This window comes from Apodemus sylvaticus, chromosome 21 (genome assembly GCF_947179515.1).
Source record: "Apodemus sylvaticus chromosome 21, mApoSyl1.1, whole genome shotgun sequence".
NCBI classification, from domain to species: Eukaryota; Metazoa; Chordata; class Mammalia; order Rodentia; family Muridae; genus Apodemus; species Apodemus sylvaticus.
In genome coordinates, this window is record NC_067492.1 from 20058045 (window position 1) to 20199723 (window position 141679).

The following is a 141679-nucleotide window of genomic DNA, read 5'->3' on the forward strand; positions in this document are numbered from 1 at the left end:
CCACAACCTGCCAGACTGATAATATGTTCTTATCTGCTATGGACATCTGCATAGTCTGTGTGCCTCAGTTTCCAAATGTGTAAAAAGGGGGTAAGGACAAATAAGTCTCGCTTGTTACATCCCAAACTAAGAAACTTTAGCTGCTATTTCTAATATTACTCATAAAAGTCTTGTATTAGTATATTAGTATGACAGGGGAAGAAGAGGCAAGGGTTTTGAGGGATTAAATAATGTCTTCAAAGCACAAGTCCAGAAGAGTCAGGCCCCAGGTTAAAAGCGTGAGGACCAGACAGAGTTGATCCTTGGGACCTAGGGTAAGAAACCAGCTGGGGGTTGTGTGCGCGCTGCTCCTGGAGCAGGGGAGCGGGGCCTGGGCTCACTGACCTCCCAGCCCAGCCTACGTGGAGAGTTCCAGGCCAGTGTGAGACCGCCTGAAAATAAGAAAGGCGGAGAGTGCCTGGGGAACAGCATGCAGAGTTGTCCTCTGGCCTCTGCACACATTTGAAGAACATGCACACTAGAGAGATGGGCTGCCAACTAAATCGTATTACTTGAAGCATTTTTTTTCAGTACTTGGGATCAACCCTAGGCCCTTGAGCATGCTAGGAAAGTATTGTGCTACAGAGTTACAAACCTGGTTCTGCCACTGCTTAACAAATAAGCAAACAAAAGGTACTTCCTCACCTGGTTGGGGAGATGCGCTTACCTTTAGCAGGAAGTGTAGATTTCTTCAAACAAAAGGCACTTCCTCACCTGACTGGGGAGATGGTGCTGGCCTCAAGCAGGAAGTATGGGAGATTTCTTCAAAGCTTGGTGGTAGCGTCTTTACAATACTGTATCTGGCTTCTCCAGAGTGGCAGTCTACAAGGGAGCAGACCAAAGTTTTGGGTACCCTATATGATTCGGGCTTAGAAGTTAAACCGTTACTAAGCCACATTCACTGTGGGGCTGACAGTTTTAGCCCTAAATAACAGGATGCACAATCAAGTATGAAGGACAGATAAACTTTTAGCATAGGTCTGTGATTCTACATGCAGAATGTATTAGAGGAAAGGTCATGGCTCTTTATCTGAAATTCTCATTTAACTGGGCAACTCATGTCCTACCTGGTGATTATAGTTAAAAACCAGCCACTTAATCTAACCCACCATTCAAGGCAGGGGGATTAGTTACCATATGCACACAGGTTCTTGTATAGCCACGGCTGACTTAACACTTTTTATGTAGCCCAGGCTGGCACTTAAGTTACAATCCTCCTACCTACTACCCATCAAGGGCTGAGGTGACAGGCATGTGCCACCACACCCAGCTCTAGGTTTTTACTTCTGGTGAGACGAACATTAAAGAGTTGGTGGTTTACATCATTATCCTCATTGGCCTCAAGCAGGAAGTATGGGAGATATGGGAAGTATGGGAGATAACATATTTGTTAGCACGCTTTCCTACATATGTACATGCATGTACTTTCAAGATGGTCTCGTGTAGGTCAGGCTGCCCTCAAACTCAGTAGGCAGCAGAGGATGACCTTCTGATCGCCCTGCTTCCGTCTACTGGGATTACAGTGCATACCACCATACTACAGGGATCCAACACTGGGCCTCGGGCGCACTAGGCGAGCACTCTGCAAACACAGCCCAGCCCCCATGCCTGTTGTTAACCTGTCTCAGCACCCTCTCTAGCTGCCTTCTTGTTTCCCTTCCCTTTATCTGCCAAATATCCCCCCTCCCCCAGGAGTCTCAGTGAGACAAGCACCGTCACCTTCCTTGTCATCTTGTACGTTGACAATTACATATGATCTATGAGTCCTCAGACAGCCAGTAGGCAGGTGGTCATTCCTACTGTCCAGATGGATGTGAACTGACTGTTCTACAGTGACATGGGCAGAAGTGACGGAAGATGACTTCCAGTTCTCCAAGTCCAGTGGATGGTCCACTCTACAGAGTGTCCTGGTGAGATGTCTTACATTCATGATGCCATTCTAACAGGCGACAGGCCCTTCCCACTTGATGAGTCTAAGTAGAGGGGCAGCTCTTGGAGAATCTGAGGCCCCGGTGCAATGTTCTCTCTCACACCCAGCCGCCTGGTGGTGCACTATGGGTAGGAATGTAGGAATCCACCTCACTGCCCTTTGCACTGAGCCCCGCCTCTCACCGGGAGCCCCTCAGCCTCACATGAGAGAGTCTGGGGGCAGCCAAAACAAGTGTAGAATGACTGCCCCTGCTTAGGAAGAAATTTTAAACATGCAGAAAATCTGAACAAATAGGACAATACCCAGTCTCCAATCTAGACTTGAGAATTCTGTCTTGTGTGTGTTTGCTCTGTCAATCTTTTGAAACCTATTTTTTTTTCCTGAGGCAGGGTTCCTCTCTCGCCTCTATTGCTGTGTGCTGGACCATTTTCTTTCATACGCAGCCAAACTTAACCCCAGTTAGTAAGGAGGGGGGTTGAAGTCTCTCAACCTGATTGGCCTGGAAGAGATATTATTTGCTTTCTGCTGAGAGGTGATTCAAGCTCCTTTCCCTCCAGGTACAGGTCTTGGTCAGTGAATTCTGTGGGAGCCAAGGGGTCACTGACCGCCTAGTCTTGACCTTTATTGTGTCGAGTGAGTCTTGGCAGTCAGGTGACATTCCCGTCAGAACCTTGTGGCTAGATAGATAGGAAATAAAGCCAGTGCACCTGGACCCGGAGATGTGGCTGAGAGTTGTCTGTGCGGGAACCTAGGGAATGACCTGATGTGGCACCCAGCTGGGCTGTGGAAGGAAATCACACACAAAAGCAACCTTTCCGCAGGGTTGGTAAGGACCTGGGAACTGACACCAGGGTCGGCTCTCAGGAGGGCAGGGCCTTCAGGAGTGGGAGGGAACTTAGCCACTCAGACGACCAGGAGGGGGATTGTGGGTGTGGAGAATCCCTGCTGGAGAGTACCCTACCCTACCGGAAATTAAAAAGGGGACAGGGGGCTGAGTGGCTGTTGTATCTGTGGTCCTGTCACCCTGTTGGCTTGGGTCCAGGAACAAACTGTTCAAAGGATCAGAACTGGCTCTTCCTGCCCCAGACACAGTCACCCAGCCGTGCCCTGCCCCGGAAATTTCAGCTGCTCTGGACGTGGAGGCCGGGTTTTGTTACCATTCTTCTTTCTTCTTTTCCTCTTCTTCTTCCTCCTCTGCTTCTTGGTTTTTCAGAGACAGGAGTTCTCTGAGTAGCCCTGGCTGTTCTGGAACTTGCTCTGTAGACCAAGATGGCCTCCAAACTATTTGCCTTGTGCTGGGATTTAAAGGTGTGTGTGTCATCACCACCCAAAAATGAACCTTTCCTTTCTTTTCTCTTTAGTGTTTTTTTGTTTTTTGTTTTTTTGTTTTGTTTTGTTTTTTTGTTTTTTGAGACAAGATCTCACTATATAGTCTTAGGTGAACTGAAACTATGTAGACCAGACTGGTCCGAGCTATAGAGATCTGCCTGCCTCTGCCTCCCTTTAGTCCGATTTTTAGCAGTCTGGTGTGGATCCTGAGTCTTAGAACACAAAATATATCAGACTGGTGTGACTAGAATTTCAGTTTTATGTGAGTCTCTAACCATTAAAAACAAACACAAACATGAACATAAGTGGCGCTGAGCTGTGCTCTGACAGTCTACCCAGGTTGTTGAGACCCTGCTTGTCAGTGCCTGGGCTCTGCGGCGGGGATGGAGATAACCTCGCTTTGCTGCTCTTAGTCTCTGGGAAGCCACACATGAATCCTATGTATTATAACCCATGTCGGGAGCAGGAGTCCGAGCTCCACAGCGGGAGGGGAGTCACATCTGAGTTGCCAGGTTATCCGTGGTGCCTGACTCCTTGGACTGAATGTTCAAAAGTTCAATTCTATTTTAATTCCAACCCTGCTAGAGATATCTGTCAAGGGACTGGGCTGGGTGGCTCCTCCCAGGGTCTGATTGGTACTCAGATTCTGTTGCCTGAATGCAGTGAGGCCATTTCCTTGAGCTATTGCCTAATAATGTACCTCCCAGCTCTACATGTTCTACATGCATGATTCTGTGAGATTTAGTGAGATCCTGTGCTAGCATCTCACTGCCTTTCTCACAGTGTCCTTGGATGTCCCTGGAGGCCTGGGCTGAGAAGCCCCAGCAGGGACAGAGCCTCACTTTCTGAATAGTGCTGGCTTTCCCAGCTTTGGGGAGGGGGGGCAGTGTCTCAGGACCTTCTTTCTATCTTGCTGGGGTCACTGTCATGGTCACAGTTTTAATCTGACATACAGATTTCCTCAAGACCCCCAGAACTCCTGAGAGATGACACCAGCCTGGCCAGTGTTCTTCTGGGTAAATCACGCTTTGACCCAGGATTCAAGGGTTTGTTGCCTGCTGACTCTTAGAGGTGACTGGTGTGGAAGAGCCCTAATCCAGAGAAGGCCAGCATACAGATCAGGACCCCTGGGTGACTGTGGGCTTGGCCTGTATCTCAGACCTGTCTCTCCGCTTGCTATTTCTTACTAGCTTTATTACTTTGAGCAAATTCCTAGTCCTGGGTCTCAGCTGCAAAGACAGGCTTGTTAAATGATGATAGGACCTCCTGCTTCAGTGACGTGGAAGAATCCAATCACCAGGTGTCAGAATCCATGCAGAAAAGTGCCTGGCCCAGGGTAAGGACCCTCACATGTGGCCTGCCATTTCTGGGTGATGACTGCCTCTTTCTGTAAGGGGCTTGGAAGGGTGGTTCCAGAAGGACCAGCCCTTCGCCAGTGTAGGCAGAGAGTTGGTAGCGCTTGATCGTGTTTTGCATAATTTCTGTTCCCTCCGAAAACTTTGAGGGCAGAGGTTCTGTTTACTCTGCATTTAGTTCAGCAAACAGACCCGAGCTGTGCGTTGGCAGTGCTGGCGACGCCGCGGGCACAGGATAAACAAATGCCAGCATGTCCATGCACAGCCTGGGCGGGGAACCCCATGTTTTCCTGGGGTGCACATGGCTTTCCCACAGGCTCAAAAGAGGAGTGCAGGGACCTGGAGCATGTTGCTCAAAATTGCAATTTGTCTCAGTAAACAAATTAAACAGGCGCTCCCGTTATGACAGCCCTTTCCGGAACATGCCGTCAGCTCCAGGGACTGCCTTGCTGGGGACACAGGCTCTGCTTCCCAGCCACGCTTCTGACTGCCTGAGATTCTGTCCCCCAAACCCGGGCCACTGGTAGACAAACGTTTGCACCATGTGCACTGAAAGTTTCAAGCTTTTAGAAAAACTTCTCCAAGCCGGGCGGTACTCTGGGAGGCAGAGGCAGGCGGATTTCGGAGTTCGAGGCCAGACTCTGGTCTACAGAGTGAATTCCAGGACAGCTAGGGCTACACAGAGAAACCCTGTCTCGGAAAAGAAAAACAAAACAAAACAAAACAAAACAAAAACAAACAAACCCAAATCCAAAAAAAAAAAAGAGAAAAACTTCTCCAAAATATTAACCTCCTCCCCCAAAACCATCAACCCAAACATTGCATAAGTGAGGAATTTCCAAGATGTTGGCTGCCAAACTACACACAGCCCTCAAGCCAACCCCTTCCAGCAAGGACAGACCAGCAGGATGGAGAAAGGTGAATTCTGTCAGTTTTCATTAAAGTCTGCCTTTTCCAGTAAGAAACAGGTTAAAGGTCAAAGGCAAGAGAGTGTTACTATAACTCTAAAAACTGCTCTCCAGTCTGGTACTCCATGGAGAGCAGGTTGGTTTTGAACTCACAGAGATCATCCACCTACCTCTGCCTTCTATGCACCACCACAACCAGCTAGTCACTTTTAAATTTAGCTTCAAGCAAGTTCCTAGGGCTTTGGCAGAAGGAAGTCGGGCTCTCTGCAAACATATCATGGGAATGGCCTCTAGCCAAGCTGCTAATCAAGTCCTGGCTTCCCTCTGCGACCTCAGGAGCCAGGCCTTCAGTATCCACATCACTCTATGCACAGTCTTCTGGCTTCTCCTAGAATGGCCCATTAACAAAAGCGTCAACTGCTTTTCTAGCCCAAAGTTCCAAACCCTTCCACATTCCTCCAAAATAACCCTAACATGGTCACATTCCTCAGAGCCACAGCCCCAATCTTTCTTTCTTTCGGCTTTAGTCTTATTGTGATAACACTCCAATTGCACCATTGGCCTTCTTCCCGTTCCTCTCTCCAACCCCTCCCCTGCGCTCCCACCTCTTGCTATCTTTCCAGTTCTTGGCTTCTTTTTCCTTTGACTGAAGACAACGAAGACAAAGACCCGACCTTGATACAAACTTCTGTATTTGTTACGTTTCTGGGATAAAGCTCCATGGCAGAAGAACTTAAACAAAGTTTCTTTGTGCTCATGGTCCCAGACAGGGTACACAACGAGAAGGAAGACCTGGCAGCAGCTGACAGGGGCAGGACGCTGGCAAAACACATTTTTACCACATACAGGAAGTACAGCAAGCCTTTAAGCCCATGAGGCCCAGCCCCAGAGTATACTTCCTCTAGTAAGGCTGTATCTCTAAGAATTCCACAGTGCCCACCCACACCCCGTGCCTCAAAGCAGTACCACCTGGGAGACAAGTGCTCAAATCCATGAGACTGTGGGGGACATTTCTTATTCAGACCACAACACTGGGATCTAAGTGTGCAGCTGGAAAGTGTGCAGCACTGACACCATTAAGGTGGGAGACACAGAACCAACCCCAGGATGGAAGGTGGGGAGAGAGGTCACCTTCGCTGCGAGGGCTATTGTGTTGTGTGAGTAGTGGAGGCACAAACCCGGATTGTGAAGAGTGAAGAAACGTCCCTTGAAATCATGATGGTGACAACAGAAAAGCTATGCAGGAACACATCACAAAACAGCCAGTGGAGGACAGAGTGTTTTAGATGTTGCCAGATGTGGTGGTGCACACCTTTAGTTCCAGCACTTGGGAGGTGGAGGCAGGTGAGTGGCTCCCTGTGAGTTCCAGGCTAACTGGCATGAGACCCTATCTCAAAAAGAATTCTTCCGGAAAAAGTTAAGTTTTATTAAAAGTCCAAACTTTTAAGCTTGAACTTCATCTTGTTAAAACTAGTACAAGATCTTAATCTTTTACTGTGTATGTGCTTGCGTGTATTTGGGTAAACAAATCTGAGTGAGTGTGTGTGTGTGTGTGTGTGTGTGTGTGTGCTTGCAGCTGAAGTTGACACTGGACGACATTGTTGATTGTTACATACTTTCTGTACTGAGGTGGGGGTCTCCGCTGAAGCCGGAGCTCACCATTTCCAGCCAGTCTAGCTAGCTGACTTGCTCCATGGATCCTGTCTCTGCCTCCTGAGGGCTAGGATTACAGGAAAGGCCCATGGCTGCCTGACATTGATGGGGTGCTGGGGCTCCTCACTGTGGTCTTCAAGCTTCTGTTACAAGTATTTTCTTCAGTAGTCTTCCTCCCTAGTCCTCAGTAAATCTTTTTAAAAACTGAGCGTGGGCCATGTTTTCGTGGTTAAAAAAAAAGTACTCACCATTCAACCTGGCACAACCCCTGGAACCCTTGGTGGAAGGAGGGAACCGACTGCCAAAGTTGTCCTCTGACCTCCACATGTGCCCTGTGGCACAGGTGTGTACATGCATGTACATGCTTCCCTGCCCCACCCCCACACATAAGAAAGGAAATAAAACTTAACACACATGACCACAACATCGCCTCCAAAATCTAACAAAGCAAAATGAAACAAACAAACAAACAAACAAACAAACAAGTAATATAGAAACTGAATAATTCAAACAGGTATGGTGGCTCATGCCTGTAACCCAGCACTTGGGAGCAGAGGCAGGAGAATAGCCACAACTTGATGGGCTACTTAAGGAATTCCAGGGCACCTGAGCTACAGAGTGAGACGTTACAAAGGTTCCCTCACCAAAACCCAACTCAAAACAACAACAACCGAGCAATGTAATAAAGTAGGAGAAGAGAAATTGGGAAAATAGAAATTATTGATTAAAAAAAAAACCAAACAAATAGAGCAATGATATACTTAAAACTAACCTACTAATTACACTAAATATAAATGAAACAAATATTGCAGTTAAAAGGCAAAGGATAGATAAGTTCTATAGGTAATAAAGATATATAGAAAAGATGAAGTACAGGAATATTAGTCAGAAGAAAGTTAGCAAGCCTGGTGGTGGTGGCAGACGCCTTTGATCCCAGCACTTGGGAGGCAGAGGCAGGCGGATTTCTGAGTTCGAGGCCAGCCTGGTCTACAGAGTGAGTTCCAGGACAGCCAGGGCTACACAGAGAAACCCTGTCTCAAAAAATAAACAAAAAAAAAAACAAACAAAAAAAGAAAGTTATCACATCCTGAGAAACTTATGGCACAAAGGATTACTAGAGATAAGTAAGTATATTTCAATTCCAATGGAAGATACAAAAATAAGCCTAAAATTGACTGCACCTAATAATAGAACTTGAGAAAAGGAGACAAGCCAGTTTTGGAAGTTACTATGTTCAGTAAGCACCGTTGGAGCTGAAGTCAATATGGAGAAACCATTAAAACCTCCATGTTTACAAGTTTAACAGCATGCAGTATTCGACACATTCACATAAATAAAAAAAAATAGACCAAATAAGGTATGGTGCAAACAAGACACCATACAAATGAGATGCAACACACACGCACATCTACTCACATCACAGTGGGATCCCATGACAGACTAAAGTACAGACACCACCAGTGTCTAACTTGGTGAGACAGTGAGTTTTAATGGGGTTACTTCTAGGAATATGGGTGAGGTGAGGAGTGATTCGCAGGAGCAGAAATGACCCAAAGATGGATGCATAACCAAAGCCCACCCTAGTATGAATGACAGACACAAACGCAGGGAACCTGGAGCACACTGCATAGCCTGCAGGCAGTGCAACAGGTTGACAGGTTGGAGAGCGTCCTTTCCACAGGACTCAGATCTTAAACCCTTCCAGGCAACTGGTTTTATCTCAGAGTCTTCTTTGCATCTTAACTTGTCTGAATCTTTTTTTGTGTTTTTTTGTTTGTTTATTTGTTTGCTTGTTTTTTTTTTTTTTTTAGCGTTTTCACTTACTCTGGGAGGGATAGGCCTAGAGAATCTGATCAGTTTCAGGAACTTCCTGAAACTATTTTGAGTTGTTTCCCTTCCTACCTAAGGAGCTTCCTTGCAGTATGAAATAGTTCTCTTTGGGAGGAAACTGTTGAACAACACACCTATAGCTGGAATTGCTGGGACACACAGTAATTCTGTTATTGGCTTTTGGATAGACCATGGATAGAGCTGTGCTGTGGAGCATGGTCCAGTCTATACTCCTATCACAGTGCACAAAGATTCTAATTTCTCCACATCTTTCCCAATGCTTTTTTTTGCATGCACACAGGCACACACACACACACACACACACACCACACATGTACACCCCCAACACCCACAATTTATAGCCATTTCTAGTAAATGTGATTATAGCATTTTGCTAATGACATGTTTCAATGCTCCTGAGTAAATTTTCTTCCTTGTGTGTCCTTGTGTTTTATTTTTGTGTGTGTACAGTTGTGTATACATGTGTATGTGTATGTGAGCATGTATTAAATGTGTGTACATGTATGAGTGTGAGAATGAATGTGAGTGTATCGGTATACAGGTGTGTATGTATATGCACACACATAGTGTAAGTGTGTGTGTATGTGTGCGTGTGTGTGTGTGTGTGTGTGTGTGTGTATACACCAGAAGGGGATGTTATGTGACTTTAATCTACCTGAGCATTTTGCATTTTTCACAAGTTCTTTGGCCATATGTGTGTCTTTTAAAGAATTATCTGTTCAAATCTTTTATTTATATTTTTGCTTCTTTTTGCCCAGCCAGGTTCCCACTTTAAAGCCTGGGTCTCAGCCTCCCGAATGCTGTGATATTTTGCCCATGTTTTAACAGCATTGTCATTTTATTATTTTTCTGTAGGAGATAAACCTTCAAATATTTAGGATATTAAGCCTTTATCAGATAGAGCATCTGCAAACATTCTCCCCTTTTCTGTGGATTTTGCATCTTTTTTACTTCTATTGTTTCCACATGACATGTGTGTGTGTGTGTGTGTGTGTGTGTGTGTGTGTTGCATCTGAGTTCAGAGGCACTGGATGTCCTGGGGCTGGAATCACGAACTGTTGTAAACCATCTGATGCTGGCAACTGAACCCAGGTCCTAGGAAAAAGCAACAAGTCCCTCTGAGCCACAGCTCCAGCTCTGCCTTTTCATTGTCTTGATGTTGTGTGTGAGTTGGGTGTCCTTTAACAAACTGTGCTTGGCTTTGAGCTCTGTAAGAGCAGTGAACTTCCCGCTGCATTCCTCTGCAACTCTGTCCTTACTTTTCAGAAATGTGAGGTCATCCATGTTCTCTGTTGTCCAAGCGCCTGCATGGCCATACAATATCCCATCGAGTGACCACTCCGCACAGGAGTTACCAGTCTCCTGTTGCTAGGGAGCTGGGCTCTTCCCAGTTGATCTGGTACTGCACCAATGCCACTATGAGCAGCCCAAGTGATTCTGTGATAAGATCTAATTTAAAAACAATTCTTTTAAATGAGTGAAGCCATTTAGATTGAGTTGCTACATTTGAGGGAACAGCAGTGTTACCAGCACAGGTATTTGGCTGAAACATTAATTATTCTCAGCTGCCCATGTGGACTGGCCACTGGGCTGTGAAGCTACAGAAAGTCCTGCCTTTGAGTTTGCTCTGTGTCTACACTAAGCACATGGTGTGATTTTCCTCAGACAATCAGAGGAGACACAGCAGGCTCATTTCACTGATTTCAAGTTGAACACTGTCAGCAACAGGAAGATGTCCTCACGGGTGGGGTGGGGGGCAACTGTGAAATGGAACCGATTTCTGTTTACTGCTCTCTGAATGAGATTGCAGCAGTGTCTACACTGGAGTTGAAATGATTCTGAGATAAACCTTTCTCAGCACTGAAAACTCCAGAGAAAAGAGCCGGTACAAGAGTCAGTCTACACTATAGCTTTATTCATTCTGAGATTAAAGAGCAATGGACCAAGTTCAATAAACCCCGTCTGCTGATTGCAAGTTCCCAAGCTCTCCACACTCAGGAAATGGCCACATTTACACAGAATGGTTGGAGAAAAAAAAAAGGCTGGGTCACAAGGGTGTCTAAAAGGGCTTTAAAACAACAACAACAACAACAACAATAATAAAATAGTAATAAAGGTCTAACCAATACCCTCTCCCAATTAAGTGTCAGATTAACAGGCCCCTGTTCCCCATCCCTCTCTCTCGGGGTTATCCACCACTGTGGTGGGTGAGAGGGGTCATGAAGTTGCTTGATTTCTTCATGATTTGTAAAATAACACCTCTCGGAGAGCCAAGTATGAGGCAAGAGCTCAGATTTTGACAGGGTTTGCTTTGTGGTTTGGTTACTGGAACAGCCAGTGACCTTAGCAAGGCCAATGTTGTGCAAACACAGAAATGGAAGAGAAGGAGGTGGGGTAAAAAACCCCAAGGCATAAAAAGGCTCGGCAGGAGTCAGTGCAGCACAGCCCTTCCAGAGCGAGGGAAGAGAGGCCCACGATGAGGTGAGTCCACACTCCATACTTTGAGCACACAGTGTGTATATCCACGGGAGAGGTGAGAAAACGGGATGCGGAGCCGGGCCGATGGGCGCAGCCTACAGGCCGCATGCAGCTGAGGATAACTGTAAATGCATCGCTAAAGAGCTAGCTGTAAGCTTACCTAAAGCGTTATGAGACTTTTTTTGTCTTGTAACTTGACTATACAGTTTGAATGTGAACGTTTGTAGGTGACGATCTCGTGCTGAAATGTCAAAGGCGGGATGTGCCTAGACCCTCAGGGAACGAAGGGCCAGTGACTGAACCCCTTCCTCCTGTATCCAGAAGGGAAGGGCAGGGACAGACGGGGCTGTCTGTCTCTAAGGAGGACCTGCTCATTGAGATGAAAAGGTTTTGTTTTAACCAGGCATGCAGCAGTTCCAATGCCGACTGCACTATTTTAATGAAAAAAAAAAAAAGATAATAGTCACACATTTTAGTGACACCATCAAGGCACTCACCTTTTTTTTTTTTTTTTTTTTTTTTTTTTTTTTTTTTTAAAAAAACAAAATAGAAAGATTTTGAAGGTTGCAAAAAAGACTAGAAGAATAGTGTCCAAAAGAAATTCCTGCCTGGCCAGCATCTGCAGAGAATTGGCTACCGTTTAAGTGCGGTCTGTGTACCACAGATGGCCGCAGTCATTCTGTTAGGAAACCAGTTTTCTCCAGGTAACTTTGCGTTTGATCCTTTAAAGGCCAAATACTTATGAAGTAATAGGAACAAAAACATCTGATATATATATATATATATATGTATATGTATATGTATATGTATATGTATATGTATATGTATATGTATATGTATATGTATGTATGTATATATATACATATATGAGATATATCTATTATCTATGTATGTATGTATGTATCTATCTGTCTGTCTGTCTATCTATCTACATACCTAGGATTCTAGAAGCTGAGGCAGGATGAGTCTGAGAGTTCAGGAGTTTGTGACAAGCCTGGGTAAAGTATGGGACCATGTCTTAAGAACAACAAGACAACTGACAAATCATACATTAAAACAACCTTTCCATTATGGGAAATTTCCAAAAGTGAGAATAGCAAAAATAAACTATGGCCATCCTCTTTAGTTAGCTATAGTGTGCTTACAATGTCCTCATAACCCGGTACTTAGTGGGTGTATGCAGAGGCTTCCCCTTGGTGCCATCGTGGATGCCACCAGAGCCAGAGGGCGACTTCGCCCTGTGCCCCCTCTCCTCTCCACTCTTGTTTTCCACCTCTCACCTCTCAGCTTTTCTGAGACAGGCACTTGTTGTGTAGCAGCCACTGTGGTCAAAGCCCCCAATCCTCCTGCCTCTGCCTCAGAGTGTGGAGAGCTGGGATGGCACATATGCTACCACACTGGTGGTGCTTTCCTTCCTCTGTCACTGTGGTCCCTTTCTAAGCTTCTACAACATTCTCAGAGACACCAAGCTTGCTGTGCCTCTGGGTGGGTGGGAAGCAGTTCTTAGGTCTTAGTGTCTCGTTCTCTTCCTTTACTCTCTGTTTAAGTGTGTGTGTGTGTGTGTGTGTGTTGTGTACATGCACATGTGCAAGGAGACCAGCCCCATTCCTTCTTGCCACCTCTCTACAGAGCCCTGGGAGCTGTTGTCACTCTCCTGCTCTGCGGTCAGCTTTTTGCTGTGGAGCTGAGCAATGATGCCATGGACATTGAAGGTGAGTCTCTGGGGTTCCCCGGGAGCCGTGCACCCCAGCTCAGCTGTGGCCCAGTCTGACCACATCAGTTCCGCACTGTATTAAGGAAGACCCAGAGCCTCTTCTCGCCTAGATCTTCGGGGCCTCCCTTCCTCAGCTTCCACTCGCGTGCAAGGGAGTCTGGTGTTCAGGGCAGCTCTGTCTCTGCAGACTTGTCACAGGGAGACATCTGAGCACCCACAGACTTTTCTGGCTTCGTTTTCTTGGCAGATGACAGCTGCCCAAAGCCTCCAGAGATTGCCAATGGCTATGTGGAGCACATGGTTCGCTACCGCTGCCGACAGTTCTACAGACTACGGACCGAAGGAGATGGTAAGGCTGGAATGAGCATCCTTCTGTCCATGCCCCTGGCCCTGACTGATGTTCCCATGATGCATGAGGCTTGGGTACATGGCCAGAAACTTCTCAAGGACTGCCTGGAACCAGTGCAATAAGATTCGAATTGTTCCCATCTCCCATTGGTGGTCCTTCCACAAAACTAACTTGTTTTGTCTGGTTAAGGGGCTACAATTTCATGGCCCCTGTCACCTGGGAGGGTAGTCTTTATTGATGGCATTGTGCAGCCTACATTCCTGACAGTATCTAACTTCTTCCTGTCCGACTCTTTCTTTAATCCCCAAGCCAGATCCATTTTTCTCTGAGCTCATCTCCTTTTGTTTCAGGAGTATACGCCTTAAACAGTAAGAAGCAGTGGGTGAATACAGCTGCTGGAGAGAAACTCCCCGAATGTGAGGCAGGTGGGTGCTGAGGTCTTAGAGCACGGGGTTAAAATGTGGCCATGTTCCTCTTGTGTGGCATGGGTCAGAGAGAACCACAGCTGGCAAAGGAGGGACATGATCACTCCCAGGGAACTCAGTGTCATGCTCACTTAGGCTAAGGGGTTGGCTGGATCAGCGGCTTCCCACGGAGGTGCCCTCCATCCAGAACACCTGCTTACAGACACAAAGCCTTGGTTGAAGGTCAAGGACACATCCCAGGAAGGACCAGGCCAGGGAGGAAACAACATAAGCTGAGTCCACAAGGCTAAGGCAGACTCTCGAGTTCTACAGCTCTCCCCTCTTCTGCCTGGACGAGGATTTTCCCCACTTTGGCTATCTGTTTTACATCCTTAAAACCTGTGTTCCTGCCAATGCTGTTGCAGGGCCATTTTTGTCTAAGAATGAAATACACACACAGCTTCCAACCCTTTCATTGACTTTCAGAGAACTGTGGGATTTGTGTGTGTGAGACCATGTTTATATATGTATGTAAATTATGTTTATATAATAGCTTACCAGCCAGGGAGTGTGTAAATACCGGAAACGTGGGCAGGCAGCAAGGGCAGAGTGCTCACGGACTGCTGGGTGTGGAAGCAGCAGTGGCCGATGCTTCCAGGGCCTCTGCAGGTGGGGCCTGCTCTGGACTGCTGTTCACATCTCCCCTCCCTCCCTCCCTCCCTCCCTCCCACCCTCCCTCCCTCCCTCTGCAGTGTGTGGGAAGCCCAAGTACCCAGTGGACCAGCTGCAGCGCATCATCGGTGGTTCTATGGACGCCAAAGGCAGCTTTCCTTGGCAGGCCAAGATGATCTCCCGCCATGGACTCACCACTGGGGCCACGCTGATCAGTGACCAGTGGCTGCTGACCACAGCCAAAAACCTCTTCCTGAATCACAGCGAAACGGCATCAGCCAAGGACATCGCCCCTACCTTAAAACTCTACGTGGGAAGAAACCAGCCGGTGGAGATCGAGAAGGTGGTTCTCCATCCCGAACACTCCAAGGTGGACATTGGGCTAATCAAGCTCAAGCAGAAGGTGCTTGTCACCGAAAGGGTGATGCCCATCTGCCTGCCCTCCAAAGACTACGTAGTACCGAACCGCATGGGCTACGTGTCTGGCTGGGGGCGGAATGCCAACTTTGAATTTACTGAACGTCTCAAGTACGTCATGCTGCCTGTGGCCGACCAGGAGAGGTGTGTGGTGCACTATGAGAAAAGTACAGTGCCCGAGAAGAAAAACTCTACGAGTCCTGTTGGGGTACAGCCCATCCTGAACAATCATACCTTCTGTGCTGGCCTCACCAAGTACCAGGAGGACACCTGCTACGGTGACGCTGGCAGTGCCTTTGCCATTCACGACGAGGAGGATGACACCTGGTACGCAGCTGGGATCCTGAGCTTTGACAAGAGCTGTGCTGTAGCTGAGTACGGTGTGTACGTGAGGACAACCGACCTGAAGAACTGGGTTCAGGAGACCATGGCCAATAACTAGTCCAGGGTTGACCAGAAGGCTGCACACAGCAGGGCAGGCTGGGAGCCATGGGAGAGGGGAGGGGTGGAAGCGTTGGGCCATAATCGGAGGGGTGCTAGCCCTGCATTGCTCAGCCATAATAAAAAATGTGCTTCGGACCCATCTCAGGGCTTTGTCCACTGCGGTTCTTATTCTCATTTACAGCCCCGGGCAGCCAATGGGCACATCCTGATGAGCCAGGAAACCCCTAGGGTGTTAGAGACTGTTTGCCTACAGTAATCATGTTTGCCAGAGGCAGGTCTCCCAGAGATCACTGAGTCCCTTCCTTGGTCCTGGGTCTGTCTGAATGCAAACGTTGGCTCTTCTCACATGACGTCACCTCTCTGGAGTGGGTGAGGAATGCCTATGAGGAGTGTGAGCTCTGAGTGGGACAGCGAGAGTTGTGAGAGGCTCTTCTGTTAGTACTTCCATATGCAGACACAGGCACGTGCAGGCAGGCAGGGCTTAGTGGTCCCCCCATCAGCTCGGCCTGGGTTTGCTCCCTGACTTTCACCTGTCCATTAGGGATGAACACTAGACACTGCAGAGTCCCATGGCTGGAATGCTCTGGGATTTGGCAGCGTTGGGGTCTCTTCCTCAGTGGCTCTCCTTCCACGGTGGAGAATCTCACCCTGTTTTGGGGTCATTGGCAAGCCACATGCCCTTCTACCTCCGAGATAACCGCATCTTCAGAGTCACTGGTGCATGCCCCCAGGGTGAAGCTATGGGGACCAAGGGAGACAAGGACCCACATTCCAGAACCAAGAAGCCAGCCAGAAAGTGAGAGGACAGCACAGTCACACCACACACCGCCTGACAGCAGGTGGCAGGCTACTGCTATAGAAAAAGAGGAGGCCTCTGGGCCCTTCCTGCATTCTCCGCCTCCCTCCCCAGCAATGCATCTCTTTCCATATAAGGACCTCCTCTTCTCCCCTCAGAGACCTCTGTTCAGGAGTCATAGCTGCATGGTTTCTAGCACTGGATAGGGTATACAACACATGCTTAATAAGTACTGTGAGCCGGGAATGCCTTTAATCCCAGCAATTGGGAGGCAGAGGCAGGCGGATTTCTGAGTTCGAGGCCAGCCTGGTCTACAGAGTGAGTTCCAGGATAGCCACGGCTACACAGAGAAACCCTGTCTTGGAAAAAACAAAGTATTGTGGAAGGGAAAGTAACCAAGCTAGCATCTAAAACATGAATCCAGACTACAGGTCCCCCCACCCGTCCTCACCTACTCCTTAGGAAGAAAGCTGAGAGTATCTCCCCTGTGCACGTTCTGAGATCTTGCTTGCACCTGAGTGCATAGACAGACAGACAGAAGACCCAGCTGACAGTGCGTTGGACAAAGACCTTTTATTCCATCGTGGGGGGGGGGGTAGGGGGAGGGGGAGGAAAGCTTATTGTTCACCTAGGACCTCAGGAGCATCAGAGATCTGACTCTTACACTCTCCAGTTTTCATGCACGTGTCCAGGGTGGCGGCTATAGCCACCATGACACACGGAGGCGAGACGGTGGGAAAGGGCTCTCTGCCCATCCCTGAGGCAGCTCTCAGTTTCAGACAGAGGACACAGAAAACCTAAACCACCTTCTTCCTGTGCCCCATCTACCAGAACCAGGTCCTGTTTCACTTCCCTAAAGGACAAGCTTGGAAAGGGGCAGCTGATGCCAGGGTGGGCCTGCCTCCTACACACCTGGGCCTCTGCTGGCAACAAGGCCCCTGCTGCCCAGCAGCTGGTGCCAGGGTGGGCCTGCCTCCTACACACCTGGGCCTCTGCTGGCAACAAGGCCCTTGCTGCCCAGCAGGCCACAGCAGCCTGGCCATTGCCCTCCAGCGCTGTGCCTGCTCTCTGATTCCAGAGTGACAGGGACAACCACTACCATACGGCTTAAGAAAACACAAGTTTCCTGAGGTTGGGTCACATTCTTCAAAAGCCCTTGGGATCACAAACCCCTCAAGGCATTTCCCCCTTAACAATCTGATATCCTTTTGGTCTTCAGTCCTTGAAATAAGGGGTGGTGGCAATGCCTTCTGAGGAGCCCTTTTATGCTTCCCAGCTACAAATACGTGGACAGGGAACTGCTTTCGGTCTGTGAGGAAACAATGACCTCACCTGCATCTAATTATTAGTTCAAAAGAAGCTGGGATAGGAGGGAGCAAAAGGGGCAAGCGAACGGGCATGGGGAGAACACGTGTGCACAAACATGGCTAATCAAGCTTTCTCACGGTGTCTAGGCGGATGCTTGACCTTAAGCGGTAAGAAAAGTCAGGATAAAGGGAAGCTATAAACACACACCACCACGCTGAGGCTCTCAGGGAACGGACACTTAGGCATCTTGGTTCGTGGCGCCCTGGGGCCTCTGCCAAGGGGCTGTTGATTACAAACACCTCGAACCCCTTTGCTCAGGCAGTGAACATGTCTTTGAGGGACTCCAGACCACAGGCCCTCTGGGTTCAGGTCCTGTTTCAACCCGAACCCAGGTTTGTTTCTCTCATCTCCAACAGCAGTGAGTGTGCTAAATGTCTTGATAGAGGAGGTCATATTTGGGTATGTTCTTGGGATCAATAGGACTCTGGACAATAAGTTTTCCCCTCATGGCTCCCCGGTAGATAACTTCAATCAAATCTATGAAGTCTTGTTTGGTTTTGAAGCTTCCTACGAATTTAGTGTGATCCGGAGACCTGCAGCAGAGGAAATAACCGTGGTCAGAGCTTTCTGGTGCGTGAAGCCTGCAGGGTGAGCAAGCAGTGGGCTCTTCCTTCCTCTTGTCTCTCTACAGACGGCCTGAGCACTGCCTTTTCTGCAGTTCCAGGACACGGGACTAGATCCAGGGCTTTGAGGCCCACCATCGCTGTCTGGGTGTGGGAAGGAGCCTGCCTTTCCATCGCTTCCCACGCCACTATCATGTGGAGTTCCCTGAGTACTGGGGTGGGCAGAGTTTGCTCAGTGTCTCTGAAAGAACTCCATTAATTCACCACAGCCTCTCATGTCCTCATCACTGACCTTCTCAGTTGTGGGTATTAATAAAAAAACTTTATGAATTATTTTAAACATCAAGTATTGATTATAGAAATTTTAAGAAAAACAAAATCATCTGTGATGATTAGCCAGTCCTTTAAAAGCTATACTTTTTTTTTCATATTTAAGCTGGAAAGTAAAATCTTACAGTCACACTTAAAACACTCTCATTTAGCACTAAAGAACATCAAATAAGGAAACGACAGTCACAACCTGCCTTGAGAAAGCCAACGTTGCAGAATGTATAGCCAACTTAACTCACCCATAATCCACTTTCATGTGCTGCCCATTGAAGAAAAATACGGTAGAGGGAATATAACTGATGTCAAAATACTGCGTATAAACTGGGGTGCGGTCCACGTCCACCAGGTAAATACTGGCCATTTTGCTCAGGTCAGCGGAAGTCTTTGAGAGCTGGGATTGACCAGATGGATGGAGGTTAGCTATAAGGCAGCTGAAGAATGCTTCTTTTGTGAAACACACTGTGATATTGTACATGACGTGCACTATAGTATTTTGAGAAGAATTTTGTTTGGGAAATTTTCCCATTTGAATTCCTCTTAGGACACAGCTCTGGAACTTGCTATGTAGATCAGGCTGCCGTGAATTCAGAGAGGTCTGCTTTTCTGCCTCCCAAGTGCAGGGATTACACGTGTACACTATGCCCTGCTAGACACAATATTACTGTTCAGAGGCTGGGTCATTGGCGATAGGGTCGGGAGGAGGCACTGTGTGGTTGTTTGCATGAGAATGGCCCTCATAGGCTCACTGGTTTAACCACTTGGGTCCCTAGCTGGTGGAACTGTTTGAGAGGGGTTAGGAGGAGTGGCTAAGAGGGGTGGAAGAGATGTGTCACTGTGGGCAGGCTTCGAGGTTTCATACCATTCCTGGTTAGCTCTGTTGTTTGTGTCAAGATGTGCGCTCTCAGCTACTTCTCCAGCACCAGGCCTGCCAGCCTGCCTGCTGCCATGCTCCCTGTAATGATGGCCTTCAGATGCCATGCTCCCTGTAATGATGGCCATGGGTTCTAACCCTCTGAAATTATAAGCCCCAAATAAACTGTTCTTGTGTAAGTTGTCCTGGTTATGGTGTCTCTTCACAGCAGTGGAAATGTAAAATTAAGACATGTCAGGGAAGAGATTTTTCTTCCTTTCTTTTGTTGATGTTTGTTTCTTTTTGAAATTAAGATTTTTGTATGTGTGCCACAGTGTGTGTGTGGGGGGGGGTGGGGCAGAGGTCCAGCAGGCAGGACAGCTTGTTGAGGCCAGGCCTTTCCTTAGTAGCAGGAGACCTGACTTGCTGAGCGATCTCATGGGCTAGTGCTTGATTATTTCCAAGAAGAAAAAACAGGACTGTCCACTCGTTACGAGTGAGCTGGAAGCACAGCTCAGTGGTAGAGTATTAGGTCTAGTCTCAATGCTTAGTACTTCAAAACCAAAACTACAGCTTCTGACAACCCTCCGGCAACAACTTAGGATGCCCACACTCTTTCCTTCTAGGCTCTTTCCTTCTAGAAAGGAAAATCAGAAGAACCTGGCGCCCCTCCCACTGCTCACTGTCCTCAATGCTTTATACTTGTCAAACCATTTAACCTCTAACTTATAACCATTTACATCATCAGCGCATAGCACCCCCATTTTACAGGCGACAAAGCTGAGGCACAGGAGGTAGTTACTTGTTTCAGGACACACAACTCCTCAGGAGCAGGGCTGGGATTTGAACTTTGGAAGTGTGGTTTCAGAATCAATCAATCTAATTCTCTTGTTGACCTTGAGCGTTGAACTCAGGATCTCATACATTAGAGACAACTGTTCTACCACTGAGCTACTCTTCCAGCCTAGAATGTGTACTTTTCCCCATAGCTCAAAGTATGAGTTTCTGATGACACCTGCCTACCGACTGGTGTGAGTGTGATGAGCGTGGAGGTCAGAGGACACCTTTCAGGGTCGGGTCCCTCCTCCACGTGGATCCCAGAGACTGACTGAGGTTCCAAGTCTCGCGCAGGATGCACATCACCTGCTTTGCCACCGCACCAGCTTCACAGTCACTGTACTAATTACATAATGACTACCCTTATATCTGGTCCCCACAGCAACTGCGACGGAGATGGGCAGCAAGAGAGGCAAGACCTTAGTTCAGCCTCCATGGTGGAACAGAAACACACACAGATAACTGCTGACAGTTTCCCTCTTACTGACTGAAGACACTGGGAGACCTGACCTCTCTACTAGGCATACTCTAGGAGCAGTGAACAAGAGGTGGGTGTGGCCGGGGCACAGTTCAGGTCTCCTGCTTGTAACCTGCGAGCCTTGGAGGCGCTTCCCCAGCCCTCTCTAGACCTTCGCGCTCTTCTCTATGCGACTGTTGCTCTGCTGGCATTGCCTGCTCAGGGAAGTGAGCTTTGACAGGTGCTAGTGGGGGAGGGCGTCAGGACAGACGGCACAGTCCATTTGGGCCTCAGATCAGGACAGGCACTGGATCGGCTCTTACCAACCCTGTTCCTGTTCAGGACTGGTGAGTTATAACGGATGAACCTTTCATTAAGGCTTCATAATGAAAACTCACAATATCATCCAGCTGCAGACAGACGGGGTCCTCATCCCTCCCAAACCGGAGAACCAGCACCTTCTCTGCAGTGCTTTTGATCGCCTGGTCTACTTCTTTCTTGCTGGTCAGTTTGGGCAAGAGGAAGCTCATGTTGCAGAAGTCCGATGCTGGTCTGCCCTACCAACTCTGCAGTGTCTAAAGGCGGCCTAGATGAAGTATGTGAGTCCTAACGGAAAGAGCAAAACACCGTCATTTAGTGCTGACCAGACACTGAGGTGATTTAAAAAGAAAACTTTCAGGAAGCCCATTTTGTGCAGACGCCACACGCCTTGCCTGCCATCTTTGGGCCCATCCTGACACACTAGGTAACTTCTCACAGTAATTTCTCATATATTTCTCAGTGAAATTTAAGATTTGAATTAGAACGCGGAGCAGGAGGGGCTGGAGAGATGGCTCAGTGGTGAAGAGCACTGACTGCTCTTCCAGAGGTCCTGAGTTCACCACATGGTGGCTCACAACCATCTGCAATGGGATCGGATGCCCTCTTCTGGTGTGTCTGAAGACAGCTACAGTGTGCACACATACATAAAATAAGTAAATCTTTAAAAAACACAGTCAGAGGACAAGGGAAAGCTTTAACCTCAGAGCGCCGTCCCCACCCGATGGCCTGGAGGAGCCATGGCCGCTGAGTAGGGAGGCGAGGTCGGCCTGCAGTTAAAGGATGTGGCTGTGCCTCAGAGCACTGCCAGACTGTAGATGGAACCAGAACTTATGGGAAGTGCTGAGGCAGACAAGACCGCAGCAGCCTAGAGTAGGAGGGAGAGTGGCTGGAGGGAGGGGCGGCAGAGGTGGCTACATGATTCACCCATCTCTGTGCTTTGCATCGTTTTAAATCTAACGTTTAGTGAGTTTCCCATATCCCTACACAGAAGACTTCCAGAGTCTATCAGAGCAGCATCCTATTTCATCTGTGGATCATACTTCATCGGTCCTTCATTGGTGGATGCTTGTATCTTCTCAAATCCTGACTTAGGAGTCTTCCTACATACACTTAATCACATGGAAAACAGGCCAACTAAGAGTGTGTGAAAGTCACAATTAAATAAATGCCTCAGAAGAGCCTGAGGCAGAGGGGCCTCCTCTGACCTTCTCTCTGTCTCCCTTCAGTGCTGGGCTCCTCATTCTATAGACCATCGTTCTATTACCCTTCTAGCTGTAAGACAAAGACTAGAATTCATGCTACAAAATTGCTAGTCTAGCTCCTAATTTTTGTCATTTAGACATTTCCTATTTCTTTTCTTTCCTTCTTTCTTTCTTTCTTTCTTTTCTTTCTTTTTTTTCTTTCTTTTTTTTTTTTTTTTGTTTTGGTTTTTTGGATTTGGTTTTTTCGAGACAGGGTTTCTCTGTATGGCCCTAGCTGTCCTGGGACTCACTCTTGTAGACCAGGCTGGTCTCGAACTCAGAAATCCGCCTGCCTCTGCCTCTCAGAGTGCTGGGATTACAGGCATGTGCCACCACCACCTGGAGACATTTCCTATTTCAATCCCATGATTGAAGATTCACTATCAAGAGCATCCACAGAAGAGATACTGGGATATTAGTTACTCTGAATTGAGCTTCAAGGCTCATTGATGTGGCTATGAAATGTGATTTCCATTTACCTCCATCAAAAATTATATTTCACAGTCTGGATTTGGGCTGGGAAGGTGGCTTGGTTAGTACAGTGCTTGCCTGGCAATGGTGAGGACCCAGTTTGATCCCCGGAATCTATCTAAAAAGAAGCCTGCATGCTAGAGTGTCCTTACGAACCCAGTGTACTCGGGCAGATCCTTGGGATTTGATGGCCAGTCAGCCTAGCCTATTCAGTGAGTTACAGGGCAACCTCAGACCTTGTCTCAAACAATACAAAACAAAACAAACACCAAACCCAAAGTGTACAGCACCCAAGGTGCAACACCTAAGGTTGTCTTTGGTGTATAAAAGTGAACAGACAAGTGTATATACATACGAGTACATACAATGCACATACATGCACATATACAACAATGCAGACCCAAGATATGAATAAAATTTTTACAAGAAATGAGATTGTCCCAGCTATAAGCCACAATTTATTTTAATAGTTTTACGTGCATGTCTTGTCTGCATATATGTCAGATTCCCTGGGACTGCAGTTACAGATAGATGTGAGGTGCCACATGGGTGCTGGGAACTGAATCCCTGGCCGTCTGGAGGGGCAGCCAGTGGTCTTAAACTCTGAGCCATCTCTCCAGCCTGTAGGTCACACTTTAAATAGGGAAGCTAACTTCCAGGAGGGATTTCATCAACTGTGAGTGCAGAACAAACTACTGATGAAAGAGAAACACAAAGAGAATTTGGACCGGACTCACCATTAGAATTCAAGTAAACAAATCCTGTGCTAGTAAGAAAAAGAGGAAGAGGGAGGGTGTGGTCCACAGAGCGGGTCCGTGTGGTACAGCACAGATGTTGGAAGGAGAGGGAAACTGAGACCATATCCAAAACAAAGTCCACATGAAGGATATTAATTGCAAATCATAAAAATTATGAACACTAAATACATTTGGAAAGCCCAGTTTTGCAAGCAGATAAAGAATAGCAAGTTAAAAGGCAGATTTAAGAAATGCATTAAGTGAGCCGGTAACACTCAGAATGGAGAGAGAGCAAAGGCATGACTACTTTGTTGGAATTCGGAGACAAAAGCTCTTTGGAAAGAAAACTGGCCTCTTCTTTAAACAACAGCTCTATTTGTGAGAATATGAACATAGACACAAAGACTTAGGTTCACAGGCTGTTCAACACATTTATCATGGCTAAAGCTGTCAACAACCTAAATGGCCGTCAACAGGACACTGATAACCAGTCCTACGACCTATCTTATACAGCCTTTGAGAAAAGGTTATGAAGCAGTATGTAAAGTCTGATTGTTCTTTTTTTGTAGAAACTTAATGTATAATACTTTCATAGGAAAATAGAAATAAGGATCCCAAGATATCATCAAAGACATTTTGAACAAGAACTTATTTTTCCAAGGGTCTCGCTTAGTATCCCAGCGTGGCCTCAAACCTGTGGCAATCTTTATGCCTAAATCTCACAACTGCTGGGATTACAAGGGTACGTCACTACGCCAGGTAGACGACTTTATGTCAGACCAACGTCTACAAAACATCCTGAGCTATGTGTTTGACAAGATGCTGGTGGTTGGGTCACTTCTGGTTCACAGGTGCCTGGGAGGACACTTCAAACTACAAGTCAGTAACCCGGGCTCCTCCACCGGTTAGCTAAGGCGCAACTGCCTCCTTCCTCATTGACATCCCAGGAAAGGACCTTAACCCCAACTAACCTGGGCTGTTCCTTAGAAATGCTTCCTCCGACCTGAAATCCTCACAAACGGAAGTGAGAAACGGGGACGTAGAAAACGAATGTACCATTGCACGCCCCAGTCAATAGCCGGGTAACGAGAGCGTTATTTTAGTTCCCTTCCACTTTGCACCGTACCGACGGAAGTTACGTCATTTCCGCCCGTAGTAAATATGGCCGACCTCGTTTTGTCCTCCCTTGCACGCCCACAGGCCAGAGGCGGGCTGTTAACTCTTACGCCAAGCGCGATTGGTTGCAAGGAGACTCTGAGCCCAGAGGAAGACACTGAGGCTTGGAAGGCCTGTTCTCCTTGTCTTCACTCTGGCGTCCGGAAACCTTCTATTTGTGGGTTGCTCTCGATGGTCTTTTTGGACGGATAGAGGGCGCCGCGCAGGGCATTATGGGACAATGATGGCCGCTTTCAAACAGCGGAATTTGCCTCTTTGAGACCATCTGATCGAGCGGTGGCCGCACTGGCGTCCCCAGATCAGGGACAGAAGGCCTCGAGAGTCGTGCTTGGTGAGGTGAGTGTCTCTTTCTCTTTCCAGATCCGATCTTCGGCAGCCATGGCGGCTCCAGGCTGCCGGTGTCGGCTCAAGGCTTATGTTTGGGCCCTGATTCCAGAGTTCCTCTAGTCCTTGTTACCCTAGTTTCTCTATTTACTTGAGCGGTCCTGTGTGCATTCAGCCTCCTCGGACTTTGTCCTTGTTCTGGTTACATCCCGGTGTTTGGGAACGGCCCTCAAACCTGTTACTGGGTAGTTGGAGAGCCGGGTAGGGCGTCTAGTACCTTCCTCCTTTCTCACAGAAGGGTCTCCACTAGATCTGGCAGATAGTCTATAAGTAGAACGATAACCCCAAGAGGGTAGGGAGTTTGTTTTTCCTTTATTGGTATTGTTGAGAATAGTTAAGTGGCTTAAAGACACATGCAATAAGTAATTGTCGACCTGAGAAGTTCATTGTGCTTTCTTTGCCACTGTCTCAGTAGTCTGGCCGTGGAACTCCTTTTTTGCTGTTTTAAGCTGCTAATTAAGTCCTTCCTTGTCCTGTGTTGTGAATAACTTCTTCCTGTCCAGAGAAATGTCTGACTTCTTGTTCCCTTTTAATAAGGGATATTTAATCAGAACTTTACTTTGCCTTTTATTGGGCTACAGCAATTAACAAGACAGACAGGAGTCTCTGCTGGTATACAAAAGACATTTTAGCTAGTAACTGCTGAGAGCCTGAGTATCTCAGTCTTCCTGTCAAGATTTCCTCATATGCATACAGATGCAACTTTGTTTTTCTCTTCTGCCTCATGAAACACTTGCTTCTTCATCCACACAGTATTGCAGCACTCGTTGGTAGAGCTGTGCATGTTAATTAGAACATGCAAAAGAAGTTTAGATTCCAAAGGTATAGTTCTCATGCTTTGTCAGCTTAATTGGAATGAGAATACTTAACTGCATGTCCGGCATAGGTTCATGCTTATAAGCAGGTGGTGTTAGGTGAAGATGAATTTGATATCAACTGACCATCTGTGAGATGTGACAGTCTCTTAAACAATTTACTGAAATGCTGTTTCCTAACATTTCTCAGAAGTAATTTTGGTGAACACAGATTGTTATTCAAGAGCTTTTTTTTTTTCATGAGCAACTGAGAAAAATACCTGACGGTGGCCTCTCGGCTTTCTGTGCACCAGCATGACAATACATGTTCACACTAGCTAGCAGAAGATGCTCTGGCCTCAGTACAGGGAGGCAGGGATAGCCACTTAAATGTACTCGCTCTTCTGGGGTACAGTAGAGCTGGCTTTTCTTATGTCCAATTCTAATGGTTTGCCTTCCTTCCAGAGAAATAAGAGCCTGTGATGGAGGACACTGGTGAGGACACCTCCATCCATCGCTTGGAAGGCACCAATTTGGACTCTCAGGTTGGTGGTCTTATTTGCAAGACCAAAAGTGCAGCCAGTGAGCAGCATGTCTTCAAAGCTCCTGCTCCCCGCCCTTCATTGCTGGGCCTGGACTTACTGGCGTCCCTGAAACGGAGGGAGCGAGAGGAGAAGGATGATGGGGAGGACAAGAAAAAGTCCAGAATCTCTTCTTACAAAGACTGGGAGGAGAGTAAGGATGACCAGAAGGATGCCGAGGAGGAGGGCGATGAGCAGGCTGGCCGGAGTAGCCGGAGAGACAGGTAAGGAAAGAGGGTAAAAGTTGGTGGTCAGAAAATAATAGCCCAGATTTTCCTTAGATCCTGTCGGACACCTATGAACTTTATGGTCTTATTGAGATTCCATAATACTGGCGGCAGGTAGGAATTGGTAAAGATTTGTGGGGCAGCAGCTAAGCAGTGATGGAGTCTGAGTGATGGAGTCTGAGTGCTTGCGTTCTAGCCATGTCCAGGCTGTCGGCACCAGGGAGACGCAGTGGATTGGACATATTGCTTGTTAGCGTGGCTGGAGGTGGAGGGAAGTGTTTTCTTCCACGGGGGACCCTTTCCTCACTGACCTCCCTGTTTCAGGCACTACCGATCTGCTCGCGTAGAGACTCCCTCCCACCCCGGCGGTGTGAGTGAAGAGTTTTGGGAACGCAGTAGACAGAGAGAACGGGATCGGAGGGAGCATGGGGTCTACGCCTCATCTAAAGAAGAAAAGGATCGGAAGAAGGAGAAATCCCGGGATCGAGACTATGATCGCAAGAGAGACAGAGGTACAGTGCCTGGGCCCCCCCCCCCCCCCACCCCCTGGCTCCATTAGCATTGCACCAGCAAGCTTTTCTTTTCCTGTCACAAGAACTTTTACAGTAATACTCATTGATAGGACAACTTAGTGTGTACAATGAGTGTCCCAGTGGTTTGACCCTTTGAGACCAGGATTAGGAAGGAGTTTAAGGAGAGATACCTCGCTTGTAGTACAGCTGCTTTGCTTGAGTGTGTGGGTCTTGTTTTATTGTGAAAACTAGTGATAAAGGAAACGATGGGTAATCTGTTGAAGAAACCAGAGTTTACACTGGCTCTGATGAGGGGAGAGGACAGTGTGTGGGACAAAGAAGGACTAAGTCCAGCACTGGCCTTGCTCAGAATCAGGTCTGCTATCACAGAACTTTCCATGGCGGGCATGTAGCTGTTCACTTTCGGTTCTTGTTGGGAAGTAGCTATTGAGTTTGGCCCTTTCTGTCCTTTGAAGTGTGAGCATGTGGGTCTCAGCCCTTGGATCATGGGCGAGTGTGAGTGAGGAGGCTTGTGCGGTCTGCCCAATGCACGTGTGTGTGGTGGCACGAGGTGCGTGGTTGTAAGCCCCCTGTGACTCTTCCAACAGATGAGCGGGACAGAAGCAGGCACAGTAGCAGATCAGAACGAGACGGAGGCTCAGAGCGCAGCAGCAGAAGAAATGAACCTGAGAGTCCTCGACATCGGCCGAAAGGTATTCCCAACTGTCCTCTGCGGTGGCTGGTGAGGGCTCAGGTGCTTGAAGGGCAGAATAAGAGGTAGTCAGCCATGTTCCCAGGCAGTGAGTCGGAAGCCCTAATTCCAAGATGTGGCAGACCAAGAAGGATTTATTGAAAGGAAACTATTGGTTTTAAGATAAAGAAAGAAATGGATTTGTTCAGTGTTGTTTTAAACAGTGAAAGCTGGACTATTAAGTTCAGTCTCTTTAAACATTGTCAGTAGTGTCTTATCTGTGACAAGCAAGTACGAGGTTATGAAACGGGAATAAGTTGCGGCTGTCCAGATGGCTCACCTGCTGAAGAGGGCTTGCTGTCACGCCTTTAGATCTGAGATTTGGCTCTCCTTCTATCATGAGGACCCACATGATGGAAGGAGAGCCAACGACTGAGAATTGTCATCTGACCTCTGCATGCATGCTGTGGCGTGCGCGCGTACATACACACACACACACAGAGTTAGGTAAATAGAGGTAAGAATAAGTTGTGAAAGTAGGTATGGAGGCTTATGCCTGTAATCCCAGCACTTTGGAAGCTGAGGCAGGAGGATTGTAAGTCTGAAGCCAGTGTCAGCTACATAGAGACATGCTATCTAAAGACATGTCTCATTGACATTGGATGTTTACTGTGGATGTCTCTGTGGCCCCAGATGCGGCCACCCCTTCGAGGTCCACCTGGGAGGAGGAGGACAGTGGCTATGGCTCTTCTAGGCGCTCTCAGTGGGAAACACCCTCCCCAACACCTTCCTATCGGGACTCTGAGCGGAGTCATCGGCCGTCCACTCGAGATCGAGACAGGTGATGGATGGATGGGACGTGGGCAGGGAGCGTTGTGGCAGCTGGGGACACAGTTGAGCTCAGTGAGAGCTGATCTTGATGGTTCCCAGGTCTGTGAGGAGCAAGCCCTCAGACGACACACCTCTGCCGACCCCCTCCTACAAGTACAACGAGTGGGCTGATGATAGAAGACACTTGGGGTCCACCCCACGTCTGTCCAGGGGCCGAGGTAAGGCCTTGGGGGGCAGGAGGCAGACAAAAGGTTTGTCTGATCCAGGTGGGGCTGGGCAGAGGCCGTGCTTAAGAGGCTGTGTGGCTTTGTCGCTCCCGTTGTCCTCTGGGGTCAGCTGGAGTCAGCTGGACTGACCTCTGCCACCTGCTTTCCTTCAGGAAGACGTGAGGATGGCGAAGAAGGGATCGCATTTGACACAGAGGAGGAGCGGCAGCAGTGGGAGGATGACCAGAGGGTAAAGGCGACATCTTTGAGGGGCTGGACAGGAAGTGGTGGCCAGGGTGAAAGGTGTTAGAGCCAAGGGCTCCGAGGGGCCCTCCAGCAGGACCGGGCTTTGAGGAAGGTGCCTAATGCTGTTCAGAGCCCTGCAACCTTTTGTCCTGATGCAGCCAGTCAGATGACTCTGGCTGTGGGCGCCTCTGTGTGGGAAGTGTTAGGAGCGTGGCTCGGCCGCCTGCCATGCGAAATCAGAGCTGTGGAGGCTCCTCCTGCCCTTCTCCAGGTCTCTTGTACCGATCATGAAGGTTCTTCTGGAGTTCCGGACTCTTACCTGTCTTGCTCCTCTTTGGCTGCCTGTCCGCATGAGTGTGACCTACCCTTTGTTCTCATGCCTTGTCTCCTCTCTGCAGCAAGCAGACCGGGACTGGTACATGATGGACGAGGGCTACGATGAGTTCCACAACCCTCTGGCCTACTCCTCTGAGGACTACGTGAGGCGGCGGGAGCAGCACCTGCACAAACAGAAACAGAAGCGCATTTCCGCGCAGCGCAGGCAGATCAATGAGGTGAGGCAGCAGCGGCGGCTGGCACGGGCTTGGAGCAGAGGTGGGGAGTGTGGGGGGAGTCTCAGTGTGCCAGGCGATGGGACACCACCGCTGGCTTTGTACAGACGACCAGGTCACATGTGCCTTTGCGTGACAGCGTGAGTGGGGAGCTTTGGGTTGCTCAGGAAACCTGGCTCCTGCTCCTCTCTCGTGTACTGTGCTATGAGGGGCCTGTTGGGGGATGGTATCGTGGTACTGCCCTGGGCGTGTGGCTTGTGTCTGTGGTAGGGCTGGTGCCCAGCTGCTTCCTGGGACAAGGTACTGCAAGGCCTCAGCTCCGGTGACTTCTGTTTCAGGAGCTGTGGGTGCAGAGTCCCGTTACGATCCTGTGGGCTGGCTTGCTGGCCTTTCAGGATCACCTTTAAGCTGCAGGCTGAATGTGGCTCTCCGTGTGTCCCGCAGGATAATGAGCGTTGGGAGACTAACCGGATGCTCACCAGTGGCGTGGTCCACCGACTGGAGGTGGATGAGGACTTTGAAGAGGACAACGCGGCCAAGGTGCATCTAATGGTGCACAACCTGGTGCCTCCCTTTCTGGATGGACGCATCGTTTTCACCAAGCAGGTAAGGCCTCTGAGACCTGCAGGTTAGAAAGTGCTGAAGGAGGGAGGAGGAGAGGGCTGGTACAGTCGGGTGTCGATGCTAGTGGGTAGTGCCCGTTTTACCAGGGCCCACGTACAGCAGACCCTCTGGTTGGCCTTAGTGACCAGTGAGGAGTTTCTCTTCTTCCCCTGCTTTCCACAGCCAGAGCCTGTGATCCCAGTGAAGGACGCCACCTCAGACCTGGCCATCATTGCTCGGAAGGGCAGCCAGACAGTCCGCAAGCACAGGGAACAGAAAGAACGGAGAAAGGTTGGTGGTGTGCTGCTAGGGCTGAGGCCCTCGGGGCTCCTCTCACTCCTGTGGGGAATGTCAAGACTCATGCGGTGACTCCCGGTGGCAGTCAGAGGACATACTTGTGCGGATCAAGAGGCAGCCAAGGAGAGTACTGTGTTCTACTCTGCTTAGACAACCATGGGCCTGTGTCACTCACTGGAGGCATGAGGCTTGAGATGTGTGGCTTGGTGCTGCCAGGGCCTTGTGGGAATTTACTGTCTGCTGGATAAAGCCTGCCCTCCATCAGAATCACCTCAACAGCCTACCGTCTTGCCAGGGGATGGAGTGATTTAGCTCTTTGTTTTCATCTTCAGGCTCAGCACAAACACTGGGAACTGGCAGGGACCAAACTGGGAGACATAATGGGTGTCAAAAAGGAAGAGGAGCCGGATAAAGCTGTGACAGAAGACGGGAAAGTGGACTACAGGTGTGTGGTCTTGGCAAGTAGCAGCTAACGCCCAAGGCTGTGGGTTGTGACAGAATCTTTGCTGCATTCTGATCCCTTCCTGAATCCTGTCTTCTGACTTTAGCTCTCCCTCCCCTCCCCCCCGCTGTCACCACCGTTGATACAGTGATGGTTGGGTAGATTGAGGCTCAGGGAGGTTAAGGAATTAGCGTCAAATGATAGTCCAGGCAGGGTTTCTTTTCTTGGTCAGATTTCAGCACATCATGGAAAGGGGGGCTGGCTTCACAGGCCCTTTAGGGCGCTTGGTTTAGTGGTGTCTCTGTTCATGGGGTCTGACGCAGCCGTTCTGTCCCTGCTTGTCCGAGTCCGTGCCTTGGCTAGGTGCTACACTCAAGCATCCTTCCCCCTCTGGATCCCCTGATGATGTTGTGTCCCATGGGACTGTTGCTTTTAGCTAGTACGTCTGTGTAAAGTGTCCCAAATCCGAGGTTGGATTGCTGGAGTCCCTTAGGTTCCAGTTGTCAGGTGACCAGGGGACTGAGCAAACTTAGAATAGACAGTTGAAGGAGTTTGTGGCAGATCTGAGGGAGGAAAGAACTCTGAGGGAGAAGGTGGGTGGACGGGTCTTGGGATGTGTGTGTGCATGTATCAGACACTGATACATGATTGTTACATAGAAACAAGGCAAATCTAAGTGAGCTGCAGGCCTCTGCACTCTGTAGCCCTGTTAAGGGAGAGGGATTCAGATCTATGTCCTATACTGTGTAGCCAGAACTTGGGAGACCCCGATGGTTGGTTGAGCCCCTTAAGGCTGGTACTAAAATTGCCCAGGATCTTCTTTCAAAATTGGTGACCTGCTGGTTAATTTCAGCCCCTCTTCTGGCCACACTTGGTTTAGGGTAGGCGGTCTGCCCACCCGAGAGTCCGATGTCTGATCCCTGTGCAGCTGTGTGAGGGCGCTGGGCTGTGTGTTATGGACGGTGGAGTCTCTGTGATCTGCTCCTTAGGTCTGTTTAGGTACAGTCATGGATGCCCGGGCTTCTCTGGTGTCCCAGAGGTTGACTGTTTGTTGTCACAGTTGCTCACATTCTTGGGAGCAAGAAGGGCAGCTAACGTCAGCATGAGGGGCAGACAGTCTGGGAGGTCACGCGTGCCTCTGTGCTTCCCAGGACAGAGCAGAAGTTTGCAGATCACATGAAGGAGAAAAGCGAGGCCAGCAGTGAGTTTGCAAAGAAGAAGTCGATCCTGGAGCAGAGGCAGTACCTGCCCATCTTTGCTGTACAGCAGGAACTTCTCACCATCATCAGGTAATGTCCCCAGGCCCTGTGCCTGTGCCTTCTGCCCCGTCTCCTGTTTTGCATCATGTCTGACGGGGAAGGCAAATACCTTCTCCTTATAGGCTGGCTGAGTGTATGCTGCGTGAAGTAAGATGACATCCCTTCCTTTCGTGGTTCAGGTTCACCTTGGTGTGTCCTGGCATTACATGTGGGAGCCCCACAAGCCGCTGGTTTCTGGTGAACTCTCTGGCCAAGCATGCTTCTTGGAGAGCTAGCTTTTGCCAGAGGCAAAGACTTACGGCTTCCTGGGGATTTGTCTCAGGATTGGCTTTCCACTCAGGCCGCTCAGTGCCTTGCTTGCTCTTCCCCGTAGAGACAACAGCATTGTGATCGTGGTCGGGGAGACAGGGAGTGGCAAGACCACTCAGCTGACGCAGTACTTGCACGAAGATGGCTACACGGACTATGGGATGATCGGGTGTACCCAGCCCCGGCGTGTGGCCGCCATGTCAGTGGCCAAGAGAGTCAGTGAAGAGATGGGGGGGAACCTTGGAGAGGAGGTGAGTGGCTGTGGTCTGAGCCGTGTAGCCATTTCCCGATTGCGTCTGCCTTTTGTGCTGGTCGGAGGCTGTGGTCTGCGTAAGCCTGACCCAGTCTGTGAGGGCAAACAGCAAGTAGGAGCCCTTTGTGAGCCTGCCTCTGACCCCAGGTGGGCTATGCCATTCGCTTTGAAGACTGCACTTCTGAAAACACCCTGATCAAATACATGACGGATGGGATCCTGCTCCGTGAGTCCCTCCGGGAGGCTGACCTGGACCACTACAGCGCTATCATCATGGATGAGGCCCACGAGCGCTCCCTCAACACCGATGTGCTCTTTGGGCTGCTCCGGGAGGTAAGGGCTGTGCTGTGGGGTCTGCTTCTTCTGCACCTAGGCGCTCTGGGTGAGTCTTCCTCGGAAGCTCCCAGGTCGCCTAGTCAGCCCTGCTGGTGTCTTCATACTAAGCTGAGTGGCTTCTGGTCCATGCTGTAGTCCCATTGCTCAGTCAGACAAAACTACCAGTGGTATCTGTGGTAACAAGCTGAGACTGAGGTCCCAGTCCACAGGAGCCCCTGTTGTCCCCTTCTCTTAGGTTGTGGCTCGACGCTCAGACCTGAAGCTCATTGTCACATCAGCTACTATGGATGCAGAAAAGTTTGCTGCTTTCTTTGGCAATGTACCCATCTTCCACATCCCTGGGCGGACTTTTCCTGTTGACATCCTCTTCAGCAAGGTACAGAGGCCTCTGTCCTTTGACATTCTCTGGTGACACATCACCTGGAGGAGGGGTACAGAGTCGCCAAAGGTTTAGTGGCATGAGGTAAACGGGGTTGCAGCAACTCCAGAGCTCAGGTGGGGCGTAGAACTGTGTCTGAGGAAGGATTTGAGTCCTTGATTCTGAAGGAAGGAGCCTATAAGGGCCTCTGCAAGCGGGCTCACCTGGGGTTGGCATCGGTCTAGTGCTGCAGCTCAGACGATGAAGCTGTGTGTCCTCTGGGGGCTGCTGACCTCTGGTGCCCTTGTTCCCTCTGCTGTCTTCAGACCCCACAGGAAGATTACGTGGAGGCCGCGGTGAAGCAGTCCTTGCAGGTACACCTGTCTGGGGCCCCTGGGGACATCCTTATCTTCATGCCTGGCCAAGAGGACATTGAGGTGCGTGCTGTGGTCACCACTGGGGTGGATGGGAAACCTCCACATGAGGGATTGGGGCTCCGGGGTCTCATGACTCCTCCTGTGCCGTAGGTGACGTCTGACCAGATCGTGGAGCACCTGGAGGAGCTGGAGAACGCGCCTGCCCTGGCCGTCCTGCCCATCTACTCCCAGCTGCCGTCTGACCTTCAGGCCAAAATCTTCCAGAAGGTGCGCTGCTTTGGTCTGCGTGTCTCTCGGTGTCCCTCAAAGGGGCAAGAGGAGGGGGTGTTTTTTTTCCTAGAAGAAAAGGAGTGAAGTTTTCTTGCCTGTTCAGTCTTTCCCTCCCCAAAATTTACCTTTCCTCCTGCATGTCCTGATTGGCCCAGGCTCCAGATGGCGTCCGGAAGTGCATCGTCGCTACCAACATTGCTGAGACGTCTCTGACTGTTGATGGCATCATGTTTGTTATCGACTCTGGCTACTGCAAGTTAAAGGTGAGGGGGAGACAGGAGGCGGGATCCTGCGGCTGCGCCCGGTGTGAACTCAGCATGGAGACACTTGTTCAGAGCGTGAGAACGGCGGAGGTCCTAGACGACCATTCAGGGAGCATTGACCTTTCCACATGTTTGGTTCAGCCTGTCCTTGCGGGAGCTTGATGTATAGATGATTCGAGTGGCTCTGTAGTGGTCACAGGGCTGGCGTGATGGCGAGACCTCTGAGGCTTTCTCCAGTCTCCTGACTGAATTGACAATTGCCAGTGTTGCTTGTCACATCCTCTGTGGTGAACAGTAACTGTTCACCTTAGTCTCAGCACTCCTCTCTCCTCACTCCTTCCTTCATCAGTTCTTCTGTGTCCCCCACTAGGTCTTCAACCCCAGGATTGGCATGGATGCTCTGCAGATTTACCCCATTAGCCAGGCCAATGCCAACCAGAGGTCAGGGAGAGCTGGCAGGACGGGCCCAGGTCAGTGCTTCAGGTAGGAGCCCTGTGCCAGCCTGCTTCTTAGGGCAGTGCTGAGCTACTGCCCAGAGCCCAGGCGCGGTTGGGGTGAGGGCCTCGTCTGGGTGCTGAGGGCTGCTGCCTCTAGTCTTCAGGGAGCTCTGAGCTCTAGGCAGTTCTGTAGGGAGGGACCTCAGTGAACAGCAGCAAGGACGGACGGCAGGCTGCCCTCCACAGGCCGGGCCTGAGTAAGACATGATGCGTTTTGACTTGCCCAGTTAGTTTTTCCTCCTGTTTTTATGATTTTTAAAAATAATGCATTCATCAGAAACTCAGAAATGATACAAATGTTAAGACAGTCTTAACATAATTCTTGCTGTCATTTTAGTCCCAGGCACTTTGGCTCCCACAGGCACTAGGAGGCTTGGCAGCAGAGCCAAGGTTAGAAGAAAGCAAAGCAGATGGGTGGGTGGGTGGGTGGGTGGGTGGGGCACGTCCCTGCTTGTAGGATTTGTTGGCCGGTGTGGTCACACTTGTGAGACTGGAGTAGCTTCTGCTGACATTCTGCTGAGGGCCCTGAGTGTAGCTAATCCACGTGAGAGGCTGGCAGGCCAGCGGGGGGCGCGGCCCAGTCACCTCTTCCTTCCTGGCAGACTGTACACACAGAGCGCTTACAAGAATGAGCTCCTGACCACCACCGTGCCCGAGATCCAGAGGACCAACCTCGCCAACGTGGTGCTGCTGCTCAAGTCCCTGGGGGTGCAGGACCTGCTGCAGTTCCACTTCATGGACCCACCCCCGGAGGACAACATGCTCAACTCCATGTATCAGCTCTGGATCCTCGGGGCCCTGGACAACACAGGTGTGTGGCCTGACTCAGGCGACTGGCACGCTTCTCCCCTTTGTCCACTGATGGCTGAGCGCTGGCTCTGCTCTCCCCTCCCAGGCGGCCTCACCTCCACGGGGCGGCTGATGGTGGAGTTCCCCCTGGACCCGGCCCTCTCCAAGATGCTCATCGTGTCCTGTGACATGGGCTGCAGCTCCGAGATCCTGCTCATCGTCTCCATGCTCTCCGTCCCCGCCATCTTCTACAGGCCCAAGGTAGGGAGGCAGTGCCGGCCTCGCTCTCCCAGGGGGCTCGAGGGCTCGTTGGCAGGGAAGCAGGTCTGTTCTCTGTCACTGTCACGGGTATGGGATGGAGAGTCTGTCTTTGCTGTCTTCTCATAGGCTGGTTAGTAGGAGGTCCTGCCTGAGACCTAATGTTTTAGCTTATCTTATTATAAACTATTTTTATTCCGTGTTGTTAGACCTATTGATGTGAGCAGGTGAGTGTGAGAATCCTCGGGATACGCCCTGTGGGTTCGGCCTCCCCATGCCTGTTAAAAGTCCTCGTTTCTTTTCCTAGGGCAGAGAGGAGGAGAGCGATCAAATCCGGGAGAAGTTTGCTGTCCCTGAAAGTGACCACCTGACCTACCTGAATGTCTACCTGCAGTGGAAGAACAACAATTACTCCACCATCTGGTGCAACGACCATTTCATCCATGCCAAGGCCATGCGGAAGGTGGGTGGCAGCCCAGGGGGTGTGGTCTGGAGAAGGGGTGGTGCGGGGGAGGGGAGGGAGGAGGGCTCTGTCTTGTCTTGCCTGTGTCATCTTCAGGTCCGGGAGGTACGGGCCCAGCTCAAGGATATCATGGTGCAGCAGCGGATGAGCCTGGCCTCGTGCGGCACTGACTGGGACATTGTCAGGAAGTGCATCTGTGCTGCCTATTTCCACCAGGCAGCCAAGCTCAAGGTGAGCCCGGAGCCCCAGGGAGCTTCGCCTCTTCCTTCCTCTTCCTGCCTCCTCTGTAGAGGCAGTTTTCCAGGTCCGCCTGCTTTCTCAGGCAGTTTTGTAGATCTAGGCTTCCCTAAGTATGTCAAGGCCATATTGGTGATGTGGCCACCTGTTTTCTTCTCTAGGGAATTGGGGAGTATGTGAACATCCGCACAGGGATGCCCTGCCACTTACACCCCACCAGCTCTCTCTTCGGCATGGGTTACACCCCTGACTACATTGTGTATCACGAGCTGGTCATGACCACCAAGGTGAGTCTCGCCCGAGGAGCTCCCATAGTGGGGCCCACGGGCTGGAGCCAGGCCTGTGCATCTTTCTCCTGCCTCGTACAGAGCTCTGGAGACTGGAGGCTCAGGGCCTTTGCGGCTGCTTTTCAGCTTGGGGAGCCTGTGGGGATCCTGTGGGGAGCCTGTGGGGAGCCTGTGGGGAGCCTGTGGGGATCCTCTAGTTAACAAAAAAGAGTACTATGGCCTCAGCCAGAGGCTTGCCCCCTGCTGGCAGCTGGCAAGAGCAGCCCCTGCCAGTGTCTTCACAGGAGCTGCCTGCATGGCGGGCTTTCCTGTTGGATGCTGAAGGCTGTTCACTCACACAGGGGCATGTAGGTGGAGAAGGGATGACAATCCTAGTGTCCCTTAGTGACATTTCCCAGCCCTACTGGATGACCCTTACCATATGGCTCCCTGTGATGACATCACGCTGGGAGGGTCATAACTCTCATAACTCCCTGGTGACCTCTCTCTTTGCCTTGTGCCCGCAGGAGTACATGCAGTGTGTGACTGCCGTGGATGGAGAATGGCTGGCGGAGCTGGGCCCCATGTTCTACAGTGTGAAACAGGCAGGCAAATCTCGGCAGGTACGGGTCCTGGGCTTCTGGGGAGATGCTGTTTGCCTGTGGAAAAGATTGTTTTTTCACCCGTGGAAGGCTTGTCATTGTCTAACCCCACACTTCTCTCCAAATGAAAAAGCTCCTCCAGTTGGTGGGTTGGCTGGGCCTTTTTTATTCTTTAACCTTTTTTTTTTTTTTTTTATTTGCTTTTTTCAAGACAGGGTTTCTCTGTGTAGCCCTGGCTGTCCTGGAACTCACTCTGTAGACCAGGCTGGCCTTGAACTCAGAAATCTGCTTGCCTCTGCCTCCCAGAGTGCTGGGATTACAGGCGTGCGCCACCACCGCCCGGCTTTTTATTCTTTAAACTTAATTGAAAACCTCACATATTCATAAGCTAGACAATACTTTAAAGAAGCCACCATAATTAACTCTTACTCTCTGTAGTTGACTTCAGTTGTCTTCGTTTTTACTTCCCCTCAGCCCTTGTCCTCCCAGAGAATTGTAACGTGTGCCTCCCCAGATCCTTGTTTTATCTTAAGTACTTGATGATGGTAGGACATGGTCCACAACATGGCCTCTACGCCAGTGTCACTTCTAATAGTTAATCTTCCGTGTCACCTGAGTCTCCAGTTCTCATCCAGACTCCCCATTTATCTCTAAGATAACATCTCTCAATTGATTTACTTGAATTAGGATGGGACGTTGCCATGGCGGCCGTGTGTGTTAATACCTTTGTTCCGGGACAGGACCCGCTTTCTGTCTTTATGACACTGATTTATTGGAGCGATTGCCATCTGTCCTATAGGATATTCCACAGCACGCACTTGGCTGATCCCTTCCTTTAACAGTGGCTAACTTGTGTCTCCGTCACGTACTCTCCAGTGACTAAGGCCTGGCTGGGTCAGTTTGGCTGTGCTGAGGATGTGTGCGCATGGTCGCTGTGGTGATGGTGCTCAGCTGCTCAGACACATCCGTGGTCCTGGGAGTGTCAGCTCGGCTCGGACGGTTCCTTCCACCCGTGATTCCCACTCAGGGATTTGAGTGACACTTGGCTTTGTCATTGAGGCTGTGAACTGTGGCGCTGCTTTTCATCCCCACTTTTTCACACACTTCTCTCCACACTGGGACAAACGCAGTATCTTCCTGATTTCTCCCTTCCTCCTGGAGCGGCCGTGGCTTGATTAGAGAACATGTGTACTGGGCTGTGACTGTAGCTCACCAGTAGACTACTGGCGTGCGTTCACTCTCCAATATGGCCAGGAGAAAAACAGGAAATCTTGGCTTGAGGTTGCCTTGATGGTTCTTTGGGTTGGGGAGACTCTGTGGGTAAGATGCTTGCTGTGTCAGCATGGAGACTGAAGTTCAAATCCCCAGCACCCATATGCAAAAGCTGGGAATGGGCATGCGTGTCTGTCACCCGTTATTGGGGGTCAGACGCAGGTGGGTCCTGGAAGCCTAGGTGAAGGTGAGCCTGGGTGGACTTCAGGTTCAGTGAGAGCCCGCCCCGTTTCAGGGAATAAGGAGAACCAGCCTATCCCTGGCTTGTACATGGCCACATCTACCTACACATGTGTGAATGTACACACACACACACACACACACACAGAATGTCAGTACTGACTGGCTTGTGACTGGCTCAGACCAGCTTATCCAGTATCTTGAATATTTTACAAAATGTCCTGAGCTGTACAAGGAAAGTGCCCTTGGACTGGGACATAGAGCTACACAGGCCTGGGTTCCTAGAGCTGGTCCTAGCACAAATGTCGCTTCTGAAGCCAGTCCCATCTGCCTTCCTCTAGGAGAATCGTCGTCGGGCTAAAGAGGAGGCCTCTGCCATGGAAGAGGAGATGGCGCTGGCCGAGGAGCAGCTGCGCGCCCGGCGGCAGGAGCAGGAGAAGCGCAGCCCGCTGGGCAGTGTCAGGTGAGGGCAGGCGGGTGCTGAGGAGGGCTAAGAAAAGTCGTCAGCTTAAATCGGAAATTGGTGCAGAGGTGGTTGTGCCGGGTGGCCATGTGTGGAGGCACAGGTGTCCACTGCAGTTCTTGGTCGTCATCTTGTAGATTCAGGGCCCGAAGTGCGTTGAGTCTTGTGTCCTGCAGCTGAACTCTCAGGCAAGGGCGTTGGAAGAAATGCTAGACAGAAGAGAGCCTCAGGCCTCTGCACCTGTGCTCAGGGAAAGCAGGGAGTCAGGCCAGTCTGGGAGTGACAGCTAGGGCACAGTCCTCTGTGGGGCTGTCCTCACTTCACACACCACAGGCAAGTTTCCTCGTTAGATCTGGGGATTCCCACAGGCTTGCTCTGGTTTCTGGTTGGAGTCAGGAACTGAGGACAGTTTAATTGATAATTCTTATTACTGAAAAAGAACTGGAATCAACCAAAGGAAGAGACGTATAGGAGGAGGTGCCCAAAATGTGAAGATTCCTTTGTCCCTGGGCCATTACCTTGGCACATTGATTTGTGACAGTATATGCTCACAGGTTTTGCCAATCAGGCACACTCCAGCGAGCTCATGGTTACCTGAGTTCAGTGGCATTGGTGGGACGGTGATCATCCCGTGGCTGTGACGCCGCCTCCGGTTCTCTTCCTGCCCCTGCCCCTGTCCCCGTGGGTTAGGCTGATAGTGCATGGCTCGGGACCTGAGCTTTTAGACCAGTCTCTGTGGCCAGGTCCAGCTCCAGCGTACTCACTGTGACCGTGAGCTGTCAGGAGTGTTCTTTGAGTAGCAGAGAAGCCCTGATCGTTTGGCTGTACAGTTGAAGTAGGAACCTAGTTATCTAGAGGCCACAAAAGGAATTGTTTAAAAATCCCTGTGAATGTCCCTTAATAGCTGTCCGAGTGGAAGACTTGCTTTACTAGTCTCTTCGGAGGTGGGGAAGCATGGCGGGTAGCGTGAGCTGCAGCTGAGGTCCTCCAGCCGGGAGGGGACAGCAAGGCTTCGAGGCCTTTGCTTCTGTTGGGCTCCTGTTCAGGAGAAGCATTGTTTCCTCTTTCTGTGTGTCCAGATCCACAAAGATCTACACTCCAGGACGGAAGGAGCAGGGGGAGCCCATGACACCTCGCCGCACACCAGCCCGCTTCGGACTGTGAGCCGAGGCTGTCCCAGAGGATGGCAGCCATGCTGAATTCTCTGCTCTCCAGCCCGTGTTCCCTAAGGACTCAGACGGGGCACCGAGGCTGGGGCAGTTCCTGCTGAGTCAGGCTCTGCCCCAGGAGGAAGCAGTCCTGGCGCAGGCTCGGCAGCAGCCCTGTGCAGAGCGACAGGAGCTGCTTGAGCAGCAGAGGTGGCTGGACCACTTACCCACTGTGCCTGCCCGGGACGCTTGGCGCACGTGACCATCTTACCCACTGAACCTGCCCAGGATGATGCCTCGCTGGGACTGAAACTTTTTTTAATCCTGTGTAAGGGGAAGTGAAATCGAGGCAGAAAAACGTGTAATTTGGCCATAACATGGGATTTGTTATAATCCCATAATATAAATAAATATATTATTTGTACAATGTGATTGTATTTTAAATCTCCTTTCTCTTTTACAGGTCTTATCCCTGCCATAGACAGGAGAGGAAGTGGCTTTTATGTGGGCATGAGTGTGTGTGCGCACGTGTTTGGGTGCTTTTGTGTGTGTGTCCCTCCCTGAGCAGGAACCCAACAGAACCAATAGGCCTCAAAGCCTTCCCGACCCAATGGCCAGCAGCTTCAGGGATGACACCTGCAGCTCACGCTACCTCTCGTGTGTGTGTGTGTGTGTGTGTGTGTGTGTGTGTGTGTGTGTGTGTGGCATGCATGTGGCGTGCATGTACATGGTAGAGGCCAGAGGGTGACCATGGGTATCTCTTCACCTCAGTTTTTGAGATAGTTTCTCTCCCCGGACTTGGAATTCAGTTTTGCTAGATGGGCCGTGGGGCATGCCCAGGGACCCGCCCCGCCTGCATCTGCCCCTTCTGCACAGACTACAGGTGTAAGATACCTTGCCTGGCTTTTTTCCTGGGTGCTGGATCTGAACTTGGGTCTTCACTCTCCTGTGGTGAGCACTTCACCGACTGAGCCACCTTCTTAGTCTCTAGGCCGGGCTTCCTGGAGGAAGCGTCGACTGGGACCTAGCTGAGACGTAGAGGCTTGAGAATAGCTCCAGACATCCAGCACAGGACAGGCCATGCTCTGGGAATGCCAGCTGCTCCTGAGGCAGGGAGCCGATGGCGAGACCTTGTGACTTACATATGGGAGAAAGGGGAGCAGGGGCTCGGTTTAGCCCCCCAGGGACAGGGCGTTGGCGGGTGGGAGAGTGGGGTAGCTTCTTTAAGACATGTATGCTGTCTAGAAGCTTCCAACTGCTTGCCTGAGAAACTTAACCTTGGCCCTGGGTGAGAAGGCTGAGAGGGTATCTAGATGGCCCAGAGAAGATGGCTGGGTAGGGGCCTGTGTGCGGGTTCAGGCTTAGCATGCAGTGGACTGGGAAGAATGAGGTTCTGATTGAGAGTTTATGACTGCTGAGCTGAGACCATGGGCAGAAACCACGTTACATGCTCCTGGCTGAGAAAAACAGGCTATTCTGAAAGCAAAGGGTCTGCAGCAACTTAAAAGTAGGGAACACCTAGCTAAGGACACAGGCGCCTCAAGATCATGGACCGCCTCTGCTCCTGCTTGTCTGCCCAACGGTGACTCAGTGTTAAAATGTCTGCCTGAGATCTAGTCTGGACCGGCCTCTAACAAAGTTTTCCTATGATTACAGATACTTTTCCGTTTAAGGTAGCCTTACCACCAGTTCTTCCTGGCTTCCTCTGGTGATAGCCGATTCTCTTTCTAGTGGACAGAAACATTTCTAAAAACGTTCTGTGGTCTCTGTTTAGACATAGGTCCCTGAAGTAAGCTCCTAACACTGTGGACTTCCTGGAGTTGGGGCACTGGTGTCTATGCAGTCTATAAAATGGCCCTGCCTGGAGCTGGGTGCTTTGTTCTCAATCCTCCAAGTCCATCCTTTGTAGTTGACCTAATTTTATGTATGCTGCTAAATAAATCTCTCTCGTTTATCTGCATATTGATAGCCATTTTTCCCAGTACCCATTATTCAAAGTTGTCCCTTTCCCCATTGAATGGCCTTGCTGCCCCTGGCAGAAATCATGTGGCCCTATGTGCAAGGTGTTTTATCTGGGTTTTTTGTACAGTTCTATCGGTCAGTAGGACTGTTCATGACAAGACCACAGTAGCTTTGCAGGTTCAAGGAATAAGCACACTTGTTCTTGCAGGGGACCTAGGCTTAATTCTCCAGCACCCACATGATGGCTTACAACCATTGTAACTCCCACCGCCCCCACCTGGTAGACACATGTATAGGCAATATATCCATACACATAAAAGAAACATTTAAAACAATTCAATTTTAAAAATTTTTTTAAATCAGACTGTGGCAAGATGGCCATTTTAACTATATTAATCCTGCCGATCCACGAGCATGACAGATTTTTCCATTTTCTGAGGTCTTCTTCGATTTCCTTCTTCAGAGACCTGAAGTTCTTGTCATATAGATCTTTTACTTGTTTGGTTAGAGTCACACCAAGATACTTTATATTGTTTGTGGCTATTGTGAAGGGTGTCATTTCCCTAATTTCTTTCTCAGCCTGCTTATCCTTTGAGTATAGGAAGGTAACTGATTTGTTTGAGTTGATTTTATAACCAGCCACTTTGCTGAAGTTGTTTATCAGCTGTAGGAGTTCTCTGGTGGAGGTTTTCGGGTCACTTAAGTAGACTATCATATCATCTGCAAATAGTGATAATTTGACTTCTTCGTTTCCAATTTGTAGCCCCTTGACCTTATGTTGTCTAATTGCTCTAGCTAGAACTTCAAGTACTATATTGAAAAGATATGGAGAGAGAGGACAGCCTTGTCTAGTCCCTGATTTTAGTGGGATTGCTTCAAGTTTCTCTCCGTTTAGTTTGATGTATATTGCTTTAACGATGTTTAGGTATGGGCCTTGAATTCCTGTTCTTTCCAAGACTTTTAGCATGAAAGGATGCTGAATTTTGTCAGATGCTTTTTCTGCATCTAATGAGATGATCATACGGTTTTTTTTCTTTGAGTTTGTTTATGTAGTGGATAGCATTTATGGATTTCCGTATATTGAACCATCCCTGCATCCCTGGGATGAAGCCTACTTGATCATGGTGGATGATCGTTTTGATGTGTACTTGGATTCGGTTGGCAAGAATTTCATTAAGTATTTTTGCATCAATATTCATAAGAGAAATTGGCCTGAAGTTCTCTTTCTTTGTTGGATCTTTGTGTGGTTTTGGTATCAGCATAATTTTGTGGCTTCATATAACGAGTTGGGTAGAGTTCCTTCTGTTTCTATTTTGTGGAATAGTTTGAAGAGTATTGGTGTTAGGTCTTCTATGAAGGTCTGATAGAATTCTGCACTGAAGCCATCTGGTCCCGTGCTTTTTTTGGTTGGGAGACTTTCTATGACCCTTTTTATTTCTTCAGGTGTTATGGGACTGTTTAGTTGATCTATTTGATCCTGATTTAGATTTGGTGTCAGATATCTGTCTAGGAAACTGTCCATTTCCTCCAGATTCTCCAGTTGTGTTGAGTATAGGCTTTTGTAGTAGGATCTAATGATTTTTTGAATTTCCTCAGTTTCTGTTGTTATATCTCCCTTTTCATTTCTAAGTTTGCTAATCTGGATACTGTCTCTGTGCCCTTTGGTTAGTCTGGCTAAGGGTTTATCTATCTTGTTGATTTTCTCAAAGAACCAGCTCCTGGTTTTGTTGATTCTTTGTATGGTTCTCTTTGTTTCTACTTGATTGATTTCAGCCCTGAGTTTGATGATTTCCTGCCTTCTACTCCTCCTGGGTGAAATAGCTTCTTTTTGTTCCAGGGCTTTCAGATGTGTCATTAAGCTGTTAGTGTATGCTCTCTCCATTTTCTTTTTGGAGGCACTCAGGGCTATGAGTTTTCCTCTTAGCACTGCTTTCATTGTGTCCCATAGATTTGGGTGTGTTGTGTCTTCATTTTCATTAAGTTCTAAAAAGTCTAATTTCTTTATTTCTTCCTTGACCAAGGTATCATTGAGTAGAATATTGTTCAGTTTCCACGTGTATGTGGGTTTTCTGTTGTTTTTGTTGCTATTGAAGACCACTTTTACTCCATAGTGATTTGATAGGAGGCATGGGATTAGTTTGATCTTCTTATATTTGTTGAGGTCTGTCTTGTGACCAAGTATATGGTTGATTTTGGAGAAGGTACCATGAGGTGCTGAGAAAAAGGTATATTATTTTGCTTTAGGATAGAATGTTCTATATATATATGTTAAATCTAATTGGTCCAAAGCTTCAATTAGTTTCATTGTGTCCCTGTTGAATTTCTGTTTTCCTGATCGGTCCTTTGAGGAAAGTGCAGTGTTGAAGTCCCCCACAATTATTGTGTTAGTGCAATGTGTGCTTTGAGTTTTAATAAAGTTTCTTTTATGAATGAGAGTGCCCTTGCATTTGGAACATAGATGTTCAGACTGTGAGTTCTTCAGCTTTATTCTTCCTTTTTATGATTATTTTGTGTTCCCCTGAAATCATGTGAATATTAGCATGGGTTTTTCCATGTCTGCAAAGGACATCATTGGAATTTTGATAGAAGTTGTACCAAATCTATAAATCTACTTGGGTCGTATCAGTAGATCGATACTAAGGTTTTCAGTCCATGAACATGGACCGTGTTTCTTTTTATGTCTGCTTATTTATGTTTCTATGTCTGTGTTATAGTTCTGTCAGTTGTTCACTCTGTTAATAGCTGGGGTTCCTCTTGCTGTGATAAAACACTATGACTAAAAGGAACTTGAGGAACAAAGGGTTTATTTCATTTTGCAGCTTAACAGTCTGTCATCCAGAGAAGTCAGGGCAGGAACTCGGAGGCTGGAGCTGATGCAGAGGCCACGGAGGGGTGCTGCTCACTGGCTTGTTCCTCATGGCTTGCATGGCCTGCTTTCTTACATATCCAGGACCACCATCCCAAGGGGTTGCACCACTACATCAAGAAAATGCCCCACATGCTTGTTCACAGACCAATCTGTAGGGTATTTTCTCAACTGAGGGTCCCTCTTCTGAAATGACTATAGCCTGTATCAAGTTGACGTAAGAACTAGCTGGTACAATCCTCTTGACCCATTCTGATTTTTTGTTTTGTTTTCTAGGCTGGCCTTGAACTTGGGATCCTCCTGCCTCAGCCTTCTGAGTGTTAGTTAGGATTACAGTTGTGCACTACCATGCCCGATATATTTGATTCTGTAGTAAACGGGATTGCTTTTGAAATTTCTAGACTGTTCATTATTAGTATATAAAAATGTAATAGAGTTTTGTCTATTACTTTTTCTCCTGCTACTTTATTGAGTTGGTCTATTATAGAAGTTATTTTATTTTGTTTGTGTGGAATGAATAGGATTTTTTTTTTTTTTCCTTTTTGAGACAGGGTCGTGTGTGACCCAGCTTGTTCTGAGACTTCCTATGTAATTAAAGATGACTTTGGAGTCCTGATCTTTCTCCTGCCTCCTGGGTACTGGGATTATAGGTTACCATGTGTGTTTTATGCGGTGTTGAACCCAGAGTCTTGTACTTACTCAGGAAGCACTCTACTGACAGAGCTGCATTCCCAGCACAGATATAAACTACGATCTGTGAACCAGTGGTTCTCTCCAGTCACCTTACTAAGGCAGAGTCTCTCTTGTTCTGCCCAGCTGCATACGCCGGGCTGGCCCATGAATGTCCGTGGCGATTCTTTCTCTGCTTCCTATCTTGTAGGAGTGCTGGGATTACAGGTACGTGACACCATATCCAGCATTTTTTGTTGTTGTTGTTGTTTTGTTTTTTTTTCAAGACAGGGTTTCTCTGTGTAGCCCTGGCTGTCCCGGAACTCACTCTGTAGATCAGGGTGGCCTCAAACTCAGAAATCCACCTGCCTCTGCCTCCCAAGTGCTGGGATTGCAGACATGCGCCACCACCGCCCGGCTCATATCCAGCATTTTTACATGGGTTCCAGGGCTGGAATCTGGGTATCGAGGTTTGCTCAGCAAACATCTTAACCTGCAATTATATTAGTTGCTGTTCTGTTACTGTGCTATAATACCGTGAGCAAGGCTAGAGAAGAGTTTTTTTGAGGGGTGGGAGACCATCGTAGTGGGGTGGAAGCACTCAGCAAGTGGTAGGCATGGTGGCAGCAAGCTGAGGCTGTATCTTTAAATGCAAGCAGGAAGTGGGGTGAAGTTATTTATCCTCAAAGCCCACCCCACGTGACATGCTTTCTCCAGCCAGGTTGTGTGTCCGAAACCTCCCCAAGCAGTGCCAGCAGCTAGGGGCCTAGTGTCTAAGTCTCTAAGCTGATGGGGGACATTCTTATTTAAACCTCTACACCTGCTGAGCCATCTCATCAGCCCCCTTTTCCAGTTGGAAATCTTCTATTTCTTCTCCCTGCCTAAGCACTCTGGCTGCAATCACTGGTACTGTGTTAAACACCAGGGGTCAAAGTGGGAAAGTGAGTATCCTTGTCTTGTGGTAATCTGTTAGCTTTGAGCATGAAGCTGTGGGCGTTTCCTACAAAGTCATTTTGGGGTTTTGTTTTGTTCTATTGGTTCGTTTTCCAAGATAGGGTTTCTCCATGTAGCCGTAGCTGTCCTGGAACTCGCTCTGTAGACCAGGCTGGCTTCGAACTCAGAGATCTGCCTGCCTCTACCTCACGGGTACTGTGATTAAAGGTGAGCGCAGATACTGCCCGGGTCATATGGAGATGTTATCACGCAGAGGCAGTTTCCTGCTAGCCTCCTCACTTGGCTGAATTCTAACTTCTTTGGTTACTTTTTTTTTTTTTTTCCGGAGACAGGGTTTCTCTGTATAGCCCTGGCTGTCCTGGAACTCACTCTGTAGACCAGGCTGGTCTCGAACTCAGAAATCCGCCTGCCTCTGCCTCCCAGAGTGCTGGGATTACAGGCGTGCCCCACCACTGCCCCGGGCTCTTTGGTTACTTCTTAAGGAACACTTAGCTTCCCCCTCCCCTCTCACAGTCTATTCTCTCTGCCAACTCTGGTCTTTCTCCAGTCTGAGCTTTCAGAGCTAGCTGACTGGGTGAAATAGTAAAACATTCCTTTTTTTTTTTTTTTTTTTTTTTTTTAGATTTATGTGAGTACACTGTAGCTGTCTTCAGACACTCCAGAAGAGGGCATCAGATCTCATTACAGATGGTTGTGAGCCACCATGTGGTTGCTGGGATTTGAACTCAGGACCTTCGGAAGAACAATGACTGCTCTTAACTGCTGAGCCATCTCTCCAGCCCCTAGTAAAACATTCCTATCTCCTTGCTTCCCATAATTCACTCCTGCTTTGATCTAATATAGTCACCCCCAGAGAAAGTGAAAGACAGCTTTGGATGACTCTGTTACATTCACAGATTCTGGAGGTTGCTATTTTGGCCAGCGTGGATGAAACCTCTTCATGAATTATGGAGCTAGATAGGCCTGCCTTTTTAGAAGACTGGACTGTGGACTTCAAGTATATTGAACTTGTGTTTGAATAAATGGGCCATAGCTAAGTCTAGGATGTAAGTCTCACTGGTATCAGGTGTTTCTCTTTTCCAGGTATTTCTACTTTTCTCTAGGAAATAAATGCTATTCTAAACCAAGTGGGGCAGGGGTGGGGGTGGGGTGGGGGGGGGGGAGACCCAGTTAGAAGCACTGAAGCAGATGGACATCAAACACCACGAGAGAAGTTTCCAGAGCTTCTCAGTACCCCACTTCTCTCTGCTGGTTGGAACTGAGCTCTTCTGCACACTGGCGAGGTTGAAACCACGATTAACAGAGTTTTCTTGGCCTTGATTTGACTGGGGAGGGAGGTGAGAGTATTTGAGTCATTGCCCACCGGTGGGCTTCTTCCTCCCCTCTTCCCCCCTCTCAGAAATGCAAGCTCTTCCATTTCTTATTTTACCCTGGTAGCTATTTGTCTCTATTTCCCATAGACTGGAAATATAAATTCCAGACATGTACTCAGCTTAACAAAATCCTACCACAATAAAATAGTTTAGCTGTCCTTGGAGTTTGTTATAATGGAATTTTACTTGTATTGCCCTAGCTGAGGAGAAAAATAAACTTGTTAAAAGGAGGAATGTAATATGGCAGCCAGGGAGGAACCAGATGGTGTGCTCTCCCTCTGCCACGTGGAAAATACATCACTTATTTCTAGCACTTTCTTTTGGGTCCTAGAACTGTTTCCCTTTTAGGGGGTAAAATTCCAGACAGAGACATAAGGGGTGGGGCTGGGAAAGGCACTACTCTTGTTGGTTTAAAAACCTTATCCAGGTAACTTAGTAGCTTACTTTGGGAACATTGTTCCTCCTACAGAAGTAAAGAGAGCAGCAGGTTTTGACCTGAAAAACACAGCGATGAGGAGCCGGCTGCTGGGGAGACATCTCAGAGACTCCAGGCGCCCGTGGAGGCTTGGTTGTTTGTATCTTTATTTCAGAGTCTGGGCCCAGAGTCTGGGGGGAGTGGGGTACTACAGCTCCACTTCAGGAAGTAGACAAAACTCAGTAAAGCATGAACATCTTGCAAACTAGGCAGGGGCCTTGACAGACGACTGTAGGAGCTGGTTCTGGTCAAGAAAGAGGGGTGGGAGCTCACTGTCCTCTGACCGCCCTCTGATGCTTAGGGTGAAGAGCCGACTCTAGCAGTAGGAGGAGCCTGGGGAACCGGGAAGAGAGGAAAGTTTTAATGTGAGGAGAAACGAATGAGCAAATCCTTTAGGAGATCAGCCTCATGGCTACGCAGCCCTGTTGTAGGGTGACATTGGGGTGTCATGGAATGAAGGGGTGGTAGGAACCACAGGCTGAGTGGAGGGCTAGGGGTGCCCTTGTGGGGTTTCCAGGCACATAACAGAAGGAAGAAGTCGTTTCCTCCCCCTTTTTCCCTACACCCCACGACAGGGGAGTCAGGGGAGGAGATAGGTCTGAGATACTAGGCACTTGTGTCTCCCCAACATTCCCAGATCTGAGGGCCACTACAGCTGTTGGAAGGACTGACTACTGGTCTAAGGCAAGCTAAGTGTATGACCAAAGGTTTGTAGCGACCTGTTTCCGGCTTCCTTTATGACTTCTAACCCCAAACTATCTTTAAAAAAAATAATGTCACATTATTGCTGTTTTGGGTCATGAGACAAAGAAAGGAGACATTACAGTAGTCAAGAGCTAATGGTGCGGACACCTGAGCAGTGAGGTAACCCGATGTACTTGGTGAGGTCCATTTTCGGTGTCGGGTCCTGGGGCATGCCTCTCCAGCCCAGTGCCCCGCACAGCTTCCCCTTTTGGGTTGGCTCCTTCAGCTCCAGTTTGCACGGGGATAGGACCTTGGCACAGATCCTCGGGTTCCCAGCCTTCAGCTTTTTCTCCTCTATCTCATTCTTGAGTTTTTTGTTCTCCTGTTGCAGATGGACCATGACATTGTGGAGGTGGCTGTGGGAAGGAGGAGAGGGAGGTGAGGACGGCAGGCGGCTGGTCCACCCGCTTGGCTCCTTGCTGGAAAGGACCCAGGTGCTGTGGCAGTGGAGGTGTAATGAGGGCCCTACCTCTTCAGAGCTGGGTTCTTACATATGCCCTGTGTCCCATGGAAGCAGCTTAGACCTGGCAGTGAGGAAGACCCAGGCAGAGGCCCACTCTGCCAACTCCAGGCCTCCCATCTATACTTGGGAATGGGGACAATGAAGCCTGTTTTGGGAGGATTCAGTTTGACAAATGATGGAAATCGGATAGAAGAACCAGAGGACTGCTCTGACTCTCCTCGCTTTGGATGCGCATAGCTTTGTCTGGGAAGCCCTCTCAGCCAAAGCCAACGCCCTAGATCTCTCTACTCCCCTTTTAGAAGAGGAGAGAGCGCAGGGGTTCTGGCTCTGTTGAGAACACGGCCAATTTTTAAATTCCCATTTTACAGATGCATTGGTAGAGACAGAGATACAGTGCAAAGGAAAGATAACTTAGTGTCTTCTCCATGGCTTAAGAGATGACAACTATTATCAACCTATGGATTTCTCCTAACAAGTCTTGAGAGAAGTAGATGACAGAAGACTCTATGGGGACAGGGGAAGACATTTGGCCCCCGGGAGAATTTCTTTCCTCTTCCAAATGAAGAGATCCTGGCTCAGGGCTTGCCTCATTATTATCAGAATGGCTTTCCTTCAGATAAAACCAAGGAATTTCAAGAATGAGTTCACGGTGAAAATGGCTTTTTCTGGAACTTGGTAAAATATTTTCAAAAAGCCTGGAGTTATCTATTACATTCTGATTTTTTTTTTTTGTCAGTCCCAGTGATTGAGCCGAGGGTCTTACTCAAACCATACAAGTGTTCTTCCACCGGACTATGTCCCTAGCACTTTCCCCCCCAATTTTTAATTTTTTGAGACGAGGTCTCACTAAATTGCTCAGTCTTGTCTTGAACTAGATCTGTAGCCTAGGCAGGCCTTGAACTTACGGCGGCCTGTGCCACTGGGTATGGGGGCTTTTGAGATATGAGAACTATTATTTTAGCTAAATCTTTTCATAAACTGTTTTTCCCTCCATTGGAAAGTGTCATGGTCCTTCTTTAGAGCAGTCACGTGACAGGATGGGTCCTCGGCTTCATCTCTGGTCACATGTTTTATCCACTTGCTCTCTGAAAATCTGGCTTCTTCTCCTATAGCACCCCAGTCCTTGTGTCCCCTAGGCAGGGTCTAGCACGGGTCCTTTTCTTCTACCAGCATATGTGTGTCTTGCACATTCCAAACAGCCCACCTCCACCTGGCCTTGGTCTCTTACTCTCCACTCACAGTGGTTCTGTTCTCCCCTTGCATTATCCAATGCAAGGTCAAAGCCTGGGATGGAGCTATCTCCCAGGAGCCACAGATGGGGTCCAGGTGTCAGAGACACTGACATCTTCAGCCTTCACGACAGAGCTTGGGGCAACTGCTGCCACCACGTGCAAACCCTCTCCAGACCTTCCTGGAATGTCAAACATGGTAGTGTCTATGTTCCCAGGGAAAAGCCTAGGAATCCTTCTCCTAGGTCATAACATGGCCTGAACCTTACCACCTCCAAGATTCTACCATTAGATACTCATTTCTTCACCTCTGTTTTCAAACTCCCTCCATGCCCATGCCTCACGCCCAGTGAACAAATCTTTAACCGGGAGGTGAAGCAGGGTCATGGGGAGGGCAGAACCTTAAGTGCAGGGGCCTCAGTGTCCTGAGGGCAAGGTAGAGCAGGGGAACCTTCAGCCTCGACTTCCTGCCTTGAATTGTTCCACCAGAGAGCCAAGGCTTCCTTGGGCCTTCGTTCATGGATTTCTCTCCCAGACACGCTGTCCCTACACATGGCCTGTCTGCCACTCCTCATTCTTTTCTTAATGCCCTCAGCCTCTGAAACTCAACTGGAGGTGAGTGGAGGTGGGAGGTGGGCGGTCTCTCACTGTACTGCCTTTGAGGGAGGGAATCAAGGTCCAGCGTAGTCGAGTGACATGCTAGTGTTGCAAAGGAACTGTTTCAGGTCTCAGGATCTGCCTGGATCTTTGTTTTCTGTGGCGGGGCCGAGGTCCCCATACAGAATGTCAATCAACCAGGGGTGGTCCCAAGAGGCATCTGTCCGGAGTGGGGGGCTTGGGGGGGGGACTTACTCCTTCTCGCCAGTCAACTTGGCAATGTATTTAACCTGTTCTCGCAGCTTGTTCCCCAACTTCTCATTGGCAATCCTGTAACAAAAGACACAGGGGAAGAACGACTCTTCCTGAGGTCTGCCAGAAGCTGACTGACGAGTACCCAGTCTTCCCGGTAGGGTTTCTGCTGGCTCCTTGCCCTGGCCCCACCCCACCCCCCATCAATCACCTCTTCCCTAGAGGGAGAGCCTTGAGCCTTGTCAGTCACTGAGGGACTCACATTCAGCTGATACATTAGTCTTCAAGGGATTGGGACCCTAACTGGGGAAGTGGAAATGTGCACCTCATGGAAACTGGCCCTGCCTCGGAAGCTACTCTGTTGCTATAGTGCAGGGTTTGGCCCTGAATATAGGTGAGGCCCCTCTGTCTGACTCTCAGTTCTTGTGTGTGAGTTCTCCGCCAGGCACGAGTGACTGACTTGTCACGGTGGCTCTCAGGTCTTCCTGACCTTGAGACACACCCTACCTCTGTCTCAATACTTACTTCTGCTCCTTCGCCCATTGTTCCATGTTGGTCATAATCTGGTCATTCTCCCGGTGGTGCCTGCAGGTCTCTTTGGGCGCTGGCTTTGAGGGTGGGGGAGATGGCTTTGCATGCAGGAAGAGAACGAGACTATAAGGGATGAGAACACCGACTGCTACCTCCCTCCCCCAAACCTGGATTCTTCTTTCTGAGAAAAGGGGGAAAAAATCAACTCTCCTGTCCAACCTGAGGCCCGAGTTGCCACATGCGGGACCTGCCTTCCTCACAGCGGTGACATCTCTGAGGAGACATCCTTCATGGCAGACATGTACACTTAGGGTAATGATTCTCAGGCTAATGGCAGTGGAGTGACTTGTTCTCAAACAGTAGTGGTCTGAGCCAACATCACAGCAAATGGAAGACGAGAAGCAGGAAGAGGGGGTGCTTCTTTTTAATTTGAGCAAGGGCCCTGTGGTCACCTTAAGATGTACCAAGACTTCCTGCTATGAGAGTCCCTGTTCTGGTTGCTAGATGTGTGGCTTGTCTAGAAAGCTGTTTAACCACTTGGATGGCAAAATCAGGCAGGATTTGCTCAGAGGGCAGCAAACTGGGAGAGGTGGGAAGGGGGCCGGTGTCGTGAAGGAAACTGGTGTACCTGAGCCTTTTGCTGGGACAAGGCTTTGTCTTGGTTAGAGATGACCCAGAAGTATCCAGACTCTGCTCCCTGCTGAATAATATGTGTGTGTGTGTGTGTGTATGTGTGTGTGTGTGTGTACCTTGTTCCTGGCATTCCCCCAAAACTGCCCAGTCAGGAGGGGTGGAGAGGAAGTGACAGAATCCAAACAGTGCCCACCTCCTTCTCATCTGCAAGGAGGTTCTCTCTCAGGGCAGCCATTTCCTCCTGGAATTCTCGGAGCTGTGTCTCCTTAGCTGCCAGCATCTTAAGGTCACTCTGGTGCTGCCTCTGCCACTGCAACACCTGGTTGCTCATCTCCTCCAGTTTCTTGTCAAAGTTGTGCACCTGCTCAGGAGTGCAAAGTGAGGGGAGTGGGCAGGGGCAGGGGCAGGACCAGGCAAGGAGGAGAGTGCCCTCTCTACCCTGGAAGATTGGCTTGGAGGGGGGAACTGCAGGGGGTGTGCCTTTTATTCCAGTGACCAGCAGAGGGCGCCCCTGCTCTGAGCTTCCTGCCTGCCTGTCATTCGAGCAGCGGAGAAGGTGGAGTGAACCCAGCAGCCAAAGGTTATGGCTGAGTGCTAAATAATTCTGCCTGCAAAAGGTGACCTTGCGGACCTCTAATAGGAAGGGAGCCCGAGCGCCCCCTCCACCCCAGACTCTCACCTCTAGCTCACTCTGCTGTTGGAAGCCCTGCAGTTTTTTTAACTCCATGTTGAGCTTTTTCATCCTTTCTTCGTAAGCCAAGATTTCGTCTTCCAACTGGGCTTTCCTCTCTTGGGTCTGTTGCAGGCTGCGCTGTAGGCTCTTTGTCTCGGAGGTCGCATGAGTGAGCTTTTCGGTGAAAAAACAGAGTGGATTAGAGTGGCCTCCAGGGGCCTTGGGTCTTCTCTGCCGAGCCTTTAGTACAGAAGGTTCCAGGCCCTTTCTGTGCTGATGCCATGGTCAGGTTAGTGGGCGGCTTCCTGCACCTCCCTCCCCAGTCTTTCATCTGTACTCATTCCATTTCCAGTTTTTCTACTCTGATCCATCGATCTGTAGACATGACCACCAGAGATGGGGCATGGATTCCCCTGACAATCCAGACTTTGGGAAAAACCCTGTTCGTGAATCACCAGTAAGTGGGAAGACTGGTTGGCTATTACCATCTCTGCCACCCTACAATGAATACAAGGACACCAATGTGTGAACCTAAGAGGACTTAGGCCCTCATTGGGCAGACAGCCCCGCCCAGGCAAGGATTAAAAAGCACTGAGGAGTGTCAGTCATATGAGAAATTAACTCCTGTCCACTCATAGCTCCCGGGTTTCTTTGAATACTCTTGGCAGAGAGTAGGCGTGGCCTCACCTTCTCCAGGGCCTGTGTCAGGTCATCCTGGCAAATGCCTGACTTCCGCATAAGTTCCTCATAGCTTTCTTTACTGACCATGTTCTGGATGCAGTTCTTCTCTTTCTGAATAGCCGAATCCAGCTGTGTCTGCAGAATCATGATGGAGTCTTTCTGGCGGGCTATCTTTAGGGAATAAGAACATCACTATCAAGGTTGTTCCTGGCATGCACAGATGCATGATGGGAAGAGAGTTAGGCTCTCTATCCTAGCTGTTGACGTTCATGCTCACATCTCTACCTCACTGACAGGAAATGCAGAGCTCTTTCTAAGCTGCCCTGTGTCTCTCCAGCTACATTTCCCCTTATGGTTACCATATCGCCAGTAGAAAAAAAGCACCGGGATCTGCTAAATAGGTGAAATATGTTTCACAGCTGCAAAGATGTCTGTTAAGGCTGGGGAGATAGTGCCGGGGAGATAGCTCAGTCCACACAGTGATTTCAAGGACTTGAGTTGGATTCATAGAACCTGTTTCAAAACGATGGGTCTCAGGGCTGGAGTGATGGCCCCTGAGAGCCCAAGTTCAATTCCTGGTTCTCACATGGTGGCTTACAACCATCTGTGACTCCAGTCCTGGGGAATCTAGTACCTTCTCTGGCCTCGGCAGGCATTGCATGCGTGTGGTACACAGACATACATGTAGGCAAACCATACATAGATGTAAAATTAAAAAAAAAAGATGCTGGGTATGGCAGTCCAGTGCTGGGGAGATTGAGACAAGTAAGTCCTTGGGATTCACAGGCCAAGCAGACAAACCTATTTGGTGATCCCTAGGCCTCTGAGAGACCCTGTCTCAGGAAAAAAAAAAAAAAAGACATGACAGATGAGTAATTACCTGGTCGTCCTCTGGTCTCCACATGCACACACATACATATATGTTCACGAATACCTGTGTGCACCTGCACACACACAGATCTAGAACCCAACACCAGCTCATAGACAGGATAGAGCATTATGCCTACCCGGCCCTTTATGTATTTCAGTCATTTCTGCCTCGTTGTGGGGCCTCAAAGTCCCAACACAAAATAGCCACGCAATAGTCCTATAAGAAACCTTAGGTTTTCTGTCAAATGAAAAGTTACAGGCTGGTGAGATGGCTCAGCGGTTAAGAGCCCGGGCTGCTGTTCCAGAGGTCCTGAGTTCAATTTCCAGCAACCACATGGTGGCTCACAACCATCTATAGGGGGATCTGGCGCCCTCTGCAGGCAGGCAGATGTATATGCAGCAGTACACTCATACATTAAAGTTAAAAAAAAAAGTTACACTGTCGATTTAGAGATTCAAATATTGTACGGTGGTGTACGGGGTCTTACTGAACACAACTTTGGCAGAAGTATATTAAAACAACTCTACGTCTTAAACTTGGCCACGAGTAGACCGGAGTGATTACAGGCAGTTGAGATGCGGAATCACACTATATGGGCTGAGGTCCAGGTTCAATTGCTTATTTCTCAGGCTCCAGGCTCTTTCTTCATAGGCTGGGGACCTTTCAAGTCTTCCACGCAGTGTTCGGGATGGCCACATGAGATGGTGCGTGTAGACAGGCTTTGTAGCGTATCAGCCACCATCTGGATGTGAATCACCATGAGTCATCTCCTATCTCCCTATAGACTAAGTCCAGGACAGAGATCTGCTGTTTCTAAGTCTGGAAGCAGAAGGAAACCTTAAGGATAAGTACTCACCAAGCCAACCTTGATGGCCGGCTCTGTCCCATGGTCCGCCCCTCAGCCTGTCTTCTCTAGTAGGACTCTGATCTCCATATCCTCCTAGCGGGTCTCCTCGCAGATGCGCTTCCCTCTTCCCCAACACATTTCTGCCCATTAATCAGAGTTCTGGGTGTCTCGTCCCTTTTGAGGAAATCCCCTCAATAGCTTTTCGTGGTTCTTAAAAATACAGCTCAAAATTTCTTAACTACACTGGCCTCATTTCTTTAGTTTTTGTTTTTGTTTTTTGGATTTGGTTTTTTCGAGACAGGATTTCTCTGTGTAGCCCTGGCTGTCCTGGAACTCACTCTGTAGATCAGGCTGGCCTCGAACTCAGAAATCCGCCTGCCTCTGCCTCCCAGAGTGGATTGCCTGGGATTACAGGCGTGCGCCACCACCGCCTGGCTCCTCCTCCTCCATTTCTTAGATGAAGCATGTGTTAAAAGAGACACACATGATACACAGAACAGGCGTCTCACTAGAAACACCAAGGGGAGCCACAACCATGATTGCTTCTGCTACAGTACTGAGTTAAGGAGAAAGATGCTATTATCCTGACAGTAAGAAGCAGGCACTTGACAGGATTCAACAGCTATACTGACAAAGCTCTTAGTCACTGAGGAACTGAAGTCGATAAAGGCGGCACCAAGCCCAGCGGGGACATCGAACTGAGGTGGGTGCATGGCATTAAGAACAAAAACCAAGATGCCTGCCGGCACTGCAGTCCATCATCATACTGAAGATAGCGTCCAGTGTGATAAGGCAAGAAGAATAAAACAAAGATAAATATTACAAAGACATATTTAAAGAACTGTGTTGCTTAGAAATGATTTGATTTTCTTACTAAAAGTAACCCACAAGCTAGACGGTGTTGCACATGCTGTTAATCCCAGCATGCAGGAGGTAAAGGTGGGAGCACCATGAGTTTGAGGACAGCCTGGGCTAGTGAGACCCTGCCTCAGAATGAACAAGTTCATGGGCCTAGTGTACAAAAGGCCTGGGGTTTCACCCCAGCACTGTATACACATGCACACAAGCACACACCTTGTGAGAATAAACGGAATGCCGCTTATAACTTATAAGCGAGCTTACTAAGATATTCATAGAATTAATATATATAAATGAACGAGGCTTTATACTATTATTAAAAATTATAAAATATGCCTGGCGGTGGTGGCGCATGCCTGTGATCCCAGCACTCTGGGAGGCAGAGGCAGGCGGATTTCTGAGTTCGAGGCCAGCCTGGTCTACAGAGTGAGTTCCAGGACAGCCAGGGTTATACTGAGAAACCTGTCTCGAAAAAAAAAAAACAAATCCAACCCCCCCCCCCCCCAAAATTATAAAATATGGTGGGGACAGGAGACAAATATATTCAAAAGTTCTTAATACGTATTTCCTTGTTTTCGAATAGCAAAAATTCCAAATAGAATGTAGAATATTGATTAAAGGAAGTACCTACTTAGAAAGCAAACTTAAGCCCATTTCTAACCGCTACTATTGATTCAGTGGATCTATCACATCTATGGGAAATGCTTTTCCAAAAGTTGAACATAAAAAAACGTTGAAAATGGGGCTGGAGAGATGGCTCAGCAGTTAAGAGCACTGACCACTCTTCCAGAGGTTCTGAGTTCAATTCCCAGCACATGGTGGCTCACAACCATCTGTAATGGGATCCAATGCCCTCTTCTGGTGAGTCTGAAGACAGCTACAGTGTATTTATATAAGTAAAATAAATCTTTTTTTTTTTTAAAGGTTCTACCTTGACTCCCAATGATAGTACCCTCTTTTAAAAAAGGGAAAATGTTTACATACCAAAAAAAAGAAACCCCCAAAAAACAAAAACAAAAGAACAAAACCCAAAACAAAACAAAACAAAAAACCAAAAAAATTCCTTTTACTTTTGGAGCAGAGGGACCCCGATATTGGCGCTCTTGCTCCTAGATGTACATGGCTATCTTTGATGTCAGGCTCACACTGAACATTGGCACAGCATTCCTTAGATGGAAGGAGGCTTCTCAGGAAGCCAAATGACTGAGACCTCTAGATTTGCTGCCCCAGAGGACAAGACTCCAGGAATGGCAGTACCCGCGACTGTACACTGCGTAAACTCAGAGTTAGTGAGTATTAATTACAAGTCAGTTCCTCAGTTCTCAGGGCCAAGATATGGCCGGTGGTCACACCACTGCCAGCGCAGACAAGTGACTTTTTTGTTACCACAGTGAGTCACAAAGTGCTGTGGGAAGTGCTTAATTTAAGCTTAGAGTCGTCCTGCGATTTCAGATCTTTTTGTATTATGAAAGATTAAGGGAGGCTTGGGTTTTCATTTGTAGCTCAAGAGACTGGTCTTCTAAGTACCAAGTACTTTTTTTTTTTCTTGTCCAGAAAGGTCTAATATATTCCGCTGGGGAAAGCATCACCGTGCGTGCTGGAGAGAAAGGACATACACTAGAGTCGCATGATCCAGGTTCAAACACCGGTTCATCCCATCACTTACTAATTAGTGGCCCTGGGATTCGGCCTTTTCTTTCCTTTGTAAATGGGGGATCACAGTGATGTATATACTCTGTTAAGACGGAAACAGAGGGAGGGTCCGACATCATAAAGAGAATGAACGAATTCAAGGGCAGCTCCTGGAGATGTCACAGCCCCATGCCTTTCATCTGCGTAACGAACCGGGAGCCAGAATCAAATGACCCTCGCCCGGCACATTTTCTGTGCTTTCCAATTAGGTTTGAGAATGTTCTCTCTCAAGTGGCTCCAAACAACGAATTCAGAGTTCTTTGTCTAGTCTGTAACGTTGGACGATTTGGTGGAAAATTCCAGGTAGTTTGAGGCAGGGGTTCCCCAAGTACGAAAAGAAACCTATTACTTACCAAAGAACCTCCCTCTCCCCCACCCCAGATACCAGGGTCTGTAGCTACCTCTGTCACCCTTTAAAAGACAGGAGATGAGCTGCCAGGGCCTCGGTGCCTGTGGCCAGTGAAGGCAGAGAGAAGAGGGTGGGTGTGATGTCAGGGGTCCCCCTCCCCGGCCGGCTGGGGCTGCTTTGACTCACCTCCATGTTGAGCTCTTGGATGACCTTCTGGGAGTTGTTGTACTTGTTGAGCGAGGTGTCCAGGTGTGAAGAACAGGAGTTCAGTTCTGTCTGGAGGTTCTCCTTCTCCTCTTCCAGTTTCCTCAAATGCTCCTTTGCCTGCCCACCCATGAAACAGTGAAGCCCACCCCCGGAACCGGAAAAGGGTTAATCTGAAACTCCTTCCCTCCCCTGCCCGTTCCCTCCCCTCCCCTGCCCTGTGACTCCTCAGTTCTCCCTCTCCTCCTGACTGGTCCTCTTCTCAGCATCCTCTGCTGAGCAAGCGCTGAGCTCCCTGGCTGGCTGGCTGGCTGCCCCCCTCTTGGACTCCCGCCCCTCCCCCCCAGCCCCACCCGGCATGCATGGTCTGATCTTCAGTCTCTCACCATCTTCTCTTTCTTTTTTGCTTCTTGTCGCAGAGCCTCAATCTCTCCCTCCAGCGCCTTTTCCTGTTCCTTGCTCTTCCGCAGTTGTTCCCGTTTCTCCTCCAAGAGCCCTTTTATCTCCGCAAGTTCCTCTTCTAGCTTCCTTATGGAGTTAGTTAGCTCCCTTTGCTGAAAGGGCGGGGGGGGGGGGGGACCAAAACAAAACAAAAAACAAAAAGACAGTTCCATACTATTATATTTGGGGAAAGAAATCCAGACAGTTCTATACAGACGAGGGGGCCTCAGCCGATGTGGGAGGGACATTTTGCTATAATGCTCTGTGACAACTTAGCTAAACCAATGCATGTAAGGGTCCAGTTGCTATAATGGCGGACTTCCTGCCCATTGAACCGACGCTTCCCATATAAACTTCTTTGAATAAAAAGCAAATCGTAGAAAGCACAGAAAGGATGCATTGGGGGGATCAGAGACTGAGTTGATGGACACAGGCAGCCTTGCGATCATCAGAAAAAGAGCTGTGGAGGCTGGGGGCGGGGTCTAGGTTGGGAGGCGAGCATTTACTGCGGGCAAGCAGAGGGATGAGCCAGCTCTGGTGGTTTGGATGAGAAGGTCCTTCTCAGGCTCCGGTATTTGAATACCCGGGTGTTGGCGCTGTTTTCAGGGGAAGATTCAGAGGTGTGGCCTTGTTGGAGGATATACGTCACTGGGAACGGGCTTTGAGAGTTTAAGGCCCTGTCCTGTTTCTGCTTTGTGCTTGTGGTTCATGTTGAGATCTCCGAGCAGCCTGTTCCAGCCAGCATGCCTACCAACCTCTCCCTCCCTTCCCCTCAACCCCTCACAATGGACTCAGACCCACTGCAACATAAGCCCAAATAAACTTCCTTGGCCCCGTCGTTTTACTACAGCCAAGTGACCAATGTGACAATCTGCATTGTCCTCTGGTTATTTTTAAACATGACCCTTGAAAACACCTACTATTGGCCACGGGGACTGGTTCGTAAGTGGCTGGCATAGCAGTCTAACAGAAATTCCGGAAAGTGATAAAGACTGAACCACTGGGTCTCAGGCAGGACAGGCTGCCCGCCTGCTCGCTCACCTTTTGCTCAGAAACTTTGGTGCCGTGAAGCAGCTCGTCTATTTTCCTTTCATCCTCGTTCAGTGTCTTCTGAAGCAGCGCCTTTTCCTTCTCCGCATTCGAAAGCCTTCTCTGGCCCTCACTGAGTTCTGAGCTCAGTTCCTGTAACTGTTGCCTACAGGAAGGGATCATAGGAAGAGCTTCAGGGCCAGCGGTGGGGGTGGGGGGTGGGGGATGGGGGTGGGGTGGGGGTGGGGGGTGGGGAAGATGGGGGGATGGGGGTGGGGGGATGGGATGGGAGGGATGGGCGGGGTGGGGCGGAGTGGGGGTACCTGTTGCGTTTTCGTTCCTCTTCAGTTTCCGAAGACTCCTTTTGCAGCTTCTGCACTTGGCTCTGCAGATCCTTAATGATGTCTTCCTTCCGCTTGTCCTGGAGAAGGCAGTTCTCGATCTTCCGATGAGCATCCTCTAGGTTGCTTGCAGAGAGGTGTGCTTCCTCCTTACACTGGGTTAGATTCTGATCTGAAGAAGCCAAGGAGGGCTCCGTGTGAGAGGGGGAGCGCATCGAATTATGCTGGCTGGGTCAGGACTCACTGAAGACTAACTCTTTTATTCTGTGACATACTTCCGTTCTCGGCCTGTCCTCACCTCTCCTGATGCCATCAGGAGTTCTGCTAAATTGTCTGTCGTCAACTACCCTTTAGCCATGGATTCCTCTCTGACTAAATTGAAACGGATTGCTAGAAACTGTTCAGCATCTCCTGTGTAGCTCACTCTGTCATTGGGGACAAATCCCAGTCCTCAAGGAGTTTAGTCTGCTTAGTACCAGATGATTACCCATCTATTACATAGAATACAGAAATGTTATTTATTGACTTTTTTTGGGGGGGGGGAACCGAGCACCATACAAAGCATATGTCCTACCACCAAGCTACATGCTGGCCTGAGAACTCTGCTGAGTTAAGCTCACCCTGCCCATGGACGCGGCCTGACAGCCGTGGATGAACTTGTGAGGAGGGAGAGATGATGATCAGACTTAGGAGGGGGAGGAACCCATTCTAAGAAAGGGGGTCACTGGAACAAATGTGCCATGAAGAGCTTGCCGGAGAGGAGAGGGATGATTGGCTGAGCTGGGATGGAGAATGGGAGGGGCGATCAGAAGATTGACAACGGCCTGAGAGAAGTGCTTAGACTGGAAGAAGCAGTAACCAGAGACCCGGAAAGAGCACGGTAGGAAAATCCTAGTGCAAGTTGGGCATGGTGGTGTAATTTGGAGGCAGGGAGAGCTTTAGGGGGACTAACATGGTCGACACAGTGCGTTCTAGTTCTAGATCAGCCAAAGCCATGTGGTATGACTCTGTCTCACATAAATAAAGACAAACAAACAGAAGAGAAGACTTCCAACAGTATCCTTCCATCCCCCTGCTTCCGCTGAGGGGAGAGGCCTGGTTGAACTGTTTTTTTTGTTTTGTTTTTGTTTTTGTTTTGTTTTGGTTGAATGTGCTTTCTCACCCTACTCTTGTTTAAACACCATCCTCCCATTCCTTCCTGGAAGTGTCCTGGTCTGGTATACTGGGAAGAAGGATGGTGTCACTGAAGACGGAATTGTAAGTTTTGTAAAAAGGAGTCAGGAAGATTAAAAAAACAAAAAGCACAGAAGAGATTCTTTTCCAGTATGGAAGAGCTGAGGGGGAGGTGGGGTGTTGAGGAGATGCTGTCTTTCCAAGGCAGGGCTGATCACAGCTGCAAAGTTTCTGAGGAGTGGCCAATGCAGAGAGTTTTATATGCTCTTATATAACTATCAAGATAAGAACATTGTCCTTGCACCAGGTGAAGCGGTGCATGCCTTTAATCCCAGCACTCAGGAGGCAGAGACAGGCAGATCTTTGTTAGTTCGAGGCCAGCCTAGTCTTCAAAGACAGTTCCAGGACAGCCAGGGCTATTACACAGAGAAACTCTGTCTTGAAAAAAAAAAAAAAAGAAATGAAACCAAAATCAAAACCAAAATCACCCCAAAACACTGTCATCATCCCGAAGAAAACTTCCACCCAAGGTGAGAATAGATTGGTGAGTGGAGAAAGCAGTCTCCTCAGAGATGATGAGCACACGCTACAAAACAGAGTGTGTTTGAAAACTGAACGGAGTCGGTAGGATTGAAAAGGAGATGAGATGAGATGTGTGGTGAACAGCTTGGAAAAGACAGAGCCAAAACTTTATGTCAGGAAGCATGTGCAGAGCCCTGTCCTCTCTGGGGCATTCACTCATCTAAGGTGGCTGAGGGAATGATGGGACCAGGAGGCTATAGTGGGGGCTTCAGAGGGGTCCAGGGTTTAGAGGTGAGAGTCCAGGATTTGTAGTGGCTATTGCTGGTTGTCAACTTGACTATATCTGGAATGAACTACAATCTAGAATTGGAAGGCTCAACTATGATCCTAATCTGGAGGCTCAGAGATATAAGTTTCTGACCTGGATCTTGGCATGGAGATCTTGAAGCATAGTGGCTATGAATTCCAGAAGATTAAGACAAGGAGATCTCTGAGTTCAAGATCTTCTGGGATTAAAGGCATGGAGCACACGCCTTTAATCTGGGCCACACCCTCTGCTGGAGACCTACAGCCTTTAATCTGGGCTACACCCTCTGCTGGAGCTCTATGTAAGGACATTGGAAGAAGGAAGGCTTACTCTTCCTTGCCTGCTTGCCTTCTGGGACTGAGCAACTGCTAGATCCTTGGACTTCCATCCACAGCTGCTGCTGACCATTGTTGGGAAGTTGGACTATAGACTGTAAGTCATCGACAAATTCCCTAACTATATAGAGATTGCCCATACGTTCTGTGACTCTAGAGAACCCAAACTAATACAGGATTGCTAAGGGAACTGCTGGGAGTTCCAAGATAAAGCCGTGAGGTCGTGGAGAGGAGAGGGTTGGAAGTGTGGCGGGGCCGTATGAGCCTGGGCCTCACCTGACACCTTCAGCTGCTCCTTGGCCTCCTCAAGAGTCTCCTTCAGCTTCTGGATCTCGGCCCGCAGGGCCTCACCGTCTGTTTTGGATGTGCTCTGCCTCACTTCTTGGAGGTTTGCGTCCAGCTCTTTCGTCGTGCTCTGTAGCTTCTCCAGCTCCATGTCTTTCTCCCTGAGGGTGTTCTGCATCTGTGCCAGATTCTTCTCCAGCTCATGCAGCCTCTCATCCTTGTCTTGGAGCAACTGAGGGTGTCAAAGAAAGGATGCTGGGAGAGGGCCGGGTACCAGCCCCTGGTCCCGTTACAAGTTATACGGAATCTTCGTGCACGCTGCTGGCATGCAGGGCTGGGATGTCCCATGAAGCTTCTAAATGTGCTCCTTGCTACCATTTTGGGTTTCCTCAGGCTATATTTTTACTAAAGCAGCCAGATGGGAACTTTCAGAGTACAAGCCAGAGCTACCTGTGTTCAAAACCCTCTGCTGGCTCTATCCAGCCCTACTTAGAAAAAGGCCCAAGTCTTTAAAGCCACATCCCAGGAGGCTCATGGTTTGGTCCTACTTAGGCTGCCTGTCTGGTTTTGCATCCAGGAGCCCTTACCCGTCACAGCTTCAGTTAGCCTCCTGGACCTGCAAGCTCTCAGTGCTTGTTGGGCCCTCTGTCTGGACTGTTCTTTCTTAAGACCCCTGCCTTCAGCTCTCTCTCAGAATATTAGCCATTACACCATGGGGCCAACCCAGAACAACAGCCACCAAGCACTGGCTCACCAAGCTGGATCTTGGTGGTGTCTACACTTTCATCAATGGTTATCTATCTGGATTAAGATGTCCAGATGAGGTATGTATGTTGTGTCTCCCCAGGAAAAGCCTTGTCACACAGCACGTGGTGTTGTAGGTCTGGATGCGACTACTACCATTTCAACAAACAGGGATGACATTCGTTTCAGGGATTGGTCAGTCTCCACTGCAGCTCTTTCAGGATTGACATGCTAATTTTGTTACTTGCTGGTACCATTTCCCTATGCAACATAGGGTGTGAGTGCAGTGAGGCCGGGGTGGTAGCATGTTTCGTGGTGTGTGTGCCAGGGTGTAGACCTGTGTTTAGCATGTTGTAAGCACCCAAGAGTGATGAAAGAATGTTATCTACAGTCTCCTTGCTTTTTTTAAATATTTTTTTATGATCCACTTTTCTGGATGCTTCTATTTTGGCTGGTGGTGGGTTTCAGCCTTATTTTAACACAAGGGGATTTAATGATGAAAAATCGACTGTGTTATTTTTCATAGCACCGAGGAAAGTACAGGGTCTGGATTGTGCTGACCATCAAGGCTTATACTAATTTCAAAATCTTCCCGTTCTTGGCAACTGGTTCCAGGAACACATTTATAATGATGACGGCAGACCTCATAGGCCACAACAATGACTCCACTAACATTTCATATGCAAATTTGAAATACGACTTATATATGCAAAAGACAATTGTGAATTTTTGTGTGTGAACATGTGATTTGTTTTTTTTTTTATTATTCGATATAATTTATTTACATTTCAAATGATTTCCCCTCTTCTAGCGTGATTTGTTTTTGACACAGGATCATTATGGAGCCTAGGCTGGCCCCGAACTTGTAATCTTCCTGCAATGGCCTCCCAAATGCTGGGATCACAGGCATACACACCACCATGCCCAGCTTCATACCCAGTTCTCATTTGTTACTGGAAATGCCAAAGAAAGTTCTGAGAGGGAAGCCCAGCTGGAGGAGTCCTTGGTCTCTATGGCAGCCACATAAGGCAGGGGAGATTCTGGCCAAGACTGGCTTCATGCTTGGCTGCTTTGGTGGTTCCAGTCAGGACCCACGGAGGGCTAAGCTCACCTTGTCCTTCTTTAGGGACAGCTTCTGTGACTCTGTGTACTGCTGCTGCAGATCTTGCAGCCGGTACTGCAGGAAGACAGTCTCCTTGTCCTTCTTCTCGATGACGGATGACGTCTCTTCCCGCAGCCCGTGCAGGTCTAGCTCCAGCTTCATCATGTCTAGTGTGGGTGAGACAGCGCTGCTTACCCATCAGAGGCAGGGTGCCCTCCCACTCCCTGGCTGTGGCTCACAGTTCTCTTTTACCTTTCATGATCTTTTTCTTCTGCTCTGACACAGCTTCCAGCTCTGTGCGGAGGTCCTTCACAAGGTTCTGGCACTCTTCCACATGCAGGCACTGGCTGTCTTTCTGCTCTTGCAGGTGCTTCAGGATCTAAGTGTGGGAAGGAAGCAGAGCAGGATGGGAGGGCAAAGGAACCAACTCCTCCCTCCCTCCATGCCTTACTTCCCTTCTTCCCTCTATTCTTCCTTCCCTCCCTTCTTCCCTCCATTTTCTCCCTTCCTCCCTCCATCCCTTCCTTCCTTTCCTCCCTCCCTCTTTTCCTCCCTCCCTCCTTTCTTCTCTCCCTCCTTTCCTCCCTCCCTCCCTCCCTTTGTTCCTTCCTTCCATCCATGTTTTCTATTTCTTCAGTGTGTGCATGTGTGTGCAGGCACCTGTTTGTATGTGTGCACACACAAGAGGCTGATGTCCTGTGTCTTTCTCAGTCATTCTCCACCTTGTTTGTTTGTTTTTGAGACAGGGTCTCTCGCTGAATCTCACCCCCTTGGCTAGACTTGTTCCCAGGACCTGTCTCTGCTTCCTCAGCTCTGAGATCAGACATGTAACGTCATATTGAGTTTTTTTGTATGAGTGCTTGGTGCCAACGTCAAGCACCCACACTTGCATAGAAAGCATCTCGTTAACCCCTTTGTTAAGGTTGCTTCCTCTAAGGCAAAATGTCCACAGTACAATCACCTGGGGACAGACAGCAGAGAAGAGAGTGTCCCGAGAGGCCAGTGAGGACACAGGGAAAAGACAACTAGTGGTTGGAGTTCCTCAGGGGTGACGAAAATATTCTAGACTCAGACAATAGTAACTGTTGCCTAATCTTGTGACTATACTAACCATGTGTTTGTTATCGCAATCTGACATTTAAAATAACTCATCTTAAGAGGGAATGGAAGACTTACGATGCTCACACAGAATGCCATCCTGGCAAAAATATCTAATAGAGTTTCCAGCTAGGAACCATCCTAGGTACCAGGGACAGTGGGGCATAGAACACAGACACAGGTCCTTGCCTGGGGAAGCTGGTCTTTAGCAGTGAGAGACAGGGATGATAAAAATGCCCCACAGAGCTGGCCAGAGGTCATCGAGTGCCATGGAAGACACCACAGAGCAAAGTGAATGTGGTGGGGTGCACAGGGTGTGGTGGGAAGGGCGTGCACTGCCTTTGTAAATAGGATGGTGGGTTGACCTCATTGGGAAGGGGATCTCCATACAGGGACTTACTGGGGAAGGGTTGGGGAAGGCATGCTGGGATACCTACAGGAGAGCTTTGACATAGGGACTGACTGGCCACGGACAGGGAACTAGATGGATGCCAGAGAGGAGGCTCCAGGGGTTACCATGGGAACAGTGGGGGAAGAGCAGGAAGAGATGAAGAGCTCTGGTCCATCCCATTGTGCTTGGAGCAGAGTGTCTTCAAATATTTCCTTTCATTCTAAAGAAGGCATTGCCTTCCCAGTGCTGAGGAGGCAGGGTGTGGGGCTGAGGCTAGAAATGGACCACCTGGCATCCAGGGTGATGAGGGAATTGTTAGGTGATTTTTAAGTTCGTAGGGAGAACTGCAGCCTAAAGACAGAGGTGACAGCTGGAGAAGTGCAGGGCAGTCACCCGGTGACCCTGTGTGGGCACTGTGGGGGTTCAAGGACTTACAGCAACCTGTGCCAACTGTGGGAAGGAGAAGTTTCTGGGAGGAGATGATGTACAGACAGGACATCAGCTGGGGGAAGTTTTGGGTAGGAAATACAAAATGGTGGGAGGAAGATTGTTAAGGCTAATCTTTGTGTCAGCTTGATAAGACTTAGAAACCTCTGGGTGTGTCTATACGACTGTTTTCAGAAAGGATCAGTTAAGATGGCGGACCGACCCACCGTGAATGTTGGGCTGGTTTCTGGAGTGAATGCAAAAGAGAAAGCAAGCTAGGCACCAATGTTCATCTTTCTCTTCTCCCTGATGGTGGATAAATGTGACCAGCCACCCAAGCTCCTGCCACCAGGACTCACTGCCACAAGGATCCTCAATGTGTGGGCCAAAATAAACCCTTCTTCCCTTAAGGTGTGCCTTGCCAGGTCACAGTAATGAGAAAAATAATACATAGTGTTTCTCTCTCTCTCTCTCTCTCTCTCTCTCTCTCTCTCTCTCTCTCTCTCTCTCAGAGAAGCAGGCATTATTTCAAAGTGGCTATTGATGAGATGATGTTGTGTAGCTGTTTCCTCTGAGATGGAATAATTTCATCCTGCAGAGAAGCTTCTTAAAACAGAAAATAAGCAACTCAAAATAGTTTCTGAATGTCAGTCCCTGAAACTGACCAGATTCACCAGGCCCTTCCCTGCCAGAGAAAGTAAAAAAGGCAGCTGAGAGTCTGTCTCTCTTAGACAGGACAACCTGCAAAGACCTTGAGGTCAGACCGGCTGCCTGGAAGAAGCAGAGATATCTGCAAGATGTATAGATCAGCTGACTCCCCTGAAAAGGACACTCTCCAACCTGCTGAGCTGCCTGCAGCCTGTGCATTGTGCTTCAGGTCCCCAGCTTTTGTGAGCAGTCAGCCATGCTGGGGTGGGCTTTGGGGACCAGCTATCTTTGAGACATTTCTGCTTCTGGAAGTCACCCCTTACCCATATTCTGGTGAGTAAACCCTAAAAGAATGCATTAGCTCACCAAGATGTACATTAGTGGTGTCAATCTTTTACAGTTTTTGTTGATATTTTTTTTTCTATCTGGACTAAGATGTCCAGATGAGATGCATATATTGTGTTTCCCCAGGAAAAGTCTTGTCATACATGAGGTGGTGTTGCAGGTCCAGATGTGACCATTTCAACAAACAGGGATGACATACGTCATTCCAAAGATGATCCTCAAAGCTCAGTATCCATGCTACAGTCATCTGAACTGGGATTGCAAAGTCTTGAAGAGTCTGCCTGACCACTAGAGGTCCCCTTAGAGAGCTTGTGTGTTGTTTCCTTTCTTAGCCCTGTCTGTTTTTACTGTGTGCTCCATCTCCATTCAAACCTATGCAAGCTTGCATGCATTCTCCTAATTATCATTCAAGCTGGTTTTGTCATAGACCTAATGTTTAGGCATGACTGACTTAAGAACTCACCTCTGGGTCTATATTTTGACTACTGGTTCATCAACACTCCAGATTTCTTTACATGGCTTAACTTCCTGTTTATTATTAGAATCAACCTGCAATGGCTCTTCTACAAATATTTTACATACATGCATGTGAGTTTGTGTGTGGGTAAGTGCTCGTGCATGCCAGCCCCTGTCGGGGTTACACTCATATAGCTGAAGTTACTGGAGGTTATAAGCCATCTGATATCGGTGCTGGGAATTAAACTTGGGTCCTTTGTAACTTGAGAGCTCTTAAGCGCAGAGTCATTTCCTTAGGCCAAGTTTTGATACTGCTTTGATGTTACAGAATAAGAAAGAAAAAGACTGATGGGTTTGTATTGATAACTTTCTCCATATTTTCATCCCTAGACAGATTCTATGAGTTTGTAGAGTCTGAATCTGTCAAGCCAACAGGAATGCTATCCTGCTAGGATGTAACCTTAGAAGTGGATTAGAAGGTGGGCAAGTTCTACAGACTGCCTAACAGTGCCACAGTCTTTGGGGCTGGAGTACATTATCCACAGTATTGTTTTTGGCAGGGCTGGCCAAGATTACACAAATACAGAACACTTACAAACATACTATCTAAGCAAATAACCAACCGACCGACCAACCAACCAAATAAATAAATAAAACAACCAGAGAAACCCAAAAGCAATCTCCCTCAGTCTAATCCCACAGAGAAGCAAAGGAACCCTTACCTTTGTGATGTCTTCACAGTCTTCTGAGGAGGTAGGGGGATGCCTGTGGGTGGCTGTGTAGGAAGCAAACTCAGCTTGTAATTTTATCAAAGCTTCCTCACGCTCCAGAACCTGCAAGAGATTGCAGGCCAGTCAGGGTGCTCGATCAGTAACACACACCCGGGTTGGCAGTGGGCTCCTCCCTGCAGCATAGATTTTTGGTATAACTGTATAATTCACAGTGCCCTTCTAGTGGGCTTGGGATGGAGAGGGGATTAAGCTCTTAGTCTTGTTTAAATCATACAGAGTGGTTTGCCTTGCTTCTGCCAGTGGCCTCCTTTTGGATCCTTTCTGGACTTCCATGCGTTGTGATGTTTGCTTTAGGAAGCAGGCTTAGGGGAGGCTGTGGGAAACTTGTCTAATTTACCAGTGGCCGAGAGTGATCGCTAAGGAACACAAAATTTGTGTTTGCCGTATCTCTTTAGAATATTGAATATGGTGAGCACACATGCTACAAAAAATATGATCAAGAGACAGGGTCACATTTTTGTGATATTTGAGGAGTCTTGGCTAAAGAGATTAGGTGCCCCCCGCCTTCTCACGGCTCTATGGGGACTCTAGCGGGACAGTGTTCCAAAGGGAGGCTTGTACCAAAGAGTTGCTGCAGGCCAGTTTATTCCGAAGCTCCTGGATGAGGTCGTCCTGTTCAGAAACCTTTTGCCAGACTTCAGACAGTCGCTTCAGGGTCTCCTGATGCTCTTGAATCACGCACGGAGAAGTGTAGATGCGAACCTTCGGGTGATCCCCTTTGTTTTCAGGGTCCTGGGACATTTAAAAATAATGAATTGGCTTTGTTTGAAATCTTCAAGTCAATCTCAGAGTCTTACTAGATGTTGATCACACTGTGAACCCAAAGTTTGTGCTATTTACTGTAAAAAACAGAAACAAATAGCTAGTAGAGTCCTGCCTTAGCACACACCTTTAATTCCCTTAGGGCCAATCTTTAATCCCAAACAATGGAGGTATAATTTGTAGAAGGAAGCACCTGTGCTTGAAAGTGACGTTTAATTGAGAGGCAGACAAAATGATGAATCAGAGAAAGATTTAACAGAATAGGATGAGCCTGACTCTCAAGAGAGAGGAAGGAGAAGCTACTTAAGGGGCAGTGCAGAGAGGCAGGGAAAGAAAGAGGCAGTTTTACAAGGACAGTTGTAGGGAGACAGGTGACAGAGTAAGAACGAGCTAAACAGAGGTGAAGACAGAACGAGCCAGAGAACGAGAAGGAGCCAGAAGACTAGAACAGATTTCCAAAGTTAGTATCAGGCCAAGCAGAGCAATTCACGAGAGGCCCAGAGAAAGAAGCCAGATTGAATCAAACAGCCCGGAGAGGAGTTTGTGCCAGAGCAGCTGAGTTGAACCAGCCAGAGTCCAGAAAGAACAAGGAAGGGTGAGCTTACTCGGGGGCAAATCTGAGAGGCTGAAAACGTCTAGGTCTAGATAAGATTGTATGGAGGATAGAAACTTCCAGGCCTAGGCTTAGGTTAGCAGACTGAGGCAGTAAGCCCCAGAGACAACTACTACAGGAGAATAAAAGTTATGGTTCTAAGTAGACTCATGCCCTAAAAGTGTATGTTCACTTTCAGTTAGCAGAATGTCCTCATCAGAAGAAAAAAAATAGATCAACCAGTGCAGAATCAAGATGAAAGTTCCTACCAGTCCTCAAGAGCATGCATCCGTGTCTCTGCGACTCCTGTGGCGCCCTGTGTTACCAGTGATGTTGGTAGCTGTGAATTGATGTTCCAGACATAGCTGGATAGTTTCCTTTTTACCAATGAGTGTCGCTGCAAGCTGTCTAATGATGTTCTCATGTGATACCTTGCTGAGGATATTTCCCATACTGTTATTGATAGATCTGTTGTAGTCCTCCCTCCTCTCTCTCTGTGTGCATGTGTGCATGCATGCAGATATATGCCTGTGTATGCTCATGTGTGTGGAGACCAGAGGTCACCACCGGGTGTCTTCCTCAATTGTTCCTTGGTTTATTTTCTGAGACAGAGTTTTATCCTGAGCCCACAGCTCACTGATCTGGCTGGACTGACTGACCAGCCAGCTCCAGGGATTTTCCTGTCTCTCTCTTTCCTCAATGCTGGATTACAAGAATACTTCCCCCCCGCCCCCCCCAACCCAGACAGGGTTTCTCTGTGTAGCTCCAGCTGTCCTGGAACTCACTTTGTAGACCAGGCTGGCCTCGAACTCAGAAATCTGCCTGCCTCTGACTCCCAAGTGCTGGGTCAAAGGTGTGCGCCACCACCACCCGGCAAAAGAATACTTTCAAGGTTGACTTTTTCACTCAACTTCTGGGAATCAAACCTGGGTCATCATGCTTGCAGATTAAGTACTTTACTGAGCTGTCTCCTCCAAGTCTATCTTATTCTTGTATTAAAAAGTGATTGATTTTATGTACACTGTTGCTATCTTCAGACACACCAGGAGAGGGCATCAGATTCCATTACAGATGGTTGTGAGCCACTATGTGGGAATTGAACCCAGGACCTCTGGAAGAGCCGTCAATGATCTTAACCACCAAGCCGTATTTCCAGCCCAGTCTATCTTGTTCTTAAATTACTTTCAAATTAAAGAAACATTGTGTCTGTCTACTCTTTATACCGACACCTTGTTGACAAGTGTGTATTTCTCTTTGACACCTACCTCTAGCCCTGTACTCTCTCCAGTTTTCAGAGAGGATCCTTCTAGCAAGTGTGTGTGGTGGCCAGAGGAAAACTTCAGGGGTCACCTTTAGGAACGCTTCCCACCTCCTTTGAGATAGGGTCTCATTGGTTAGAGTGGTTGGTCAGGAAGCCACGGGGATCTTTCTGTCTCTGATCCCCCGTGCTGGGATCGCAAGCAAGCACCACCACACTCAGCCTTTTTATGTGAGATTTGGGGAATTGAACTCAGGTCTTTGTGTTTGCAAGGCAGGTGCCTTTCTGACTGAGCTACCTCCTCACTTCTAGCTATATCTAAAGATTTTCCATAGGCAGTTAAAATCATGCATGAAGTTCACTATTCATTTTGTCATCAGCCCATGCTAGTAACAGGGAAACCGAGGCACATAGTTAAAATAGCTCAGAGTTCTAGTGTGGATGGTGAGTCTTGTCTCCACTAAGCTTGTTTCCCTAACTCCCAAAGCACTCTAATTCCAGGCAAAGTCAGAAATAAATTCGTGTTCACTGGGCGTGAAAGCTACGCCTGAGCAAGATGGAGAAAGGTCAGACCAGAAACCCAGAGTTGATCACATCCGATGCTCATGTAAATAATTTAGCATACAAGAGGTGAAGGGTTGGAAAACCAAATAGAAAACTGAAGACACAGCAAGAAAACACCTATAGGTTCTAACATCATCTCCATACTATAGAATAAAAGTGGAAATTGAGTTAAATCATAAAAGAAAAATTCTTGAGTATATAGTTCTTTGGATGAAAAGTCTGTTAAGCTTGAGAGGTGTGATAAAGACTAAATGAAAACATCTTTAGTTTGCCCTGCCTCCCCACCCCTCGGGACCAGGGAAAAGAGATGACCTATGACTGCTGAAACACAGGATAGAGATTGGCATCACCTGCTGGGCTTTGGTCCTTGAGCAACACAGCAGTGCTGCAAGGCTTTCAGAGACCCCAGGGAAGATGATTTGGTCAGTTTGTACATCCAGCTGGCTAGCCTTCGAGATTATGCCCAAATGCTCTTTGGACAGAGAGGAAAATATTGAAAAAGCTTGCCCTTCACAACCATTTTTGAAAGAATTAAGAAGAAATTATTATAGGAAAAAGGAAAGTCTGAGAATGTGGGTTGGGTAGAGACCCAGCTAGGCACAAGGAGAGGCAAACGCTGGAGCTGTTTGCCATCCTAAAGAAACAGCCGTTTCCTATGCTATGGGAACTGTTCTGAAGCCTTAGGAAAATGCAGAAACCTCCACACTTATCATGGGTTTGCATACATCAGACACGGGAGCACAAGGGTCTGGGGTCAGAGCTCAGGTGGAGAGTTCTTGCCTACTATGTGCAAGGCCCTGGGTTTAATTCCCAGCAAACAATAAAGGTAGACAGATAGTCATGTCACTAAATAGAAATTTAAACTGTCAAACTAATCTTGTTTCTTTAACTTTAACAAAAAAAAAGTTTTAAAAGTGACATCATGATCAAGTAGAATTTATTCCACAAATACAGGATTATTTTGTATATGGAAATTTATTAATATGAAGACATTATCCATTGTGTTAAAGGACAGGTGTAGCCTAAGCTGGCTTTGAATTTCCTTTGTATCCCTGGTTGGCCTTGAATTTATATCCCTGCCCCCTTCCTCAGCCTCTCAAGTGTTGGAATTATAAGCATGTGTCCCCATGTCTGGCAGTGACATAAATAGTCAGTCATACCTTCGACTTGAGAGACGCTTATTAGCAAAAGAATGGGTTTGTGCTTAGTGGTGAGATCTAAGAAGGAGGATTCTCTGACAGGCAGCTCTGTCCAATGAGACCAGATGAAAGCTAGTAAGCCCCGCCTCCCTTTTCTCTCCCTTTGAGTCAGTCTCACCATATAGCTCTGGCTGTCCCTGAACTCACTATGTAGACCAAGCTGGCTTCCAACTGAGGAGATACACCTGCCTCTGCTTCCAAAGTGCTAGATTAAAGGAGTGTACCACCACACCCGACTTGAGAAAAATTTGAAAATAAAAGTGAAATTTAGGAAAAAAAATCCCGTGATGTTCAGTCACAAATCTAGCAAGGAAGCTTGGTAAAGTGTCTGGTAAGACATAAATTCTTCTGTACACCAGTAATCATTTTTTTTAAAGTATGTATGTGTTTAGCCTGCATGTGTATCTGTGCACCTTTGTTTGCAGTTCCTGATGAGGACAAAAGAGGGTGTCAGATGTCGGGAAATGGAGTTACAGTTGCAGGTGGTGGGAATCGAATCTGGGTCCTCTGTAAGAGCAGCTGGTGTTAGTGCTCCTAACTGCTGACCCACCTCTTCAGCCTCTATAATTCTTAAGATTAAACGTATAGAAGTCCCTCTTCAGGCTGGACATAGTAGCATATTCAGTCAGTACTTAGGCAGATGCAGGAAGAGCTCTGTGAGTTTAAGACCATCCTGTTATAGACAGAAAGTTCCAGACTCTGGGGCTGGAGAGATGGCTCAGCAGTTAAGAGCACTGGCTGCTCTTCTGAAGATCCTGAGTTCAAATCCCAGCAACCACATGGTGGCTCACAACCATCCGTAAAGAGATCTGACGCTTTCTTCTGGTGCATCTGAAGACATCTACAGTGTACTTAGATATAATAATAAATACATCTTTTTTTTTTTTTTAAGAAAGTTCCAGACTAGCCAGGACTGCATAGTGAGACCCTATCTCAAAGCAAAACAGGAATTCCTATTCATGAAACCAGGCCTATAAAGGAAAGTGTAAAACCCTCAACGAAAACAAATGAATAAAATCATAACACTTCATGCTAGTCAGGGCTTGCTAATCTCCCACAGTAATATATAATGTGAGCATTAGACATCGTCCATGTGAATTTCATCAAGAAGTCCAAGGATGCTTGAGGAAAGTTGAAAGCACACAGTGAAGGACGAGGGGCTACAAGGTACCCTTGTCAACAGGCTGTCAGTCACAGTCCCTGAGAAGCCCTGTCACAGGTAGGAGGAAGGCAAATAAGGGGGGGGGGGTCCTGAGAATCTTGTGTACCTCTGCAGGGCTCCTGCAAGTGGGGGAGGGTTGGGAATGGTTTGGGGACCCCAGGAGAGCCACATACACGAGTATAAATTAAAGCCACATCTCATTTCCTATGCACATATGGACTGAAAACTAAAGACAAATAAAATGGAAAACTTACAAAACTAATAAAAAAAAAAACGTTTTATGATCTTGGGCGTCGAGGAGACCTTCCAAAGCATGATGTAAAGCCTGGAATCTATAGGGGTGTGAGGGTTCGGCTCCACGGATGTTTAAAACTTTCGCGTGGTAAAAACCGTCGTGAATAAAGCCAAGTGAAATGCCATGGGCGGCGGGGAATACTTTCAACAGAGCAAAGAATTTTTATTGTAGATATTAAGAAGCTCCCGTAAGTCAATACAAGAGGATTAAAACTACTAATTCAGTGGAAACCAGATCCTGTTGGTAGTGAAAAGCCTCCTAGGGATTCTTGTCTAGCTGTGGCAAGGGCTGCTGTTAGCACCAGGCCATGCAAGGGCCTTTCCTGGTCCTTGAAGTAAAGTGCTTTGCCCAAGTCACAAAGGGACAGCCCTCACTTGGTGGGTGATAACATGCAGGTGGAAGGCATCCTTTTCCTCAACCCCAGCTCTGGGACTTTCTGAAGCTCCCCGTCTCTCTTTGGAGTAGGCCAAGGCCTTTGGGAGACTGCAGGGTAGTTTTCCTCTTTGTGTAACTTAAACTTTGCTCCACTTTCTCTTGCAGGCTAATGACAAGATCTCTGTCTACAAACACTGCATGCAAATCTACCTGGGCCTTTTTCTGGAGAACTCAATTGACTTCTATCAGGATTAAGGGAGAATGAGGATTGCACTGAGAGAAAGTATTCCTTGCCCTACCCTTCAGTTTAACACAACTTAGAAGGATCAGAAAAATTATTAATTATTGCTGGTAAAAGTATTGTACGGTAGAACCATTTTGGTTTCCATGACAATCACTCAAAATGTGCACATCCTTTGATGTAGCAGTCTCTCTCCTTCTCTCACCCACCCCTGTTTCTGAGATGGGATGGGTCTTGTGAAACTGCCTTGAACTTATTGTGTAGTTCTAGGGATTGAATGAACCCGTAGAGGGAACCACCGGAGAAACGTCTGCCTGCTGCAGCTCCTGGCTAAGGGGTGTGGCTTAGGTCCTACCTGACCAATGAGTCCGCTGAGTTCCCCCTCCAGCATCTTCACTTGGCACTCCAGTAACTCTATGTTGCTCAGGGACGTCTGGTACTTGTCCCTGTAGAGGTTTAGGCTCCTTTCTAGGGAGACAATCTTGTCCCCCGCCAAGGCAAGCTGCTCTTGCGCCAGATGGAGTTTCTCCCCAATGCTCTTACTATGATTTCCCATCTCCTCCTCGTAGAGAATGACCTGTTAGTGCAGGAGGGGGAAGCACACTGCAGCCATGCAAACAGCCCGCATGGATAAGACCATGAGAGCCCGTATCGAGCACATCTGAACTATAAGCCTAAATCAACAGCATTTAAGTACAGTGCTGGTCTAAGGGCCCTGGTCCAGTGTCAGACTGTAAATGACTAAAAAACTAAACAGGATGTCCTATTTAGTATCTTCTCCCATTCTCTCTGAATAGACACCTGATGATTAACAGGAATGGGGTTTGAGCCATTCCCTGTACTGAAAGACCTTGGAATGCCCATGCCCCTTTCTTTCCTGGACACTCTCTAGAGATCTCATTTGGAAAGCATGGAATCTCACATGAACACAGTTCCACGTCAGCAAATTCCCAAGAGACAGAGAGGGGCCACGATCCAGTTCCTCTGAGATGTGTGCGATTGTTATGCAAATGAGTTTTCTAATCTGTCATCTCCTGACAGGAATCTCTAAGATGTTCTGGAGCATCACACTGGATGAGATAGATTATAGGAGACACAGCCTCACCTCTCTCAAAATGTCGAGGAGACTAGATTTTAAATTAGCAAATGACTGTATGTGGTCGAGCGTGCTAAACTGCGTGTCCGGTTATATGTGTTCAAAGAGTGAAGAGGAACATCCCCATGGAAGGCTTCATGTTGCTTCAAACTGCTCGACTCTCGACAGAAATCGGCCCATTCATTAAGCTGGCTAAACCAACTGCTTCCCATCTGAGATTCCTCTCAGGAAAGGACCATTTAGTTTAAGGCATCTCTTAGGGCAGAAGGAGAGGGGCATTTGATATTCATGTATTATAGCAGGAAGAGTTGGTCCCACATACTAGAGCATACTTTTTAAACATATTCATGTACACGCATGCACATACACGTGTATCTATATGCAGTGTGTGTATAGGACCAGCTCTGTGGGTGTCTATTTACATTGGTCCAAAGATTCCTATAGACAGTGAGCTCTAAGGATTCACTATTTCTTTGCACACAGACCATTCCAACTATAAGAATGTTTGGCTGCTTGCTCTTTGCACCAGAAGGGACAGATAGAGGAGGTGAGACAAGTTGCTGAGTGAGTGTCCCCAGGAGTGAATACCAGGAGTGGTATTGGATTGGAAAGTTTGCTCTGAAGAATGGTCCACAACATCGTCCAGAGATCCCCAGGGCTTGAACCCCCATTTGCCTAGAGCAGGTAATCCACTTCATTCGGGATTTGCCCTTCTTGACCACACCTCCTCGTGCTTCTTAGAACCACTTCCTGTGCTCATATGCTCATCTTAGGGTCTGCTGTTGGCAGAGCCCAGCCTTGGACAGGCATGCCATGCTTCTGTGTTAATGGCATTGAGAGGTTGGTAGAATGTTTAGAATACATTTTGCAGTGCTTTCTCAGATTGAGGTCTGGCAGTGACCACGGTGCCATATCCTATCCTCTCTCCTAGCAGCTGAGCATTTATTTGATTTAGACTTGGCTTCTTAGAAACTAGCTGTAGTCATGTGGAGTGCATGTGTGTGTGTGTGTGTGTGTGTGTGTGTGTGTGTGTGTGAGTGTGTAACTTTTGGCGTGTTACTTTCTTCCCATCTTCCCTTTCACCTGAGGTATTTGGAATAAGGATGTGATTGCTAGAGTTCTGGCAGACACCTCGGGTGACTGAGGGAATGGATGGCTTGGGTGGATGTGGTGATAGAAGCTAAAAGACAGACTTTAGGTCTGTAGTGATACGTGCAGTTGCCATAACAGCAACAGGTCACCCATCTCTGACTATCAGTAATGGCTCTTTCTGGTCCATGTTGCTAAGTAGCATCCAATCTAACTTAGGGGTTCCTTTCCCCAAGCGGACTCTGGCTTAGGATGGAGAGAACAGCCAGTCTGAACACTTAAGAGCTTTATTAAACCACAGTTGAAGCTCACAGACTTCCCCCAAATGGCATTTTGTGGGATCACCTTTCTCCCTTTCCCTCCCAGTTAGTTCCAGCAAACTCCTTCAAGGCTACACTCTGCCCTTTAAAGAATTTTCTATACTCCCTGTAAGGCCCCCTTTAAAGTCCCTGGAGTTAGTCTTTCAGCAAAAACACTGTCTAAAATACTCCTCAGAGATTTTGTTAAGCCTAAAAGAGGCAACTGTCAGGGGAAGGCACACACATGAGCCCTGCCTGCCCTATTACTTAGAACACAGTGCTAAGTCTGTCTGCAGCCCTCCTGCTAAACCCATCTCAGTTCTGTGGGTCTTTGGAATTTACTTGGGATTTCATAGGCATGCTGGTCCTTGCTTTAAAAAAGAAAAACATTTCCCTGGAGCATCAATATAAGTGAATGTCCAGAATGTGCTAAGTCTCTAAGGCTTTCTCTAGCTCAAAGAAACAAAATGGCGCTCGGTAACCGCTTAGAACCAGTGCTTGACCAGGGGCTGGGCCTCTTACCATCTGTGCAGCTGACTTTCCTAAAAATACTTGATTTAATGGGCCTTTTGCTTTTTTTTCTCTCTCTCTGAGAGACCTGGAGTCTCTTGAATTTTAACAGCCATAACAATATGGAGAGGACGGCCTCTCATGCTACATGTATGTACACAAACCCTACACCTCACACCCCATTCACATTAACACTGTTTATGTTGACTGAGTCATGCCAGTTTCCCTTTCGTTTCCCTTTGCTAACCTTCATTCTGGTCATGAACTAAAGAGGGAAGGCTCTTAAGCCCACTCAAGGTAGTGCAAAGCCCTCCCTATGAAATGCAGTGCTTGGCTTTTGTTAGGTACAAGGGCAACCTGGGGCGCATCAAAGGTTAATCTCAGGATACCTCATCTTCCTTAAGTTTGCAGTGATGGTGAAGAACAAGAAGATCAGAAGTCTGCTTCTCCAGGAGCGACTGGTATTGCAGGAGAGAGCAGTAGGAAGCCTGCAGCTCCTGGGTGCGGAACTCCAGCTCCTGCTGAAGGGTCAGCAGCTTCTTCTTCAGTTGCTGGAGTTGCCTGAGATGATACTGCTTATTGGACCTGAAGTCCATCTGGTTATCCGTGAATACTAACGTCTGGGCTTGCTTCTTGTTCTGTAGCACAGACAGGATATACAGAAGAGGGTTAGAAGGCCACAGAGGCCACTCTAAGGCCTAAGAAGGCCACGCAGCCACTCTTTGGCTTTGATGTGTTCACCCACAGAGAAATTTCTGAACATTTCGCTACATCCCCTGAGCACTCTGTCACTTTCTATTCCTACTCTGCAAGATGGAATCTGAAGAAGAAAAGACAGTTCTTTTAAATTTTTGAAAATTACATTTATTTATTTGGGTGGATGTGTGGGTGTGTACCCACTATGGTCTATTTATAGAGGTCAGAGGGCAACTTTTGGGAATTGGTTTTCTCCACCCACCATTTGAGTCTGGGGGTTCCAGCTCAGGCCATCAAGAGTGGTGGCCATCCCCTTTATTCACTGAGCCATCTCATTACCCTGCATCCCCAATCCAGAAGAAACAAAAGTATACATATAAATGATCTAGAGAGATATGGTTAATGCTGTGTATACATGGACCTATACATAGAAAGATGACAAGCTTGACCTGGGAGGTTCTTGAGCTGAATTTAGTTATTACAAGTACCCAGGTAACAGAACACTGAGATTGCTTGCTTCTGGGACTTCTGGATGCTGGAGTATGGTAGGCAGAGACAGTGCTCACAGCTGGGCACCTGTTGTCTCTCCTGAAGAAAGATGTGGCCTGGTAGATGGTATATGTGCACATTTTTGCGTGTGTGTGTGTGTGTGTGTGTGTGTGTGTGTGTGTGTTTGTGTTCTCTCCCTCCTTCCCTTCCTGCCAGTACAAAGTCTTCCAAAAAAGGCTTCTGGATCCTTCACTTTGTACACTGGGCACCCCCTCTGTCCCAGGCTTGCTGGGAGACACTTCCTGAGTTATTTGTCCAGGAAAATCAAAGTTTTGCATTGGTGCTTCTGTGTTTTCTTATCTTCACTCATTATGACAATGACATGGGAAAGAGAGGAGGGCAAGAAGGTGGCCTGGTGGTGGGCCTTAGCTTCCATCTTTCCACTCATTCTTCAAGGCTCTCTTTGAAGCCCTCTCTCTTTGTTGAGCTTACCTAATGCCTTTGAATCAGGACCACAGACCTCGCTGGCAACTCCTTGACGTGGTGTTTCTTATTTTTGCCTGCAATTATTTCTGCGTATTTTATATTCTACTTGAGTTATAAACTCCCACAGAGGAAAAAACTATGCCTATTTCTACAGGACATAAATTAGAGATTTATGGCTATGTATTTGAATAAAAGGAATGAAAGGCTGGCCTTAGAAATTTTGTTGACTCTTTAGAACTTGAGCCAATGACTTCTGTCACACTAACAGAATACATTTAAGAAAACAGTATCCAAACAGGTTTTGGGATATTTTCTTTTTTACTATTTTCGTATATGAATACTGTATTTTCATAATTTCCATCCCTCATCTTCCCATCATCCCTTCCAACTCCTCCCATGTCTTCCCTACTCCCTCTGAAATTCATGATCTCTTATTCTTTAGTTATTATGAACTCTATCATCTATCATTTATCAATCATCTATCATCTATCTATCTATCTATCTATCTATCTATCTATCTATTTATCTAGGTATCTATCTACTTGCCTATATATCCATCTGACCTATTGAGTCAATTTAGTGTTGACTGTATGTGTATATGTTTAGGTCTGAGTACTTGGGATTGAGTAACCTGTATTGGGTCTTGTCTATGAAGGCAACTAATTCTTTTTCTCAGCAGCTCTTGGTTGCCTGCAGATCTTCATTTAGGGAGAGTCTCATGAGATTTCCCTCATCCATGTTGGTATATGAACTGGTGCTGTCACTGTGCAGGTCTTACTTAAGCATCCATATGGTTGAGGACTCACGGGCACTGCTTCCCAGTCTTGTGATCTTCTGCCTCTTACAATCTTCCCACCCACTCTTCTGTGATTCTTCCTAAGCTTTAGGTGTAGAGGTAGAGGTGTAGATATCCATCACTTGGAGTTGAGCAGTCTACAGTCTGTCATACAAATTGTGATGGTCCTTTTCCATTCAAACTCAGCACTGGTCCAAGACTAGGGTCGTTTGTTCTTTACACTTTGCCCGAGTTGTGGATCTCTGTAATAGTTCCTATATGCTGCAAAAAGATTCTCTGATGAGGGGTGAGAGCTACACTGATCTGTGGATATAAGGATGCATTTTAGAATACATTTAGAAATTATATTGGTTTAGAAAATGGCAGTATCAGGCTTTTCTCTAGGGCCTATGACATCTAGCTACAGGTAGTTCTCTAGGTTTGCAGAACCAGGTATGAAATTTCCTCCTATTGAGTGTGCCTTCTGTTTAATCAGACAGCTGTTGACTATCAAGTGAGCCTTTGGTTTAATCAGACAGCTGTTGACTATTGAGTGAGCCTTCAGTTTAATCAGACAGCTAGCTGTTGACTATTGGGTGACATTTGGTTTAATCAGGCAGCTAGTTGTTGACTATTGGGTGAATCTTTGGTTTAATCAGGCAGCTGTTGGTTACCCACAAGATGAAGGTGCCACTACTGTCCTGCCAAATATATCTTTCCAGGCTGGTGATTGTTGTGGTTTGTAGGTTTTCCAGATTCCCAAGACTTTTGATTGCTTTTTGTCTCTTGGTAGCTCACATAGCCCCTCCCAATACTATGGCAGTCAGTCTTCAGAAGGCTTCCGGGCCAGCTCCAGCTCAGTTCCTCCAAGTCCTATGTTCAAAGTATGTGTTACAGTCAGCACTGGAACCTTGGGAACCATTTGCTTATTGAGTACACTGAACAAGGGCTGATAGACAAAGCGGTAGGTAGATTATTCCATGTGGTCTAGCCTAGGGCAGTGGAGGGCTCTCTTCCTACACTCAGATGAGTTCCTCATTTGTAGCCTATGGCATGTAAAGGGGAGCAGTCATATTGGTTGGTATATGGGAGTTTAACATCAACCACTCTGCATGAGCTTCTAGTCATATGTCAGTCATGCAGGTCAGGCCAGCCCTGGTGGGTCCAAATTCAGTCCTGTCCTAAGGCTAGGGTTACAAAGCACTGGGCTGCAGCTCAGTGGTGTCATTCCAAGCTACATCCTGGTCTTCACAATGATTTTCAGGCTTGTCTGGGACTTTGTAGGGAGAAAGACTGACTTAGAGGAGGGAACAGAGGTGACAACCCTCACTAGCATCTCCCATGTACCATATGATGTGTTCACAACAGGGTGTCACCTTTAGGTTCCTCCCAGAACCAAGAGCAACAACAATAACTATACTGTTTATTTATTTATTTTGTCTCTTGGACTCTTCTTAAGGCATTACAAATGAACATTTCTATAGATTTATTAAACTTTAATAATCTATAAATGATAAAAATCCTGCCATTGATAAGCATGCAACTTGATAGTTGGGTGGCTACATTTATAGAATTATAAGAGTGGGCTGTGGAGATGACTCAGTTACTAAAGTGCCTGCAGTATCAGCAAAGAAACCTGATGTCAAATCTCCGGATCCAGGTAAAAATCAAGTGTTGTCACCAGAGTCTGTAGTGATAGCATTGGTTAGTGGGGAGAGCATAGGGACAGGTGAGGATAGGGAGGTAGCCCTGTCAGTGAGCTCTGGATTCAGTGAAGACCCTGTCTCAAGAGACAAAGGGATAGTGGAAGACATTTGTGTGGCTTCTTCATGTATATAGATATATGTACATGGGCATTCTACGTTCACACACACATGCATGACAAACACATAGATGTGTGTGTGTGTGTGTGTGTGTGTGTGTGTGTGCATGCAAGAGAAAGACAGGCATAAGAGAGAAACTAGAGAACAGTAGTGTGCTTTGTGGGCAAAAGTACCACAGAGCAGCATAAAGCAGACAGGGGGATGAGACAGGTAGCATAGAGCAGGTTATCATTTCAGAATAAAAGTCTTATGGAAAAATTTATAGAGAAGGTGGATTGAGTCCACATAGGAAGGAGGCAGGAGAATGAGGACAACAGACCCAAGTCTCTGGAATGTTCCAGAGACAGATAACAGAAAGTCTATAGACAAGGTGCAAACCTGCCTGGTGGGATCTGAGATCCCTGGGGAAGCTCCCGTCACTGTGTATGTTTCGGAGCAGAGACCATAAAGGCAGGGAAGCGGTGCCAGAGGAGGTGAGAAAAAGGACACCAGGTCCTGTTGGGTAAGGAGGCCATTATGAAGTCCCCAGCTTCTTTCAAGAGGTGACAGTCCACTAGAAAGTACTGTGAAGGAAATTACACGATCTTGTGTAGAGTTTACAGAGGACGCATGGCCTGTCCTACTGAAAGTCAACTGTAAGGAAACAAGGAGCAGAGAGAACACAGAGACTGTTGGAGAGATCCAGGCAATGGGGGAGAGAGTGTGGGGTGGGACCAGGGCGTAGTAGTGGAGGTTAGGAGAAGTTGATGCATTCTAGATCTATTTTGAAAACAGAGCCAACAGAATTCACTGCTGGGTTAGATGTTAGACTGTGGAGGAATCATGGCCATCCAAGACTGAGTGATTTTAATGGGTTAGCCGGAGTCACTGGAGAGATGGAGTTTGAATGAAACTTAGCTGAGGGCCTAAGGAAAGAAAGCTTACGGGAGAAGGATGGTTAGCAGAGGTAAGGTACAGCCCAGCTCAGAACCAGAAAGGCAGATGCTGACTGTGTGAAGCGTTTCTCACCCATATGCCTCAGAGTTGAGACAGTGAACAAGAAACAGACCACCACTGTCACCAGCAAAAGAAACAGTCTGCAGAGGCAGGGTGAACACTTGGACCAAGAAACTCATGAATGCAGTGGCAGGGAAGGTGATGAGACTTCTCGCCAAACAAAAAATAAAAGTTGTGTTTACAGCAAGTAGCTGTAATTGTCTATGTGTGTATGAAGTACTGTTAGGTGCTCTCAGTCTTCCCAAGCTAAGAGTGTTGCTGTTCTCACGGCTCCTCTGTAAATGAGGCTTGGAGAAGAGGGAGTTTGGGATGCATGAGCATGCACAAGGGTATGTGTGACTCTCTGTGTCTGTCTCTTTGCCCGTACCTTTGCACACAGGATGCAAATGTGCGTACAGGGAATTCTCCAAAAGCCAAAATCCTCTAGTCTATACAGATAGAGGAACTATTGAAGTATTGGAAGAGGAACTATAGTTCTTACAGCTAAATACTTAATGTGGACTGAGTTAAAAGGAGATGTGAACATTTTGGATTATGGTTGATTTTGAGGGACTCGCTTCAGTGACGAAAATACCCCCAAGTTTCCTGTTGTTTTTGCTCAATTTATTTTTTCTCCCTCTTGGCTTTTTTGAAGGCAGGCTAGCTGCTGAGGGTTAGGACCTTGGATCTAGTAGGTAACAGATTTGAATCTGTTTGTCTGCTGCTGGACATGGAGGCCCCAGCTGAAAAACCAGCTGTTCTTTCCTAATGCATTGCATCTCCTATTTCCTAGTTCATTGCATCTCCTATTTCTTATGTCACCATTTTGCTCTTCATTGTCCAAAAGAATGAGAAAAACATTGAGAGAAGCAAAATTGTCTTTCAGGCTTTTCTTCCCCGTACCTGGGGATGCCAGGAGAATCCAGAATTTCTCACTGGCTTTGAAACTTCCTGTGGGTATAGAATGTCTTCTCCTGAGCACTGTGTATGAAGCTCTAAACCCTGGCAGCAATCCTAATGAGCTCTGAGTCACTTCTTTTCCTCCACAAGTCATGTGGAAGTTTTCTGGACTTTAGTTTCAAAGACTGGCTAGATAATGGGGTGTTTTGAACTCTTGCTGTCCATAGCAAACATAGCACCTAAACTAATATACCGGATTAGGAAGGTCCAAGAAATGCTTAAATCCACAGAGAGGCTTGGATTTTATGGGATGGGAGTTTTAGACATTTGTACATTAAGGATACCTATGGGTTTGGAGAAACCAAATTTTAAAGACTATGAGAAATGTCTAAAAATGACTTTAGACCTACTAAATTTCTACTTATTTGTCCTTATATATTTAAAAGTATATTTTTCTTAACTCTTGATAAATGTGAAATAATGCACAATAGTCTAAGTTCATATTTTACTTATATGTTGGGGGAAAGGACAGATCAAGAAAGTCACCACTACACTTTCTATTGTATGCGTGTGCACACATGTTTGTGTACACACGTGTATGTGTACACGTGTGGGGCCAGAGGCTGACATTCGGCATCTTCCTCAGTTAATTGTTTTGAAACATGGTCTCTTACTGGATTTGGAGCTTGCTGTTTTGACTAAGCTAGCTCTGAGTTCCAGGGATTTGCCATCTCCTCCTGATCCTGGGTGTTAGGCTCACAGATGTGTGCCACCACACCCAGCTGTACTGGGTGCTGGGATATGAATTCAGGTCCCTGTGTGTGTGATTTACTCATGGAACCGTCTCCCCTAGTTTCAGTCTTCTTAAAAGTTTTTTTTTCCTAGTGAAGCTCTAGATATTATATTCTTCCTTGACTTTTAATTTGGGATCTGGGAAAAAAAAAACAAGAGAGTTTGAAGTGCTCTTAAAAAAGTAAAACTAGCTCTTTAGGTGACTGTGCATCATTGGATGTAACTCTTAAGGCCATCTGATCTACCAGATTTCTCATCTAGATTTATACCCTTGTATCAGCCACGTGAAAAGTTGGAGATGTCTGGCTGCCCAGAGGAAATGTTCCCATATTTAGTCAACCTTTCAGCCCCACTGTGGTCCAAGAGATTATAGCTGTTGCTCCTTCCTTGCTTATGAAGCCACCTAATCACAGAAGGAAATTAATTGGCCTGGCATGACTCTCTTTTTGAAAAGTCACGTTGTTACCACCCAATACTTTGTGCTTTTGAAGTTGCTTCTAATTGATTGATGTTAAGTTCTATATTTTCCCTGATACTGAAGTGAAGCTGACAGGTCTATAATTACCAGGATTGTCCTTTCTTCCTTTTTAAAAAGATGAGCACTTCATTTACCCTTTTTTTTCAGTCTACAGGGATTTTCTTTATCCTCTTGAGTTCTCAAAAATTATCACTAGCAGCTATGTAATAACACCTGCCAATTCCTTAAGCACTCTTAGAAGAATATCATCAGGCCCTGCTGATTTGCCTAGAGCTGGCTTTTCAAAATACCTTTTAACCCTTTACTCTCTCTTCAGCTTGCACACTCTGCTGTCAAAGGTTGGCATTGTTCCGATAACTGTGTCCTTGATGCTTTCTGTTTAAGAACTTAGAGTTTCTCTGTCTTTCTCCCAGTCATTGCCACAAACTTCTTTTCCAGTCCTTGAGGTATTGAGTAAGCTATTCCCCTGGAGTATCAGGTTAGCCTTCTCTATCAGTACTGAGGCTTGTCCATTACTTCCTATGTCACCTGTAAACTATGTGTACTTTTCTTGATGAGGGCAGAAGAGCTGTGTGATTATCGATAAACATTTTATTCAAATGAATACTTGTGGTCTAGACATTCTTCTCACCAGACCTCTGCTTACATGGGATCCAATTTTTAAAAAATCCATTTGGAATGATTTTATCTTCACAGACAAATTCCAAAAGACAAGTTTCCCATGGATTCTCCTTCATATGCAACCAAACTAAGAAATCAACACTGGTGGAGGATTAGGAATGAAACTAGATTCTGGTTTTGAGTTTCACATATTTTTCTATTAGTTTTTAATTTTCTGTTCTAGGATCCAATTCATTGACCACACATTGCACTGAGCAAATTCATTGAAATTGCCTTCATTACAGATGGTTCAAAATGATACCTTAAGAGAATGTTCACCAGGTTTCTGCTAATCTTTAGATATCCAGCTAATTAGTTTCACTTGAAAGGATAATGTTTGTTTTTATATCTCTTAATGCTAAAAATGGTGTCCCCCATACATCTCCAAAATTAATTCGACAATAGGAGTTTCAGTACGTCGGCGTGCTCCCCATCCCCCAATGTGGATAAAACCTGGGTAAATTGCTATTAAGGGTCTACTTTTTCTGATTGTTTATGTGGTCTCAGCTTGTGTGTACATGTGACCTGTATGTTTCTGAGTATGCATGTCTGTGTGCATTTGTGTGGAGGCTACCACTTGATGTCAGGCATCTTCCTCAGTTGCTGTCCACCTTATGTTTTGAGAAATGGTCTTCCACTAACACACGGCTTTCCCATTCAGCTTGACCAGCTGCCTGGCAAGGCTCTGGGGTCCCCAAGTGCTGAGATTATAGGCATGCACTACCACAGCATTTTCCATGAGTACTTTTCATTTGCCACTTCTGAGGATTCAAACTAAGGCCTGCATGCCTGTGTATCAGAGACTTTATCTACCGAGTCATTTCTCCAGCTTCTGACTTGTTTTTAGAGATGTGTCTTGCTGCATGACTCAGGCTAGCCTACAGCTTGCTACATAGGCCATTGATGGTCTGCAGCTGGTAATCCCCCTGCCTCAAGCTTCCTAGCTCTGGGATTTCAGGTATGGACTACACCAGTCTTTGATCGTAATGTTATCTGAATATCTCTATTTTCTTTTCTTTCACTTTGAGTTGCTTTGATTAGATTGGTGGGGCAGCATAAGGTATGAATTGAAGGAAATACTTAGTCTTATGGTCAGGCGCGTATCCAAAGGATGTACCCAAAAAGTGAAGTGCTCATAATTTCTTCACTCTGGTACCCTACTTTCAAATAATTCATTATCTTAAAACGATTTTTATTTTAAATTGTAATTGTGTATATATGTGTATCTGAGTGTGGGTTTGTGAGGAGAGGATGCATGTAGTACACTTGGCGGTCAGAAGGGGGCGTCAGGCACCCTGGAGCTGGAGTTCTGAGAGGTTGCTTGCTGCCCAGCACTGTGTGCTCTTAATAGCTGAGTCAGCTCCCTATCCCCAGAACCTTACTCTTGCTGCCACAGTCAGCTTGCTTCTGGGTTTTAGAGTATAATCTTTGATTTACAGGGTCGTGACCTTTCTCTTCCACCACGCATCTCTCTCTTCTTTCTTTTATTACCTATAACATCTGATAGAATATTTTACTTTTCTCCCTTAAATGTGGTCGGTCTTCAATCATGACCTCCTGCCTACTTCCCTAGCTCCTCATCAGTATTAGTCAAAATTCCAGAAAGCCTGGGGTTTCTCATTTGTCAGCATAGTACATTTCCCATGGAAGGCAGGTCTTAAAGGAGTTTTGAGGAGATGGGTGGAGGTCTGAGTGTATTGTGTATTTGTATGCATGGTCTGCAATTTAAATTTTGTGCTAAGTGCTAGGGAAAAAAAAAAGAGAGCTTGTTTTAAAGCTTGTCTCAAGCTGTTAGACCTTCTCCTAGGCAATTAGAATAATAAAATGCAATTTAATGCCTTTCTCCTTCTGAGTTGCCAGATACATTTATAAACCACATGGCTTTTCTCTGACTGGGGCAATAAGTAAGCTCACAACAGCTCTAGTAGAAATATCCTAAAATGTTAATATTTATAAAGAAATTATGATCATCTTCTTGAGATTGATTTAGGGAGACCAGTGGATTCCCCCTCCTCCCCTCCTCCCCACTTTGTGACTTCCTGAGGAAGGGGTGGCCAGGCCAGTAAGATGAGGTGAAATTATTTCGTTGATAGCATATTTAGGCAGCTGCAAAGAACAATGTGAGGTTTCTATTGTCAGTTGACGAGTCCCGGAAGCATGCTAACAGACACAGTGTGGAGAGCCCAGGTCCTTAAGCACCAGAACACATGGCTACCTACACAGCAGCTGAGGCTCTAACCCAGGGATCCAGCAACTGCCTGTGCAAGCACTAGCTTCTTCATGTGTACATGCAACCAAGTTTATAAACAGAAAAAGCAACCGTGTCTGGTCTCCGATTTGTGTCAACAAATTTAAAGACTGGTGTAAACACTTCAGGTTTAGAGATTCCTCAGAAGAAGAGAACCAAAGGTCAAAGTGAAATTGTTCAGTTGGTGAACTGCTTAGACTTCTTGGTTTGTGTGAACGCGCAAAGTCAGACTTGAGAAAAATAGCCATGCTGTGAGGTCTGCCCTTTCCATGCTTGAATAGGGTTACCCAGTGTCACTTTGTTTGGGCTGTGAAATCAGGCCCTGTAACAAGCCACTGAGTGCCAAGTATTTTAAGTGGGTGCTGCTTATAGAAAACTCAGACCAGTTGGGTATTGAGACAAGAAAGGGAGAGGTGTAGACCAAGCTGGTTAGGACTGGTTCACTGGGCTCAATCCCATTGAGGAATTCTGGGAGAGAGCTAAGAGCCATTCTTGAGTTAACTTGGACTAAGAGGAAAAGGATATGGATATTTGGTCAACTTCTCCCTATTACTGGTTGAGGACTCTCTGGCACGCTAGCCTATCGAATAACTAGATTCCAGCCTCTAGAAGAACAGCAGCAAGGCACAGGTGTGGCATTAGGAACTCCTCTTGCATGGAGATGCCTCAGAACAGAAGAGGTGGCTCTCTCATTGCCATGGCTAATGTGGAAGTTTGTCTGAGACCCATCCTAGTATTTTCCAGATGAGCTACCTCCAGATAAGGAAAAGGGATAATTAATCCTCAGTATCTCGATAATGTTGGAAATAGCTAAATTGAAAGATATGATCAGTTTTTTCTATGTCAGGGTATGTGTGGTGCATTTGGTTCTCTTGAGCACACTCAGCTATTACTCTGCCCTGCCCACAGTGGAATGACCCCTCATTCCCATCAGAAGTGACAGTGATCAAGGGATCAGAGACAGGCACAGCTGCCCGGTGCCTTACGTGGTTGGTTTTCAGCATAGCTTCTTCCACACAGAGCTGGTTCTCTTGCAAGGTCTTCCCCTGTCTTTTGCAGACATCGTGGAGATTCTTGATGTCCAGTTGTAGGCTCAAGAGCTTGCTGTTCAGGTTGCTGACTTCTCTGTCTCTCTCCCCAGCCTAGGCAGCCAGAAAAACAAAAGCATCAATTATGAACGATTTAGAAAACACTCGCTTTCCTTCACTTAACGGGTTGACAGGGAGCTGAATTCGCTGGAAATTTGTTTATTGAGCATGGGCTGTTATTATTCATCTGGGGTAACATTTACACAGGATCCATTTGTGAGGTGTCTTAGAGCCTTGCATTATTCAGACAATTACTTATTTATATTAATTAATCTTTGCCACACTGCTCTGGGTGCATCAGACAATTCCCCTGTTTTTCACAAGGAAGTCAGTCCTTAGAATGATTCCAGGCACCCAGAGAACTGTCTATAAATATTAATGGTTCTGCCACTGATGAAATAAACATATCGACATGTCAAATGAACTTGTCAAGACTACTGTGAATTAGTGATAGACCTGACGAGGGATTACGAGATCTCCTAACTTTCTCTTTATCCATTAACCAACTCCCTCTTGCCTATAAATCTAATGCTTTTCTTTAATGGCGTTCACCAATGGGAGTGAAAGAGAACGCCCTGGCCTGAGCAGTAGGATCTCCTTGTCTTTGATTAGGAGTTAGAAGGGTTAGCTAATTGTTGCTAGGTCAGAACGGAAAAGAGTGATTGAGAGCTAAGCAGATTTGGTAGAGAGTAGTGACTTTGGTGGGGAGAGGGTTGGGTACAAAGCAATGGTGGATGGGTGGGCTCTCCATCAAGTGTGGATGGTGACAATGTGAGAAGAATTTAGCGGGAAGCATTCTGGGAAGCTCTGCTGGGCTTCCTTCCTAGCCCCATACTCCCAGGCAAACCAGCAAACTGGCTCACACAAAGGTCTCTGGGTGATGAGGTTAGCCTGCTCCTACTGGAGATTGTAATTATACTGGAGTATAATTACATCCCAGAGCTGATCTTGATTAGTCGGAATGAAAGCTGGGCAGTCCAGCTCCATACCATGATATCACTGGCCAAACCCTGCACCATGCGGTGTGAGCTCTCAAGCACTTCCAACTCTCTTGTTTTTAGAGGTGAAGCGACCTCCCTGGCCTTAAAGCAAAAGAGTCAGATGCATATATTTGTACCCAACCCAATGGACAGAAGCAGCTGACCCCTGTTGTTGAACTAGGGAAAGGCTGAAAGAAGCTGAGGAGGAGGGTGACCCTATAGGAGGACCAGCAGTCTCAATTAATCTGGACCCATGAGATCCCTCAAATACTGGACCACCAAACAAGTGGCATACACCAGCTGACAAGAGTCCCCCAACACACACAGAGCAGAGGACTGCCTGGTCTGTGGTCATTCAGAGATGATGCACCTAACCCTCAAGAGACTGGAGGCCCCAGGGAATTTAGAGGTCAGGTGGGGTGGGGGGTGAGGACATCCACATGGAGACAGGGGGTGTGGAGGAGGTATGGGATGTGGAACAGTCCGGGGGTGGAGGGGGGGTGTTGAGATAAAATATGGAGTGTAAATAATAAACAAACAAATAAACAAATCAATCAAAATAAACCAGGGAAGGACACACAGTAATGGGGCAGGAATCTGAGTCACCTTTCCAAAGCCTTGTAACTTAGAAGAGCCAGGGTTCATGTTCTTTTCCACTGAGGAGCCAGGGTTCTGCCGACCTATCACACTGACTTGGCTTCCGAAATACATGAGCCACACAACACACATTCCCATGGGAACTCGAGATCCGAGGTGGACACAGTAAATCAGGCATTTACAATGGACACTCCATCTAGGAGACCTCCGAACAGGCCAAGGTGGGCCAGAGGGCAGTGTGGGAACTGGAACCACAATGTCAGAGTACCGGGAATCCATGTGGTTCCCAGAAGCACTGCTGTCTCAGCTGAGTCACTTCATTTCCATTTAATACCTGCAGGTTTTTTTTTTTTCTTCTTCTTCTTCTTCCCACTTTACAGTTTAATTAGGTTAACGGCATGGCTCTGTCATTAAAAGGATTTCATTATCTCAAAACTCTCCCTCCTCCTTTTTAGCTCTTGCTACTTGCTCTTCACTTTCAGAAAAATAACAGTGGATGTCAACTGCCCCAAGCATGTAATTACCATTAAGACAATTACCGGGGACTCTCTTAAGAGAATACGTGTAGAGTGGCTTAAAAAAAAAAAAAAAAAGAACTTGGCATGTAGTCACTGTTTTCTAACTTGAAAACAAAATCTCTGATCCTAACTGGGAGCAGCTGTTTCAACCTGGAGTACTTTCATTTTCTTTTCTCCTGGTTGCAGTCCGAGGGATGGTTGGTGTGGCATCTCACAGGGATGCTGGATGCCCAGGAATCATGTGTATGATTTCTGTGAGGTAGGCAACAATGCCTTGATTGACTTACAGGAGAGTCTGAGATTGCTCTGTCAAGGTTGTCTTTTTTTTTTTTTTTTTTTTTTTTTTTTTTTTGAGACAGGGTTTCTCTGTGTAGCCCTGGCTGCCCTGGAACTCACTCTGTAGACCAGGCTGACCTCAAACTCAGAAATCCACCTGCCTCTGCCTCCCAGAGTGCTGGGATTATAGGCGTGTGCTACCAATGCCCAGCCAATGCCAAGCTTGTCTTGAGTTGAGGACTGTGTTCCCTGGTTGTTCTGAAGGAGCCACGCCCAGTGAGGGCTCATTCATACAAAAGCCCGTGAGACACAACTTGGGCTTCCCCAAGTCAACAGTTGAATGCACTCTCTCAAGCTAGTGAAAATCTCTCTCTCTCCCCAGGTTGGGCTCCCCACTGAATAGAGAGCCTAATGTCACCCCATTCTCCTCTACCATCGTGACCTCAGGGCTGGCCCTTCAGCATCATCCAAGTTGGATCTTTAGGAACAGCTTGGAGTCTCTGGGGAAAGGTCTTCATTCATAAAACAAGAGGGCCAGGATAAATGATCTTTTTTGGAAGGGTCTCTAAACCAGTTGAATAACAAATGCGTTTTGCTAGATGCCAGATGAGATTTGCCTCTAAAATGAAAATGTGACCACTCATTCGTAAACAGCAGATCATCACAGTTTCGAGGTATCAAGCAGGAGTGAAAGTACATGAGGAGCAATGACCGGTTCCCCAGCATCCATTTTTAATGCAGTTAGATGTAAGAGGAAGCTGTGCTCAGAAACTCAAGAAAGGCGAGTTTTCATGGGGTCCTAATAAATCTAATTTCTTTCTAATACCTTGCTCAAGACATTAGCTGCGAACTATTTATAATCCTATGTCCTTTATAGGGAATGAATTCCAGGCAGATGCCTTCAGAGCATCAATATGCATTAGGTATAGATTTGAGTTGACATTTCGTCAATCGTAGCTCTGTAACCAGTGCTAGAGGTAGGAGATGAACCAAGGGTTTTAATGTTGATCCTTGGGCACCATTTTATAGCATCCTGGATCTCAAGTTGTTAGTGATGGCTGAAATAGCAAACTGCTGCAGCTAGGTGAAGTTTCATTTCCATAAGCTGTGGATTCAGACACCCAGCTTTACTGATACAAGATTCAAACCTACCCGGAATTACGTGACATTGGCCAAGCTATCCATCCACAGGCAAAGTAGAGAGTGCTAATACTACAGTTGCTTCCATGATCATGGTAATTATTGGAAAGTCAGCTATTTAATGACAGTTGATTCTGTATTGATTAAATGAGCTTTTTGTCAATTATTATGCCTTCTCAAACATATATTTCAACAGGGGAAGACAGTTTTTCCTCTGAGTTTTAAAGGACTCACAAATAGTTTCATGTATATTCCCAGGGAGAACTGTGTCAAATGTAAGCGCATGACTCAGCAACACTTGGAGAGCTAAAAACACCTAACATTCAAATGGCGGCATTCTCAGGCTTTAGGGACTTGAAGAAGGAGGTTTGGAGTTGTAGTTCCTAAGGTAACTTTATTCTAATGGTAACCCAGTTAACTGTCTCTGGGAAATTATTTGTCCGAGGACAAAGGTCAGTCTTCAACAAATAATGGAAAACCACTTTTAACCATCACCAATACTACAGTCGCCAGACTGATACCAGTTAATGGTGAGGGTTATATTTTAGGATGCAGAAATCTTGGACTGGTGAGGTAATGACTCTGGCTACCAAGCCTCAGCTGAGTTTGAGATCAGGGACCCACATGGTGGAAGTTTCTTTCTGACCTCCACCTTGCCCCTCTAAATAGTTACATGTAATACGATTTTTTCAGAATCAGAAAGGCAACTAATGTTGCTTCAGGAACTTTTACATTTTACTTATAATAATTGAGTTTACAGCTATCTATAGTAATTCTAAACATGATCACTGATCTTGCTGACTTGGGACTGAAGTCCCGAGTTTACTATGATAGAAACACGATGGTTTTGCATTACTTTTGCTGGAAATGAATGGAAAGCCATTCAAGGTTTTGCCCCAAGAGCACAAATGTTAGAAACAGCTCTACTCACATAGCAAAGACCATGGACATGTTACGGTTCTGAATCCAGCGACACTGGCAAGCTTTAAGACACACGTGGTCTGTGGTGGATACTGGCAACCTGTGGAACGTTGATGCTTTTTGTTGGCACTTCGTAGTTCCCTCCTATTTTGGCCACCATGTCCTGAGGGGCTATTCTGCTGGAGGGGAGGGTTCAGCAGAACAGGGATCTCTCTGTCATTTACTTGTCAAACTTGCAGAACAATGCCTGACACATTGCAGGTGTTCCAAAGACATATGTTAAATGAATAAAAAATATCCTAGAAAATGTATACCAGGCTCTTGTTCCCAAGTAGAACTAGCAGCAAGTCCCCTATGGCAGCAGTAACCCAGCAGGAAAGAAGAAATGTTGGTTTTAGAGGCAGCTTACTTCTTAGCAGAAGTACGTGCCACGTGAGACATCTTTACACTTATCCCAATGGATTTTTTCCATCCTATGGGGAACAATGAAGGAATATATACAGAGAATTTGGCCAACACTTTATTATGCAAAACAGAAAACTCCATTTACAGATTCCTACCAGATAAAGTGAAATGTTGGCAATAATAGGAAATGTCTGGGGTTGGAGAGATGGCTTGGTGGTTGAGAACAGTGGTTGGTCTTCCAGAGGTCCTGAGTTCAGTTCCCAGCAACCACCTGGTGACTCACAACCATCTGTAATGGGATCTGATGCCCTCTTCTGGCCTGTGGGTGTATATGCAGCAGAGCGCTTGTTAAATAAATTAAAAAACTAGAAAATGTCCATTAGGTGCTTTTTGCATACAGCACCTGATAATCTTCCTAGCAAGCATGTGAAATACAGCCTCATCATTTATACTCTCTCTGAGGAGATTCAGGGAGGGTGAGAAACATGGTCCAGGTCACTGCTGTAAGATGTGGGCCCAGAGCTGCTGAGGCTCGAACGTCGGCTCTTAATTCTATGATGCCTGCTCTCCCCGTGGTGTTTCCAGATGCTTATACCTGGAATTTGGAAGCATGGAGCTTGAAAGCAATCCCCTTCAACAAAGATCCACCTTCACCTGTGCAGCTAGTTGGGAGCCTTACCTCATCTTTCAGTCCCTTGGCAGATCGCAATTCTCCTTTAAGCTTTAGCATTTTTGTAAACCTGAAAAAGTCCAAGTGTTGAAGGTAGAAAAAGCATAAATGAGTCCAGCCCTTTAAAGGATTTTCCTGGCTGGATCTATGCTCTCAGCAAGGGAGTTGGAAAAATCTCCTAAACTGTTAACAATACCCCAAGTTTCCCCGCCCATCTGTCTGTGTTTTCACATGGGTTAAAACCTTTGTGAGGGAGGCTGGGCCATAGTTTCACATCTTTCCCAGAGAACCACTATGTGGTAGACCAAAAAGTTCCTGAATTCACTATTGTAGGGAAGAAAAAAGGGCTGATCTGAACTTTCTTTCAAGATGTCTGTGGGTCAGATTTAGTTAAGACTTAGTTATTTTATGGACCACACAGGATGTATGTGACCTGTTCCCATAGTAACTTGGGGGGGCAAGAAATACTAATATCCCCATCACCTAGAGGAGGAAGGCCACTTAGGCCCAGAGAGGTTAAGAAGCTTACCCAAGGTCACAAAGACTAGCTTTCTACTCCATGAAGCTCAGCCATTCATTTTAACACTACGACTACAAAATGTCCAATGGGAGAATTTGTTTTTGAAGCACAGCTTGCCATGGTGGGGATTATAAAGATAGAAATCTTGTAAAGTGCTAAGAATTATCTCTATTAAAAAGCTTCCAGTGAAACCAAAGATGGCCGCACACATACTGGTACATGTACAGGGTGATGCGGTTGAGGTCACAATGCACTGGGCTTACTAAAATAATCTCACTCATTATGTTCTTAACTATAGGGCTGGAGGGAATTTCCCACAAGCACTTACCTGCAGAATGGTTCCAAGAATGAGAAGCCACCAAATACTCATTCTTTGTAATAAGTTACATCCCCCATCCCTAATTTAAGCCAAGAAGAAAGAATGGCTATGAGGTTTGGAACTTGGAATGTTTTATGGAGCTGTATTCTGCTTTTCTGCATTCTGGGTCCTCTTACATCTTCATGCACAGAAATGCATCATGGGAAGGATGACATCGCTCCATCTTACCTGGTAAGGCTAGATTGGGTGATTTCAATTCTCAGCTCTCAATGGCTTAAAACAGGAAGGGTTACTTTCGCTGCATGTGCTTTGTGAGTCGTATGGAGCTCTGCCCCACGTTGCCTTTATTGGCTCCTTATTTTCCTCAGTTAGTGGAACCCCTATTATCTAGTATGTGGTCTGTTGCCGTGACAGCAGACAGGTAACATGGTTAAGTACCCACTGGCTCAAAAAGTGGAAGTGGAGCCTTCATTTCTGTTCACCGTTCACTGGCCCAAACAAATTACGTGACCACACCTAACTTCCTTTGATCTCCAAAGGAGATATTAGCAGACATCACAAATAATTTCCACACTAGGCAAAGCCAAGAAAGGTTACAACCATGTGAATCGTGCCCATCAGAAGGCCTCATCTCTCTGAGTCCTCATCTTGGCCTCTGGAGATAAAGATGCCATAGTAAGTGACCTGGTCTGTCTTCGCTCTCAGCTTCACCTTACTGTTCTATCCTGATAAACACCTTTATTTGCTAAGAACTATAAACTCGGTCTGAGTATCATACCCTGAAAATAAGTTCTTGAGAATGACATTTCTCTTCGGGAAAGTCTGAGGGATCATCAGCAGATGATTCTCAAATAAAATCATATCTAAATTTAGGCAGAAAGAAAAACCCACCCAAATAATTTTCCAGATTGCTCTTGTTTCAAAGAGTATTTCGAAGGGAAATCAGAAGGTGCTGGCTTCATTATTCGCATGAAATAGACCAGAGGGTAGCAAGTGAAAGGTCAGAGGAAACAATAATGGAATTTTTTCCCATAAGGAAGACATAGGACTCCCGTGAGTCGTTCGCAATAATGGTGGTGGGCAGTTTGGAAGTACTTACGGTTGAAAGGAAGGAAGGGGTGTGTGGTCCATCCTAGAGGCACTTGATGTAATGTTTGCCAGGTGGATGAGAAAGACAACACAGGGAGGTTCCGCACTCCATAAGCAGTCATCTGGAACTCTCACAGCACCCTTTCAGGAGAATGACTGATGAACATTTTATGCAGAAGGATACTCATCCCAGAGGAAATAGGATGGTCTACCACAGCCCTGGTTACCGTTTCTTTTGGACCTAAGACTTCTTCAGTATCATCTCTTCTCAAGTCCCCTGGCTTTGTGTCATTGTCTCTTGCGTCTCTGTTGAGCCCATCGCGTCTTCATGCCTCGTCTGTTACGTTTGTCCAGGGAACTGTTTTGTCCATTTCAAAGTCCTGGCATCTGTTTTCAGTGTTTTTCTTGGTGACAGCTGTGCCCAAGGAAAAATTGATTCATCATCTAAATAAAAACTTAGAGGCCCATGAAGATGGACTAGTATATAAAAGAAATTGCCATGCAAACCCGATGCCTGGCATTTGGTCCCTGGATCCCATGTTAAGAAGGAAAACAGTTGGATATAGGAGCATACATCTGCAATCCCAGGACTCCTGTGGTTAGGTAAGACAGCTGGAAGCTTCTGGCACAGCTAGCCTGAAGCATGCTTCAAGAGAAACAAGAGAAACCCTGTCTCAACAAGTAGAAGGTAAGACCTGACCAAAAACTGGAGGTGGTCCTGGGTCCTCCACACACACAGCATGTTATGCATGCATGTATATATGCACATGTAGTTTCATGCACACACACACACACACACACACACACATGAACACACATGAACACACAAAAAATAAAATCTTAGATATTCTAGTGATCCTTTGCTCCCCTGTTAGCGCTCTCTCAGAGCACTAATATACACATGCTTCTGGTTCATGGCCATGGGTCTCTCTTAGTTATGGTGTGTTGCATTGTCTTCATCCAGGGCAACACGTTACATATATCTTTTCTTCCTTTCCTAATGGATTTGAGTCACTTGGTATCATCTCACTCTTGGAGGTTCATGTTTTATGATTTTGACATATGTAAATATTTGATATGCATATATATCATATATACATATACATGTACACATATACATATATACACACATATATATATATACACACACACACATACACACACACATATACACACACACACATACATATTTTTAGCTTTGCTCTACCCAATTGCCCCACCCAAAGTCTGTGTTTTGCCTTGAAAGCATATAGGATCCAGACTCACTTAGATCACTGTGCTAAGCTTTTGTTAGGAGGCATTGTTTCCATTAAGTCTGCCTCAGCTTATGCCTCTTGATCGGACCCAATCTTGTCTTTGTTCTGAGTAACTCACCCATTGCTTTTCTTTGCTCAGAGGGCCATTGTTTAGTTTTAGAGGGAGGAAGTAAAAGGTGAAGAGATAGCCGGGAGGTGGTGGCGCACGCCTGTAATCCCAGCACTCTGGGAGGCAGAGGCAGGCAGATTTCTGAGTTCGAGGCCAGCCTGGTCTACAAAGTGAGTTCCAGGACAGCCAGGGCTACACAGAGAAACCCTGTCTCAAAAAAAAAAAAAAAAAAAAAGCCAAATCAAAAAAAAGGTGAAGAGATAAACAGGTTCAGTGACACACAGGTACACACCAGGTGGGCTTTGAACTCCCTCTGTCTTCCAGGCTGGCCCTGCATGTACAATTAATTACCCAGCCTCTGCCTGTGAGTGGCAGTCTTACAAGTGCTCATGACCACACAGGCTCCTCCTCCTTTTTGACCCGAGTAGACTAGATCCAGGACTTATTTTTCCCCAAATAAAATATACTTTCAGATTTTCGGAGAAAGAGGCCTTTCAATTTAAAACAAAAACAAGCTTCAGGGGCTAATCAGATTAGACTTACCTACAGTCAGTTCTCCATACTCACACCAGGTTTTAGATAGTTCTTCAACTCTCAGAGACATTAGTCACTGAGCTGATGATAGGATGTTCAAAGTTTTCTTGATTTTAAAAATATGTGACCACTATAAATGGACTGAGATACCCTTCATGAGATAATTTTCTTTTTCTACCCAGGAAGTATGGAGGAAGCCATGGGATATAGAGCCTCATTTCTTTGGGTTTAAGCCCAGTAATAAAAGAGCTAAGCCTTGGTCCTGGAGGGGCATGTCTGATGGGGAGGGGGTGGAGCCACAGGAGCAGCTGATGCAGAAGTAGGTTTTGCTTGGGTGTGAGGGGAAGAGGACTCTGGTACTGAAGCCCAGTGACTCTTTTCAGAAAGACATTGGGATGAAGAAAGAATGGAGGTATCTGAAGAAAAAGTCAAGTGTTCTAGGATTCATCAGGACTCTCTGTCCTGGGTTAAAGCTTCCCACTTCTTTTGATACATTTCCCGGAGGCTTTAATCGCCTGTTGCTATATCCACTCTCTTACCGCCCTTAGTAACAGAATGCTACTTTTATTGAAATGTCTATGTACTCACTGTAAACCTCATCCCCTAGCATGCCTCCTGCACAGGTACAGCTATGCATTTAATTTTTGGCTAACAAAGCGTGAGCATTATGAGGACTTCTAAGACATTGTAAAGAGAGGAAGTACACAACTCTGTTTCTTCTGCCTCTCCAGTTACCTGGGATGCCGACTCAGTGCCTGGCTCACCAGCAACCATTTGGAACCTGAGATGCTCATGGAGATGGAGCTCAGGTCCTTAATGGTATGCAATGACCGTGCCAGCTCTGACACAGAGAAAGCGAGCAATTTTGGTCTTATTTAAGTCATTGTTATCTTCTCCCTTTTCTGTTTCATGCTATGGAATTTAATGCGGACGGGCACAATAACCCTTGTCTATGTTTCTCTTGGAGAGACTTATCTAATGATCCATTCTGTTCGAGCACCATGACTAGCTTTAAAATGCATTCTGGACTGGGTGCTGGAGAGGTTGCTCTGGTGTTAAGGGCACTGTTGGGGACCTGAGTTCTGTTCCCAGAATGTACACAGTAGCTCAGGCTTCAGGGGTTCAGATACCCTCTTCTGGCCCTTGCTTGTACTGCATGGCCATGGTGAAAATCATATGAACATGTAGGCAAAACACTCATACACCTAAAATACAAACAAATCCTAGAATGCATAGAGGGAGGACTGCACATTTTGTATACCATGGACAAATCTTTGACATCAGTACATAACACTTTCTTCTTTTTTTTTTCTTTTTCTACAATTATTTTTTTACTTTCTCCTCCCTCTTCTCATCCCAGTCCCTCTTGTCCTCCCCAGTGCCCCTCGCCCTATTCAAATGCTTGGCTTCCTATCCACTCCTCCTCCATCTCTCTTCAGAAGAGGGCGGGCCTCCCATGGATAGCAACAAACATGGCATATTGTAATAAGATGAGGCAGCTCCCTTTATATTAAGGCTGGATGAGGCAACACAGAGCAAAAGGGTCCTCAAAAACAGGCACAAGGGTAAGATGGCCCCTGCTGCCACTGTTAGGAGTTCCACAGACGGTCCCTGCTCCCACTGTTAGGAGTTCTACAGGCAGACTAAGCCACACAACTGTAACCTATGTTCAGAGTGCCGAGTTCAGGCTGGCGCAGGCTCCCTGGTTGTCAGTCAGTCTCTGTGGTACCTTATAAGCCTAGGTTAGTTGTTCTGTGGCTTTTCTTGTGGTGTCCTTGATGTTTCTGGTTCCTACAATCCTTCCTCTTCCACTGGATTCTGGGAGCTCTGCCTAATGTTTGTCTGTGGGTCTCTGCCTCTGCATCTGCTTCCATCGGTTGCTGGATGAAGTATCTCTGATGACAATTGGCCTAGGTACCAATCTATGAGTACAGCAGAATATCATAAAAAATAATTTCATTGACTTTTTTTTTTTTTTTTGCAAGTCATGTTTGGTTCTCTTCTAGGTCTCTCAGCTACCCAGCCTCTGGGTTCTGGCCCTCCAGACTGTATCAAGGGTAGGCTCCCTCTCATGGCCTGGGTCTCAAGCTGGACCAGTCATTGGTTGGCCACTCCCACAATTTCTGCGCCATCTTTACTCCAGCACACCTTGCAGGCAGGGCAAATTGTAGGCTGAAGTTTTGTGGCTGGGATGGTGTCCCAGTCTTGCCTTGTTACAGGAGATGCTCAGTTTGGGCTTGGTATCCCCCATTGCTAGGAGTCTTAGCTAGGGTAACTATTATAGATTCCTGGGAATTTCCATTGTTCTAGGTTTCTAGTTCATGCCAAAGATGCCCAAACGAAACTGAAAAGCTTCTGTAAGGCAAAGAACATCGTCGGTAGGACAAAATGGCAGCCAACAGAATGATCAAAGATCTTTACCAACCCCCACATCTGACAGAGGGCTAAGTTTCAAAACATGTAAAAAACCTCAAGAAACTGGACATCAACAAACCAAATAACCCAATTGAAAAATGGGGTCCAAATCTAAACAGAGACTTCTGAACAGAGGACTCTGAAATGGCTAAGAAAAACTTAAATATTCACTGACTTTAGCCATCAGGGAAATGCAAATCAAAATGACTCTGAGATTCCATCTTATACCTATAGGAATGGCTAAGAACAAAAACTCAAGTGACATCTTATGCTGTTGAGGATGTAGAGCAAGGGAACACTCCTCTATTGCTGGTGGGAGTACAAAATTGTATAGCCACTTGAGAAATCAATATGGCGGTTTCTTGGAAAACTGGGAACCAATCCACCTCAAGATCCAGCTATACTACTCCTGGGCATAGACCCAAAGGATGCACTACCATACCACAGGACACTTTCTCAGTTATGTTCATAGCAGTCTTATTCATAATAACTAGAGACTGGAAACAACCTAGATGCCCCTCAACTGAAGAACTGGTAAAGAAAATGTGATACATTTACACAATGGAGAATTGCTTGTGTTAAAAAAAATAACAACATGAACTTTTCAGGCAAATGAGTGGAACTGGAAAAAAAAAATCATTTCAAGTGACGTAACCCAGACCCAGAAAGGCAAACATGGGAGGTACTTGCTTATAAGTAGACATCAGCTGTTACATAAAGGATAACTAACTATGCTATAATCTGTAGATCCGGAGAAACTAAGTAACAAGAAGGGCTGGGGGTGGGGCGGGACACATGAATCTTCCTGGGAAAGGAAAATAGAAGAGACATTGTGGGTGGGCATGGACCAGGGTCTGGGGGCCAGGAATGGGGGCATCAGGTGGAGGGAGGATGGGGAAGTACTGGGAGAGACATTTATGTGCATGTCTTTGAACATGACCTCTTGGCTTTACTGTGGATGTGGTGATCTGCGTTTTCTATCTAGGTAACAGTTGTCTGCTCTAGTGAGAGGACAGAAGCATACAGACCTTTTTGAAATCATTTTAGATTTTCAGAAAATCTGCGAAGACAGTCACTTGGGATTCTTCTAATCTGACAGGCCTTTACTCTTTCATGACCTAGATACATTCGAAGATTATTAGCCAGTTAATTTATAGAATGATGCTCCGTTTGGATTTTCCTCATATTTTCTCTATGCTTAGACCAAGGCTGCACATTTTGGTCATATGTGTCATAAGCCGTTTTAGTGGATGCTATCAGGTACTCGTGATGTTAATACATTTCATCCCGATGGTCGCAATCCTGGGTCACTCGGCTCTTCTGGTTTTATTTACTGTAAACTGATTTTAATGGATGCACATCTGGGGGGTTACAGATATTCTGCTTGTCCTCAGACTTTATCCACCATCTATTTTTTTTTTTAGCAAGATAGATTCTCTTGCAAATATGATTGCTGTGCTATTCCCTTCTGTTTTTTTTCTTTTTTTGCATGCACACGAGTTTGTATGAGTAGAGACACACATGTGTGTGGGTGCCTGTGGAAGCCAGAGGTTGAGGCTGTCTTCCTCAAAGGCTCTCCACTCTTGTCTACTGAGGCAGGATGCCGTCCTGAGGCCAGGGCTCACCAACCAGGCACTTGTCCTGTGGGTCCCCTGTGCTTAGCTATGGAGCGCAGGGGTTACAGGCAGGCTGGCATGCCTGCGTGGCTTTTATGTGGATGCTGACAAGTGTTCTCCACATTGGCTCTCAGCCCAGAACCATTACTATAGTATTCTAAAAGAGTTTTTTGATTTCCCTCATTCCTTTTACATTTACTTATTGGGGTGCCCCTGGACAGAGGGGCTGCTCCTTATCCCTGGTTACTTGTTTATTTGTATTACCGTGAGCCCATGGATATCTAGCTGATGAGATGTAGCCTAGAACTATTCAATTTGTTGCACAACGGTTCCGACTTCAATTGTTGGAAGTCCTTTCATATCAACTACTAACCCTTGAATAAACTCCATCACTTCTGCAGCCCATGCGTAATGTCCAGGGCCACAGCATGCATGCTGACTCTGGCCTCAGGTTGCATTTCCTGCCCCCTTCTCTCACGTCTTCCTGGAGTTGGGGATCACATGTTCATGTGACAGTAGTCACAGTAACTTCTTTCAAGTCTTGGCATCCTTACTTTGAAACTACTGGGACGGTAATAGCCACCTTACAGGGTGGTGCCAGATGATAAAAACCACAAGTGTGACTGGTGTTATATTTTTAAAATTTGAATGGGCCTTTTCTTTTCTCTTCTCTCTTCTCTCTTCTCCTCTCTTCTCCTCTTCTCTTCTACCTTCCTTGCTTTCAGGAGGGTAGAATTTTTCTTGCATTGCCTTATCTGCCTTCAGCCTGGCATTATACAAGATTCCTATCTCGAGAAAGGATTTTCCAAATCCTCCCCCCTTTTTCTTCTTATCTTAGCCCTTCTCTATCTTCTAGTTTTTAAGCATCACACAGAAAAAGATGAAGACTGTCAGAGGCAGTTGTGACAGCACCAGGAGGTATGCTCCTAGAGGCCTGCTCTCTGGCAAGAACGGGGTTAAAGACTTTGTGATAACTTCAACACCGAACTGCCAAGTCTCTTAGGTTCAGCTCAGCAATCAAACTGCATAACCTAATAGAGGCCCCTGGTGCTACAGGAAGCACAAGACACTGATTTATATTTTAATATCAGTAATTTCCACAAGAGCAACATTTCTGAGTGTCATTTTACAATTTCTGTCAAATGCCAGCTCGGTTTTTCTTAATTCTGTTTATTGTGTCTGAATTTGCAACCTCATCGGCAATGCAGATTCTTGGCTCCCAGGGGAGAAGAGAGTTTTCATATTTCTCTGCAATGGGAGGACTGGGGCTGGGGGACAGAAATGAGCCTACAGAAGAATTGGAAATATAGATGAAGTGCTGCTTATTAAGAAGTGGTTATGAAGTACATTTAGCCTTTAAAGAAAGCAGGATTTGAACAAACTAAGAGAGACAGAGCGAAAGAGAGAGACAGAGAGAAGAGAGAGATATAGAGAGAGACTAGAGAGAGATAGAGAGAGAGACTAGAGAGAGACAGAGAGGGGGGAGAGAGGAGAGAGGAGAGAGGAGAAGAGAGGAGAGAGGTGAGAGGAGGGGAGGGAGGGAGGGAGGAAGGGAGGGAGAGAGAGAGAGAGAGAGAGAGAGAGAGAGAGAGAGAGAGAGAGAGAGAGAGAGATTGAGATCCACATTTTTCCCCAGAACCAAGAACCATGTACATCTTGCAACATGGAAAATGGGCAAAGAGAGGCATCTGGCCCTGTTTTCTAACAAGAGGCTGCTGTGTCCACTGGCAACGCAGTGGGCTGTGAAGGGCTTTGGGATCCGAAAAGATCAAAGGTGCAGAGCTACCTAAAGCCAGATGTTGCCAGGAGAAAGCAGGAGCCTGGTTCTCTCCTGGATTCTTTGAACATCTAATAAAAGACCAAAGCTGGCGCAGCTGGCACAGACCTCCCCTTCTGGTTGGTGTGTTTAGGGGGCCGTGGTGCCTCTCGAGGATGCCCACTGCAGACACACCACACTCCTGAATGCCGGCAGCGTCAGCTAACTCCCGCCCAACCCACAGCTCCGGTTTCTGGACTGGTACTTTCCCCATACGTCGGGGTGACGACATATAGGAATCAACATATAGCCTAAAACTGAGTTGGTTCAACTGGATGTCTCCCATGATTTGCCACAGAAAGCCAGTAAGAGTCAGACTTGAGGCCCTCCACGGATGCGAGTGGTGTTAGTGACCAGAATCCTTCCCTCCAGAGCCTGAGCTCCCTTGGGCATTTAGAGCCCAGAGCCACATGCTTTGCGTCCGGTGTTAAGACTGAGCTCATTTTACCATTATCCTTCGGTTTCACATGTTTGAAATCCAACATCGCGCCTCATTGCCAAACCTCTGGCAGAAGCTGTGTTGAGTTTCTCAGTGGAGCTATCGACCACATTGACTGAAGCTGCGGCAACGTGTTTCTCCCCATCCAAAAGGGTAAAAATAACAGGAACAAGTTGTCGGAAATGAAATTTCAATTCATCCACGCCCTTTCTACACTTCTGCTGCGACTCCCAAGCAGGGATCGATAGTGTTTAGACAGCCAAGGAGATTTTTTCCCCTCTTAAAGCACCAGATCAATAGTTAAAAAAAAAATCTTACAGCCCTCTGTATGTGTTGTAGTAAATGTGAACAAATCAGAGGCCTTCGGCTAAAGCGATTGACTGAAGGCGGCGGCGGTCCGCGCTATGTAACCAAGAGCGTATCAACACACAGGCGGGGACAAGCAATGAAACCCCGGGCGCTTGCAGGGTTCCAATAACAAGGGAGACTTCAAAGGGAATTCCTGTACCCAAACCGAATGGAGGAAATGAAAAGCCCCCGTGCATCACAGCGTTTGGGCGAGATGTCTTTAAGATCTGGGGATAGGCTGTTAGGATCCATGGCCATCCTGCCCCCTGGGTGACAGCGGTGATCCTGGAGCAAGTCCCAGGACACCTTCTCTTCTTCCTGCCCCTTGCTTTATGAAAATTAAGCATGTATTTAAAGTACCTGATTACCTGTCTTTTACCCCATGGTCCTACACCTGTTCTTTCCATCCAGGAGTCTGCTTTCTACCTGTTTCCTCCAGCAGACTCCCAGTACTGCACTTCTGGTTTACCCATGATGCCTCTCACATACATGGTTTCCTCATTTGTCATCACAGATGTCCTCTGGGGCCTGTTTCTCCTCCTCTTTTAAATCCTATTATTCATGTGAGAGAGAAATTTGGTCAAAGCTCAATTCTGACTTTCCTCAAATGGTTTACCCATGAGCTGCCTTTTTTTCCATTATGAAAACTTCTATAATTTATTGATCCCTTCCCCCCCAACTAAAGATAACACAGTGCCCAGATACATGAGTTAGGCTGAGATTTAAAGTTGGTCTTTCAGTTTCAAGACTGCGGAACCAATAGATTAGAGCCCTGACTATGTGGCTTCTGAGAAGCTGAAGACTTCAGAGTTGAATCATGCCAAAACAAACAAACAAACAAACAAACAAAACAAACCCCAAACCCCAAAAACCCCAAATACTTAATTTCATGTGGAAAAGCCAATCCAGAGTTTCAAAGACTGTCATATATCTGGGTCCCTTTTCGAAACAAAACAAAATACAACAACAACAACAGCAACAACAGAAACAGCTCTTGCAAGCTGTAAAACCCAATGGTGGATACTGCGAACAGATGAGCAACAGTTTTCATTATGGAAGACTTGATAGTCTTACCAAGGGTCCCTGTGACAACTTCTATATTAGAAACAAAATTCTGTTCAGGTCTAATGCTGAAGCACATATAGCCAGCACAACAGGTGTTAGGGTTTTATTTTTTAATAGCATTTATTAATTTTCCCCTGTGGTGATGGCCATTGAACCCATGGCTTCATGCATAATATGGTGGCTTGAATAGGTTTGGCCCCCATAGATTCATGTGTCTGAGCGCTTGGCTCACTGGGAGGTATGACCTTGTTGGACAAGGTGTGGCCGTGTTGGAAGAAGTATGTCACTCTGGGGGCTGGCTCTGAAGTCTCTTATGCTCAAGATCCACCCAGTATTTCTGTTGCCTGCTGATCAAGATGTAGAACTCTTAGGTCCTTCTCCAGCACCATGTCTGCCTGCATGCCACGGTGAAAGTGATAAACCTCTCAACTTGTAAGCCAGCCCCATTAAATGTTTTCCTTTATAAGAATTGTCATGGTCATGGTGTCTCCTTGCAGCACTAAAACCCAAACCAAGACACATGCTCAGCAAGTGCTTTGCCACCGAGACACCTCCCATTCCAAGACCAGAATGTTATTAGTTCTGATAATATAGTTTCTTTAACTAGAGTAGAGTTAGTTAAATATTTTTTCTATAATTATGAAGGAAAGGAACTTTTCTTATCAGTTGTGCTATAGACCAAAGCTCAGAGTCACTTTCTGCTTGGTATAAGTCTTCAAGTCACAAACTTGTTCTCCATAGGAGTACTGGTATATATCTAATGCACCCACAGGAAAAGAGAGCTGCAACATAGCTCCTCCAAAAGTCAGGACACTGGCCAGCAGTTGTAGGGGAATCTCTCCCTGGGAAGTTGTTTCTAAAGATAGAAAATGAGAAGCTATCTGGTTGTGGTAACACTGAGGGTGTAAAACAAGATTGTGAGGTTAATGTCAAGGTGGCTACAGCTACATCTTGTGTCAAACTAAATCAAACCAAATCACAAATGAATGAAGATCAGAGAAAAAGACTAAATATTAATTTATTCAGCAATTCATACATTTTGAGAACTCAGTACATAGCAAGTGAAATGGAAATGTACAATAATAAACATAACTCAGAGGGGGGAACCCCACATTTCTCCTGTAGGTAGCCTCGTGTAGAGCACTGCATTGCAACCCACAGCTTCTCTCTGGTGGTGGTGGTTGCTTCTTCTTCTTCTTCTCCTCCATCTCTTCCTTCTCTTCCTCCTCCTCTTCCTCCTTCTTCTTCCTCCTCCTCATCTTCTTCTCTTCCTTCTCCTCTTCCTCCTCCTCTTCCCCTCCTCCTCCTTCTCCTTCTTCTCCTCCTTCTCCTTCTCCTCCCCCTTCTCCTCCTTCTCTTTCCTCCTCCTCTTCCTCCTTCTCTCCTCTCCCTCCTCTCATTCCTCAGGAGCTGTCACCTGTTTCTAAGACAGGTTCCCATAGACCAGGGGCGTGTTCATTCAGCTGGGCTGTCTGTCTAGGGAATACCAGGGATCAGATTGTCTCTTCATCCTTAGGGCTGGGATCCCAAGCAAACACCACCATACCTGACTTTTAAAATTCGGGTTCCGGGACCAGCATTTAGGACTCCATTCTTGCATAGTAAACGCTTTACTGACTGAGTTATCGCCTCAGGATTAGCATTTTTAAACTTTAAATGTACTTTGCAGTATAGGGCTTTGAAACGTGAAAAGGCTTGGGGTGGGTGTTCCATCTGCCTTTCCTTTCAGCTCTCTGCCTTCTAAGGTGTACCCTTGTTCTTTGGCCTCTGGCCAACCTGGCTTGGCCAATGCAGAGAGCATCAACAGCAGAACAGACAGAAGGAAGACTGTGCACAATATGCCTGTTGCCTTAAGCTTCTGCCCTGGAAGGTCCCCAGGAACGATAGAGATGCCTTTCTCAGGGTTTTTCCATGCAGTCACCGCCTTGACCATTTCCACTCTGCTCCCCCACCTTGGCTCTCGAGGTCTGGTAGTGGTCACGGCATTCTGGGCACAGCATGGCATTTTGTAGCTTACGTATACCATGCACACATCTCTGTGCATGCACATCACCGAGTCTCCGCTCTTACGCTTACTAATAAGGGAAACTTGGTGGGAAATCTTGTTAGCAGTTGTATTCACATTTCCAGAGATACTTAACAAAATCCCACAACCAGGTGGCTTAAGTCAGCTCTGTAATGTCACTACTACAGAAGGTTAGAGGTCTGTGATCAAGGTATCTGAAGAGTTGTTCTCTTGGAGGGCGCTCTCTACACCCTTGGTACCGAATCACCTCTCCTCAGTCGGCCTTCATCTTTCTATGGCACCCTCCATGGGTGCATGTCTGTCTCTCAGTTTCTCGTGTCACTGATGTCTTGATGACAGCGAAATTTGGAAATAGGCATGCCCACAGGGAGAATGCAATTCGGGTGACAGTAGAAAATGAAAGAGCCCGGATGGATATGCCAAACAACACTAGATATTGCCAGAGAATCAGCCAAACTAGGGAAGCCCTGGAAAAGATTCTCCACCCCAGCCATCAGAAAGAACCAACCTTGCCGATTCCCCGAACTCAACTGTTTTGTACCCAGTGTGGTGAGAGTATATTATAACTTTAAGCCACTCAGTATGACCCCATTTTAACTAATTATTATCACAATAATCCCACTTCTAAATAAAGTCATGTTTTTGGGTCTTGGGGGTTAGGACTATACATGGGAATTTGGGGTGGCAGTGGGACACAGTTAAATTCTTCCACTGTACAAAAAGAAATAAGCACTTTTTTGGTTATTTGTTTATTATTTTTTCTTCATTTTTATTAGATATTTTCTTTATTTATATTTCAAATGTTATCCCCTTTCCTGGTTTCTCCTCCAACCCCCCCCCATCCTATCCCACCTCCCCCTGATCACCAATCCACCTGCTTCCCTATCCTGGCATTCCCCTATACTGGAGAAATCCCTTTTGACCTTACCTACTCTGTCTCTCCTGACCTTAAGTCACTTGTCTTGATGAATACATGGGCCTTACTGTGTTTGACAAACTTGATACCAAAGGCTACTTTTAGAATACCACCCTACCCGGATCCCGGAATCACTTTCTGTCCTTGGATTCTGAGAGTCGGTCTCAGGTTAACTTGAGATGTTTTGGCTGCTCCTTTGAGTCCTTGGCATATACTCCTCCTGCCTGTGCCTGAACTGGTCTCCAAGATTCTCTCCTGTCCTCCTCTTTCTTATCCTGTAACATCTAAGGGCCCTTTTATCATCTTGACATCAATAACCATTCAGAATTGCTCCAACATAGAATCACTGGCATGGCTTTGCCTTCTAGATGGTTGTGCTACACTGACTGTTTCTGTAATAAACATCTCTGCTAGGAAACTTGTAATCCTATATTCCAAAGCTGATTGTTTATCTAATATACATATAACTGTGTGTCTGTATGCTGTCCAGTTAAAAGAACTATTGCCTACTTTATTTGTTAAAGTCCAAGGACCTGGTGCTGCCTTAATATATGCTGTCTGTCTGTCTCTTTCACTTTCAATCCTCTAAACCCATAATTTGCAAAATTCTTCCCACCATATGTTCTTTTTTTAAAAAAGATTTATTTATTTTATGTATTTTATTTTATTTTATTTTATGTATCAGAAATATCAGAAGAGGCCAATAGATCCCATTACAGATGGTTATAAGCTACCATGTGGTTGCTGGGAATTGAACTCAGGACCTCTGGAAGAGCAGTCAGTACTCCTAACCACTGATCCATCTCTCTAGCCCCCATACTTTCTATAATAAGCTTTTGTTGAGTCTTTTATCCTCATCCAAATGCCATACTCATTCCAGAAATTATCTCTATGATATGACCATTGATTTGTTCAAAGTCTTTCAATCACTCTATATTGATATCATGATGAAGTTTAGGTCAGATGGCTTAGGAAGGCTTCTTTGATCTGGGGCATGTTTCTGACCATCTTCTCTATCTTCTTCCTTCCACAGCTCTACTGAAGTCTGCCTTTGCCCTATGCTTCTTATGCCGTGTGTATTACTCTGCTCCCTCTTCCCATCATCCTCAGGCTGGTGTTGGGGGTCCCAGTAGATCCCTCAGGACTCAGGGTAAATACAATGTCTTGCGGAACACCCTTTCTGGTTCCCAAGACCTGGGTTCTTCGTCTGAGAACATGCTTCCATTCTGTTCCCTGATCCCTTGACCAGAACAGTCATCACACCTCATTAGAATCATGCATATACTGGTCCACATCTTCCTCTAGAAGAAGACCAAGAAACCGTGCTTTCCTTGTTAACCATCTTGTCTCAAATTAATAGACAACTACCTGTCATACAGTGATGCTGTATCATACTGACTGAGAGAAAGGAGACCAGCACACTAATGGCTCTAGAAGGAAGTCATTGTCACAGGGACTAAGATACTCAGTTTCCATGATTAGTATACTCTTTCCTATGGGTAGACTGATATAAGAGACTGAAGAGGTCTGTAAGGTGACAAAGCTAAGGACCCTGAAATAATCCACTTGAATGGCAACTGGTTAAGACAGAATCACAGAAGTATCTCAGATAGTTAAGGTCTTTACTATGGAGTTGACGCTCTTAGTCTATTGGTCAAGCTCTCTCTTCTGGGCATCTCTAGGAGGGCTCTGGATGCCTCTCTCTTCTCTCTCTCTCCATCACAAAACTGTTAAGATTTCCCCCCTTATGTTATTTAGTCTAATCCATCCTGGCTCTGCTGGCCACGAGTTACGTTGTCATGAGTTAAGCTCTCCCCATCTTTCTTATTTTAAGTTCTAAGGGATGCCTCTCCCTTCTCTTAAATCCCTTTGAACTTGCAGTCCCACTGTTGTGTAGAGGCACAATGGATCACAAATCAAGAGAGATTTTATGGGGATGATTGCTTTTGATTTTGCTCTTGATTCTGATGAATGGTTATGGGCTGTACTCTAGGATACAAAGGAGACATAAAAATTTCCAACTAGGATTTGGAGTCTAGAATTTGTTTAGAGGCAGTCAGGGGTGCTGACAGGTGTCTGAATCTGGGAATGACATAAAATTCTGCTTCAGGGCTAAAGAGATGGTTTGTTTACCATGTGAATATGAACAGATCGCCAGAATCACCTAAATGCCAAGTAGGCATGGTGGCTTGCCTATAATCTCAGCACTCTAATGACAGAGACAGGATCCTCAGAGCAAACTGCTTAGGTATGTTAACTGTGGGTGAACTTTGGGTTCATCAGGGAGACCTAGTCTCAATGAATAAGGTAGAGATAACTGAGAAACCCTGCCTTAGTGAACAAGGCGAAGAGTTACCAAGGCAGACTTAAATCTCAAGCATCTACACACACACACACACACACACACTGTACCGCACTTCTTCACATTCATCTCTCTAGAAATAAATACACATACATACACCTACATATATTGCATATAGGTACATATGAGAAAAAAAAATTCCTTGCAGTCAGATTAATCTGACCTTCATGTATAAGAGATAGGGAGCCAGAACTAGGAAGAAAAGGGAAAGACCTAACTAAACAGCTACACAGAAATTAGGAGATGACTCTTCTTAAAGAAAAAGAGCCAACTGAGTAGAACAATAGCCAAGAAATTGATTTCTTTGCTAGTGCTATAGTATAATATCTAATCCAAATATGTAAGCATATCCTGTAGAGAGGTTTGTTGAGCACTCATTAAAAGTAAACAAAGGAACTTAGTATCTGAAGAGTTAGTTACTAAATGAAGACCGGGGATAGGTGAGATTTAAAGAGGACTACACCACCTTTGCAACGGCCTGTTTTCTTTATAAACCAGATGAGTATTTAGAGCAGGTCTTCCTCAGTGATCTCCTAAAATCACCTACCTTTATCTTGTTGGCTTAGAACAGTGTGAGGTACCGGTCAAGAGTCTGGGACTTGGCAAAGTTTCTGCTCTAAACAATCCCTGTGGTCCTAGAATTCACCTGTACCTTTAGGATAATTCATCAGACTTTTCTTTGTAGCCACAAAGGTTAAAGGTGAGATGGGGTAAGAGAAGATTTTTGGATCAGGGTAGGTAAGCAGCCCACTCCTGGCAAACCCTTTGATATTTACAAGTCTTCCCCTGTAGCTGTTCTCGGGGATCTTGCCCTGGAAGGGAAGGACGAGTTGGTGGTTAACGTGGGGTGGTTACATGTGGGTGCCGCTCTTGTTCCGTTGGAAAATACTTTTCAATGAACAGTCATTTCCTTCCACCGCCAGAGGGTGTTGATAATGAGCAAATTACCTTGTACTCCCTCTGGTGTGGATGTGAAATTGCCTGTTAATAGAGTTGCTAATGCTACCGGGTTAGCATGTGATTGTTCTATTTTAAGCCAATTTAAGTTATATTTGGGGAGTAGCCAATGAGACACCTCGCTAAGAATGCGGCCCTGACTGGAACATTTAATACTGAGGAACCTGCCTCACCCACAGATGTAGCCAGGAGTGGAAAGCATGGAGCACACTGTCATTAATACGCAGTATTTTAATATAGTGTCTTTTTTTTTTTGTGGGCACAAGAATGGTCTCATTAGGCAGATAGCAAATGTTTTCATCATGGGCTAGGACCCATTTTCAAACTCCAATCATACAGAATGTCATCAGCCAATGGTGTACTCTGTTTAATCTAACAATGGGTTAATATTGGTCATTTCATTAGTGGTTGTTATGTGGCGAACGCTTATGAGAAAATGAAGTGTTCAGATATTAGTTGAAAGGAGCAAAAGAGGTGAGAAAATTCCCCGAGTTCTATGGTCTGCTGGCTAATTAAAGGCACGGGTCCATTAATGGTGGTGGGAGTGGTTTTGATTTCTAAAGATGCTTGCCTTGGGTGGCGGATGTGTCCTAAAGCATCTATGGCGTTGCGAGTCCTCAGGGGCAGAGAACACAGCTTTTCCATCTCCCGTACGGTCTAGCCCCGTTGTCGGCTGGCTCCCATCCCCCCCCCCCAAATGCCTGTTGCCACCTGGCACCTGGTGGGTAAATTGAGCGTGTTACTCGAGACAGTCTCTTGATTAAACAGGTCGTCCTTGAACAAAGCACTGTTGATGTGCGGGTTTTGTGTTTTATTGGCTTTTCATGTTTTAAATACGAAGCTCATTACGCGAAGAGAAGGAAAACAGGTATGAGGGACCGGGAAGAAAGCGCCGTTGACGGGATACAGAGAGGTTCGGCGCAAGCTGGTCTGGTTTGGATTAATTGGGTTTGGCACCATGAGGGGTCTTGTCGCCTGATCAGTTTTCCGAACTGGGGAAATCAGGGGTGCGGAAGGTGCTGTTGCCTGACAGAACCTCAGTCTTGCTCCCTGCCAGAATACCTCCCAAGGAAAATTGAGGCCCACGATCTCTAATTTGCCATGGAAAATTCACCCTTAACGATCTCCCACTCATTTAACAAATGTGCTGAGAGCTGTCGTGTGCCAGGCTGGGCACAAATGACTGGAACAGGATTCCTGAACAACGGATCAGAGTGTCTTGGGGAGACAGTGACACTTTAAGTGAAAAGACAGATGATGAAACCGGCCAGGGAGGGGTAGGGCATTTAAAACAGACAACTTTTAGTGTTGATCATTTTTCTTCAGCACACAGTGTACTCACAATGAGGACCAAACTTCATAAATATTAGTTTATTAATTTTTTTTAATAATCTTTGGAGGGGCAGGGAGATAGATGGCTAAGCTGCCAATAACATGCCCACTGTGTAAGCATGAGGATCTGAGTTTGATCCCCAGAAACTGTAAAAATGCTTGGTCCCTAGAGCTTACTGCCAGCCAGCATAGCTTACTTGGTGAGCATCACACGCTTGAGAGACCAGGAAGATGGAGCCTGAGGAGCTACACCTGACTCTGGAGTGCATGCATGCCACCACCCAACACATACCCATACCCCCCCACATATATACATACATACATACATACATACATGCACATATATACAAACACATGCACATCCACACACATATGCACACATGCCCATATACACACATACATTCCTACATACACACAAACTTGCATAGACATATGCATACATATACACACAAACTTGCACACACAGACACACATGCATACACATACACATATGCACACTTGCACACACATACCCAGGCACACATGCACATATATACACATATGCACACTTGCACACACATACCCAGGCACACATGCACATATATACACATACACACACTTGCACACACATATCCAGGCACACATGCACATATATACACATACATACACTTGCACACAAACATGCATGTACATACACATACATGCACACCCACACATTACACACATGCACACATGCACATATATGCACATAGTTACTCACATACACACATGCACACACTTGCACACACAGACACACAAATGCACACACATACACATGTTAACACTCCTTCACTGGCAGATATTTCTATCTTATTCATTCTCTAGGAGAGAAAGGTAAAGTACAGAGAGGTCAGGAAACTTGCCCTAGATCACACAGCTCATTAGCTCAGATCTCAGCTCTCAGCTCTGTCGTCATATTTAGTCACCATATGCTGTGTTCCCTGTGTACCAGTCTCTAGAACATGACTGGGCTGGGTTCAGGAAGATGGAAGTAAGGACATGGATAAGATGGGGCATCAAAACTTGTCCTGGCACAGGGACAAGCCTGCCCAAAGGCACACATAGACCATGAGGAGAGCCCCAGAGCTCAGAGTGGTGGGACACAGGAGGCTGGGTGTTGATCCTGGGGAGGGTTAGGTATAAAAAGGGGGGCTGGAAAAGAGGGCCAGGGAACTCACTGAAGGAAAACCAGAGAAAGGGTCTTGGCACAGAGAAGGCATATCTAAGGAGAAGGGTGATAGCTATGGAAGAAGGGGAGAGACAGACAGAGAGATAGAGAGAGAGAGGGAGAGGGAGAGAGAGGGGGGGAGAGAGGGAGAGGGAGAGAGAGAAGGAGAGAAGGAGGAGCAGGAGGAGGAGGAGGAGGAGGAGGAGGAGGAGGAAGCAGCAGCAGCTGTTTTGGGAAGATAAAGTTTCTGAAAGAGAAGCATGTATGTTCTTCTAGACAGTGTATGTGCATGTGTACACATGTATGAATGTGTGAGTGTATATGTGTGTGAGTGTGTAAGAGTATACGCGTGTGTATGAGTGTGATTCAAGAGGACAACCTTGACTATTGTTCCTCCAAAGGCCCTGTTCACTTTGTTTATTGTGATGGGGTCTCTCACTGGGGCCTGAGATATGTTGGTCAAGCCTAGGAAGACGACCACACCCGGCTTTCTAGTGTGGGACCCGATCAAGCTGAGGTCCTCAGACTAGCTCAGCCCTCACTCTTTAGACTGAGCCCTCACCTCCCCATTGCCTTCCCGAATGTCTCCTAATAAAGAGAGAGGGGCCACAGAGGGCAGAGGGGATGCATGAGAGAAACCTCACGGAGTCGGGGGCGGCGTGTGTGGGGACGAAGGCTGGCGGGAACTGTGAAGGGCTGGGTAAGGGAGCCCAGCCGAGGCTGGAAACCTGGCCCCTCCTCACTCCTGTGCACCCCTGGGAGCAAAAGGCAATTACAGCTTCTCCCAGGCAGCGGAGTGCACGATTGCAAAGGTGCACATTTAACACGCTGCCGTCAAAGAGGGTAGGGACTCTGACCGTCCCACCCATCCCAAGCAGGGCGCCAGGCAGGGACAGACTCTTTGAGGGTTTGTTGAATAAATTGGTCTTATTTACATTTTTATTGTGAATATTATAGAAAAGAATATGGCACTGATTTTAAAACACTTGGAGATGCAGTCATAAAAAAAAAAAAGGCCTAAAATTTTATGGCCTGCAAGTCATTTTAGGAAATGTTGCGAACACATATATGCATCCCGCCCCGGGCCGTGAGGTAATGGGACCATTACAGGATTTCTCATTGGGCCATCCAGAAAGTTTCCATTCTCACATTCGCTACTTTACAGATGTATTCTGTGTTTTATTAAAGCTGTGGAAAAAAATAAATGGTTTCTGAGGCATAGGATATAGTTAAGGGTGTTAAGAAAATGTAAAACAATTTTACTAGTGTCTTGACTACTAATTTGGATAAATGTTTATTCTCGAAATGTTCCAACATTATCTTTCTTCCTCCAGAAAGGTCAGGCACATGCCACTAAAAAAACACATTTAGTGCATATGAGAATATTTTTCAAGTGATTTATTGGGGGTAATGCATGGACTATGTATTTAAATATATCTCTCATTTCCCGTAATGCTGCAACCTCATTAGAAACGACTTGGCTCATTGCTTAAGCAAAATGATTTAGCTGTTTAGGACTTCTCATTTTAAAAATAGGCCATTTTCTTCTAATAGTTTACCAGAATTGGGGAGCTATTTTTGGAATTGGGCAGTAGCCTTGGCAAGGTCATAGCCACGAGCCTTAGGGAATTCTTCCAGAAGTTGCGTCTGTCGAACATTGTAGTTCATATCTCTCCTTGCCTGATTCTCCAGAGGAGAGGAATTCTTTACTTGCAGGTTTAAGGCATGGTCACTTTTCTTGTGTGTGCGCACGTGCGTGCTGTAGAAAGAGAAATCGTGTTCTGTTCTCAGTGGCTGCCACCCTGCTAGTGAGGTTCAGAACTTAGACTGCTGTTTATGCTCTCTAGGGACATTGGAGGACCATTTGAAGTGTTTAGAAATGGACACCTGCATGTCAATCCAAAGTCCATCCAGGGTTGGGTTGCTCAAATGCTTTTTAGCATAGACAGAGACACGAAGCAGGACAACCTCTCAGGGAGCAGAAATGTCACCAACACAGTGGCATCTAAATGTACTTCCTCCTTTCCCCAGTCCCTGCCTCTCCCCTTGAGGTAACCACCCTACAATCTTACGTTTACTATTTACCTGAAGGAAATGACTCTTGGAGGCTGAGGAGATGGACTAGTGGGTTAGCTTACCACGGACCTGTGAGAACTGGACTTCAGATTCCTAGAGGACTTGGAAGCTGGACTGGCAGGTAAAGGACAGGCAGATATGGGAGCTGCCAGTAACCTCATCACTCCACAGATAGCGGCAAGCTGGCTTGCTGGCCTCGCCACTTCAGGGAACTCCAGGGTCATAAAAGACCCTGCCTCAGAGGGTAAGGTCGAGAGGGCCTGAGAAGAATATCCACTGTCAACTTAGGGCCTCCACACATAGTGTATGTGTTCTTTTTCCAGGGGTGGGGGGTGGGGATGGGTTTCAAGACAGGGTTTCTCTGTGTAGCGCTGGCTATCCTAGAACTCACTCTGTAGACCAGGCTGGCCCCAAACTCAGAAATCTGCCTGCCTCTGCCTCCCAATTGCTGGGATTAAAGACTGACACCACTGTCTGGCAGTGTATGTGTTCTAATGCACACATGTGAACACACATATACACACACCTTATACATACACACATGCAGAAAATATCCTTGTGCTGCATATCTTCATAGGTTCCCCAAGGGAAGAAAAAAATCTCTCTCTTTCTTCCCCCTGTCCCTTTCTCTTTTCTCCCCTCCGGCTTTTTTTTTAAAGGCCAGCCTAGAAAGTCTACAAACATCCTCAGTTGTTTCCTTCCATTTAGTGATCTAAAGTCATTTCTTACACAACGTTAAAAAAGAGTTACTGTTGAATCCACTTGGTGTGCGCCTGAGGAAGCTGACCCTTTTATTTATTGTCTTAATTGCTTTCCTTCTCAGAGTAATTTATTAGAATGGGACAAAAGTCCCCCCTTCCCCCGCCCCAAAGCACACTGGGACAGCAGTTTCCTCTCATGGGGTTTTATTCTGAGGGAAGAACAGACCTGGTGCACAGTGATGTCTATTTAAGGATGCTACATCACCCCCCTCACACAGCAGTGAACAAGCTTCTCCCTGAGAAATAACCCCACACCTTCAAAAGCCATCGGCTAACTCACCGTGCAGTTAAAGATGCAAGAGGTTCCGAGTGCTACAGGAGCGGAGGAAACCCGTTATATAGTATGGAAGCAGATCACCCTATGTTAGGACCATCTGAGTTCTATAAAATAACTTGTGTAGTTATGTGAAACACCGTGGATGAGCACGGTTTAGATTTATGAGCAGCGGCAAAGTTTTAGATGGTTATTAGTATGATAAAATGAAGAATAACTTGTTACACCCAATTTGCTAAGGTTAAAAAGTTTGGGGGCTTGAAGAGATGGCTCAGCGGTTAAGAGCACTGACTGCTCTTTCTGAAGGTCCTGAGTTCAAGTCCCAGCAACCACATGGTGGCTCACAACCATCCATAATGAGATCTGGCGCCCTCTTCTGGTATGTCTGAAGACAGCTACAGTGTACTTACATATAATAAATAAATAAACCTTAAAAAAAAATGTTTGGCATAGCCACTTCTGGGTATACACCCAAACAAACCAGTCAGCACTATCTGCTTCTTCACGGTTACTGAAGCATAAGTTACACTAGTCAGGTGACAGGTCAACCATCAATGGATGAATTGATAAAGACAGTGGATACACACACACACACACACACACACACACTCTAGAGTACCATTCAGCTCTAAAGGAGAATAAAATCATGTTTTTATGAGTTGGGACAAGTTCATCATGTTAACTGAAATAAGCCAGACCCAGAAAGACACATACTGAGCATTTTCTTGCCTGTGCAGGGTCTAGATTTTTAAACAAGGCATCAAAGTAGAAGTGAACAATTTAGGAAGAGGGCGGAGACTGATGCGGGGCGGGGAGCAAGAGAGGATAGTGAGCAGGCGATAAGATAACCGTGTATTAGACGTGTGTATGAAAATGTCACAGTGAGACCCGCTAATTTGCATAATTAATATGCGCTAATGAGAACACTGTTGTTAGAGAGCTTGAAGAGTTTTGACACTGCCTATATTCCATTATTTCTCTATCTTTGGGGGGAAAATCATAGATTGATAGCTATTATGAAGACGTTTTTAACCCTTTGTTATGCCCTCTGGGTATGGGAACTGATTTTACATTAGCCTGAAAAAAGAAAAAAATCAACAGTAACAAAGAATTATACACAGACACCCCCCATCCCCCAAAACCTTCTGTTGAATGCACAGCCAAGCATCTGTGTTAGCCCTGATCGTTCTCAAGAGCATGGACACCTCACCATCACGAGCTAACTGTCACCCCCCATGCTGCCAGGTGGTTCAATATTTTTAATTCCGTGTGCTGTTCTAACGTCCCCGGGTGGGAGAGAGTATATGGTGTCAGGTATAGTAATTACCAAGGCCTCTCTTTTATTTGGTAAAAAGCTGGCCAAATATTTTCATTTTATAGCCTTCGGTCTCTTGGAGCCCTTTGAAAATAATGGCCGGTAGTTCTGCAAGTTCATTAACCGATTCCCTCAAGGCTGGGGAGCGTGCATTATCTGGCCCGCTGTTTTACATATGGTGCCATGTTTTCAAGTATTCCCTTACCTGGTTTTATTTCAACATCTATATTTAAAGATCTTCATTACTTCCTAATTATCTATGTTCCAGTCCTTTATTTTTCTTGTTAAAGACTCATTTAAAAGAGCAGCGCAGGCTCTCTGTCATTCAGTCCTCATTAATTTCTCTTCCCTTTTATTTATTAGTCCAGCGAATGCTCCCCGTCCCCACTCAGACCTTGCCTCTCACCTCCTTGGTGGCATTAGTACATTTGGCTTTCTCCTCTTCTGCTCTTCTCTTTCTCTTTCCTCGATGAGCCTGCGTTCACTCTTCCCCTCCTCTCCCTCGTCCTTTATTTCTGCGGCGGGCTTCCTTCCATCGTCGGATCATCCCAGCATCCTTTGTCAAGCCGCTCCTTGCATTCTTCATTCAAGACATCTTGGGCTTTACGGCTTAACTGTGTCTTGAAAACTCTGTGCATCCTTGTCTGGCATGCTCTCTGGGCTTTCTAATTCTGCCCAAACTGCATTTCTGAAAACCCCAGAACTGGAGCGAGTTCCTTTATGTTTTCGACACCGAGATCAGGGGATTCGCCTGGGCAGCCCATCTGGTCAACAGCATCAAAGACCACTTTCGGGCTCATGCCTGGGGCAGGAAATAGACTTTCTCTTACCCAACATGGATCCTCAACTAAAAGTGAATTAGTGGTCTGGATTGTTGACCTTAAACCCAGTTTTCTGAGCTGGGATCATGCTGTGAAAGGCACAAGGCCTCCAGTCCGAGGGTGACATCAGGGATTGCAGATCATGAGTTGAGTTCCTCTTAGTCAGTGCCTGAGGGAGCAAGTTTAGATGCATCAACCCACTGTTTTCCTTCAATCTGCAGCAGTCATGAAGGCATGGCTCTCCAGGTATCAGGAGGACACCTGGCACGAAGCTACAGTTAGCTGAAAAACCCCGGCTGGGAGTGACTCCCCTGGCTGGGAGTGTCTTCAGAGCTGCAGCAGAAGATGGGCCCATACAGGGTGGTCCCAGGGCAGTACAAGGCACCCCTGTGGGAGAGCGTTGCACCAGGTTTCCCTGTTGTAATGTGCTGCAGTTGAAGTGCCCCCTCTCCTTTTACAGATGCTGGGCCCACAGAACAGAATGAAGGCTCTTCCCCGCCCCATCCTTCTGAGCTCTATTTCTTGTTAAATCCCTCCTCAGATGTCATCCCAGCATCTTGCTTTCTGAAGCACCTGAACTGACAGAACTGAGTCTCCTTTTAACCTTGTTAGCCCCCTTCTACCTTCCAGTCTGTCCTGCCAGGCGCAAACTCGGCAGTGCGCGAGTTCACGTTACTTTACAGAGAACTCAAATGCTGCAGTAGGCAGTTGGATATACTCCAGACTAAATAAAAATGGAATTAGGGGTCACCTCCAGTTTGGGATTATGTTTACCATCACCCTCATTCATTATCGTGCCTAATTCATCTTACTACAGTTTGATGAAATTGGACAGTTCCCAGTAAAAGAGCCTGTACTTAAACCAGAGCATCACTAGGTGATGCTGCTGCCCCACACAAAGGCTGCAGCGGGGCTGGGCTTGGTCGGAGCTGGCCGGGCCGATGGCTTCGGATTCTACCTTCCTCTGGCTGGGTGTGGACAGCCAGTCTGTGTTCCATTTGAGAATCCTATTCCTCTCCAGATACCGGATTCAGGCTTTTAGAAGAACATACTAAATCAATCAATCTCCACCTCTCCCTCTCATAGAGCTCAAGGAAGAGGTGTATGTGTGTGTGTGTATGTGAGAGAGAGAGAGAGAGAGAGAGAGAGAGAGAGACAGAGACAGAGACAGAGACAGAGACAGAGAGACAGAGAGACAGAGAGAAACAGACAGAAGGAAGGGGAGAAGGGAAAGAAAGGGGAGAAAGAGTGGGAGAAATAATTTTTGAGAGCCCTTGGACTGACTCAGAAACGGATTCTCCAAGTGCCTATCATTCACCCCGTACTTCTGGATAGACAGAACATTGAAAGTTCAACAGTATCTTTACCCTTTGCTTCTAGATATGGGAGCAAGACCAACACGAGGGATCCTGACACCGCAGGCTTTATCTAGACTCCCTCAGGAAGCAGCCGACGCTTCACTGGTGTAGGAGAACGTGGGGATGGAGCACAGGATCCCTGGTCTGCTTTGCTCTTCATCTTCTCTGCTGAATACAGAACAGGAAGGGCCCTGGCCAGGCTTCTGCCTTCAGCCCTGGCATCTCTGATGCTGCGGCGGCGGCGGCGTGACTTTACACGCACGGTCAGCGATCTGTAAGCATAACACCTGTCTTGTAATTCCTCACGGAAAAGCTGCTGAGCGGGACTAAAACTCTAACCTCACACCGTGCCTCACGCCCGATGGTTGATAGCCATCCATGCACACTCTCTGCCTAGCGCAGCTGCACTGACACATTGATGAATCTGTGCTTTAAGAAGAATTTATTTCCTTAGACAGGAAATAACTATTTGGTGGCATGGAAAGTGCGTTCGTATTAACGGGGCCAAATTTACTCATGCTTCCATTGAGGAATCTCTATAGCTACCAGCCTGATCTTTACATGTTTTAAAAACCTATTGTTCAGGTCTGATTTGCCTTTGCTCTTCAGGAGTAGCAGTTAGGAATTCCCCAGAAGACTTCTGGCTCAGTATCTTAGAGGAAGACATTAGGATGCCTTTTTAAAGAAAGCGTTGGGTTGGGGCAATGACTCAGCCAGGACAGTATTTGCTGTGCAAGCATGAAGACCCATGCTTGGACCGCGCCCCCCCCCCTCAGTATCTGTGTAAACATCAGGCACGGTGGTGTGTGTCTGTAATTCCAACACCGGGGAGTAGAGACAGACAGCATAGTCCTGGGAGCCTGCAGCCAGCCCGTCTATCCAGATAGGTGAGCTCCAGTTTCCTTGAGAGAGTCTAACTTGGAAAATAGTGTGGAGAACAACTGAGGGAGATGCCTACCTTTGTTCCTTGGCACACTTGCAGACTTGAGTAGGTATGTGCCCCCCATATACCCACAGACAGCCGTAATATCACTAGCCTGCTCAATGGTCTGCGGGCAGCGCTTGTCAAATGTAGTTGGTTTTAAGAACGCAGGTGCTCTTGCTCACCTGGAGACTCTGACTCCGTGGGTCCGAGGCGGACACGAGCGATCTATATTTTACACTCGCAGCCTATCGCCCGCACAGCTAGGCAAGCGCAGGAGACACTGCCCTGCTCTACAAAATGGGTGCTCTGACCATGGAGCTGCATGTGACTGTAACCAGACTTAGCAGAAGCCACGTGCAGAAAAAGAGAGTGTGGAGACTGTGTGTGTGTGTGTGTGTGTGTGTGTGTGTGTGAGAGAGAGAGAGAGAGAGAGAGAGAGAGAACGCTTCATCTGTGAGCCATGGAGTGACCTCACCAGGTAATTGGGCACTTAGGGTCACTGCAGTCACCTGGAAGCTTATGATAGAGAAAGCTTTGGGGGATGTTTTATTAACATATTTAATATGTCTGACTAAGGGGAAAACATACGCCAAGCTAGGAGGCCTTGTTAGCAGGTCATCCCTGCATACTGCTTGGCCAGGAAATAATGACTTCTCTCCCAGGAAAGGTTTAGTTTAACCCCTGACTTGCCTTTCTCCAGAGGCAAGCCAGTGGCTGTGTACAGGCCTCCCTTAGGTTAGTATACGGGTAGGGATGGGCAAGGGTTGTCCCCGGGGCCCTTTTGGAAGTGCCCAGTAGCTGTACTGCAAGCCACACAAAGCCATTATGGAGCAGGGCTGTGACTTCCATGAGAGAGCAGTCTTCCATGTTATGCCCCAGGCTGCTGCCTCCTCTACTGGGGTCAGCTTTGAGGACCTTTGGAGACCCCCACAGAATTGACCCACGACGAGAAATCCCTCTACCTCATGGTTACGGCTGAGAGGTGACGGCAGCTTTTTTGCTCCTGAGCACTGAGTATGATGAAGTGGAGAGGCTTGGTGGACAGCCGAAATCAGCACCATGTGTCTCTGAGAGTGGGGTGGAAACTCAGAGCGCCAGCTTTTCCTCTGTCGCGCTGCTTCAGCTCTGATAACACACCTGCACCCCAGACCTAGGTAGCTACGATGCTAACTTGCCCCTCCCCCAAAAAGCTGGCCCACCCCCATGGGAAATGTTTTGTTTGGTGGCAATAGCTAAGAGCAAATAGAACACTCTCTTCTTGTTTACAGATGAATTATTCTGCATCAGAGGTGACTTGTTTTCTATCCTTACGAGAGTCTGAGGGTGGCTTTGCCTTTCTTTTCCTTTCCTTCCTTTCTTTCCTTCCTACCTCTTCTTTTTTTCTTTTGCCTTTCTCATAAATAAATATTTTAACTGGAAATTTCCAAGTGTATGACAGGCCTAGAATGTGAACTTGAATGTACTGTAATAGAAATCATCAGTTGCCATGGCGACCTGTTCCAAGAGCAGATCGCGCCGAGTCACGTGAGCGGAGAGCGCTCAGTAATACTAACACATCAGAGAGCGAGGCCACTTAACCTCAATCGCTTCCAGCTATTGTGCAGAATGCAATTGAATTTATTCCTAATTTCTGCCAGTGCTAAGGAACAAAAATTTCCCTGCAGATTTTAATCTTACTCAGGCAGTGCCAGCCGGCGTTCAGACGCGGTTCTGCACCAATATTCAACCCAGCTACTCGCCCACTTTACAGCTCCATTTTCTTATTCTTATCTGCAATAATAGCTTCCCTCTGCCTGCTGGATCCCGCACATCTCCCTGCCCTGGGGAGAACTGCCCTTCTCCTTCCCACGTGGCTGTGCGGTTTTCTCTGACTCTGGTTGCTAATGCAAGAAACGCAGCCTTTATAATAATACCAATAAGAAAAAGACAGCGCTCTACTTTCAGCAATAGTTGCCCCTCATCTCCCCACCCCCACCCCCTTTCCCTAAACCTGTTGTGAAATACAATTTCTGCCAGCTTTTGACTGTGCTTTGGAATACCACAATTAACAGTCCCATTGTAATGAGGCAAAACCCGTGGGGGGTCAGTGAATAACGGAATCAAAGTGTGAGTTTTCAGTCTCCATCACAGTCACCTCCCTCCTGGCCCCCCAACCAGGAGAGCAGCCCAGACGCCCAGGAGGTACAGCCGCCTATCACAGAACACTCATTTCGAGAGCTTATCAGCTCCCATGAAGGCTGATAAATCAGAGTGTCTCATACGGACAGTCTCAAGTTAGCCGTGTCATCGATCCCTCCTCCCCTTTTAAGCTATTTGTCTTATTCACTTCCAAAGATGGTATCAGAGATGCCAAATGAGCCTTTGTTTTCTGTGCTCTTGTGCATCCCAGGGTGAGTTGCTGTCTTGTTGCAGGGACCGACTGGGAAAGTGGGCTTCCGGGTTTAGTCCTTTGTCTCCAGCCCAAGGTCACCTCTGGCCCCTTGGTTCAGGTGTTGTCAGCAGTCTGTCTGTGTTCAGAGGCAGGAGGCGGAGTCCTCCTAGCTGACAGTCTTTGCATGGCCCTAGCCCTCTGGTGACCTTCCCCTTTTATGAATGCTACTTTAAAAAAGATGTTAAAACTGCAGGAATAGCTAAATGGAGTCTAGGTAGAGTCCAGCTCTCAGAAAGTCCACGTGGAAGGTCATGCGAAAGGAACCTTAAAAATAGGGAGATTATTGGATTTTTTTTTTTTAAGAAAAAAAAGGGGGAGTAGTTTCTGCTGCAGCTTGGGTTAGAGGTGGGTGCCTCTAAATGGCCGAGGGAGACATTGTTGCAAATGCCTTACTCAGCCAGTACCTGGCGGTTGTTCCAAAACTGTGGAGGGACGGGACGAGACAATGGCTGTGTGGAATTAGGACCGACTACTGTCGGGGTTCTAGCTTGGTAACAATATTGGAAATCTTCATGGGGTAGATGAGGGAGAAGCAGCCAGAGAGAAGAAGTCATGTGATGAATTTGGTGTCAGTGGCATGATGTTTGGATTCGGAGAGAGGAAAACCACGGGCTGAGCGTGACTCTCCGCCCAACCTGCTGTGGTGGAGTCCCTAGAAGGTCCTTGTCAACCAGGCCGGCCCCAAACCTGCCTATGCACCGAGCAGGGTTACAAGGTCCCCTTGGGTAGGTAGGAGCCAGCTTGCTAGCTCCTACCTCCTGGGATGTGAGGAAAGGTAGTTTTTATGGTTCTTGTTGTCATGTTTTGTTTTTAAACAGGCAATTGCCTCTAGTCACAGAGTTGAGTATTTTTTTTTCTTTTTAGAATATTATTATACTTTTGTTTTTTATTGTTTATTTGTTTGTTATTGTCATTGTTTTGCCTGACAGGGTTTCTCTGGGTAGCCTCGGCTGTGCTGGAACTTGGCTTTGTAAACAAGGCTCGCCTCGAACACATAGATCCACCTGTCTCTGCGTCCCCAAGTACTGGGATTAAAAGTGTGTGCCACCACTGTCAGGCTCGAGTATGTTCTCTAAGCAACAGTGGCTTGATATTTACAGGAAATTTATTTCTGTACTTACTAGTCTAAAGTACTCATGACCCTCTGACCAGAGCTGTTCAGGGATCTAGTACCTTAGAAGGTTCTCAGGGGTTGTTTAATCTGTTTCTGATCAATGTTTCTTTGACAGAATAGTTTTCTGTACATGTGAGAAGAACATGCCCAGGGAAGGACTGAGCCTTTTGGTCTCCGAATGAAGAAAGATGGGAAGGGAATGTGAGGAGAAAGCCAGGCCACTGTGTGCCTGGTGGATTTCATTAAGGGGAAGGGCAGTCTCTGCTATTATGCTAATACTGGCAATTGCAATTTTATTATGTTCATTAGTCTATAGTCAAGGAATAACACCATTACAGTTCTTATAGCTTTTCAAAGTACTTTTCTAACTGTTATCTTATTTGATCTATACAGTATACCCTGAGATGTACTCAGAGTTTATTTTATGGACGAAAGATTGGGCTAGCACGGAATCTTAAAGAGTAAGACGAAGATCTAGACTCAGGACACCTAGGCCAGTGTCGTCTCTCAGCCTTTGACATTACTAGACAGGCCCGCAGCCAGAGGGCTTTCTGGGGGACCTGGCTCAAGGTGGTTCTTTGTAGCCCAATTTGCTAGAGTCCTGGTTCGAAACCAATCAGCTGTGAGTCAAAGTTAAGAGGCGAGTGCCTGAGTCTCACCAGGCTTTGCAAATGTTTGGCATGGATTCTGCTCAGTGAGGGGAGGCGACTCAACTCAGTCCTGTCCAGTGCTGTCTCCTGGGAGGCTTGATCCCCTGGGGAACAACTGGAGAGTTCAGGTCAGAAACAGGAGGACCCAGAGCAGACATGGCCTCTGAGGCTTGGATGTGACCGTGCTCTGCCAAAAGATGGAACATATTGTGTGCAGCTCACAAGTGATGTAAGACACAGGTGTCCTCACCTCTCGGCATGTCTTCTTCCAGCTCTATTCCATATTAGTGAGACACAGATGGGGTTGGGGCGGGTTGGGAGTCAGCCGGATCTCTAGCAATAGGAGGCAGATTTTCTTTTCAGTTGTGGCGGCAGAGCCCAGGGCTTTGTGCTTCCAATGTCAGTGCCCTGCTACTGAGCTAAATCCCAGACTCCTCAAAATAGACTTTTAACCCTGTGCTGTTGGAGTAAGGACACATGAAGAAGGCTTCGTGGATAAGGCTCCACAGAAGCATCTGGCTTGATGGCTATTTCACCGAGAGGAAGAAAAAGAATCCTGGGCTGCCCCCACTTTCTATGGATACCGCCATTGGACACGTATTGCAGATGATACCCTGAGTGTGTCTGGATGCTAATGAGATGTGTCAGCATACATATTTTAACTTCTGACAAGAGTCAACCTATCAGGTCAGCCCCAGTCAGGAGGTGCACAGCGAGGCACGGCAAAGTCTCTCTGGCTTCCAGGACCGAAGAACGCCTGTGCTCTTGGGGCAGTGCCGATGCCAATCCTAAAAGAGGATTTGGAAATGGATGCTGCTGAGCTTATTGGTTCTTCAAATGACTGGGGCGGGGCCACTGGCATTTGATCTCCTGTGGATGGTGGCATTAATTATCCACCAATGAGTAGACAGTTCCACACGAAGGCCTGTGCTGTCCGAAAGATATACAGTGTTCTTTAAGTGGGAGGGGGCATTTAGGAACATGGGCTTAATGTGTTAAAGAAAGACAAGCATGGGGCCAGGAAGGTAGTTACTCTGCAAAGTGCTTGACTTGAAACCAATCCTCAGAACTAATATGAAAGTCTGGGAGTATTAGTGTGTACTCAATCCCATACTGAAGATAGAAATATGTTGATCCCTAGAGCCTGTTCTACTTGGAGCACTGGGCCCTAGCACAGTCCCAAAGGATGACACTGAAGGTTGTCCTCTCCTCTCTTCTCACATACATATATGAAAGCCACCCTGATCACACACATACATACATGCACCTGAAAGCCACCCAGAGAGATGAGACCCAAAGAATCCCTTGGAGACTAAAAGTCTCCAAATCAGAAAGACCAGTGAGGAAGAGGGGGAGGGGTTGGGGTAGGGGGAGGGGAGGGGGGGAGAAGAGCTGGGAAAGGGTGATGATCCCTCTTGGCTGTGGATGGACTTGTGCACTGAGACTTGACCGTGTGTCTAGGAGAACAGCAAGAACCGGAATGAGGCCCATCCCAGAACTTCCAGGCCAGCCCTTCCCAACCTTGGCAGAGATGACACAGTTATTTGTAATGTGGGCTGTCCTATGCATGATATGGCATTTAGCAGAATTCTTAACCTTCAGCCGTTAGATACCAGTAGCACCCTATCCACCCCTCAGTTGGTCATGGCCACTAAAAATGTCTCAGGATATGGCATCGATACTGTCTCCTGGGAGGTGTGTGTGTGCAAGCTGTCTCACTCCAGAGCATGTCTTCTAGGACTGGGGATATAGACTCAGTTGCCCACAGGAAGCCGATGGCAACAGCTGCAGCAATGGTTAATTCTGTAGTGCTTGCTAGAGCCCAGACAGCGTCCTAATTTTATTTGAAGTCTTAACCATTTTCATGCCTAATAGTTAGAAAATAGGGTTAGCCTCCTTTTGGAGGTAAAGAAACCAAGGCACAGATAGACTAAGGAATTGATGTGAGGTGTCACTCATTAGCAGGGGGTAGGGGCAGCATTTATGCTCATGTCCTCTGCTGCCAGACCCCACCCTTTTCTGTTACAGGGCTTCCCCAAGGCACCACTTTCCTCTATGAAACCAACTTGCTGGGTATACACAGACCCTCAGGGAGAAAACTCCACAATGTTAAAGATGTGAGGAGAATTATAGTTTCCCATGGTAAGAAACAAACAAACAAAACAAGTTGCTATTTTCAAATCAGTGCATCTCTGGCAGTGTGTGGGACCTTCCTCTGAGGGACCGATTCTCATTTCTGGGCAGCACCGGGTCTGTGGGATATCTCCATGGATTGGGCACACATCTGGAGCTCATTGTGATTTACTGATTTCCATTCTCTCCCTTCTCTGCTGGGGAGGTAAGACAGTAAACCATCAGGCACTGGGGAAGAACAGACTGCCCCGCTTCTGCACGATGAGGTATCATACGTGGGAGATCTCTGAGCACTTTAGACGGACTGTGACCTTCTGCTGGACCATTCATTATCCATGTTTTGATATTTAGTTTGTCCCCATCCTGGCTCTGGGACAGATTTTCAGAACTCTGAAGACTATCCTGGACACATGACTTATGAATAGGTTGTTAACGCCCCATCCATCCTGGAGCTGCCTGATAGGAGAGCGAAAATCTGGATTTCAATTCCTAAGCTTTGCTCTGAGGGATTGTGAGACGCTAATTTTCATTCATACTTTTATTCTGAACAATGATTTTTAGAATGGTGCATTTTGGATTTAAGTTTAAGTCAGAGTTTGAGAGGTAAAAAAAAAAAACTTCACATTTTTCTTCAGAAATTCTTTTTATTTTTCAATATTTTCTACACTGTACCTTGTTTCTAACTCTATGAATATCATAGGAAAAAAAACCAGTGATTTTCAAAAACAATTCCCCTGGACATGATAACGAGTCCTTTCCCAAGATACTGAAGGGCCTGGGTCCAAAACAAATATCAAAGCATTCGAACAAAGCTGCTCATTATCTCCCGGGTTGGTCAAAGGATCGCACTGAATTTCCAGTACATGTTCAGCCACACATCTACACTTCGTTCTGGTCTTCAGAAAGGGTTAATGTACATTAAGTTCCCAGTCCCTTCTTGTATACATTATCTCAATCCATTACAATGTTTTGGCAAGTTTATAATCTAAACGAGCTGTAAGTGACATCAGATATGGAAAGACCACTGACTCTACAAGGTGGATCATGGTAGGTACTGTGAGCATGGACTGCCTTGGCCACTCTGTGGGAGGGAACATCCAAGAACAAGGAGCCCAAGACGAACAGATTGCTTCCTTCGCCTGGGTGGGGCTCTCACAACGCCTCCTGGTTTCCCTTAACCTAACTGCACTGGGTCTTCCATCTGGGGAACCGTTACATTCCTTTGTTTGGCCTGATACCTTAACCTTGCAATTTATTCACACCCTGTCTCCATATTAGTGAGAATGTATTTTAGACAAAATTTTTTCACATGTCTCCCTGTGCTCACTATTACTGCCTGGCTTACTTTACATCTTTGATACAGAGCATATTGAGCAGACACCTTTGAGTGAATAAATGAATAAGTGGGTGGATGGATGAACGGACAGATGGATGGACGGATGGATGGATGGATGAGCTGACTGGAGAATAGAGATAAATCTTGAAGGACAGGTAAGTCCGGGTGCTCTTTAGTGGCACAGTGCCACTCTAAGTGAGAAACCTTTCTCGTTGGCACCCTTCAGGAACTCCTTGTTTTGTTTTTATCTAGGCTTGAAGGGAAAAAAGCAAGGCAAACTCGCCCACTGTCTCCCTCCCCCTCTGCCTAAGGTCCTGCCCTGATACTGGTTAGGTTCTACTGTAACACTGTCTTGAGCTGCATCCAGGCTTACTAGGATAGGGAGGTGTTACTTTTGCTGCTGCAGAGATGCCATTACGGTCCCTGTAGGAGGCTGTCATCTCCTGGCAGTGCGGCACCTCGGGTGCTGATCTCACGCATGCACCCTCCTCCTGACTTGCTGGGAGCATGCGGGCTTGCCGCATGTCACCTGCTCCCCCAGCTTTCCGCAGTCTGTCTTTGTTTCCAAATCCTAAGCAAATTGCTTGGTTGACAATCAAAACCCGCTACCATCAAACAGCTGCCACAGACAGGTGTGCTGCGCAGTTGCCCGCTGTCTGCTTTCCTCGGCAGGGACTAAGACGACAGACAAACCGACAGACAAACCCAGAGAGCCGGGTGCCGGCTTTCAGAGCCATTCCCCAAAGCTCCAGCTACTGTCTGTTTCTTTTGCTTTCCTGGCATGTTTTTTTAATTTTTTTTCCAGGCTTGGAAATTCACCCTAAAAATAGCGCCACTCAGTGTTTATCAAAGTTGTTTGTACAACAACACCGCTGATTCTGCAGTTCTTTGTACATTGGAACCAGCACTGAAAAGAGAGGCTGCGTGGTTCTGGCCTCTGGAGCTCTTGTTTACAGACGCCGTCCAGTCTCCTTTCATTACTTTCTAGACTTTCCTCCTGTTAATGAAGTTCTGAGTGCTGCCTCTCGCTTTCTGTTTTAGGTCTCGGGCTGTGACTTATAAATGTGTGGCCGGCCTCCCGATCCCCTGATGTGGGTGGGTATGAAGTGTGGCCTGTTAGCGAGGACTGGGTTTCCATTTCTTCTAGCATTTCTGCCCGTACTTTGGAGTCAGGAAAGCTAGCGGCCTCTGCTGCTCAGATACCGTTTCTACCGGTGCTTCTGCTAAATTACATGTATCTAAGTGAACAGCAAAGTGAAGCTAAGCGTACGCTGAGCCTGTGTCCTCGCCAAGTGCTGGCAAGGCCATGATGGGGTTTCTCTGTTGCAACTATAGATGGCGGCCATTTTCTGACTGTACTGTAGCTTCCTGATCACAGCTGAGGAAGGAGGTGTCAGGGTGGCCCGGAGTCACTCCTGGAAGCTCGCTCAACGTATTTGTGGCTTCCCTGGCAAATTTTGTAAGTCATTTAATACCCTGCTTTAACTTGCTTGAGTGCATTTTCTTCCCGACATTGACCCTTAATCAAAATAGAGGGCGATTGGGCAAGGACATTAATCCCTCAGCACTCAGCAGGGTGCCGGGAGCAATCAGTCAGTCAGCAGGGGTTCCACACACAGCCTTGGGCTGGGTGTTCTGGGATTCTCTGCCAGGCCAGACCCTGTCTGCCTCTGTGCCTCGTGCATGCCCTTCTCCCTGCATGGGATGGTCTTTTCTCCACCTTCCTGGTCCCCCTTACCCAGCTGGAAGCTGCTTTTCCTTCTCTGAATTCCATGAGTCCTGAGCACACTTTTCACAGGAAACCACCCCGTTCCCCTCTCTTTTGTTCTTTATGTACATTAAAAAAAATAATAATCTTGAACCAAACTGTCAGCCATTTGTGGAACAGGAGTTGAGTTGAAATTTTCTTCATAGGTCCCAGAGAGTTCCATGCTGGGGTATGCCTTCTGTATACAGGCCCCCAGCAATGCTCAGGCGGTGCATACGTGAACAGAGGGAAGAAGCCTTCAAAGGCCTGTTCTGAGGTAGGCCCTGGCCGCCATCCTCCTCCTCCTCCTCATCATCATCAATCATTATCATCCATATGTGGATACAGGGATCCTTGTTAGCGCTTTGTTTCTGTTTGTTTCAAATATCTGAGAGTTAGACATTAGAGGAGGAAAGATTTACTTTAGTTCAGGGTTTCTGAGGATTCAGGGCCTGTGGTTCACAGTATGCCATGGTTTTAGAGGCTGGCTGCCCAGGTTTTTACTTCTAGCTCTTGCTGCATACACTGAGGGCATGGGGCAAGGACAGAGCTGAGACAAGTGATACAATCACAGAGTGCAGTACACGCCAAGGTCCCCCGGTGGAGTGTTGCCTCCTGTCACGAAGTTCTGAGGGCACATGTGCACCCTTCTGTACACAGTGCTCATAGAATCAGTCCTTAAACGTCAGCATTTCAGACCCCACGAGGAGACAGGGCACACACTGAGTTCTGGCCTCAACAGCTTGCAGGAAGAGGGCACAACCCCCCAGTCATATACTTGTTTGTTCTCTGAAGGGTTCACATCCTTGCCTACACAATTCCAGAATCATCTTTTTTCTGAAAGTCTTTATGGCTCGCACCTAATTATATGGTTTTGAGGCAAGCTAAGATGGTGGCATGGGCTGGGATGCTCATCCAATTCTTTATGGCCATGACACTGGCTTTTCAAGGGGGACAGCTCCCTAGGATAAGCAGAGTCCAGCCTTGCTCCCAGCTCACCATCAGCAGCTAGAGCATGGACAGTTCCTACACTATCCATAAAACCTCACAACAGTCCTATGGTGGTGACGATTACTTTTATCCTGTAGATGATAAAACCTATGGTCCCAAGAGGTCACGTCTTTCCCAAGACTGCATCACCTGGGTGTGTCTGCTGGGATTCAGCTCCACTGAGTTCAGGTGGAGAGACCCCACTGTTAACCCTTACCTCCTGGATTTACCACATTCAGCTAAACCCAGCTGGGCCAGGATTATGGTGTCCAAGAGAAACCACAGAGCAGGCTAGGAAACACTTAGCTCCTTGAAAACCTTATGATAAACATCATATAAGAGTTATAGTTTCAGCAAGAGAGCTGGTTATCTCAGTGCTTCCAAAACAAAAAATACAGAAAAAAGGAATTTTGAATGGAAAAATAAGTTTTTCATTTCTATAGTTTTCAGTGTTAGAGGAGACATGAGGCATTGAAGAAGGTATCACTGCAACTTGGCTCTGCTCTCTGGGAGACTGGTTTGTGCTCTAAGCCAGTTTTGAATGGCTGTTCAGTGTCAGGCAGGCTTCCGAGTAATGAAGTCCGGACTGTGTCCTGAGTTACTACTGACTGGAGGTTGTAAGGGAGGCAGATGCTTAACATTGCTCTGTTTCTATCAGTGGACTGCGGAGGGAAACAGGGTATCAGGCTTCCGAGGGGCAAAGGGGAAGGCTATTCGTGGCGTGCAAGGATGAGTTCTGGGCAAGGCTGGAGTAGGAGGTTTGAAAAGAAGGAGCGTCATGAGGTGATAACCAACAGGCCTTGTAAGAGCTGGATCCTGGGGTGGAAACATCAGATGCTGACATTTTTTGCAAGTAAATGAATCAAGAGACAGTGTTGAAGGGGAGACTTAGCTCCATGGATGTTTAGATGAAACAGGGGTACTGAGTTGCAATGGCTTGTAGGCACTAGGGGATGGTTCTCTGCTGTGTAGAAAAACTCAGGCTCATGATTGAGAGTAGGATCACAGCAGTGAGAACTGAGGAAGGTTGAGAGCCGAGAGACGGTGTCAGCATTACCCAGGCCTACGGAGGAAGCCAGTCCACAGAGCCTGGCAGCAAGACCACAGGAAACATTTCAGAGTTTTAGAGCAGGGCTTTGGAGAGGAGAGAAGTCGTGTGTGTGTGTGTGTGTGTGTGTGTGTGTGTGTGTATTTATGCGAGTATGTGTAAGTGTGTGTACGCTCTTGTGTGTGTATGTTTATGTGAGTGTGCATCTGAGTGTATGAGAGCATGTGTGTGTAAATGTGTGTGTACTTGTATATGTTTATGTAAGTGTGTGTCTGAGTATATCTGTGTGTGTGTGCTTATGTGTGCTTAGGTGAGTGTGTGTAAATGTGTGTGTTTCTGTGAGTGTGTCTGAGTGTACAAAAGTGTGTGTGTTTATGTGTGTCTGAATATATGTGAGTGTGTGTGTGTGTGTAAATGTGTGTGTGCATTCATGTGAGTGTGTGTCTGAACCTACACAAACACAAACATGTAGAGACATTTAGTATAAAGAGTAGGCTCACATGATTATGGAGGCCGAGACGTGTCGAGCCGTGCAGCGGGCAGGCAGGAGCGTCAAGGACGGCCTGAGGTCCAGGAGAGCTCAGAGAACCCTCAGTTCACAAGCAGGCACACTCAAGACCCAACAAACACCATTTTTTTTCTTTCCAAGTTCAAAGGCTTGAAAACACCAGACAATGGCTCAGGAGGATTTCCTTTACTCTGCCTTTTTGTAAGGCTTCACCTGATTGGATAAGGGTCGCCTACGCTAGGGAGGACAGTGTTCTTGGCTAAGTTTATCACCCAAATGTTAACGTGAACCCAAAAGCACCCTCATAGACACACACTATGGCCCAGGGAAGTTGACACATAACATTAGCCTCCAAAGTACCATGAAACCAGCTTGTTGGGGGTTAACAAATTATGCTTTAGGTAAAAGAAAAGAGGAAGACATAAACTACCCCCTTGAGAACCTTGGCAGCTAGAGGAAGGCAGTTTTGCACGAATCTCAAGAGTCAGCAAGGTCAGCTAAAATTTCTCTAAACAAAAGAGACATAACCTGACTCCTCTGCTAATCCGTAAGACACGCATCCAGCCCTTCTTTCCCCCACGAGAAGGTTATTAGATTGAATATAGGCAAATTTAAGGTAGTTTGCAGTTCTGGCAGGCATGCCAGCCATTGGCAGAAGCAGGGGATGGAGATGCTGTGGGACTAAGGAGACCTGGGGTTGGTCATCTGTGCTGTGGATAAAGGCACACGTAGCCTCCACAGGCCATCTCAGGAGCTGTGCAGGGATAACTATTTAAGCCTGACTAGTTTACAAATAAATGAGGTTCAGACTATGGTTATTTTATTTGGCTTTGACAATTACTGGGGGGGGGGTCACCCCAATCTGCTCTCATAACTGCAGGCCTGGCTATCTCCCAGTGCTGTCCCCCAGATGCTTGCTGCCTCTCCTGGCCACATTCTCATGGTCCAGCTCCCCCCATGATGACTTCCTCCTTCCCTCTTCCTAATTTCTTCTTCTCTTTCTGGTCTCTCCTCTCTATCTCTTCTCTACCCCCAACCAGGTAACTCAATGCTCACCTAACCTCCAACTGCTCCAGTAATTGGCTATAGCCAATTTTATCTAACCAATAGTTTTAAATCAGGGAACAAAGTTTGCACAACAAAAGCTTGTAAATGTGAGATTTCACTCACAGGCCTAGTGCTTTGGGCCTAGAATTTAGCATTACAACACACAGCAACAGACCAAACCTCAACACCAATATGTTGTAGAAATATTTAATCACAACTGGGGGCTTCTATCCTGCCTTTAGCCATTCAGTTCCCAGATAAAAGACACATATAACCTTTACATTTATAATAAGCCTTTATCAGCAGTAGAGCTAGGCAGATATCTGCCCGCTGCACTATTAAAATCTACTTTCCTATCGATAACCCCAAGTTATTACTTATTGTGTTATATCTGGGCTGCTCTTAACTCCAACTGGCCAGCCCTCATGGCCACGATTTTAAGATCCTTACGGTCTGTCGTCTTCTCTCCACGTCCTCTCCCTCCTCATGGACTTCTCTGACCCCACGCCTGAGAACCCGTTTCTTCAGCCTAGCTATTGGCTGTAGGCATCTTTATTTAACCAATGGTTTTAAATCAAGGAGCAAGGTCCTATTGTACGTGCAGATTCTCTCGTTCCTGGGAGCAACCAGGCCTTGGGGGGAGGGGCAGCACTTATCATTATGATACACATCAAAAGATCAAACCTCCACAGAGCTGCTCTTTGTCACCTGTGTGTTTCTTGATAGCTTTCCAACTGGCATAGAGTTTCTTTTCTTTTCTTTTTTTTGTTTTTGTTTTTGTTTTTGTTTTGTTGTTGTTATTTTGGGTTATTTTTTTGTTTTTGTTTTTGTTTTTTTTGGTTTTTTTTGGTTTTTTGGATTTGGTTTTTTCGAGACAGGGTTTCTCTGTATAGCCTTGGCTGTCCTGGAACTCACTCTGTAGACCAGGCTGGCCTCGAACTCAGAAATCCGCCTGCCTCTGCCTCCGCCTCCCAAGTGCTGGGACTACAGGTGTGCGCCACCACTGCCCGGCGGCATAGAGTTTCTTTAAGCAGACTCAGGGAGCTACACCTTTCAGACAGTGATGCTTCATGGAACGGACTGAGCAAGAGACTCTGTAGTTGGTCACTTACTCTAGGCAGCTGAAGCATATGGGCATGCCTGTGTTCTTGCCTGTGTGTGTGTGTGTGTGACAGAGACAGAGAGAGAGACAGAGAGAGAGAGAGACAGAGAGAGGCAGAGAGACACTCAGTCAGTCAGACAGAGACACACACAGATAGGAGAGACAGAAAGAGAGACAGAGAGGCAGAAAGAGACAGAGACAGAGAAAGGGATAGGGAGAAACTGAAGAATCAGAACCTGGGAGAAGCCTCAGGGCATGTGGTAAAGCCTCACTGAACCTGCAGCCCACGTGCTACGCTTATTTCCTCTTTGGCAGCACCATCTCTTCTATCCCACAGACCTGCGGTCTTAGATACCCCCCAGCCAGCTGGACCTGGGTGCCCAGTCCTAGAGTTCATAGTTCTTCCATTGTTTACTGCACCGTGTCCAGTAGGTCAGAGCCCAGGATATCTTTGAGCATCAAATCCAAACATCTTTGGATATTACATAGATTGCTACCAAAGGTCATTTCTCATGGTGTTGCTGTGTCCTGGCTTTTACTTAGGAGGATCCTATTTGTATTTCCAGTTGAGACCCATTGGAAGATTTCAATAATATTCCACACATATTTTCATTATGTACTGTTATTGTATGTATACTACACAATGCTGTGACATGTCTTCTCTCACTGTGTTTAGAATTGATCACACTCAAGTTAATGAGAACTTATTGAGCCTCCATGTATTCAAGATTAGGTCAAGTACCATGGGGTATATGATAAATATAAAAGCATATTACTGATTCTCAGGTTGACCCCACACGAGCTGGGCTAAAAGAGATGCCACACAATTGGTGACAGTTGATTCCCCTGACTCTGTGGACTGTCTTAGGTACCTGTAGGAGACTGAGAGGTAGTTACACACGTTCCTGTCTCCTTCAACCATATTCCTGTGTCTGTGGGTTCCATCTCTCCCATTGCAGTCTTCACTGGCCCAGTGGACACTGGGGTTCTGGTTGTCCCTCCATCCTATGGCTAGGAGCCGTATCTTTCTGTGGTGGCCCAAGGGTCTATCCCGTGCCTACCCTCCTAGACCTTGCACTCCCTGTCAGTGGCTCCTTCTCTAGATTCCCTTTGTGTGCACATTTATTAGTGAGTTGATTCTCACGGGGGACCTGAGTGAAATTTACCAAGCAACAGGGGGTGGAAGGAGGGTGTTACTTTGCTTGTTGGTATAGATTCAGGGTGTCAACCAGAGCAAATACTTGTTTGATGGAGGAGAAAGAGTCGCCTTTTTCTAGCAGGAGGGGAGGAAGGAGGAGCTTTGAAAGCAGGCTTCTATGTACAGAGAAGAAAAATCAAGGACTTGAAGTGAACGAGCTGGCCTTTGGTACAGACAAACCTAATCTTTGCATCTAAATCTTAGACTTTAAAAAGTTAAACGAATCCTTCCTGGAGGCTTGCGCCTCCTCTCCTGTCACTTGTTAGAAAAGAGAACCACATCAAAACTCCAGGCGTCAGAATTCCCTAGAACCCAAACTTCACAGCTCTGCCCTGCTGGGGGAATCACACCCTCAATTAGGCTGTAGCGTAGGAGCTGAGCGGGGAACTCCTCCTTGCTTTAATTACTTCTGGCATAATGTTCCTTTTCAAGATTCGCTAATTGAAATTAAACAGCTGCCGCATTTGGACAGGGACAACAAAGATTTCATTCTCTAGCCTTTGGTGAGTTCACACAGATTGACAGGCTGTGAGGAAACCAGGGGCAATCTTCTGCTTATGGCTTCCGGGTCATCCTATGGTTCACTCAAAGCCAAATAAAGAGTACTGAGGAGACACAGTCTCTATTGCTACAGCCAGAAGTCCACAGGGCAAATGGCATTATAAGTTAGTATCACGGCAATGTTCATAATAAATACCCTGCAGCTAACACTAGCAGTCCAAGTACCTTAGTTGTGTTTTCTGTTGCTATGATAAAATACCCTGACTAAAACAATTCAAGGGAGATAGGGTTTTGGCGCAGAGTTCATCGTAGCAGGGAATCCCCAGTGGCAGGAACTTGAGACTTGAAACGGTGAATGCCCATGCTTATCTGGTTTCCTCCTTTTTATGTAATTGAGGATCTCAGCCTAGGGAATGGTGCCACCCAGAGTGGGTGTTCTTCTCAGCTCAAATAACCTAATTAAGATGTTCCCTCACAGGCCTGACCAGAGGCTAAGCTAATCAAAATGATCGCTTATAGGTGTGCCTGGAGGCTTGTTTCCTAGGTAATTCCAGATCTCATCAAGTTGACAAAAAACGAAGTCTAATCATTGTGTCCAAACTACCAAGAGCCCTGTTTCTATGCTGTAAGAGACTAGAAACAATTGCAAGGGAAAATTCATGCAGGTGGAGTCTTTGCTGGTTAAGTGCTTGTCTAAGCAGTTAATGTTGGTAACAGGCAGTTTTATTATCCAGGATATTAGTATCCAGGATATTAATCCAGGATAGTACCTAAGGGTTTGTCAGGTACAATTCTCTTCCATTCTAAAGCAACAAGGAGACTCAGATCTTAGGAGAGAGGTTGGAGCTGGAGGGCACGAGTTTGCACGAGGTTTCATCAGAGACCTCCCTGTTTTTAGATTTCTGTGCCTCGGCTCCCTCATATTTCCAGCAGAAATACTGAGAAATAATTTAAGTAAGCCAGAGACAATCAACTCAGGTAAGCACGCTGATTTCTTTGGGGAACAAGTTGAGCCTTTGTCAGGAAATAACGCTTATTAATTTGAATAAAAGCAATGAAGCTATGTGGGTTAAACAGAGAAGAGAGAGGATCCTTGAATAATGATAATGTCAGATATACGAACAACGATGAACGGAAACAAAGACTCGCACGAGGCAGAGTTCGTCAGTGTGGGGGAGGGTTAGCTCACAATTGTAAATTCTCTTCGGTAATAGCATGGGCGGGGGAATCATCCCTGTCTTTTCTCAGTATCATAGAATCAGAGAAGACTTTCCTGATCGCCCTAAAAGCCAGCATCCTATCTTATTTTGATTTAGTTTTCTTCATGGCTGTCAGACGCTCTGCCTCTGCCTCTGTCTCTCATGCATGCATCTGTCTGTGTGTCTGTTTCTGCTTATCCTCACCAATGACCTTACTAATTCAAGAGAGAAGAGGCTATGTCTGTTCACTGCTGACCCCTCAATGCCTAAAATCATGCCCGGCACATAGTAGATATGCAGTCAGTGTTTATTAAATGTATCTAATAGCAATATTATAATTTAATGATATTTTTTGATCTGCAGTGTTGAAGTATTTTGATTCCCACAAAAGCTATATATATAGAGAGAGTATCACAGGATATCTACTAAATAATCTAACTTTCTTCCTCTTCCTGTTTTTCTTCTCAAA

The 141679-nt window shown here is 46.8% G+C and overlaps 4 protein-coding genes across 6 annotated transcripts; 2 read left to right on the top strand and 2 right to left on the bottom strand.

The window, feature by feature from the left end:
* The first annotated feature begins 11461 nt into the window (after window positions 1-11461).
* Window positions 11462-15687, top strand: LOC127671428 (haptoglobin). 2 transcript variants are annotated; one of them, XM_052166103.1, is made up of 5 exons: window positions 11462-11546; window positions 13173-13255; window positions 13505-13606; window positions 13957-14031; window positions 14763-15687. In XM_052166103.1, exons 1-5 carry the CDS (start codon window positions 11542-11544, stop codon window positions 15539-15541), a joined length of 1044 nt encoding a protein of 347 aa, XP_052022063.1. In that variant the 5' UTR covers window positions 11462-11541; the 3' UTR covers window positions 15542-15687. The 2 variants fall into 2 exon arrangements, with proteins under 2 accessions (XP_052022063.1, XP_052022064.1); XM_052166104.1 differs by lacking the exon at window positions 11462-11546 and adding an exon at window positions 12108-12247.
* Window positions 15688-16910: 1223 nt separating this feature from the next.
* Txnl4b (thioredoxin like 4B) lies at window positions 16911-24656 on the bottom strand. 2 transcript variants are annotated; one of them, XR_007974763.1, is made up of 5 exons: window positions 24486-24656; window positions 21143-21350; window positions 18840-18991; window positions 17324-18240; window positions 16911-17251 (listed from the first exon to the last, which is right to left on the bottom strand). XR_007974763.1 is itself a non-coding variant. In XM_052166105.1 (4 exons), exons 2-4 carry the CDS (start codon window positions 21272-21274, stop codon window positions 18075-18077), a joined length of 450 nt encoding a protein of 149 aa, XP_052022065.1. In that variant the 5' UTR covers window positions 21275-21350; window positions 24486-24656; the 3' UTR covers window positions 16912-18074. The 2 variants fall into 2 exon arrangements, 1 of the variants encoding a protein (XP_052022065.1); XM_052166105.1 differs by having other exon boundaries at window positions 16912-18240.
* Window positions 24657-24747: 91 nt separating this feature from the next.
* On the top strand, window positions 24748-41092 carry Dhx38 (DEAH-box helicase 38). The gene is made up of 27 exons (XM_052166102.1): window positions 24748-25026; window positions 26334-26673; window positions 27001-27188; window positions 27797-27901; window positions 28573-28720; window positions 28810-28928; window positions 29090-29166; window positions 29561-29716; window positions 30158-30319; window positions 30500-30607; window positions 30946-31058; window positions 32207-32344; window positions 32688-32874; window positions 33024-33209; window positions 33448-33588; window positions 33897-34007; window positions 34098-34214; window positions 34373-34480; window positions 34851-34963; window positions 35580-35788; window positions 35873-36027; window positions 36332-36487; window positions 36584-36718; window positions 36886-37011; window positions 37518-37613; window positions 39386-39507; window positions 40587-41092. The coding sequence occupies exons 2-27, from the start codon at window positions 26351-26353 to the stop codon at window positions 40669-40671; spliced, it is 3684 nt and encodes a 1227-aa protein (XP_052022062.1). The 5' UTR covers window positions 24748-25026; window positions 26334-26350; the 3' UTR covers window positions 40672-41092.
* A 7992-nt stretch (window positions 41093-49084) lies between these two features.
* Pmfbp1 (polyamine modulated factor 1 binding protein 1) lies at window positions 49085-96431 on the bottom strand. The gene is made up of 20 exons (XM_052166696.1): window positions 96381-96431; window positions 90763-90918; window positions 79844-80092; window positions 76816-77037; window positions 70574-70744; window positions 69944-70054; window positions 66110-66236; window positions 65867-66024; window positions 64003-64243; window positions 61372-61561; window positions 61061-61214; window positions 59965-60132; window positions 59561-59698; window positions 54764-54928; window positions 54083-54250; window positions 53597-53764; window positions 52765-52868; window positions 52243-52317; window positions 49807-50054; window positions 49085-49287 (listed from the first exon to the last, which is right to left on the bottom strand). Exons 1-20 carry the CDS (start codon window positions 96429-96431, stop codon window positions 49271-49273), a joined length of 3081 nt encoding a protein of 1026 aa, XP_052022656.1. The 3' UTR covers window positions 49085-49270.
* Between the last annotated feature and the right edge of the window lie 45248 nt (window positions 96432-141679).

What these genes read in the sequence shown, in the direction of transcription:
- LOC127671428 (XM_052166103.1), top strand. An exon ending in ACTACGGACCGAAGGAGATG is followed by an intron (nt 13,607 to 13,956) that starts GTAAGGCTGGAA and finishes CTTTTGTTTCAG; the next exon opens with GAGTATACGCCTTAAACAGT. An exon ending in ACTCCCCGAATGTGAGGCAG is followed by an intron (nt 14,032 to 14,762) that starts GTGGGTGCTGAG and finishes CTCCCTCTGCAG; the next exon opens with TGTGTGGGAAGCCCAAGTAC.
- Txnl4b (XM_052166105.1), bottom strand. Translation starts at nt 21,274, where the DNA reads ATGAGCTTCCTCTTGCCCAAACTGACCAGCAAGAAAGAAGTAGACCAG. An exon ending in GTCTGCAGCTGGATGATATT is followed by an intron (nt 18,992 to 21,142) that starts GTGAGTTTTCAT and finishes GGTCAATCCCAG; the next exon opens with CTCTCAAAGACTTCCGCTGA. An exon ending in CACATGAAAGTGGATTATGG is followed by an intron (nt 18,241 to 18,839) that starts GTGAGTTAAGTT and finishes CCTCTGCTGCAG; the next exon opens with GTCTCCGGATCACACTAAAT.
- Dhx38 (XM_052166102.1), top strand. Translation starts at nt 26,351, where the DNA reads ATGGAGGACACTGGTGAGGACACCTCCATCCATCGCTTGGAAGGCACC. An exon ending in TCCTCGACATCGGCCGAAAG is followed by an intron (nt 27,902 to 28,572) that starts GTATTCCCAACT and finishes CTGTGGCCCCAG; the next exon opens with ATGCGGCCACCCCTTCGAGG. An exon ending in AGCGCAGGCAGATCAATGAG is followed by an intron (nt 29,717 to 30,157) that starts GTGAGGCAGCAG and finishes TGTGTCCCGCAG; the next exon opens with GATAATGAGCGTTGGGAGAC.
- Pmfbp1 (XM_052166696.1), bottom strand. Translation starts at nt 96,431, where the DNA reads ATGCTAAAGCTTAAAGGAGAATTGCGATCTGCCAAGGGACTGAAAGAT. An exon ending in GCAAACTTAAGGAAGATGAG is followed by an intron (nt 77,038 to 79,843) that starts GTATCCTGAGAT and finishes CTGCACTAACAG; the next exon opens with GTCATTCTCTACGAGGAGGA. An exon ending in CAAAAAAGAAAGAGAAGATG is followed by an intron (nt 59,699 to 59,964) that starts GTGAGAGACTGA and finishes ATGGGTGGGCAG; the next exon opens with GCAAAGGAGCATTTGAGGAA.